This window comes from Erinaceus europaeus, chromosome 11 (genome assembly GCF_950295315.1).
Source record: "Erinaceus europaeus chromosome 11, mEriEur2.1, whole genome shotgun sequence".
Lineage (NCBI taxonomy): Eukaryota > Metazoa > Chordata > Mammalia > Eulipotyphla > Erinaceidae > Erinaceus > Erinaceus europaeus.
This window is the reverse complement of record NC_080172.1, coordinates 54,285,679-54,429,857: the sequence shown is the minus strand read 5'-3', so window position 1 is coordinate 54,429,857 and position 144,179 is coordinate 54,285,679. Positions and strand designations below refer to the sequence as shown.

At 42.8% G+C, this 144,179-nt stretch overlaps 2 protein-coding genes and 2 pseudogenes across 10 annotated transcripts; 3 read left to right on the top strand and 1 right to left on the bottom strand.

The window, feature by feature from the left end:
* The first annotated feature begins 44,873 nt into the window (after positions 1-44,873).
* SETDB1 (SET domain bifurcated histone lysine methyltransferase 1) lies at positions 44,874-103,839 on the top strand. Of its 7 annotated transcripts, none has more exons than XM_007531539.3 (22): positions 44,878-45,123; positions 46,641-46,908; positions 47,830-47,981; positions 58,941-58,975; positions 59,655-59,754; positions 66,371-66,496; positions 66,668-66,869; positions 67,849-67,922; positions 69,846-70,036; positions 72,560-72,689; positions 73,848-74,025; positions 74,113-74,268; positions 75,498-76,121; positions 77,013-77,129; positions 96,178-96,347; positions 97,822-98,432; positions 100,236-100,264; positions 100,776-100,908; positions 101,139-101,304; positions 102,324-102,535; positions 103,064-103,152; positions 103,342-103,839. In XM_007531539.3, the coding sequence occupies exons 2-22, from the start codon at positions 46,649-46,651 to the stop codon at positions 103,457-103,459; spliced, it is 3,873 nt and encodes a 1,290-aa protein (XP_007531601.1). In that variant the 5' UTR covers positions 44,878-45,123; positions 46,641-46,648; the 3' UTR covers positions 103,460-103,839. The 7 variants fall into 7 exon arrangements, with proteins under 7 accessions (XP_060057718.1, XP_007531601.1, XP_060057713.1 ...); XM_060201730.1 differs by having other exon boundaries at positions 46,621-46,908; positions 74,110-74,268; XM_016191880.2 differs by having other exon boundaries at positions 44,879-45,123; positions 74,110-74,268.
* LOC103121046 (cytochrome c, somatic-like) lies at positions 98,933-99,784 on the top strand (annotated as a pseudogene).
* Positions 103,840-104,057: 218 nt separating the features above from the next.
* CERS2 (ceramide synthase 2) lies at positions 104,058-114,364 on the bottom strand. Of its 3 annotated transcripts, none has more exons than XM_060201737.1 (11): positions 114,348-114,364; positions 107,593-107,766; positions 107,122-107,239; positions 106,900-107,018; positions 106,490-106,547; positions 106,345-106,395; positions 106,114-106,206; positions 105,787-105,915; positions 105,478-105,584; positions 105,220-105,373; positions 104,058-105,111 (listed from the first exon to the last, which is right to left on the bottom strand). In XM_060201737.1, the coding sequence occupies exons 2-11, from the start codon at positions 107,763-107,765 to the stop codon at positions 104,971-104,973; spliced, it is 1,143 nt and encodes a 380-aa protein (XP_060057720.1). In that variant the 5' UTR covers position 107,766; positions 114,348-114,364; the 3' UTR covers positions 104,058-104,970. The 3 variants fall into 3 exon arrangements, with proteins under 3 accessions (XP_060057720.1, XP_060057719.1, XP_007531600.1); XM_060201736.1 differs by lacking the exon at positions 114,348-114,364 and adding an exon at positions 113,955-114,136 and having other exon boundaries at positions 107,593-107,809; XM_007531538.3 differs by lacking the exon at positions 114,348-114,364 and adding an exon at positions 113,955-114,129.
* A 119-nt stretch (positions 114,365-114,483) lies between these two features.
* On the top strand, positions 114,484-118,053 carry LOC132541458 (NADH dehydrogenase [ubiquinone] 1 beta subcomplex subunit 8, mitochondrial-like; annotated as a pseudogene).
* The last annotated feature ends 26,126 nt before the right edge of the window (positions 118,054-144,179 follow it).

The window sequence follows — 144,179 nt, the reverse complement described above, 5'->3', positions numbered from 1 at the left end:
CCTAGATAATTGGATTTTAACGACACAGGAACTTAGACCAGGCTCTTATGGGGCACCCATTATGACACAAGCTTATGCAGTTACCCCACATAATCAAAACGGGGCCTGCTTTCAGTGCGGTCACCAAGGGCATTGGCGTAACCAATGTCCAGATAAGCCATGACCATGCCTCCAGTCAGGGCAACCATGCCTCCAGTTAGGGCAACCATGCCTCCAGTCAGGGCAACCCTGCCTTCAGTCAGGGAGCCAGAGGCCACAAACACCTTGTCCTAGATGTTAGAAAGGTTTTCATTGGAAGAGAGATTGTTGGTCCAAGTTTCAAAAGATGGCATGCCCCTGAATGGTACAAATTCAGGGCCCAAGATTTTGTGGACCATCCTGTTTTAGAACGAGGTCACCCTACTATGACAATAAGGATTGGCAATATTCCTTTTAAATGTTTGATTGACACGGGAGCAGAAAAGATTATTTTAAGGCAAGCAGAGGTTCCCCAGAATTGGGAACTCCTTCCAGGACCCCATTTACACGGAGTTGGAGAGTTGACCCAAGCCTTTCTCACATGAGATTCGTTCACGTGGCAAGACCCTGAAGGCAGTACTGGACACTTCCACTCTTTGGTAGCTGATGTTAGCACCAACCTACTGGGCAGGGATCTTCTGGAATGTCTTGATGTTAGGATAACCACAGATGCCTCTGCAGAGCATAGTATCCGCTCCTGCAAGACTAGATCTAATCAGCACCCCCAATACTAACTGCCACTGTTCATAACCAAACTCCCTGCTTAGACTGGCTTTCTAATGAGCCTGTCTGGGTGGAACAGTGGCCTTTGCCTAGGGATAAGCTAGAAATTTTAAAAGAGCTCGTCTGAGAGCAGTTGTCCTTGGGACACATTCGTCATTCCTGAAGCCCATGGAATACTCCTGTCTTTGTGATTAAAAAGCGCTTGGGAAAATGGCACTTCCTACAAGATCTCCGTGCAGTAAATAAAACCATGCAGGTCTGGGGCTCCCCCCAAAGGGGTTTGCCTCTTACTTCTGCAATTCCCATGGGAATTCCAATCATAGCTATTGATATACAAGATTGTTTTTTCTCTATTCCCCTGCATCCACAAGATTGTAAACGTTTTGCCTTCTCTGTTCCTTCTATTAATAACGCCAGCCCTGCCGACAGATTTGAATAGGTGGTGCTGCCCCAGAGCATGGCCAATAGTCCTTCAATTTGTCAAGAGGCTGTTAAATCTGCCCTTTTTCCATATATTCATAAGGGCCTTAATGTTTTTCACTACATGGATGATGTCTTAATATGGGGAGAATTAGATAGAGATCTCTGTGCCCTATGTGATTTTCTCATTCCTGCCTTAAAGAAAAGTGGCCTTAATGTAGCCCCTGAGAAGATACAGCTAATTCCTCCAATAGCTTTCTTAGGTTCAGAGATTTCTCTAATGCAAATTCGTCCCTTAAAACCTAGTATTACTTTTCCTTCTAACCTTACTCTTCTTTACAAAGTTTTCTTGGAAATTTAAATTGGCTTAGGCAGTATCTTTATCTGCCTACTAGCTGCCTCCAACCACTGTTTGACCTGTTAAAAGGAAACAAACAACCCTCCTCAAAACGTATGTTAACTCCTGAGGCCTCCTTGGCACTGGAAAGGGTTAACCAGGCCCTCCAGGACATGCATTGTTGTTGTGTGGGCCGTGGAGAAGAGAGAGAGGAGGTCCGGAGCGAAGAGGGAACACAAATCTTTATTTGTGCTGGCACCTCAGAGTTGGGTGCTAGAGAAGCAAGTTGGGCCACGTGGAAGTAGAGAAAATGGCTGCCTCATGCAGTAACCTTTCCTGCGTCTGAACACCAAAGTGAAGCGCTGGCAGGAGAGTGAGGTGCGGAAGAAGAAGGGCTTTCATAGGAGCAGCTTTCATGAGAATGGGTAGGGGGAGGAGTAACCATAGCACTCCAGGATAGGATAATAACTCTTGTGAGAATGGGAGGGAGGAGGAGTGACCAAAGCACTCCAAATATCGCAGGGAAATAGACAATGCCCTGAGGGCACAACATGGCAAAACAGGCACTCCGAGAATATCGTCCCAACTCTCGCAGGAACTAGCAGTAGCCTGAGGGGACAGCATGGCCGATGTGACTGCATCTGCATAATTTCCCAGCATCTCCCCCTTTCCTTTTATCTAATGCCCAGGGCAACAGTGTGTAAAGTCTATGAACTACTCAGGGTCAGTCTATGAAAAACCAGCAACGTGAAGGGAAGAAAGCTGCTGTAAAATTGTCTAAAGTGTCCAAAGGGTATACCAGCAAGTCCGATAGAAGTCTCAGTCCAAAGCCGGCAACTAGGGGGAGAAATGGCAGGGGATGAAATGCTGCACGAGGAAGGTCAGCCTCTGGAATTCTGCTTTTCTGTAGAGAGTGAGCTGGAACCGCCAAAATGTGATGGGACAAAGTAGAAGCAGGAAAGGCAGACAGGCAGTAAAAAAGTTCTGTCCTTGGAGTCTGTGAATCAGGTTCTTCAGATCACGTCAGGTGACATCTAGGGTTTGGGGGGGGTGCCACTGTAGTCGTGCCATCTAGTGAGTGATGTCAAGGTGTGCAGGGGTCCAGATGGTTTTTTCCAGGATTCCTGTGGAAGAAACACAAACAATCTGCTTCTCGTGGTTAGCAGGGCATCTGATTTTAATGCTTTATAGAAGAAGAGGTTTGGTGCCTTAGCCAACTGAGCATTGGGGGATGTATCTTTTTTATTCATTTATTATTATTATTTTATATTATTTGTCATGGTAGTCAGCCATTATCTGGAAGGTCCTGGGTGATTCATGGGGAAAAAGAACTTATCTTTCAACAAGGACTCTAAGTTGTAGGGAAGCGGGAACTTATCTTTTTTTTTTTTGTATTTTGCCTTTTGTTGCCCTAGTTGTTTTATTGTTGTAATTATATTGTTGTTGTTACTGATATTTTGGTTGTTGGATAGAACAGAGAGAAATGGAGAGAGGAGGGGAAGACAGAGAAGAGGAGAGAAAGAGACACCTGCAGACCTGCTTCACCGCCTGTGAAGCGATTCCTCTGCAGGTGAGGAGCCAGGAGCTCAAACTGGGATCCTTAAGCTGGTTCTTGCACTTAGCGCCACCTGCGCTAAACCCACTGTGCCACCGCCCAATTCCCAGGAACTATCTTTTAACATAAACTCTATGGCCATGCCAATAGCAACCTTGAGGGCACATGTTTTCATGTTTGGCGGACTTTGTTTTGTGGCAAGGCGGATTGTGCCTGTCTTAGGTTGGGGATCAGCCTTCTGTCTTACCCGTCATTGGAACACCAGGTCATTTTTGCCCAGTAGTACCAGGTGCCCTGTCTTAGGTTGATTGGATAGCGCTAGTTTCCCTTTTACCCGTCATTGGCTAGCCAGTCCACACCCACCCCGACGCGATGCAGTTTTATCCAGTAAAGTGAATGATTAGAGGTCTTGGGGCCGAAATGATCTCAACCTATTCTCAAACTTTAAATGAGTAAGAAGCCCGGCTCGCTGGCGTGGAGCCGGGCGTGGAATGCGAGTGCCTAGTGGGCCACTTTTGGTAAGCAGAACTGGCGCTGCGGGACGAACCGAACGCCGGGTTAAGGCGCCCGATGTTGACGCTCATCAGACCCCAGAAAAGGTGTTGGTTGATATAGACAGCAGGACGGTGGCCATGGAAGTCGGAATCTGCTAAGGAGTGTGTAACAACTCACCTGCCGAATCAACTAGCCCTGAAAATGGATGGCGCTGGAGCGTCAGGCCCATACCTGGCCGTCGCCCGTCTCCCCACTCTTCTTCAAACCCTGAGTGTTACAGCCCCCCCCCCCGGCAGCCAGGTTGCCGAATCCCGGGGCCAAGGGAGCCAGACCCGTCGCAGAGCTCTCCCCCCTCCCGGCACGCTCTTTCTCCCCTTCCACGTGGGGTTGAGGGGGGCCGGGCCGCCCCTCCCACGGCGCTACTGCTCCCCCACCCCCGTTCCCCCAGTACCCCAGTGGTGCAATGAAGGTGAAGGCCGGGCTCCGCCCGGGCTGGGGTGGGATCCTGAGGCCTCTCCAGTCCGCCAAGGGCGCACCACCAGTCCATCTCGCCCGCCCCCTCAAGGAGGTGGAGCACGAGCGTATGTGTTAGGACCCAAAAGATGGTGAACTATGCCTGGGCAGGGCAAAGCCAGAGGAAACTCTGGTGGAGGTCCATAGTGGTCCTGACGTGCAAATTGGTCGTCTGACCTGGGGATAGGGGCGAAAGACTAATCGAACCATCTAGTAGCTGGTTCCCTCCAAAGTTTCCCTCAGGATAGCTGGCGCTCTCTCATGGGGAGGTAGTGACGAAAACTACTTGGATAACTGTGGTAATTCTAGAGCTAATACATGCCAACAGGCGCTGACCCCCTTCGCGGGGGGATGCGTGCATTTATCAGATCAAAACCAACCCGGTGGGAGTCGGGCTGTAGCGCAGTGGGTTAAGTGCAGGTGGCACAAAGCACAAGGTCCAGCATAAGGATCCCGGTTCGAACCCCGGCTCCCCACCTGCAGGGGAGTCGCTTCACAGGTGGTGAAGCAGGTCTGCAGGTGTCTGTCTTTCTCTCCTCCTCTCTGTCTTCCCCTCCTCTCTCCATTTCTCTCTGTCCTATCCAACAACAATGACAACAACAATAATAACTACAACAATAAGAGAACAAGGGCAACAAAAGGGAATAAATAAATAAAATAAATATTTAAAAAAAAACCCGGTCAGCCTCCCTCTGGCTCCGTCTGGGGGGGGGGGGGTGGGCGCCGGTGGCTTTGCTGACTCTAGATAACTTCGGGCCGATCGCACGCCCCCCGTGGCAGCAATGACCCATTCAAATGTCTGCCCTATCAACTTTCGATAGTAGTCACTGTGCCTACCAATGCACCTTGTTCGACTCTCCCCCTCCTCTCTGGTAAACCTTCTAATCTTTAACTCCACCCTCACAGTAGTGGGGGCACTGTGGCAGAACCATGGGGTTCTCAAGTGGATTCACATGCCAGTAGGCGGAGCTCCAAGACTCCTCACTGAGATAGATGCATTAGCATTCATGGTTCGCCAAGGAAGAAACAGGTCTGTGCAGGTCTTAGGGAAAGAACTGGATTTAATTATTCTTCCTTTTTCTCTCACAGATACAGAGTGGCTCATATGCCACCATTCCCATTTTGCCATAAGCTTTGTGGGGTTTCCAGGACAAATAGATAACCATTTGCCTTCTAATAAATTGATAGCTTCTTTACCTCCTTTGCCTCTACTAGTACCTAAACTTTTCTCTCGAGATCCCATCCCCTCTGCTCCTACAATCTTCACTGATGGTGGAATAAAGGGAGCTGCTGCCCTTAGATATTACCCAGACAAGCAATCCCCTAAACCTCTCTTTACTGAGCTTCCTGATAATTCACCTCAGTACAAAGAACTTTATGCTGTTTTCCTTGCATTAAAAGCCGTACCAGAATCCTTCAATCTCTTTTCTGACAGTGTGTATACTGTTAACTTACTCCCATGGCTTGCTCATTCTTATGTAAAAATTGATGACAACCCACTTTCCCCTCTCTTGATTCAAATCGCTTCTACACTCTGTTCTTGAACCCAACCACTGTATGTTCAACACCATCATTCCCACAGTCCTCTTCTTGGTTCCCTGTCCGAAGAGAACGCCTTGCCTCCACAGGAACTCTTCTAGTCTTTGTCTCTAATCCTGCTGACTTTCATTCCCTAACCCATGTTGATCTTAAAGGCCTTCAAGTTCAATTTCCTGATGTTCCTTTACCACAGTTGAAACATTCTTGCTACATGTTCTTCCTGTGCAAGTCTCATAAAAACACCTGCTATTCAAACTCTTGGGGTTAACCCCCAAGGCTTAAAAGCCCACATTCTTTGGCAAATCTATGTCACCCACATACCAAACTTTGGCAAACAAAAATAGATGTTTGTCTCAATTGATACCTTTTCTAAATTTATGTGGGTGACAGCTCAGACGGGAGAAAGCTCTAAAAAGCTTATAAGCCATATGCTCTCCTGTTTTGTTGTAATGGGCTTACCTCTTCAACTGAAAACTGACAGTGGGACTACATTTACCAGCAAACAATTTAAAGATTTTTGTTCCCTCTGGAACATTACTCATACCACAGGCATTCCCTATAATCCACAGGGACAAGGCATTGTTGAGAGGGCCCATCAAACCCTTAAGGCTCAATTAAATAAAGATAAAGGAGGAATGTACCCCCCCAATATCCAGCTAGCAAAAGCCTTAACTACATTAAATCTCTTTAATATTTACAATAACTCGGACCTACCTCCTATTATTCTTCATTGGCAAACACCATCCAACCTCCCAGCTATTAAGGTCAAATGGAAAGACCCATTCAATAAAATTTGGAAAGGGCCTGACCCCCTATTGACCATGGGGAGAGGTTTTGCATGCGTTTTTCCACAGAATTACTCCAAACTTGTCTTAGTTCCTGCCTGCCATGTCTGACAATGCACACATTATGGTGCTGCTATCCCTGAAGAACAAGAAATACTACAAGAGGACTAGATGCAGGATGCATCCCAGAATCCATAATACAACATGGCAGAATCTGGAAAATCTGGCTCACAGAGCCCTTTCTCCTACCCCTTCTCTGGATGTCTTATGTTATGACTGCCCAGTTGTGTTTTGTGAGTGAGTGTGTTGAATGACCAAAAATTTTTGTATGACCCATCTGCTCAGAGTACTCTAAAACTTAACTGACTTTATATAAAAATGCTGGACACAGCCAAGGTTTTTGGAGATGTCCAGAAACATTCCAAAAAAATTTTTTTCTCTTTTAATTTTTTATATATAAGACTTGGTATACATGTAAAGTGCTTAGTCTTAAACTGTGTGAGTAAAAACAGATCTAAATTTGTTTTTTAAATGATATGTTTTCATAACAAAAGTTTTTCTCCTCCTGTGTGTTATAACTAAATGTTTATAGGTATGTTTCGAGTTTGGTAAACACCAACTTAATGGTTAAAAGTGTAACCTTGAAGCTACATTATTACCAGACAAGGTAAAATTAATTTGCTAAAAGTAACTAACTATTTAGGTAAAGTCTAAATATTTAACGTGACAATACATCCCCAAAACTAAAATACAAATTCTCTATACAGGGCACTTTTGGAGGGCCCCCAAAAGTGCCCTATAAACTATCTTGTGGAAATTAATCCACAACAGATCTGGCATCAATCTGACACTGTAAATGTTAAAACCATTGTCACTAACATGTGTTAACTGTCTAAGTAACCTGAGTCTGTTTATAGTCCAAAGTAAAATGGTTAAAAAAAATCAATATATATATATTTTTTTTAACTAAAATTGGTCTAAAGATCCTGCTGTAGAGACTGCTACAAGAGGTCACATTAGATAACCTTTAAACAAAATCATAAAGATACTTAAACCAATTATAATCATCGAGCTATCAATTATAGTAAACCTCTAACTTGTTACAAGTTTTATTTTTTCATAATAAGTGATTACAGCTATCAAGCCTTCACATGAAGAATCATCTGTTCATATGGTAAGGTATTAAACTATAAAAAGTTCCTCCATATACAACTTATGTGAATTAACAACATTCACATATTCTTCTACACTTAACTGATGTATCTCATCTTGCCACTATAGGCCTGCCTTTGTCAGCCAACAATTTAAAGATATTTCCCTTTATAACATCACCCATGCCATGGACATCTCTTACTACCCCCAAAGACAAATGGCTGTTGAGAAAGCCCACCAAACGCCTAGGCTCAATTAAGTAAAAAAAAATGATAAAATAATAATAATAAATAAATAAATAAATAGGGAAGATACATACCCCAATACTCAGTTGGCCAAGGCACCAAACCTCTTCTTCTATAAAAAAATTCAAATCAGATGCCCTGCTAACCACGAGAAGCAGATTGTTTGTGTTTCTTCCACAGGAATCCTGGGAAAAACCATCTGGACCCCTGCACACTCTGACATCACCCACTAGATAGCACAACTACAGTGGCACACCCCCTTAAACCCTAGATGTCACCTGACGCAATCTAAAGAACCTGATTCACAGACTCCAAGGACAGAACTTTCTTACTGCCTGTCTGCCCTTCCTGCTTTTGCTTTGGCTGTCACGTTTTGGCGGTTCCAGCTCATTCTCTACAGAAAAGCAGAATTCCAGTGGCTGACCTTCCTCATGCAGCACTTCATCCCCTGCCATTTCTCCCCCTAGTCGCCTACTTTGGACTGACACTTCTACGGGACTTGCTGGTTTACCCTTTGGACACTTTATACAATTTTACAGCAGCTTCCTTCCATTCACGCTACTGGCTTTTCAAAGACTGACCCTGAATAGTTCATAGACTTTGCAGACTGTTGCCTTGAGGACTATACAATGCCAAATAGCCCCTCTGCCTTGTGGGCCATGCCCTCCCACCTACAGGTCCTGCCCTTTGAGGCAGGAAATGCCCCCTCACTACCCCCCCCAGAGACAGGGAACATTCCTTTGTGCACCAAGCCTTTGTGAACATGCCTTTGTGCACCAAGCCTTCCCTTGACATCACACTGGCTCTTACTGCTCCTCTACTTGCCCCTTCCTGTTTTGTTGTATCATTCAGGATTATGCCCAAAAGGTTTCTGCTCACCCCTACACTACTATTCCTCTGTCACAGATGGAGTCTTTTACAGACGTTGACCCATCCTAATGCGATGACTAGATAGAAAAATAGGGAAAGATGTAGAAATATTGTGAGGAGATGGTGGAGCCTGGCAAAGCTTAACCTATGAGATGAATCTCTACAGGTGAGTTTCTTTCTACAGAGGGGTTGAGCACAGGGGGAACACATAAATCTCACAAGGTTGGCGGCCATGTAAGTCTTCCCTCCCCCACAAAAACATCCTACATCTTCCCACCTGAGCATGGCATTCCTTAAAAACATTTAAGCCTGCTCCACTCTAAATTTCCTATACTGTGGCCATTAGATATAAGGAAAGGGGGAGATGCTGGGAAATTGTGCAGATGCAGTCACATCTGCCATGTTGTCCCCTCAGTCTATTGCTAGTTCCTGTGAGAGTTGGGACATGTGAGAGTTCAGCCATGTTGTGCCCTCAAAGCACTGTCAATTCCCCTTGATAGTTGGAGTGCTTTGGTTACTCCTCCCCCTTCCCATTCCCATGAAAGTTATTATCCTAGCCTGGAGTGCTATGGTTACTCCTCCCCCTTCTCATTCTCAAGAGAGCTATTCCCATAAAATCCCTTCTTCTTCCACCCCTCACTCTCTTGCCCGCTTTTCACCTCAGTGATGGAAGGGTGTGGCGCGTAGCAGGAGGCGGCCGTTTTGGCTAGCTCCACGTGGCCCCAACTGCTGTGTTCCCACCCCAACACTGAGGTCCCCATGTGAATAAAGGATTGTGTTCCCTTTCTGCTCCAAACCTCCTTTTTCTGTGTCCCTCCACTGCTACCACGTCAAGCGGCAGAAAATAACATTTAAAAAATAAGACTTTTGAGATTGAAGTCTTAGAAAAAAAAAAAAAAAGACTTTACCCTGGGTAGGTGACCTCACCAATGTGTCCTGGAACCCTACCTCCCCAAAGCCCTACCCAACTAGGTAAATATAGAAATAGGCTGGATGTATATATCGACCTGCCAACACCTATGTCCAGTGGAGAAGCAATTACAGAAGTCAGACCTACCACCTTCTGCACCCAATAGAGATCTTTGGTCCATAATCCCAGAGGAGTAAAGAATAAGAACCTTCCAATGGAGGTATGGAATATGGCACTCTGGTGGTGGGAATTTTACGGAATTGTACCCCTGTTATTCCACAATCTTGTTAATCATTATTAGTTCACTAATAAAAAATCAGAAAAATACTATTCTTCAAAAAAGAAAAAAATGGGACTTAAACTAGTATTTTTTATTGGTGATTTAATAATAACTAACAAGATTGTAAGATAACAGGGCAGAATTCCCTGTCCCATCCCCTCCCCTCCATTGGAACTTCCTATTCTTTTTTCCTTTTTTTGCCTCTAGGGTAATCACTGAGGCTCAGCACCATGTATCCACTGCTTCTTCTCCTGCAACCACTTTTCAATTTATATATATATATATATTTACTTTTGATAGGACAGAGAGAAATTGAGGGGGGAAGTAGAGAAAAATAGACACCTGCAGACCTGCTTCACCGCTTGTGAAGCAACCCCTGCAGGTAGGGAGCCGGGAGCAGGTCCTTGCATTTGTAATATATTCTCTTAACCTGGTGTGTCACTGCTCCACCCCTGAAACTTCCCTATTTTTTACCCCTTTGGGAATATAGAACACAATTCTTTATGGGGTACAGAAAGTCTGTCTTCTCTGCTGGATCTGGGCATTGACGGTTTGATCCATACCCCCAGCCTTTCTCTATCTTTCCCTAGTGGGGGGTAATTTTTGCCTGAGCCTGATAGCTAACATGCAGGTGGACTAAAAATATTGTCTAGGAGGTGGTGTCAGAGTTGAGAATAGGACTAGAAAGCTGAATAAGGGCAGAGAGTAGCTCCCAAACATGAGGAAAGTATATAAATACCATTAACTGTCTATCTCATCGATTTGACCTAGAACCCATATATATTCATATTTAGTACAGGAGCCTGTGTAACCTTTGAGACTTTATTTTATGGAGGGGATGAGATATAGCACTCTGGTGGTGGAAATTGTGTGTAATTGTACCCCTCTTATCCCACAATAGTGTTGATCATTATTAAATCACTTTTAAAAAAAGAAGTTAAAAATAGGAAAACACAAAGCAGATTTTGGACTGGTTTTGGTGTGTTGCACCAAAGTCAAATACTCTGGGGTAAGGGGGAGATGGTTCAGATCCTGGAACAAAGGACCTAGAGGGGGTTGAATTGTTATGTGGAAAACTGAGGAATGCTACATATATACAGAATATTGTATTTTAATGTTGACTGTAAACCATTAATCCCCAATAAAGAGAAAAAAAGGAAGTGAAGGCAGGTATGTAGGAAACATGAACAGAAAAATAAATACAAATAATAGATATAGAGTCAATCCACATTGGTGACCTTGGGAGAACTACAGCACTTTTCAATAGAGAGGGTGAGGACACAAAACTCGAATAATGGGAACATTATGTAATTATACCCCTATTATCTTTTTAAATTTTTTATATTTATTTATTTATTTTCCCTTTGTTGCCCTTTTTATTGTTGTAATAGTTATTATTGTTGTTATTGATGTCATCATTGTTAGATAGGACAGAGAGAAATGGAGAGAGGAGGGAAAGATAGAGAAGGGGAGAGAAAGATAGACACCTGCAGACTTGCTTCACTGCCTGTAAAGCGACTCCCCCACAAGTGGGGATCTGGAGGTTTGAACCGGGATCCTTATGCTGGTCATTGCACTTCACTCCACATGCGCTTAACCTGCAGTGCTACTGCCCGACTCCCAATATACCCCTATTATCTTATAGTTCTATAAATAAATATTAAATCACTAATAAAAATTTAAAAAAGAAAAATATCGTATCTTGCAGCAATATTTGTATTTTAAGAAGAAAAATTGATCCCACAAAAATATGTTGATGGGTGACCAGAGAAATATGTACAAGGATATTTGTTGTAGCATTGGCATAATAATAAATTTAACACAGCCCAAATGCCCACTAGTAGAGAAAATTAATCATGAGATACTCATGTAATGAAGTACTTGAGTATTTAGCAGCCATCAAATGGAAGGAAATAAATCTATGTATAATAAACAGAAAGGATGGCCAAAATACGCTGAATGAATGAAAGAAACATAAAATAAATATTAAAGTTTTATTTTCTTATTTTAATATGTGTGTGAGGGGGAAGAGAGGAAGAGAGAGAGAGAAACAGAGAGAAAACCCACCAGAGCACTGCTCATCTCTGGTTTATGGAGGTGCTGGAGATTGAACCTGGGACTTGGAAGCCTCAGGAATGAGGGTCTCTTTGCATAACCATTACGCTATCTCCCCAGTGCTAATAAGTATTACTTAATTTTTTTTATTTATAAAAAGAAAACAGTGACAAAACCATAGGATAAGAGGGGTACAACTTCATACAGTTCCCACCACCAGAACTCTGTATCACATTCCCTCCCCTGATAGCTTCCCTGTTCTTTATCCCTCTGGGAATATGGACCCAAGGTCACTGTAGGATGCAGAAGGTTGAAGGTCTGGCTTCTGTAATTGCTTCCCTGCTGAACATGGACATTGACAGGTTGATCTATACTCCCAGCCTGTCTCTTTCCCTAGTGGGGAAGGGCGCTGGGGAAACGGAGCTCCAGGACACATTGGTGGGGTTGTCTGTCCAGAATCTGGTCAGAATCATGCTAGCATCTGGAACCTGGTGGTTGAAAAGAGAGCATACAAAGCCAAACAAATTGTTGACTAATCATGGACCTAAAGGCTGGAATAGTGCAGATGAAGTATTGGGGGGAGTCTCCGTTTTGTAGATAGCTAGTAGGCATATTTTAGTTATATTCCAAAGGGCCTGTGACTATAGTGGGTTTTTGTTTGTTTGTTTATTTCTTTTGCCTGAGCCTGAAATCTGATATGCAGATGTATCCTAATTATTTTCTGGGGAGATAATGTCATGGCTGGCAGAAGGACCAGAAAGCTGGATCAGGGAAGAGAGTAGCTCCCAAATATGGGAAAGGGGTATAAATATTGTTGACTATAAACCCCATCGATTTGATCTGATCTGTGGCCCATATTCAGCTTTGGAGCCTATAAGACCTTTGTATCCCTGTAGATCTGAGCTCACATTCTGTGATCATAAGTAGGAACATTCCAAGCTGCCCCAATGTCAGGACCCATCTTCCTCAGGTGTAGCATAGAGTATATTTTTCAGCCTCCCTTCAGAGGATGGAACATTCTCTACCATTGTTGCTCCAAGTTGAGGGCAAGGTACTATGGGGGGCCCACAAAGGGATTTATTGTGTTGTTCCTGATAGAGATGACTGGTAACACTGGGGAGAGGGATTTATTCGAGGTCTAGGCCCATCGTGTCTGTTTGGGAATCTCAGGACTCCCCGATTAGGGCCCCAACGGATAGGGTGGCCTGATAGTGACTAAAGAGTCATCATGGGAGTCGGGCGGTAGCGCAGCGGTTAAGCACAGGTGGCACAAAGCACAAGGACCAGCATAAGGGTCTTGGTTCAAGCGCCCGGCTCCCCACCTGCAGGGGAGTCACTTCACAAGCGGTGAAGCAGGTCTGCAGGTGTCCATCTTTTTCTCTCCTTGTCTCCCCCTCCTCTCTCCATTTCTCTCTGTCCTATCCAACAACGAAGGCATCAATAACAACAATAATGACTACAACAATAAAACAACAAGGGCAAAAACAAAGGGAAAATAAATAAATAAATATTTAAAATTTTTTTAAAAAGAGTCATCGTTGAAATATGTTAGCCTCTTGCCCTTATTCAGCTTTTGCAGTCCTTGCTTTGATGAGGTTAGCTTTGGAGTAAGTCAGAGAACTGTAATAGGAAGTAGGTAAGGAGGGTATCTAAGTAGACACTATTTCATTATGAACTTTATACTGACTCACTATAGACTATTGTGTATTTTTGCTTTCAGGTATATATTTTGCCCTAGTTTATGGATACATGTGAACATGTGCTCTATCTTATGGGACCTGGTCTATATCTATGTTTTGGGACTTTGTTGGGAAGTGAACTTCCTGGAATGGAATTAGAGAATCCTATGAAAGGAAAGGTCTCATCCGAGTAATGAGGGTGAAGGGTTGACATTCCATGCCTGATGTCTCTGGACACAGTCTGAATTGAAGCATGCTGAGGTGGTACTTACTGCGTTGATTAGGTTGGGATCGGCGGATGCAATATTGTTTGGTATGAATTGAGAGAAGCATGCAGGAAAGTGAGCCCCACTCTAGAGGTTCCAGGACTGGGGGAAATATAGGCTCTATAGAGAAGGTGGGAGGTTCCTGCTGTCTTAGGGTTTAAGAAGACAGTAGATAATTATTGCTATAATCACATTATTTGGCAATTGGGTTAACTTTGAAATATCCCGTTGTTAGGATATACTGTATCATACACAACATCACCATGATTTATGTCCTTTGACATTATTTGTATATAGCTGTGCCACCAGTTGCTTCTGTTCTCCCTGGTCTAAGCTTTTAAGAGAGTCAACATATCAAAGACTTAGCCTTCGTATTAAAAAGACTCAGTCTGTGATTTAAAAATTTTGAGACATTCAATCAATTTTCCCCTCTCATATTAATTAAATAGTGATTTATATGACTACAAACTGATAGGAGTGTACATAAACACCATTCCCACCACCAAAAGATTGTGTCCCATCCCATCCCTCCTCCCCTCCCCCCCACCCCTGCCCCATGAAGCTAAACATCCACCCTCACCCTCAACCCAGGGTTTTTACTTTGGTGCCCTACTCTAAGTATTACTTTTTAAATAATAGTAATTATTTATAACAAATATAAAAAATTATACACCCAAACTGTTAACAGTGTTTTTCTGGGAAGTAGGATAAATGGGGAAATTGTTGGCTTGTAATATGTATATCTATAGAGTTTAACAATGATATGACTCTATATTATATTTATAATAACAGAAAAACATAATTTTGTTTTATGGTGTAACCCTAAAATTTTATAACGCATCCCAGTCTGGTTCTGTTTCAAGCTTTACTTTTCCTGGCAGCAGGAAAAAGGAGACACTACCTTTCTCTTCTCCCAACTTATCATAACTGGAGTTATCATAACTGGAGTCAAGATCAAGAGAAATTTGACTAGTGAAAACAATTGATAACTTTACTTAATGTTATTTGGCAAAATAAATGGTGGGAGTAGGGGTGTGGCAGGGAATAGCACAGCAGTTTCCACAACAGTCTCTTATGCCTGAGGCACTGAGATCCTTAGCACCACTACAAGCCATAGCTGAGTAGTTCTCTGGTAAAAGTAAAATCAAGGGGGCAGGTGGTGGTGCACTTGGTTGAGTGCATTTGTTACAATGAGGAAGGACTCGGGTTCAAGCCCCCGACCCCACCTGCAGGGAAAAAGCTTCATGAGTGGTGACGCAGGGCTGCCGGTGTCTCTCTGTCTCTCTCCCTCTCTATCACCCCCTTCCCTCTTGATTTCTGGCTGTCTCTATCCAATAAATAAATATAATAAAAAGAAGTAAAATTGGGAGTCAGGCGGTAGCACAGTGGGTTAAGCGCATGTGGCACAAGGCACAAGGACCAGGTAAGGATTCTGGTTGGAACCCCCAGCTTCCCACTTGCAGGGGTGTCGCTTCATAGGCTGTGAAGCAGGTCTGCAGGAGCCAGTCTTTCTCTCCCCCTCTTTGTCTTGCCCTCCTCTCTCCATTTCTCTCTGTCCTATCCAGCAACAACGACAACAAGAATAACTACAACAATAAAACAACAAGGGCAACAAAAGAGAATAAATAAATAAATATATATATTTTTAAAGTAAAATCAGGGAGTTGGGCTGTAGCGCAGCGGGTTAAGCACAGGTGGCGCAAAGCACAAGGACCGGCATAAGGATCCCGGTTTGAACCCCGGCTCCCCACCTGCAGGGGAGTCGCTTCACAGGCGGTGAAGCAGGTCTGCAGGTGTCTATCTTTCTCTCCTCCTCTCTTTCTTCCCCTCCTCTCTCCATTTCTCTCTGTCCTATCCAACAACGACAACAACAATAATAACTACAACAATAAAAAAAAACAAGGGCAACAAAAGGGAATAAATAAATAAAATAAATATTAAAAAAAATTTTTTTTAAGTAAAATCAAATTAAATAAAATAATGTTTGATGGCTGACACTATGCCTCAGTCTCCATTCAGCCCCAAGCATCTAGTACAGGAACTAAAAAATAGTTGGCAATCAGTACATACTCATTAAATAGAGCACATTGTTCAGGAGTGTCACTTTTAGGAACTATGTTAATATTTTTGAAATTTTGTCTTCTTCAAAAATGAGTTTCAAATAGGTAACATAGCATGCCACCAGTTTTGGTCTGCTTCTAAATTCTGCTTCTAAGACCCTTCTGTTTCATTGGTTTAATCCCCCCTGCTTAACACTGTATTCTATTTACAGAACCACTGTTAACTAAGCACCACCCTGCCTCCAGGGCATTGGTTTAATCCTCGCTGTTTTGCACGCTTTTTCCTTCTCTCCACCCCGTATCCTACGTACATTCTCTTCGGACCTGACTCTTTGCCTCAGGATATATAAGGACAGGATTGTGATTAGAGATAGCTTAGATTGCGCTGTGTTCCACATGAATAAAAACTGAACTGTGTACCACTCAGCCATGAGTCCCTGGTCGTCTCTCTCTCCTGCCTGCAAAGCTAGCCCAGCACACCAGTTCTTAACTTCACTGAAATTCCGGAGTGTGTTCCTTCAGAAATACCATGAAGTAGCTCACCTGGATAGCACAATGCTTTACCAGATGCATGACTAACCCAGGTTTGAGCCTGGCTGCCACCGCTTTGAAAGAAACTTCAGTGCTATGTTGTCTTTCATGCTCTCTCTCTCTCTGTCTCTATCTAAAATAAATAAGTAAATAAATAAATAATATCCTGTATATTTACAAGTACTACACACACATTCTATGAAGTTTTTTTATATAAATCCTATAAAAACCTCTCATTACAATAAAATTTTAGGGAGTCAGGCAGTACCTCAGTGGGTTAAGTGCTGGTGGCACTATGTGCAAGGACGGGAGTAAGGATCCTGGTTTGAGCCCCTGGCTCCACACCTGCAGGGGTTTAGCTTCACAGGCAGTGAAGCAGGTCTTCAGGTATCTATCTTTCTCTCCCCCTCTGTTTTCCCCTCCTCTCTCCATTTCTCTCTGTCCTATCCAACAATGATGACAACAATAATAATAACAACCACAACAACTATAAAACAAGGACAACAAAAGGGAAAAAAATAGCCTCCAGGAGCAGTGGATTCGTGGTGCAGGCATTGAGCCCCAGCATTAACCCTGGAGGTAAATAAATAAATAATAATTTTAAAAATAATTTGGTTTTTTATCTGTTTTCCAGGTGATGCTACTACCTAGAAAACCATTGCATAAAGGATCAGGAGACAGTCCACCTGTAAAAACATATTTCATCATGTACTAGGTCCTGGGTTCGAGTCTCCAGCTACCACATAGAAGCACTATGTAAAGGGGATGTTTTGAGAGTAGTGGCGCTATACTGTGGTATCTCTCTTCTCTCTGTCTCTCACTCTTTATCTGGACTAAAAGAAATAAATATTTTGGTGGCCAGGGAGAAATAAACTCTTTCATGTCTAGGGCCCTAAGACCCAAGGTTCAATCCCTAGCACCACCATATACCAAAGCTAAGGAGTGCTCTGGTAGAAGAAAAGGAAAGGAAGTTTTCAGCTACCATGATGCCAACCTGACTTCCCTGGGCAAACGACCCCACCAATGTATCCTGTAGTCCTGCCTCCCCAGACCCCTGATCCACTAGGGAAAGGGTGAGACAGGTTGAAAGCATGGACCCACCTGCCAATGCCCAGTTCAGCGGGAAAGCAATTACAGAAGCCAGACCTTCCACCTTCTACACCCCATAATGATCCTGGGTCCATACTCCCAGAGGGATAAAGAATAGGAAAGCTTTCAAGGGAGGGGATAGATATGGAGTTCTAGTGGTGGGAATTGTGTGGAATTGTACCCCTCTTATCCTGTGGTCTTGTCAATATTTCCATTTTATAAATAAAAATTAAAAATAAATAATAAAATCAGGAAGAAATTTTAAAAAAAGAAAAAGAAAAGAAGAAAGAGAAAGAAAGAGAGAGAGAAATGGAGAAAGAAGAAGAAAGAAGTCTTTGAGAAGTGGAGCAATTGCACAGACAGAAGGGCCCAGAGAAACCCTGGCAGTTTGAAAAAATCATGTTGAGTGAAATAAGTCAGAAACAGAAGGATGAATATGGGATGATCTCACTCTCAGGCAGAAGTTGAAAAACAAGATCTGAAAAGAAAACACAAGAAGAACCTGAAATGGAATTGGCATATCGCACCAAAGTAAAAGACTCTGGGGTGGGTGGGTGGGGAGAATACAGGTCCATGAAGGATGATAAATGACATAGTGGGGGTTGTATTGTTAAATGGGAAACTGGGGAATGTTATGCATGTACAAACTATTGTATTTACTGTTGAATGTAAAACATTAATTCCCCAATAAAGAAATAAATTTTAAAAAAAAGAAAGAAACCTTGGCAGCAGAAAAAGAGAAAGAAAAGCAATGCATACACCAGAAAGCCAGCTGCGGAGCTGCCTTTTATCACCCATGTGACCCAATTTAGCAGGTATTACTGAGCTAGTACCTTTCACTGCCCCAGCCCTGGCAGAGTGGTGGGAATATTCTCTCACTGACCTCAGCTCCAATTTAATCTGGTGGGATCATTTTCTCACTCACTGTAGGAGTGTCTGAAAGGTGATACTGTTTGAGCTGAACTATTCATGAAGCTCTGAGTTCAGTGTGGGAGTTGGGAAAGGGGAGAGCTATTTTGGCTGCTCTCCTCTTATAAGAGGGGGTTGGTGAAAAGTGGAGAGACTGCCAAGAGAATTGTCAACAGCTGGCCTGGGATGTCACTCTCTCAAAAGGTAAATGGTGACTTGTGTTTCTCTCCTGGCAGAGTTCTTATAGGAATAGATCCAGTAGTTCTTGGGAGGTTGATAGCACCTCTCTACAAATTCGGGGGAATACCAGGGAAATTGCTCATGGAAATAAAGAGCTTTTCTTCCCTTCATCTTTCTCCTCTCTCTCCTCCCCACAGCCCTTCTCCTTCCTGTTCCTTCTTCAGAAAACTGCAACTTCTTCTAGGAAGGTAAATCTGAAACATAGTCTTATTTTTGAGAGGAGCTTTGTGTGTGTGTGTGGGGGGGGGGGCTTTGTTGGTACTGTTAGCTAGAAGATGTCATTGATTTTAAGTATTTTATTACAAATTCTGTGTGAGCCATATTCTCGATGGCCTTTGTGAGCTCTGTTCCCATGAGCTTTTTATATTATTCCTGCACAACTTTTACCTCATATCTATTTTTCAAGTTACATTTTCTTTTCTATTCTTTTTTAAAAAAATACTATTGATTTAATATTGATTTACAAAATTATAAGATAGCAGGAGTATAATCCCACACCTTTCCCACCACTAGAGTTCTGTCACCATTCCCTCTATTGGAAACTGCAGTAGTTTTCCCAAGAATACAGATATAGGTTGATATATATATATATACCCATTTATTCCTGTGGACTCTCTAACATAGGTCCTGAGTTCAGTCCCTGGCATAGCATATGCCAGAGTGATGCTCTGATGTCTCTGTCTCTGTCTCTCTCTCTTAGAAATAAGCAAATAGGGGGCCTGGCGGTAGCACAGCGGGTTAAGCGCACATGGCGCGAAGTGCAAGAACAGTCGTAAGGATCCCGGTTGGAGCCCCAGTCTCCACATCTGCAGTTGGTTTCGCTTCACAACAGCAATGGCAACAATAGTAACTAAAGCAACAAGGGCAACAGAACCGCAAAAAAGGCCTCCAGGAGCAGTGGATTTGTAGTGCAGGCACGGAGCCCCAGTGATAACTCCGGAGGCAAAAAAAAAAAAAAAAGAAAGAAAAAGAAGGAGGAGGAGGAGGGGGGTGAGGGGGAGGGGGAAAGAAAAGAAAAGAAAAGAAAAGAAAAGAAAAGAAAAGAAAAGAAAAGAAAAGAAAAGAAAAGAAAAGAAAAGAAAAGAAGAATCAATACTTTTAAAAATACAGGCACTATTAGTATATTCCACCAAAGTAAAAGACTGGGGGAGAAGGGTTTTGGTCCTGAAACACAAGCAAAGGAGGACCTAGTGGGGGTTGAAGTGTTATGTGGAAAACTTGGAAATGTTATGTATGTACAAACCATTGTATTTTATTGTCAACTATAAACCATTAATCCCCCAATAAAGTTGGGGTTTTTTGGTTTTTTTTTTTTTTTTTTTTTTTTTACCAAAGCACTGCTCAGCTCTGGCTTATGGTGATGTGGGGGTTGAACATGGGGCTTGAGAGCCTCAGGTTTGAAAGTTTCTTTGCATAGCCATCATGCTATATCCTCACCCAATAAAGAATTTTTTTAAAAAATGCAGTGACTACAGATGAAAACAAGATGAAGTGATTTGGGAAGAGAGTATGTGGGAATGAAGAAATGTTTGGCCTTTCTGGGACTCAGAGAAGAGCACTGGCTTTGCTGAAGGTCTGCAAATTCTGCTGACTTTCCTGCTTGAGCCAAACCACACTACATAAATCAATGGGTTCACACCTCCTTTTACATAGTCTAGATCTGAGCAGTTACCTCCAAATGGGAACCTTTAGAGCTACTTTAAAAGTTCCATTGGGAGTCAGGTAGTAGCACAGTGGGTTAAGCGCACATGGCGCAAAGCACAAGGACCGGCTCAAGGATCCCAGTTTGAGCCCCAGGCTCACCACCTGCAGGGGAGTCACTTCACAGGCAGTGAAGCAGGTCTGTAGGTGTCTATCTTTCTCTCTCCCTCTCTGTCTTCCCCTCCTCTCTCCATTTCTCTCTGTCCTATCTAACAACGACGACATCAATAACAGCAACAATAATTACAACAATAAAAAGGGCAACAAAAGGGAATAAATAAATATTTAAAAATTGTAAAAAAAAAAAAGTTCTATCATCCACCTCACCAGTGTGTCCTGGAACCCAACCTCCCCAGAGCCCTACCCTACTAGGGAAAGATAGAAACAGGCTAGGAGTATGGATCAGCCTGCCAAAGTCCATGTCCAGCGAAGAAGCAATTACAGAAGCGAGACTTCCCACCTTCTGTACCCTATAATGATCATGGGTCCATACTCCCAGAGGGATAAAGAATAGGGGACCTTCCAATGGAGGGGATTGGATGCAAAACTCTGTTGGTGGGAATTGTATGTAATTGTAACCCTCATATACCACAATCTTGTTAATCATTATTAAATCACTAATAAAATTTTTTAAGTTCTATTGTCCCCCCAAAATAGCTAACTTATATAATATGCTGCTTTGCCATGTATGTGACCCAGATTCAACCTCAGCCCCCACCACAAGCTTTGGTGCTGTGCTCTCTTTCACTCTATGTCTGTGTGTGTGTGTGTGTGTGTGTGTGTGTGTGTGTGTGTGTGTGTGTCTGTGTGTGTGTGTGTGTGTATAAAGAGGGAGAGAGAGAGAGAGAGAGAGATAGAGAGAGAGAGAGAGATCTAGAGCTTGGGGCCTGGGGAAACTGTTCACTGGGTAGGGCACCTGCCTTGCCACACATAAGGCCCCCAGAGTATCACATGTGGAATGCTACAGTAGCACTGGAGGAAGCCCAGTGCGGTGGTGTTACTCATTGCCTGTCTGTCTGTCTGCCTGCCTATGTATCTGAATGGAAAGGTTGACCCAGAGCAATAAAGTCACACATCCACAAGGCCTGGATAATTAATAAAATAATAATAAAAGAGATTTACTCTATTGCAGCATAGCCCAGGGCTGGGTGTTGGGGGGTTGGGGGAGGGGATTCACAGGATATTAGGCACCTAGTGCACAATAGTGGAGAAAGACTGCATCATTTGGAGGGTGGGGGAGACAGTATAATGATTATGCAAGAAGGTTTTCATGCCTGAGGCTCCAAAGTCCCAAATTTAATCCCCCACATCACCACAAGCCAGAGTTAAGCAGTGCTCTGGTTGCTCTCTCTCTGCACCTCTCACATAAAATATATTACAAATAATATATTGGGAGTTGGGCAGTAGTGCAGCCGGTTAAGCACATGTGGCGCAAAGCTCAAGGATCAGCATAAGGATCACAGTTCGAGCCCCCAGATCCCCATCTGCAGGGAGATCGCTTCACAGGCAGTGAAGCAGGTCTGCAGGTGTCTATCTTTCTCTCCCCCTCTGTCTTCCCCTCCTCTCTCCATTTCTCTCTGTCCTATCTAACAATGAAAACATCAATAACAACAATAACTACAACAACAGCAACAAAAGGGAATAATTAATTAATTAATTAAAAACCAATATATAATATGTAAATACATTATATAATATATAAATATATATATATATTTTAAAAGACTGCATTTGGTGACTGGAGAAGTACAGACATCTAAGACAGGGAGATAATAAACTACAACTATCTTATAGATCATTATTTTCCCAGTAAAGGGATCTGGGAAAGAACAAATGAAGTTCTAGAACAGAACTATTTTCCTTTGGAAAACAGACTTTGTACATATGCTGACCGATCCCTCTCTTCCTATAAAAATAAACTGGGAAGATACATAGTATACTTGGTACCAAAACAATATCCACCCTTTTATTTTGTTCAGTAATTATGTGTTTTAGTTGTTGAGAAGAAGAGAGGAAGGTTATCAGCCTAGTAGAAGTAAAATTAGCTTGTTGAAATTTTGTAAAGTATTTATTTATGGGAAGAGAGAACCAGAGCATCACTCTGACACATGTAATGTTGGGGATAGAACTCAGACTTCATGCTTGAGGGTCCAGTGCTTTATCCACTGTGCCATTTACCAGGTCACTAGCTTATTAAAATTTATCAGCTATATTTGAGGAGTTTGAATAAGTAAACTAGAATTCAAGAATTCTAATTTAGGGGGCCAGACGGTGGTACACTCAGTTGCGCATACATGCTGAACAATGTGAATGGACCCAGATTTATGGTGGTGTAGGAGAATTGAACCTGGGACTTCAGACCCTCAGTGTGAAAGTCTTTTCCAGAACCATTATGCTGTCTCTCCCATGCCTATATAAATCTTTTTAAAATTAAAATGCTTGTCTTTCTTTCTTTCTCCTCTTAATCTCTTTCTATCCTATCAAGTAAAATAGAAAATTACTTAAGTTTGTTTTTGACATCAAACTAGAAAGGCAGCTTTCTTTCCAAATCACTTTATGAGGGGAAATAATGGTTGACAAGACAGTTGTCACTTAAGTGCAATTAATTATCTCCCTGTGCTCGGTATCTGAAGAACACACCCACCACCAAATACAGTCTTCCTCCACCATCCTACCCTGAGTCCCCAGTGTGCTCTCATCGCCCTCTGCCTCCCCCACATTAGTCATTGGGTCTGCTGCGACAGTCTAAGTTTCACTGTGTTTTCCCTTTCCTTGTTTTTTGATTATTTGTTTTAACCAGAGCACAGCTTAGCTGGTAGTGGTAGTGGAGCTAGGGGCTAGGGGGGATTTGAACCTGGGACTTCAGAGCCTCAGGCATGAAAATCTCTTTGTATAATAACCATTATGCTTTCTACCCCCTCCCCCCTCCTTGTCTCTTTTTAAAACAAAGTTTTATTTATTTATTTATTTTTCAAATATTTTATTATTTATTTGTTTATTTATTTATTTATTTGATAGCGACAAAGTGAGATGGAAGAGGGAGACAGAGAAGGAGAAAAAGAAATGCCTGTACTCATGAAGCTTTCTCCCTCCCTCCCTCCTCCCTGCAAGTAGGGAGCAGGGACTTAAACCCAGGTCCTTAAGAATGGTAACATGTGTGCTCAATCAGGTTCATCACCACCTGGTCCCTATTTCCTTGTTTCTTAAAATTCTACCTATATGGTGTATTCCACCAAAATAAAAGACTCTGGGGGTGGGAGAGGATTCAGGTCCTGGAACATGGTGACAGAGGAGGACCTAGTGGGGGTTGTATTGTTGTGTGGAAAACTGGGAAATGTTATGCATGTACAAAGTATTGTATTTTACTGAAGACTGTAAGCCACTAATCCCCCAATAAAGAATTTTTTAAAAATTCTACCTAGAAGTGAGATCATCCTGTATTCATCCCTCTTCTAGCTGATCTCACTTAGCATGATGCCTTCAAGTTCCATCTAAGATGAGACAAAGGAGGGTGGAGGTAGATAGAATAATGGTTATGCAAATAGACTGTCAAGCATAAGGCTCTGAAGGTTCAATCATTGCTCTGGTTTAAAAAAATAAAATTAAAATAAATAAAGATGAGACAAAGGAGGATGGAGGTAGATAGAATAATGGTTATGCAAACAGACTGTCAAGCATAAGGCTCTGAAGTCCCAGGTTCAATCCCACCACCACCACAAGCCAGAACTGATCATTGCTCTGGTTTAAAAAAATAAAATTAAAATAAATAAAGATGAGACAAAGGAGACTTCATCATTGCTTACAGCTGAGTTTTTATACCACAACTTTCTTTTTAAAACTTATTTTTATCTTTATTTATTTATTCGGTAGAGACAGTCAGAAATTGAGAGGGAAGGGGGAGACAGAGAGAAAGAGAGACGGAGAGAGACACCTGCATCACTGCTTCATCACTTGTGAAGCTTTCCCCCTGCAGCTGTGGACTGGGGGCTTGAATCTGGGCCCTTGCACACTGTAGTCCCCGAACCATTAACAACAAATGGCGCCCTTTCGAGGGCTCTAGCTGGCCGGGCTAGCGTCGCGGTGGTAGACAGAGACAGACTCAGGGACACGTGGCTGGGCTGAGAAGCTGCAGTTTAATCTTTATTCACGAGTGGGCAAATCACCACACCATGTGCTTCCCCCATCATTCTCCCTCTGCCGCTGCTGGGACTCTGCACGTCCTTAGCATACAGGGCGAGGAGAAAACAGGGGGGGGGGGGCGAAACTAGCAAGGGCCAAACCATTTCTCTCAGAGGTAGGGGGAAGGGGGCCAAACCAACACGAAGATTACCAACAACAGCTAATGAAATTGAAACAGTTATCAAAAACCTTCCCAACAATAAAAGTCTTAGACCAGATGGTTTTATAAATGAATTCTACAAAACCTTCCAAGAAGAACTAATACCTCTGCTTTTAAAAGTCTTCCAGAAGATTGAAGACACTGGAATACTCCCTGCCAGCTTCTATGAAGCCAACATCACCCTGATACCAAAGGCAGACAGGGACACAACCAAAAAAGAAAACTACAGACCAGTATCTCTGATGAACATAGATGCTAAAATATTGAACAAAATTCTAGCCAACCGGATATAGCAGTATATTAAAAAGATTGTTCATGATGACCAAGTGGGGTTTATCCCAGGCATGCAAGGTTGGTTTAATATACATAAATCAATCCATGTGATCCACCACATCAACAAAAGCAAGACCAAAAACCACATGGTCTTATCAATAGATGCAGAGAAAGCCTTTGACAAAATACCACAACCCTTTATGATCAAAACACTGCAAAAAATGGGAATAGATGGAAAATTCTTAAAGATAGTGGAGTCTATATATAGCAAACCCACAGCCAACATCATACTCAATGGTGAAAAACTGGAAGCATTTCCCCTTAGATCAGATACTAGACAGCAGCCCACTGTCACCATTAGTATTCAACATAGTGTTGGAAGTTCTTGCCATAGCAATCAGGGAGGAGCAAGGAATTCAAGAGATACAGATTGGAAGAGAAGAAGTCAAACTCTCCCTATTTGCAGATGACATAATAATGATAGTAATACATAGAAAACCCTAAGGAATCCAGCAAAAGCTTTCGGAAATCATCAAGCAATACAGTAAGGTGTCAGGCTACAAAATTAACATACAAAAATCAGTATCATTCCTCTATGCAAACACTCAGTTAGAAGAAGATGAAATCCAGAAATCAATTCCTTTTACTATAGCAACAAAACAATAAAATATCTAGGGACAAACCTAACTAAAGAAGTGAAAGACTTGTGAGTCAGGCGGTAGCACAGCTGGTTAAGCACACGTGGCACAAAGCACAAGGATCAGAGTACGGATCCCAGTTGGAGACCTCAGCTCCCCACCTGCAGGAGAGTCGCTTCACAAGTGGTGAAGCAGGTCTTCAGCTGTCTATCTTTCTCTCCCCCTTTCTGTCTTCCCCTCCTCTCTCCATTTCTCTCTGTCCTATCCAACAACTACAACATCAATAATAACTACAACAATAAAACAACAAGGACAACAAAAGGGAATAAATAAATATTTTTTTTTTAAAAAAAGAAGTGAAAGCCAAGAAGGATTCAGAGGACCTAGTGGGGGTTGTATTGTTATATGGGAAACTGGGGAATGTTATGCATGTACAAACTATTGTACTTACTGTTGAATGTAAAACATTAATTCCCCAATAAAAAAAAATCAGAAAAGAGAAAAAAAAGTGAAAGACTTGTATACTGAAAATTATGAGTCACTACTCAAGTAAATTGGAAAAGACACAAGGAAGTGGAGAAATATTCCATGGTCATGGGTTAGGATAATTAACATCATTAAAATGAATATACTACCCAGAGCCATATACAAATTTAATGCTATCCCCACCAAGATCCCAAACACATTTTTTAGGAGAGTAGAAAAAAATGCTTCAAGTGTTTATCTAGAACCAGAAAAGACCTAGAATTGCTAATGGGGGTCAAATGGTGGCACACTTTGGTAAGTGCACATAGTACCAAGCACAAGGACCGGCACAATAACTCTGGAGGGGAGAAGAAGGAGGTGGGGTGGGGATGGGGAGGGGGAAAAGTAAGAACCAACTATCTTATGATAAGAATCTAACAGAATCTCGTGGTCTGGGCAGTGGTGCAGTGGACGAAGCACTGGCCTCTCAAGCATAAGGTCCTGAGTTTGGTCCCCAGCAGCACATGTACCAGAGTGATGTCTGGTTCTTTCTCTCTCCTCCTCCTTTCTCATTAATAAATAAAATATTTTTTAAAAATAATCTAATGGAATCTTTATATATTTAATTTTTTCTTTTTTATTATTGGGTAGAGTTAGAGAGAAATTAAGAGGGGGAGAGGGAGATAGAGAGGGAGAGAGACAGAGAGACACCTGCAGAACTGCTTCACCACTCGTGAAGCTTTCCCCCTGCAGGTGGGAACCAGGGGCTTGGACCGGTGCCTTGAACCTGGGTCTTTGCACACTGTAATGTGAGCAGTTAACCAGGCATGTCACCGCATGCCACCCCCCACCAATTTTTTTCTCAGTGCAAATATTTTGTTTACATTCAGCACTCTTGGTGACAAGCTGAGGTCCTCACAGTCCTCCAGAGCATCCCTACCCTCAGGAGTGACAGGACTCTATATTGTACTGCAGAGGAGGCTGCAAAAGAGTTTTGGGACTCTTTCAGCCTGTACACAGTGTCCAGGTGCTCCCTCATCTTTGGGAGAACTTTTACCATCTGCTCCAGATGTTGTGTCCTTAGGATACCACAAGCTCAGTGTCTCCACAGGCGTCCTCACTAAGACTTGTCATGTCCTGCTTTGTTGATGAAGGCCATTTTCACAGGTGTGAGGTGGAATCTCGATGTGATTTTAATTTGCATTTCTCCAATAATAGTTTAAGTGGAGTGTTTTTTCCTATGTCTCTGAGCCATATGCATGTCTTCTTTAGAGAACTATCAGGACCTGGTGGTAGTACACCTGGTTGAGAGCACATGGTACAGTGCATAAGGAGCTGGGTTTGAGCCCTGGGTCCCCACCTGCAGGGGCAAAGCTTTGCAAGTGGTGAAGAAGGGCTACAGGTGTCTCTTACTCTCCCCCTCTCTATCTTCTGCTACCGTCTTTATTTCTGGCTGTCTCTATCCAATAAATAAAGATAATAATAATAATAATAGTAGACTACCCAATGCACCAGGTTCTATCCCTTGGCACTACCATAAGCCAGGCTGAGCAGTAATCTAGTAAAAAAAATTAAAAAGAGAGCTAGAGAAGAGATGTAGAGACACATGAAGGGAGAGTAACAATGGGGCAGAGATGAAAGTGAATGGAATGTTCAAGAACACCAGTTACCACCAGAAGTTAGGAAGAGGCCAGGTTGTAGTCCGCTCTACATATTCAGAGAGAGCTACGCCACTTTACATGTTGCAGAGAGAGCATATCCTTACTGACACCTTGACTGTAGATTTCTAGCTTACAAACTGTAAAACAATCCATGAATTTCTGTTATCTCCTCCAATTTTGTTACAACAGCCCCCAGGAAGTAAATATACCATGTATGCCCCTCAAAAAAAAGTTAAAAAAAAAGTTTTAAAAAATTTTTAAATAAATAAGCTTTTCTCATAAGTGTAAGGTGCTCTATCATTGCAGTTATGATTTGCATTCTCCTGATGATTGTGGGTGTTCTTTTGTCATTTAACAAGTGACCATCTGAATGTCTTCTTCTTTTTTTTTTTTCTCCTCCTTTCTCATTAATAAATAAAATCTTAAACTGAATGTCTTCTTTGGAAGAATGGATCACTATCTCTTAGCAAATATAAAAGTTGAATCCAGATAGAGGAAAGAGCTGACTGTTAGACCAGAAGCCACCCTGAGGAAGATGTAGCTGAAACACTTTCTTTTCTTTTTTTAAATATTTATTTATTTATTACCTTTTGTTGCCCTTGTTTTATTGCTGTAGTTATTTTTGTTGTTGTTATTGATGTCATAGTTGTTGGATAGGACAGAGAGACATGGAGAGAGGAGGGGAAGACATAGATGGGGAGAGAAAGACACCTGCAGACCTGATTCACTGCATGTGAAGCGACTCCCCTGCAGGTGGGGAGCTGGGGCCTCGAACCAGGGCCTCAAACTGGGAAACTTACACCGGTCTTTGGGCTTTTACGCCATGACGTGCACTTAAACCGCTGCACTACCACCCGAATCCCGTGAAACACTTTCTAGTAGTGAACCCAAGGATGTCTTCAGAGACCTGCTTTCAATGTCATAGGTAACCACAATAAGAATACACGAACAGATTACAACAAACTAAAAGGATGAATAAAGCAGCAGAGGTTGCTCACTGTGTACCGTGCCTTCATTGCCATGCAAGCATCTAGGTTCGAACCCTGGCACCCCATGGGAGGTGATATGGCAAAGGAGGAAGGTCCAAGCTGTGCTACCCCTCTCTCTCTTTCTCTACTGGAACAGGAAGAAAGTAGCCTGGAATACTACTCCAGTTCCACCAAGAAAGAAAGAAAAGAGAGAGGAAGGAAGGAATAAAGGAAGGAAGGAAAAGAAAGAAAGAAAGAGAGAAGGAAGAAAGAAAGAAAGAAAGAAAGAAAGAAAGAAAGAAAGAAAGAAAGAAAGAAAGAAGAAAGAGGGGTGAGGAGAAGAAGCCAAACAGTCAAAGAAACCATCAATAGGAGCCAGGCGGTAACACACTTGGTTAGGTACACGTTACCATGCCCAAGAACTTGGATTCAAGTCCCCGTTCCCACTTGCAGTGGTGAGGGAAAACTTTATGAGCAATGGAATGGTGCTGTAGGTATCTTTCTCTCACTCTATCTTCCTTGCCCTTCTCAATTTCTCTGTAATAATAATAATAATAATTTAAAAGAAAGAAATAAGGGAGTCGGACGGTAGCGCAGTTAAATGCAGGTGGCGCCAAGCTCAAGGACTGTCATAAGGATTCCAGTTTGAGCCCCTGGCTCCCTACCTGCAGGGGAGTCGTTTCACAGGCGGTGAAGCAAGTCTGCAGTGTCTATCTTTCTCCCCCCCCCATCTTCCCCACCTCTCCCCATTCCTCTCTGTCCTATCCAACAACAGCATCAATAACTACAACAATAAAACAACAAGGGCAACAAAAGGGAATAAATAAATATTTTTTTAAAAAACTAAATCTTTTTAAAAAAAGAAAGAAAGGGGAGTCAAGAAGTAGCTCAGAGGGTTAAGCGCACGTGGCACAAAGTGCAAGGACCGGTGTAAGGATCCCAGTTCGAGCCCCCGGCTCCCTACCTGCAGGGGAGTCGCTTCACAGGCGGTGAAGCAGATCTGCAGGTGTCTATCTTTCTCTCCCCCTCTCTGTCTTCCCCTCCTCTCTCTGTTTCTCTCTGTCCTATCCAACAATGACATCAATAACAATAATAATAACTACAACAACAAAACAAGGGCAACAAAAGGGAATAAATAAATATAAAAAAAGAAAGAAAGTGAAAAAATGACTGCTGGGAATGGTGGATTCTTCATGCAGACACAAAGCTGCAGTGATAACCCTAGTGGAGAAAGGAGAAAGGGAGGGTGGGAGGAAGAGAGAATGAAAATGAACTTATCAGTAAGGAGAAAACACATCCTACTGAATGAGAGAAAATGTTCACATAACAACTATTTGACCAGGGTCTAGTACCTGGTTACAAAACTCAACAACAGGGGGCCGGGCAGTGGCACACAGGAGTAAGAGCACATAGTATGAAGCACAAGGACTCGCTCAAGGATCCTAGTTTGAGCCTACGGCTCCCCAGCTGCAGAGGGTTCACTTCACAAGTGGTGAAGCAGGTCTGCAGGTGTCTCTCCATCTTTCTCCCTCTCTATCTCCTCTCCTCTCTCAAACTCTCTGTGTTCCATCCAATAAAATGAAAAAGATGGTCACTAGAAGCACCGGATTCATAGTGCTGGCACTGAGCCCCAGCAATAACCCCAAAGGCAAAGCAATCAAAAACCAACAACAAAAACATACAGTCCCCTCAGAAAGTGGGTAGAGGAGCTGAACAGATAGTTGCCAAAGAAGACACACAGCTGGCAAAAAAGAACACTCAGGGCCAGGCAGTAACACACATTACAGTGCAGCAAGGATCCAAGTTCAAGCCCCTGGTTCTCACCTGCAGCAGTAAAGCTTCATGAGTGTGAAGCAGGGCTGCAGGCGTCTCTCTGTCTCTTTCCTTCTCTATCGCCACTCCCTTATCAATTTCTCTCTCTCTATCCAACAGAAAAAGATGAAATTTTGCCTTTTAAAAATAATAACAGGGAGTCGGGCGGTAGCACAGTGGGTTAAGTGCACATGGCGCAAAGCCCAAGGACTGGCGTAAGGATCCATGTTCGAGCTCCCGGCTCCCCACCTACAGGGGGGTCGTTTCACAGATGGTGGAGCAGGTCTGCAGGTGTCTTTCTCTCTCCCTCTCTGTCTTCCCCTCTTCCCTCCATTTCTCTCTGTCCTATCCAACAATGACGACATCAGTAACAACTACAACTAAAAAAGGGCAACAAAAGGGAAAATAAATAAATATAAAAAGAAATTTTTAAAAAAGAGTAGATAGACCACTTTTTTTTTTTTGAGAGAGAGAGAGTAGCACCAAAGCTTCCTTCAGTCTGCTGGGGATGGGGTGCAAATTTGTGTCATGTCCATGACAAAGCAGCACACTATCCAAGTGAACTACTATGCCTACCTCAAATCTCTGTTTTTTATTTGCTGATATATTTGTTTTGATGCTGAGGCTACTCAACAAGCTTGAGATTAGGATCGACTTTGCCTCATCACTTTGGGTGCTCAAGGGTTTAGGCTCACAGCAACATGTGGTTGTGAATGTTCAGTGTTTCTTGGTGAATTGCAAGAGTGAACAGGCAGGACTCACCAACAGACATGTTCCAATCAGTAGGTCAATGATTTCTTACTTTCTGTTATGGAATTGGGAAGAAACTACTCGACAACTATCACAGAAGGATGAGAAATCATACTCATGTGACAGTTGTATTTATTTATTTATTTATAAAAAAGAAACACTGACAAAACCATAGAAGAGGGGTGCAACTCCACACAATTCCCACCACCAGATCTCCATATCCCATCCCCTCCCCTGATAGTTTTCCTATTCTTTATCCCTCTGGGAGTATGGACCCAAGATCATTGTGGGATGCAGAAAGAGGAAGGTCTGGCTTCTGTAATTGCTTCTCCACTGAACATGGATGGGCGTTGACTGGTCGATTCATACTCCCAGCCTGTCTCTCTCTTTCTCTAGTGGAGAGAGGTTCTGGGGAATCAGAGTTCCAGGAGACATTGGTGGGGTTGTCTGTCCAGGGAAGTCTGGTTGGCATCATGCTAACATCTGGAACCTGGTGGATGAAAAGAGAGTTAACATATAAAGCCAAACAAGTTGTTGACTAATCATGAACCTAAAGGCAGGAGTAGTGCAGATGAAGAGTTGGGGGGGTAGATAGCTAGTAGGCATATTTTAGTTATATTCCAAAGGGCCTGTGGCTATACTAGTTGTTTTTTTCCCCTGAGTCTGAAATCTGATATGCAAGTGGATCCTAGTTATTGTCTGGCATGACAGTTGTCTTACATCATTATATCTCTAACCATAAATAGCAAATTTTTTACTTAGTTATTAAAATATTTTATCTATCTATTAATGAGAGAGATAGGGTAGAAAGAGAACCAGACATCACTGTGGTACATACACTGCTAGGGGATTGAATTTAGGATATCATGCTTGAGAGTACAGTACTTTACCCACTATGCCACTGCTTTATTTACTTACTAATGAGAGAAAGAGAGAGAGAGAGAGAGATGGAGGAAGAGAACACGATAATGCTCTGGCACATGTGATTCCAGGGATCAAATTCTGGACCTTACTTTTTTTTTTTTTAATGTCCAATGCTCTAACCACTGAGCCATCTCTGAGTCATGAACTCATAAACTATGAGTTCTTGTAGTCTAGTAGCATGGGCAGAAAAAGATATCTTAAGATTTTATTTATTCATTTATGAAGCAAGGTAAGGGAGAGAGAGGGGAAAGAGAACCAGAGCATCATTCTGGCACATGCAATGTTGGAAAGCCAAACTTGGAGCCTTAACTTTTATTTTATTTGTATTTATTTTTTGCCACTAGGATTACCACTGGGTCTCAGTGCCTGCACAGTGACTCCACAAACTTTCTTTCTTTCCTTCTTTTTTTTCCTGATAGAGACAAATAGAGAGGGAGAAAGAAAGAGACATGTAGCACTAGCCCCATCATTCATGAAGCTTTGCCCCTACAGATGAAGTCTGGGGACTTAAATGTGAGCCACCACCTGACCCCAGAACCTTAAACTTGAAGTCTAGTACTCTAGTCACTATACCATCTGGATCATGAAAAATGTTAAACATGTAAATTCTTAAATTCTCAAACTCAGGGCCAGAAAGATATCATAATGCAAAAATACTTTCATGCCTGAGGCCCCAGAGATCCCAAGTTCAATACCTCACCACAATAAGCCAGAAATCAGCAGTGCTCTGGTTAAAATAAGTAATAAGTGGGAGTCCCACGGTAGCTCAGTGGGTTAAGTGTAGGTGGCGCTAATCTCATGGACTGACAAAGGATCAAGATTCGAGCCCACGGCTCCCCACCTGCAGGGGAGTCACGTCACAGGCGGTGAAGCAAGTTTGCAGGTGTCTGTCTTTCTCTCCCGGCTCTGTCTTCCCCTTCTCTCTTCATTTCTCTCTGTCCTATCCAACAACGATGACATCAATAACAACAACAATAACTACAATAATAATAAAAAACAAGGGCAACAAAAAGGAAAATAAATAAATATTTAAAAAGTAATAAATAAATAAATTCTCAGACTCTATCCAAGTATGTTCCAGGGTTAATGAGAGCAGCAGACTAGTTCAAGAAGTCTTCCAAGTGATTCTTTTTTTTATTAAAATATTTATTTATTTACTTATTTATTCCCTTTTGTTGCCCTTGTTGTAGTTGTTGTTGGATAGGACAGAGAGAAATGGAGAGAGGAGGAGAAGGCAGAAAGGGGAGAGAAAGATAAGACACCTGCGACTGCCCTGCAGATGGGGAGCCGGGATCCTTAAGCCGGTCCTTGCACTTCGTGCCATGTGCGCTTAACCCTCTGGGATACCGCCCAACTCCCCCCAAGTGATTTTGATACATGATAAAGCTTGAGAGCTGCTTGTCTAAAACATCATCATATAGAAGGTTTTTCAGTGGGACTCTAAAAAAGGATGAATATATTTTTGCAGCTAATATACCTTTAAAAACAAAGATGGGGAGCAGATGTAGGGAGCCCCTAGTCCCTACCTACAAGGAAAAAGCTTAATGAATGGAGAAGCAGTTCTGCAGGTATTTCCCTTTCTCCCCTCTCTATCTACCCTCCCCCCTTCAATTTCTCTCTGTCCTAGCAAAAAGGGAAGAGGAGAGGAGAGGAGAATAGAGGAGAGAAGAGGAGAGAGAAGAGAGTTCTGTATCCTGACCCTCCCACCTCCCAAAGATAACCATTATAGTTATCATAAGTCTTAGAAACAGTTTGCTTTCTTCTTCTTCTTCTTCTCCTTCTCCTTCTCCTTCTCCTTCTCCTTCTCCTTCTCCTTCTCCTTCTTCTTCTTCCTCCTCCTCCTCCTCCTCCTCCTCCTCCTCCTCCTCCTCCTCCTCCTCTTCTTCTTCTTCTTCTTCTTCTTCTTCTTCTTCTTCTTCTTCTTCTTCTTTTTTCTTTTTCAAGTACATGTGTATCAGGTCTCTAGATTCCACAGTGGAATCTAGAGATCTGATAACCCTGAATTTAAAATTTTGGTTTTGTAGTTTATAGTATGATGCTGAGGGTTAATCCAGGACCTCATACTTTTATTTTTTTTAACATTTTATTTTTACTAGTGATTTAATAATGATCAACAGATTGTAAGATAAGAGGATACAATTCCATACAATTCCCACCACCAAAGTTCCATGTCCCATCCCCTCCATTAGAAGGTTCCCTAGGGAGTCGGGCTGTAGTGCAGCGGGTTAAGCGCAGGTGGCGCAAATCACAAGGACCGGCATAAGGATCCCGGTTCGAACGCCGGCTCCCCATCTGCAGGGGAGTCGCTTCACAGGCAGTGAAGCAGGTCTGCAGGTGTCTGTCTTTCTCTCCTCCTCTCTGTCTTCCCCTCCTCTCTCCATTTCTCTCTGTCCTATCCAACAACGACAACAACAATAATAACTACAACAATAAAAAAACAAGGGCAACAAAAGGGAATAAAAAAATAAATAAAAATAAAATAAAATAATTTTTTTAAAGCAGGAAATATTAGATAATGGTCACAAAACAAAAAATCACCAGTGGAGCACGGGGAGGTGGTTCAGTAGCAGAGCACATGACTTGCATGGGGACACCAGCCGCTGTGCCTGGGGACAGGCACCTATGTACCTGTCTGGAGCCTAAGACTAAGGACAAGATGGTCAGGCATAAAGTGAACCCTCAGTGAGAGGGGTAGTCACAGGGGTCTTCCACCAGGCAACAGACACCACCTAGAGGCAGCTCGTGGTCATTGCACCCATACCTGAAGAGAGAAGAGCTGTTTTGAGGGGTTTTGTTTGTTTGTTTGTTTGTTTAATAACTTTAACTTTGTTTATCACTACAGGTAGAAATGTAGTTGGGGGGAGTCGGGCGGTAACGCAGCAGGTTAAACACAGGTGGTGCAAAGTGCAAGGACCAGCATAAGGATCCTAGTTCAAGCCCCCCGGTTCCCCACCTGCAGGGGAGTCGCTTCACAGGTGGTGAAGCAGGTCTGCAGGTGTCTTTCTCAACCCCTCTCTGTCTTCCCTTCCTTTCCCCATTTCTCTCTGTCCTATCCAACAACAACGACTTCAACAACAATAACTGCAACAATTAAAAAAAAAAAAAAAGGTGGGAGTCTGGCAGTAGCGCAGCGAGTTAAGCGCACGTGGCGCAAAGCGCAAGGACTACTGTAAGAATCCCGGTTCGAGGGAGTCGGGCTGTAGTGCAGCGGGCTAAGCTAAGGTGGTACAAAGCACAAGGACCGGCATAAGGATCCCGGTTCGAACCCCGGCTCCTCACCTGCAGGGGAGTCGCTTCACAGGCGGTGAAGCAGTTCTGCAGGTGTCTATCTTTCTCTCCTCCTCTCTGTCTTCCCCTCCCTCTATCCATTTCTCTCTGTCCTATCCAACAACGAGGAGGACAACAATAATAACTACAATATAACAACAAAAGGGAATAAATAAATAAATAATGAAAAAAAATTAAAAACAAGGGCAACAAAAGGGAATAAATAAATAAATAATATTTTAAAAAAGAAAAGAAATGTAGTTAGGTGCACATGTTACAATGTTCAAGCCCCTGGTCCCCATCTGCAAGGGAAAAGCTTTGTGAATAATAAAGCAGTGCTGCAGGTGTCTGTCTCCCTCTCTGTCACCCCCCTTCCCTCTCAATTTCTTACTCTCTCTATCCAATAATTAAATAAAAATAATAAAAAATTTTAAAAGATTATTAAAAATTAAATAGGGGGCCAGGCAGTAGCACAGTGAGTTAAGCGCACATGGCACAAAACACAAGGACCCACTCAAGGATCCCAGTTCAAGCCCCCAGGTCCCCACTTGCAGGAAGGACACTTCACAAGTAGTGAAGAAGGTCTGCAGATGTCTATCTTTCTCTCCTCCCCCCCGCCTTTCCCTCTCTCTCTCTCTCGATTTCTCTCTGTCCTATCCAATAGCAATAACAACAATAACAATGGCAACAACAAGGGCAACAAAAATGGGGGGGGGGAAATGGCCTCCAGGAGCAGTAGCTGCGTAGTGCAGGCACCGAGCTGCAACAATAACCCTAGGCTGGGAGTAAAAAACATAAATGTAGTGGTCTGGGAGGTGGTGCAGTTGATAAAGCATCGGGCTCTCAAGCATGAGGTCCTAATTTCAATCCCCAGCAGCACATGTACCAGGGTGATGCCTGGTTCTTTCTCTCTCCTCCTATGTTTCTCATTAATAAATAAATAAAATCTTTAAAAAAACATAAATGTACTTACATAATCTTTTATTGAAGGAAAGGTGCACCAGTAAATATTCTCCATATTTTTTAGAGAAATTTGTTTATTTATGAGAGAATCAGAGCATTAATTTGGCACACGCAATACTGGGAATCAAACTTGGGAACTTATATTTGATAATTCAATGCCTGTATCACCTCAGAGGCCACAATAATGTATATTTAAAATTGGGGAAAATGATGTATAAATTGTCTCATAAACTTACTTAATGAGACAGAGAGATATAAGGGAAAGAGAGAGAAGGAAAGAGGGAGAGAGAGAGAGAGAGAGAGAGAAAGAGAAGATGAAAGAGGAAAGAGAGAAAAGAATGAGAATCAGAGCAACAATCTAGTATATGGTGCCAAGGGATCAAACTTGAGACTTCACCTATGAAAGCCGTCCTTATACCATTAAGTCACCTCCCTCATAGCAAAAGTTCTACTTAAAAAACAGGGTTATCTCTGGGGCTTGGTGCCTGCACTACAAATCCTGGAGGCTATTTTTTCCCTTTTGTTGTCCTTGTTATTTATTGTTGTTGTTATTATTGTCGTTGTTGCTGCATAGGACGGAGAGAAATCCAGAGAGGAGGGGTTAGACAGAGAGAGGAAGAGAAAGACACCTGCAGACTTGCTTGACCGCCTGTGAAGCCATCCCCAGGCAGGTGGGGAGCCAGGGACTCAAGCGGGGATCCTTGCACAGGTCCTTGCACTTCCCTCCATATGCTTTTAACCTGCTGTGCTACCACCCGGCCCCCAAATGCACATTATTTATTGCTGCATTTGAGTGGTAGTTAAAAATCTAAAAACTATATTTCAAATCTAAGCACAGGCACTCCTCAGAGAGATTGCAGATTCAGTTCTAGAGCATCACAATTAAGTGAATATTACAATAAAGCAAGCCACATTTTTTTTTAGTTTCCCAGTGCATATAAAAGCTCTCTTTTGGGAGTCGGGCTGTAGTGCAGCGGGTTAAGCGCAGGTGGCGCAAAGCACAAGGACCGGCATAAGGATCCCGGTTCGAACCCCGGCTCCCCACCTGCAGGGGAGTCGCTTCACAGGTGGTGAAGCAGGTCTGCAGGTGTCTGTCTTTCTCTCCCCCTCTCTGTCTTCCCCTCCTCTCTCCGTTTCTCTCTGTCCTATCCAACAATGACGACAACAACAATAATAACTACAACAATAAAACAACAAGGGCAACAAAAGGGAATAAATAAATAAAATAAAATATTTTTAAAAAAAACAAAAAGCTCTCTTTTTGGGTAGTTGGCAGTAGTGCAGCAGGTTAAGTGCACGTGGCATGAAGCAAAAGGACTGGTGTAAGGATCCCAGTTCAAGCCCGGGCTCCCCACCTGCAGGGGGGTCGCTTCACAGGCGGTGAAGTCAGTCTGCAGGTGTTTATCTTTCTTTTTCTTTTCTTTTTTTTAAAATTATTTATTTATTTATTTATTCATTCATGAGAAAGATAGGAGGAGAGAAAGAACCAGACATTACTCTGGTACATGTGCTGCAGGGGATAGAACTCCCAACCTCATGCTTGAGAATCTAATACTTTATCCACTGTGCCACCTCCTGGACCACAACAGGTGTCTATCTTTCTCTCCCCTTCTCTCTCTTCCCCTCCTCTCTCCATTTCTCTCTGTCCTATCTAACAACAATGACATCAATAACAACAACAATAATAACTATAACAATAAAAAACAACAAGGTCAACAAAAGGGAAAATAAATAAATATAAAAAATAAAAAATGCTTTTTTTTTTGGCCTCCAATGTTATCACTGAGGCTCAGTACCAGCACTAAGAATCCACTGTTCCTGGAGGCTATTTATCCCATTTTGTTGCCCTTGTTGAGAAGCTTTCTTTACACTACGATGTAATCTTTTCAGAGTGCAATAGCATTATGTCTAAAAATTGTAATACTTTAAATAATTTTCATTAATTTTTATTAGTGATTTAATATTGATTTACAAAATTATAAGGTAACAGGAGTATAATTCCACACCTTTCCCACCACCAGAGTTCTGTATTCCTATTCCCTCCTTTGGGAACTGCCTTAGTTCTTCCACGATCACAGATATGGATTGACTACTGACTATTATTTCTCTAAATATATATATAGTTTTCTATAGTCATGTCTTCTCTTTCTAAGTCACACCTACTACTTCTGAGTGTCCTTACTTCCCCCCTCCCCCCTTCTCTTTCTGGGTTCAGATGGAATTGGAGTTCAGAATCATCTGGCCATATTTCCCTAACATTTACCCCTCTGGGAGTATGGACCAAAATTCTTTGTAAGGTACAGAAGGTAGAAGGTCTGGCTTCTGTGCTTACATCTCTGCTGGACATAGACATTGGTCAATCCATATCCCAAGTCTGTTTCTTTCTTTTTATTTAATTTATTTTAATTGCGGGATTAGTATTTTATAGTCAACAGTAAATACAATAGTTTGTACATGCATAACATTTCCCAGTTTGCCACATAACAATACAACCCCCACTAGGTCTTCTGCCATCATGTTCCAGGACCTGAACCCTCACCCCCACCCACCCCAGAGTCTTTTACTTTAGTGCAATACACGAACTCCAGTCCAAGTTCTGCTTAGTGTGTTCTCTTCTGATCTTGTTTTTCAACTTCTGCTGGAGAGTGAGATCATCCCATATTCATCCTTCTCTTTCTGACTTATTTCACTTAACATGATTTCTTCAAGCTCCATCCAAGATGGGCTGAAAACGGTGAAATCACCATTTTCAATACTGAGTAGTATTCCACTGTGTATCTATACTACAACTTATTCAACCACTCATCTGTTGTTGGACACCTGAGTTGCTTCCAGGTTTTGGCTATTGCACATTGTGCTGCTGTGAACACAGGTATACATAAATCTTTTTGGATGATTATGTTTGGTTCCTTAGGATATATCCCCAGGAGAAGAATTGCAGGGTCATAGGGTAGGTCCATTTCTAGCCTTCTGAGGGTTCTCTAGACTGCTCTCCACAAGGGTTGTATTAATTTACATTCCCACAACAATGCAGGAGGGTTCCTTTGTCCCCACAACCTCTTCAGCATTTGTTGCTGCTATCTTTTCTGATGTATGCCATTCTCATAGGAATGAAGTTGTATTTCACTGTTGTTTTTATTTGTGTCTTCTCCCTTTTTTTTCTGGCTAACGGTTTGTCAATTTTGTTTACTCTTTCAAAGAACCAACATTTAGCTTCATTGATCTTTTGTATGTTTTTCTTATTTTCAATGTTATTTATTTCTGCCCTAACTTTAGTTATTTCAGTCCTTCTGGTTGTTTTAGGGCTCTTTTGTTCTTTTTAAGTCTTTAAGGTGTGCAATCAGGTTGTTTATTTGAGCTTTTTCTTGTTTCCTAATGTGTGGTTGTATGGCTATGAACTTCCCTCTCAATACTGCCTTGGTTGTGTCCAAAATATTTTGATAGTTTGTGTCTTCATTTTCATTGAACTCATGAAACATTTTGATTTCCTCCTTAATTTCCTCTTTAACCCAGTAGTTGTGAAATAGTGTACTGTTGAGTTTCCACATTTTGGGACTTTTGCTAATTTTTTGTTTATTGTTAATTGTTAATTTAATTCCACTGTGGTTTGAGAAGATGCTTGGGATGATTTCAGTGCTCTTGAATTTGCTGACTCTGTGTTCATGGCCTAATATATGGCCTATCCTTGAGAATGATCCATGTGAACTTGAATAAAATGTGTATTCCAGTTTTTTGGGATGAATGACTCTGAAAATGTCCAATAGTTCTATCTTATCTATCTCTTCATTTAGCTCTCTTGTTTCTTTACTGATTTTCTGCCTGGATGATCTGTCAAGTTGAGAGACTGAGGTGTTGGAGTCCCCTACTATTGCTGTGTTTCTGTTAATATACTGCTATAGCTCTTTCATTAGATGTTTGATGTATTTAGATGGCTTCTCATTGGGTGCATAAATGTTAATAATTGTTACATCCTCTTGATTGACTGATTGTTGTGCTAGCTTCACAGGCGGGAGAGAGAGACGACCAAGGACTCATGGCTGAGCTGGGAAGCAGTATCTCTTTATTGACGAGCAGAGATATGGTTCAACAATCTAATCTCTTCTAACCACAACACAATTCTGTCCTGCATCTCTCCTGAGGCGGAAAAGTCAGGAACAAGGAAGTACATAGGGTAGGGGGCGGGGAGAAGGGAAAAGCGTGAACCAGTGAGGAATAAACCAATGTCCTGGAGGCAGGGGGGTGCTTAGTTTAACAGTGGTTATGTAAATAGAATACATCGTAAGTAATACAAGCGAACCTAATGCGATGATCAAAACAGAAAGTCTTATAAGCAGGATTTAGAAGCATACCAACAACTGATCCCCTGAGCATTAAGTAATGTCCATCCCTATCTTTTTTTAAATATTTATTTATTCCCTTTTGTTACCCTTGTTTTTTATTGTTATAATTATTATTGTTGTTATTGATGTCTTCATTGTTGGATAGGACAGAGAGAAATGGAGGAGGAGAAGACAGAGAGGGGGAGAGAAAGACACCTGCAGACCTGCTTCACTGCTTGTGAAGAGACTCCCCTGCAGGTGGGGAGCCCATTCCTATCTTTTTAAATTTTATTTATTATTAAGTCTATCATGTCAGATATGAGAATAACTGTTCCTGCCCTTTTTTGTGGCTCATTGGCTTTTATGATAGTTTTCCATCCTTTCACTTTTAATCTGTGTTTGTCTTGTTGAGCTAGGTGGGATTCCTCTAGAAGGTATATGGTTGGTTTTGTTTTCTAATCCATCTTTCTACTCTGTGTCTTTTAATAGGTGAATTCAGGCCATTGACATTCATTGATATTACAGATTGAAGATATTTTAATGCCATTCTTGTAGATTTTTAGAGTGTTCTAATATATGGCATATTTATGGTGATCTGATTGTTTATAGGAGAACTTTCAGAACTTCTATCAGGCTTGGTGATAGTTGATTCCTTCAACTGTTGCTTGTCTGAGAAGGTTTTGATGCCTCCATCTAGTCTGAATGACAGTCTAGCAGGATACAGTATTTTTGGTTGAAAGCCTTTCTCATTGAGCACTCGACAGATATCTTGCCATTCCCTTCTGGTCTTTAATGTTTGTGTGGTGAAATCTGCTGCTAATCTTATGGGTTTTCCTCTGTAGGTGACTCTTCGTTTTTCTTTCGTAGCCTTCAGGATCCTTTCTTTATCCTTATTCCTTTTTATTCTAAATATAATGTGTCTTGGTGTCTTTAAGTCTGGGTTAATTCTGTTTGGGATCCTCTGGGCTTCTTGAACCTTAATGTCTTTTATGTTATTTAGAGTGAAGAAGTTACCCATTATTATGTCATGTAGAATGCTTTCTTCCCCTTCCTCTCTTTCTCCCTCTGAAGCCAGTAATGCATATATTACTTCCTTTGAAGTTATCCCATATGTCTCTGTTGTTGTTTTCAGTACCTCTTGATCTTTTTCTTGAGATCTCTTACTTCTTTTTTTTTCTCTAACTCATCCTTGATCTTGCTAATTCTGTTTTCTGCCTCATTTATTCTATTCTCTCTCCCTTCTGTTGTTTTCTGTAGTTCAGCTATTTTGTTACTGTGTTCTGATATTGTATTAGCTTGTTCATCTAGTTGTGCTCTTAGCTCAGGTATTTCAGCTTTCAGCTCTCTAATTACATCGAGATAGTTACTGTTTTCTTACAGTCTCATTTGTTGTTTCCCCATTTCTGATGACTTTACTTTCAAACTCTTTCCTCACTCCTGTGACTAATTCCTCAATTAGCATTGGAATGTTAACTTCATTCTTATGTGCTTCTAACTTTGGGGGGCTTTTAGCTGCACTTTTGTCCTAGTCCTTTCTCCAATGTTTCTTCTTGGTTTAACTGCTGTATATAGTGTCTTTTTAAAAAAATTTATTTAACTCTTTTATTATCTTTATTTATTGGATAAAGACAGCTAGAAATTGAGAGGGAAGGGGAGATAGGGAGACAGAGAGACACCTACATCCCTGCTTCACCACTTGTGAAGTTTTCCCCCTTCAGGTGGGGACTGAGGGCTTGAACCTGGGTCCTTTTTTTTTTTTTTTTTGACATCAGTTTCTTCTATCACTATAACCTGGGTCCTTATGCATTGTAACGTGTGCACTCTACCAGGTGCGCCACCACCCGGCCCCAGTGTATATAATGTCTTATGAGGTCCCTCTCTCAGTACTTTCCAGTGTACTGATCACCCTTGCCTAGATTGACTTGTGTCTAAATAAGGTACTTAAAGAGTTCACAGTTGTGGAAATTAACAGTTGTTTCAATGTTATCTCAATCCCTGAGTTGAAGCACAGTAGCTGTTAATGCCTCTTTTGTTCTTTTTTCTTCCCTGTAGGCTATGGGAGCCTGAGGGCTTTTTAACTATAAGTAAGCTTTTTAGCTTAATCACTCACTCCTGACCAAAAAATAAATCAGGCTGGGGGAGAGATAACACAGTAGTTATGCAAAGAGATTCCCTTGCCTCGAGGATTCAAAGCCTGGGGCTCAATTCAGCTGCTCTGTCTGTAGCCAGATCCAAATTGGGCAGCACTACTTGGCCCTGTCAGTTCCCAAACAAATCTCACTTATATTCTGTAGGTTCTGTGGGAATCATTCACTGTGTCTCCCAATTAATAAGGATAACAAGTGGAAAGGTTCCCACTATATAGCCCCACCTCTAGTCCACTGGGGTGTAGATCTTCTCCTGAGTCTCCCAGCCAGTTCTCTGCACCCTTATGTCAGTGCGGGGCCTCTTGGCTGCTGCCCCAGCCTCTGAGGGGGTAGTAGAAATGGAGACTCACAATTGCATTTGGTGAGCCTTAGGGGAGTCCTCTACTCCCCTCAGCTGTCTGTTGGTAAAACAGACTGGAGGTGGCGCCTAAACCGGCAAACTGTTGGACTGTTACCAGCTGCTTGGGAGTTGATATGGGCTTTAGTCCCAGGATTCTCTCCTTGGCTCCTCTCTGTCCAGGAGCCACACATGCTTGCAGTCACCAGTGTTATAGTGGGTTTCCAAAGTAGTTCTAGTCTAGTCTTGTTGCTGTCCCAGGTGATCTCCTTTAATATTCCTAGTTGACTGGGGAGAAGAGAGGAGAAGAGAGAAATGCAGCAGCTGCTACTCTGTATCCCCACCTCCAGAACCCCAGGTCTACTTCTATCTTTCCCTAGTGGTCTCTCTCTCTCTCTCTCTCTCTCTCTTTTTTAATGCAGTGCCAGGGAATGAACCAAGGGCCTCCTGCTTGTTCAATGCCACTGAGTGACCTCACAAGTCCAATTTCCTATACTTTTTTTTTAGGGGAAGGGAAACAGTAGAGAAACACTAGAACACTTTCACCATCTGCTGAAGCCCCCAGGAGCAGGGCCATCTGTTGTGCTCCCACATAGTGCCATAAGCTCAAATCCAGTACTTCATGTATATCAGGGTGCATATTTTCTTACCTTTACTTTATTAATTCCAGTCCCATACCTTAATTCAAAACTATCTCTTTGCTTAAAAACTGTTATGCTGTTGGTATGAACTAACTTGCTTAAAGCAGGTTTGCTGCAAGCACCAACTTTTACAAAATGCAATCCTGTAAAATGTAATAAAATGATGGGGAGCAGGCCAGGAAGTGATGAGGTAGATAGGGTGTTGGACTCTCAAACATGAGGTCCGAAGTCTGAACCCTAGCATCACATGTGCTGAAGTGATGCTCTGGCTCATTATCTAACTCTCAAATAAATAAATATTTCTATTTTTAAATTGGTCAAAGTGATGCATAATAAAACAAAGTGTAGGGTGGGGAAATAGCGTAATAGTTATGCAAAGAGACTTTGCCTGAGGCTCCAAGGTCTCAGGATCAACCCCCCACACCACCATAAACCAGAGTGAGCAGTGTCCTGTTAAAATAAAATCTACATTTTTGAAAAGTAAAGAAAAAAAGTAAAAATAATAAAAGAGGGGTTTTCTGTATGGTTTTGTCAAAGTGAAGTACTATGCAACTGTCAAAAGAAAGCATTTTTATCCTTTTTATTGACTTTAAAGCATGTTAATACCTTAAAAGAAAAACACAAATCATATGGATGAACATCCAAGTACAAACCTAGAAAAGTGTTTTGCCCCCAAAAGGTCAGTGTTGATAATGGACTATCATGTTGTTTTTTAAATTATTATATTCTCATAGCCTTTAACTTGTTAAAATGTGTACGACTTATGTAACAAAGCAAACGGGGAATACATCCAAATGTAAGACTTTGCCAACTGAGTCTTGACAAATTAAATTTAGTGTTGTCACCTCCAGCTTGGGTTGGTGGGAGGAGCTAAGATTCCACAGTACACCACGGGCCACGCCCACGTCGTCCAACCAGTCGCTGCTCCCGTGTAAGATAGAAGGCTGCGCCAGACGCATGCGTGGTTGCCTTAGCTTGTCTAGCCACTGAGGGGCGCCATGGGGCTTTGATTTGACCCCGTCAGGCTCCCGTCGCGGGGACCGGAACGGCGCCGGAGGTTTGCTTCCGGGCGACTCTTTTGCTTCCCTCTCTCCTCCCTCACGCTTTTCCCCTCCCCCTGCTCCCTTTTCCCTTCGGTTTCCTTTCCCAGCGAGGCCGACCCCAGAGTCCGGAGTGTGAGGTCCGCGTGTTGAGAAGGCGCTGTGGTGGCTGGTAGCCGGGAGGTGTAGGAAATACTGTCAGCCGAGGTACCCGGGGCCGAGGGCTTTCTGCAGTGTTTTGTTTCTGGGGGGAGGGCCTCTAGGGTGGGAGGTGTTCCTGGGGAGAGGGGGCGGGGTTGAACTTGGTTTGTGGGGTGGGTGCGACGCACCCTTAAGCCGGGAACACGAGGGTGGGGCGGTGCGGGGGGCACAGGAAGCTCGGAGGCGGGGAGAGCCGGCGGGGCACAGCGCCGCATCCGTGCAGCTTCACTCACCTGGTCGCAGAGGGCAGTTCTCACCGTATGGCTCTTGGCTGGTAGATTCAAGTAAAGCATTTCATTCCAAGCTGGGTTTATTTCTTCTTATTTGGGAGGGGGTCTCTTTTGCTGCAAGCTTTCATGTGCATATATATATATTTTTTTTTTTTAATTTTTTTTTTTAACCAGAGCACTGCTCAGCTCTGGCTTATGGTGGCACCGAGGGTTGAACCTGGGACTTGACAGAGCCTTAGGCATGAGAGTCTGTTTGCATAACCATTATGCTATTTATCCCCGCCCTAGTTGTTTTTTTTTTTTTAAGTAAATCTCCACATGGGAGCATTGTGATGGAAAGGGGGACAGGCAGAGAGAAAATGAATTAGTTATAGACAGACAGTTCACCTCTACCCCAGGTGGAGGGATGTTCGTTCAAAGCAGATGTGTCATGCCAAAAAAAAAAAAAAATTCTCTCCGTCTGTTAAGAAACGTGGCTACAGAAATATCTTCATCGGGCCGGGTGGTTGCGCACCCGGTTAAGCGCACAGAATACTAAGGGCCAGGACCCGGGGCTTGAGGCCCCACTCACCACCTGCAGGGGGGACGCTTCACAAGTGATGAAGCAGGTCTGTAAGTGTCTATTTCCCTGTTGGCCACCAGGAGCTATGGCCTCCTAGTGCCAACACCAAGGTCCAGCTTGCCCTGGAGGCAAAAGAACAAAGAAAACTTCAGAAATTGGTTCTTTGCGTCTTTGCATTAAAACATTTTTTTAAATTCGGGGGTTGGACAACAATTAACCAACATTTATTACTTAGACCTACAATCTAAATCATAAGCTGAGAAAACAAAATTTCAGCATCAGATACAGAAGAATTTGCAGAGGGAACACACTCAAATCTGTATCTGAATAACAAGTGACAATGACAGTGAGTTTTTTTTTTTTTTTTTTTTGCCTCCAGGGTTATTGCTGGGGCTCAGTGCCTACACCATGAATCCACTGCTCCTGGAGGCTGTTTTTTCCCTTTTGTTGCCCTTGTTTTATCAGTATTGTGGTTATTATTGTTATTGTTATTGATGTCGTTGTTGGATAGGACAGAGGGAATGGAGAGAGGAGGAAAAGACAGATGGGGAGAGAAAGATAGGCAGGCACCAACTGAGATCCTTACAGTGGTCCTTGGGTTTTGCGCCATGTGTGCTTAACTGGCGGCACTGCCGCCTGGCCCCTGATAGAGAGTTTTCTTAGGGACCTCAAATGCTGTTGTAGTTATAGTGATTTTAATGGTCATTTTAGTTTTCTCTTGCATATTGAAGGCAGCAGCATGTCCTCCCTCCCTGGCCGCATTGGTTTGGATACAGCCACACGTACAATGGAGTCAGAAGAAATTGCAGAGCTTCAACAAGCAGTGGTTGAGGAGCTGGGTATCTCTATGGAAGAACTTCGGCAGTTCATCGATGAAGAGCTGGAAAAGATGGACTGTGTACAGCAGCGCAAGAAGCAGCTAGCAGAGTTGGAGACATGGGTGACACAGAAGGAATCAGAGGTGGCCCATGTCGACCAGCTCTTTGATGATGCCTCCAGGTGAGGACTGTATAGAGAACAGGAAAATCACTGTGAACAGATTTTATTTTTACTTCTCATTCTGGGGGCTTCACTGCTCTGAGCCATCCTTTTCAAACAGACAGAGATGGAAAGCAAACACAGAACTTCCTCCAGTGCACTGGGGGCCCAGCTCAAAACTGAGTCATGTACATGACAAAGCAGGCACACTATTCAGGAGAGCTATCTTGGGGGTCCAGGCATTTTAAGTCTTTTTTTTTTTTTGCCTCCAAGGGTTATCACTGGGGATTGGTGCACTGCACCTGGAGGCCATTTTTTCCCAGTTTTGTACCCCTTGTTGCTCTTGTTGTTGTTACTGTTGTTGGATAGGACTGAGAGGGAGGGGAAGACGGAAGGGGAGAGAAAGACACCTGCAGACCTGCTTCACCCCTTGTGAAGTGACCTCCCTGCAGGTGGGGAGACAGGGCCTTAAACTGGGATCCTTGTGCTTTGTACCATGTGTGCTTAACCCGCTGTGCTACTACCCAACCTCTAGTTGCCATCTTTTGTAACTGGAAAGGTAAGTTCCTGGGGCGGGCAGTGTACTTGGTTGAGTGCACATGTTACAAAGTGCGAGGACTGGGTTTTGAGTCCTCCAATTCCCAAGCTTTGCCAGTGGTAAGCAATGCTGCAGGTCTCTCTCTGTGTGTCTCTATCTTAATTTTTTTTCTTTTTTAAGTTCTGGCTTATGGTGATGTGGGGGATTAAACCTGGAACTTCAGAGTTTCAGGCATGAGTCTCTTTGCATAACCATTATGCTAGCTACCCTCCACTGAGAACATTGTAAATTCTAAATCGTTTGGAATGTCTTTTCAAATTGAAGTTGGTGTTAAGTATATACATTCTTACGGCATTTACTCTCTCTGCTGGCTTTGACATTTTCTGTATGTATTCCAATATTAGGGCACTGACTAATTGTGAGTCTGTGGTAAAGGATTTCTACTCCAACCTGGGGTTACAATACCGAGACAGTAGTTCTGAGGATGAAGCTTCCCGGCCTACAGAAATCATTGAGATTCCTGATGAAGATGATGATGTCCTCAGTATTGACTCAGGTAAGAGATGAAGTTATGAATGAGAAAAATCTCAAGATTGAAATTGAAGCATTAAATGACCAGATAGCTACTGAAAGAAAAGGGGTAAACTATGCATGTCATTAACTTCCTATTGTAATGGAATATCGAGCGTAACGTAAAATGGAATGTGACTGCTACAGTGTTTCTTATATACTATTTTTTAAATAATATACTTTATGTTTTATGTAAGAGAGAGACCAGAGTACTGCTCAGCTCTGGCTTGTGATGCTGGGGATTGAACCTGGGAGCTTAGCCTCAGACGTGAAAGCCATTGCATAATCATTAAGGTTTTTCCCAGCCCTTGTACTACTTCTCTTTTCTTTTTTTTTTTTCCAGGAAATTGAGCATTTATTGAGAAAAAGCAGGTATAGAGAAGAGAGTAAATACACACTTTAGATGTGTAGACCCCACCCCCCCAAAAGGGAGTGACCGCAAGGGCCCTTATACTACTTTCTGAATGACTTAGCCTCCCAAGGTGGGAGGCCCTAGAATTGTATGCTGTACAGTATGTCATCTTTTCTTTGTCTTCTGTCACTATAGTGTTTTTAAGGTTCATACACAGTGTTGCATGTGTCAGTTTTTCCCCCTTTGATGAGTAACATACCACTATATGGATATACCATGAGCTTATCCTTTCCTCACTTCATTAAGTATTTTGATTATTTCCAGTTTGGGGCTATTATAAGTATTGCTGTCGTTAACATTCATTTATAGATAAGTCTTTGTGTGCATTTCTTTTTCTTGTATCTTAGATATTCACACCTTTGAGTAGTATTGTTATGTCTTTTCATAAGTATGTTTCAGTTTTTAAGAAACTGCCAAAACTATTTTCCAAAAGTGACTAAATCATTTTACACTGTAAATTATGGAGATTTCCTGTTTCTGTATATCCTTGTCATTGCTTGTTATTGATAGCCTTTTATTTTAAAATATTTATTTATCTATATAGGAGAGAGAGAACCAGTGTATCACACTGGCACATGAGATGCTAGGGATAAAACTTGACCATATACTTGAGATTGAGAGTCTGGTGCTTCCTCCAGTCCACCACCTCTCAGCCTGTAACCTTTTGTTTTAGCATTCTAGTGCATATTGGTGCTGTCAGATTGTGATTATGGTTTACATATTCCTAAGGACATTAAGCATCTTTTTATATACTTATTTACTATTTATATAAAGATGTATTTACTTATGTTCATGAGGGAGCTATAAGAGCATTACTCAGCCTTGCCATTATGTGTTGCCAGGGATTAAGCTTGAAACTTATCTCATTCTATTCCTGTGTGCTGTTATCCTGGCCTCAAATAACTTCCCTTTAAAAAATGGTAGAATTATACCCCCTCTTATCTTATGGTCTTATTGATCATTATTAAATCAAATAAAATTAAAATGGGGAGTCAGGTGGTAGCGCAGCGTGTTAAATGCACATGGCACAAAGCCCAAGGACCAACATAAGGCTCCCTGTTCGACACCTCCCTCCGCCGCCCCCCCCCCCCCCCGCCCCCGCACACTGCAGTGGAGTCACTTCACAGGCGGTGAAGCAGGTCTGTAGGTTTCTATAGTTCTCTCCCCCTCTGTCTTCCCCATCTCTCTCCATTTCACTCTGTCCTAACAATGATGATGTCCATAACAACAACAATATAACTACAACAGCAGTAAAAAAACAACAAGGGCAACAAAAGGGAAAATAAAATAAAGAAAAATTTTAAAACATTATCAGAAAAAAAAAAAAAAGAATCAAACCAAAACTAAAAAGGGGGGAGGGGAGGAGAACCTTGGGTTGTCTTTTTAAAGACTGATTTATTAGGGTACTGGGCAGTTGTATACCTAGTGAAGCATACTTGCTATCATGAGCCAGGATCCAAGTTTAAGCCCTGGCTCCCCACCTGCAAAGGGAAAGCTTCACAAATGGTGAAACAGTGTTGCAGGTGTCTTTCTCTCTGCCTTTCTACCCATCCTCATTTCTCTCTGCCTCTGAAAAGAAAGATAAGGGGGGTCCGGCGGTGGTGCAGTGGGTTAAGCGCACGTGGCGCAAAGAAAGCGCAGGGACCGGCGTAAGGATCCTGGTTCGAGCCCCCGGCTCCCCACCTGCAGGGGAGTCACTTCACGGGCGGTGAAGCAGGTCTGCAGGTGTCTATCTTTCTCTCCCCCTCTCTCTCTGTCTTCCCCTCCTCTCTCCATTTCTCTCTGTCCTATCCAACAACAAAGCAACGTCAACAATGGCAATAATAACCGCAACGAGGCTGCAACAACTAGGGCAACAAAAGGGGAAAAATGGCCTCCAGGAGCGGTGGATTCATGGTGCAGGCACCGAGCCCAGCAATAACCCTGGAGGAAAAAAAAAAGAAAAGAAAGATAGGGGCCAGGTGGTGGCACACCTGGTTATGGGCATGTATTACAATGCGCAAGGACCCGGGTTCAAGCCCCTGGTCCCCACCTGCAGGGGGAAAGCTTTCCAAGTGGTGAAGCAGTGCTGCAGGTGTCTCCTCGTCTCTCTCCTTCTCTATCACCCCCTTCCCTCTTGATTTCTGGCTGTCTCTATCCAACTGCCGGGCTAGCGTGGGGGTGCCTCTTCCCTGTGCGTGTGCTCTCTGGGTTGGAGAGAAGGTGACTGGAGCCAGCCTGGGCTGCTACTCACTCAGCGATGCAGGAGAGTCTTGAACTCATGGCGGGGTGGTAATACAATGTCTTTATTGATCAGAGAGACAATGCTTTTATAGGATAGAACTGGAAGTGGCAAGTCGGAAACGGAAATGGCTAGGAAAGGGGGTGAAGAAAGGCAAAAGCACTCTGGGAAGGTAGAAGCTTCCTTAGCAACTGTTGCGAGGGTTATAACTGGTGGATTAATATTATCCTGCAGGCAGGGCGGGTCTCAAAGAAGACAGATCAAAGGAATGGAATGGGTGGGGATCTTTCAGGCAAAACAATGATTATGTAAATAGGCCATAGTATCAGCAATGCATGGTGGAGCAGGGGGAGCTGGCTTAATGCCTGACACCAATAAATAAAGATAATTTAAAAAAAATTTTTTTAAAAAGATAGAAGGTATGGGGGGGGTGGAGGTGGGGAGAAAGGCAGCCCACTGGGAGAAGTGGATTCATTTTGTAGGCACCAAGCCCAGCAATAATCTTGGTGGCAATTAAAGAAGAAAGTAAAAAGATTTATTAATGAGAGCATAGAGTAACACTCTGGTTCTCTCTCTCATACTAATGCATAAATAAATAAATAAATAAATAAATATATATATATATACACACTAATCTTTATTGGTTTATTTTATTTTTTTTCTATTTTATTAGGACAGAGAAATTGAGAGGGGAGGGGGAGACAAAGAGGAAGAGAGAAAGATACCTGCAGACCTGCTCTACCACTAGGGAAGGATCCTACTGCAGATGGGGAGCTGGGGCTCAAACCCTGGTCCTTGCTTATAGTACTATGTGCACTTAACTGGTGCACCACCATATCCAGTCCCCTTGATTTAGTTTTTGACTCAACTAGGGTTCCCACCTATGTGATTCTACCACTCTTGGTTTGTTGTAATTTAACTTAAAAAGGGATTTGGTATTGGGGCTCATAAAAGGATTCACAGCGGGAGTTGGGAACTGGTTTAAACAATACAAGGTTTATTAGGGTGAAACAGGTAAAAGGCAAATTAAGCACTTATCATCAAGGATTAAGAATATACTAGGTCCATAAAATATGAATATAGTTATCAAAAGTTTAGTCCCATAAGATAAACAATTATCAGGTCTGGTAAAGGTTGCTCATGGCTGTAGAGGGGTCTAAAAGTTTACCGGCTAGCAGTCACATGTGTTCAGTTCCCAGGAGAAGTGGCCATGGTAGAACCTCACGCACCTCTGCCCCCAGTTGCTTCTGACCAGGAGAAGAAGCAGCAGCCAAAGAGCCTCATGTGTTCAAAGTTCCTTGCTTTTATACATTCCTTTCTCTGAAGCACCTCCTCAGGGTGACATCATCTGTATGCTAATAGTCCCAAATTCCTGCTAGGGTCACCACATTGGTGGCCTTTTTTTTTTTTTTCTTTAGTTTTAGAGAGAAGAGAGGCACCACAACATTGCTCCATGAAGCTTGGTGGCAGTGCATGGTGCTTCTATGTGGAGCCAGGGCTCTAACTCAAATTCATGCACATGGTAACAACAAATGCAACAAATAACAAGAAAACCATAACATTTTTAGGAAACCTGACAAAAATGGTCTTAGATGTCAGAAAAGCTACTACAAAGGACAGAAACTCAGCATCCAGGCATTGAGGACACAGAAACATACTAAAAAAGGTAAAAAGCCGTTCCATATGAGAATAAGCTATAGACAGAGACCTATAAAATGCAGAACTTTGGGAGTCGGGCGGTAGCGCAGTGGGTCAAGCGCACGTGGCACAAAGCACAAGGACCAGCATAAGGATCCCAGTTCAAGCCTCCCTTCACAAAACAGGTCTGCAGGTGTCTGCCTTTCTCTCCCCCTCTCGGTGTTCCCCTCCTCTCTCCATTTCTCTCTGTCCTATCCAACAACGACGACATCAATAATAACTACAACAATAAAACAACAAGGGCAACAAAAGGGAATAAATAAATAAATATTTAAAAATGCAGAACGTTAATCAGATGAGCAAGGCGATAGAATGAACTGAAATTTTGGTGCTCTATCCTAATGCAGTTTTCTGCCTACAACTTTATAGCAGAAGGAAATGTGATATAAAGTCAGTAATCCGTGTGGGACTTGTAACAACAGCCTTCACACAACCATGGCAGTTTGGAAACAGCCATATTGGAATTCACTTCTTATAGTAAAAGATCCAGGGATGAGCTAGGAGAAAGCACTCCATTTACCTCATACAGCCTACCTGCTGTGCATCTGCTCTGTGAAATTTCTTACTACTACCCAGGTTGGCATGACATTGGCGCTGTAACCTCAGCTAGGCACTTGTGACTATGAATCCCTGGTCACTCACTATACAGGCCTGCTCAAATATAGGTCCCTAGTTTAAATTGTCAAATATTATAGGAATCAAAAGAAATCACCTGCACTGATGGGCTAAGAGTAGAACCTCAGACTCAACAAATAACACATGTACTCTTTTTTTTTTTTTAGTAGTGTATATTTTATTTGTTTTCACCAGACCACAGATTATTTCTGATTTATGGTGCTGCGGGGGATTGAACCAGGGACTTTGGCGTCTTATGCATGAATTTCTTTGCATAACTATTATGCTGTCTCCCCCACTCTATATATACTTTCTAAAGAGGACTTCAAAGTTGTAACCTAAGAATGCTCAGTTAGAAGGTATGAAAGATCATAACCAATACCAGAGAATAATATGATAATACCTGAAATATAATAGGGAACATATGCAGAAAAACAAAAGCCAAAGATAGATTTGGTGTGCTGGAAGAAGCCATCCAAAACATCAGTAACAAGAAAAAATAACTTTGTCCAGTGAGATAGCATAATTGGTCATGAAAAAAGACTTTCATGCCTGAGGCTTTAACATCCCAGGTTAAGTCCATGGTATCACCGTAAGCCAAAACTGAGCAGTGCTGTGGTAAAAAGTAAAGAAGAAAGAGAACTGGGAGTTGGGCAGTAGTGCAGCACGTTAAGCGCACATGGTGCAAAGTGCAAGGACCGGCGAACGGCGTAAGGATCCCAGTTCGAGCCCCCCAGCTCCCCACCTGCAGGGGAGTCGCTTTACAAGCGGTGAAGCAGGTCTGCAGATGTCTATCTTTCTTTCCCCCTCTCTGTCTTCCTCTCCTCTCTCCATTTCTGTCCTATCCAACAACGATGACAACAATAATAAGTACAACAGTAAAAAACAAGGGCAACAAAAGAGAATGAATAAATAAATATTTTTAAAAAAGAAAGAACTAAAGTAAAAGTTATGGAACACTCTTATGAGGAACAGCAGTCACATCATTGGGATATCAAGAAATGACTGAGAAAGGAACAGAATTCTTGTGTGAAAAATACTTGCTGAGGGGGCCAGGTGGTGCTGCACCTAGTTAAGCGCCTGTTGTCAAAGTTCGGGGCGCCAGTATGCTGGGCTAGCTTTGTGGGCGGGAGACAGAGACCAGAAACTCTTGGCTGAGCTGAGAACGCAGTTTAATCTTTATTACCAGCAGGCAAACAGTCCAACACCTAATCACCACACAATGTGCTCCTCCGTCTTTCTCTTCTGGTGGCAGCATCAGGAACTCAGGAAGTACATAGGATAGGGGGTGGGGAGAAGGAAGAAGCCCGAAACTAGCAAGGGCTAAACTAAATCTCTCAGGGGGGGGGGGGGGGGAGTGAGACCAAGCCAATGTAACAGAAAGATCATGTAAATAGACCACAATGTCAAGCAATGTAACAGAAGAGATCCCAGAAGCAGAACCAGAAGCATACCAACAAGCGCCCATATTACTTTATACAAGGACCCATGTTTGAGCCTCTGCTCCCCACCTGCAGGGAGGAAGCTAACAAGGGTCAAAGATAAACAGAATTATAAGTAGCTGGAGATAAGGAGTCATATATAGGGAACTCCTCTCCTGTAAGATGATCAACTGAATGCATCCTGGGAAGTGGCACAGTGGCTAGAGGCGAATAGAAAAAAACATTTTTGCGTGGTTCGGGAGGTGGCACGGTGGTAAAGCTTTGGACTCTCAAGCATGAGGTCTCGAGTTCGATCCCCAGCAGCACATGTGCCAAACTGATGTCTGGTTCTTTCTCTCTCCTATATTTCTCATAAATAAGTAAAATCTTTTTTAAAATGAAAAAACATCTTTCCAAGAAGCTCTATCCAGCTAGATTATCAATCAAATTTGAAGACATGTAAAGGAGCTATTAAGACAATAGTTCAAGGAATTCATTGGCACTAAACCAGCCATATAAGAAACTGAAGGAATTTTTTTTTTTTAAAAGGAATATGAGTGTACTGTCTCATAGAGTAAATAAACAAAGCAGGGGAACAAGATAAATAAAAACATGTCTTGGACTTAGACATGGAGCTGGAAGATAGCTCACCTAGTAGAGCATACACATTACCATATGAGAGGTCCTGGTTCAAATTCTAATACCACGGGGATGGTACTTGTGGAGTTCCATAGAGTGGCACTGTGCTGTGGTGTCTATTCTATTAAAAAAAAAAAGGAAGGAAGGAAAAGGGAGCCAGGAGGTAGTGCAGCAGGTTAAGCGCACGTGGCATGAAGCTCAAGAACCAGTGTAATGATCCTGGTTTGAGCTCCCAGCTCCCTACTTGTTTGGGGGAGGGGTAAAGCAAGATCTGCAGATATCTTTCTCTTTCCCTTTCTGTCTTCCCCTCTCTCCATTTCTCCATGAGCTTCATGCCATGTGCGCTTAACCTGCTGCGCTACCTCCTGGCTCCCTTTTTCTTTCTTTCTTTATTTCTTTCGTGTTTTTCTTTTTTTTTTTTGATAGAAGAGACACCACAGCACAGTGCCACTCCATGGAACTCCACAAGTACCATCCATGTGGTATTAGAATTGTTGATATTAGAATTGTTCTATCCAACAACAATAGCCATAACAACAAGGGCAACTAAAACGAAAAAAAATGGCGTCCAGGAACAGTGGATTTGTAGTGCAGCCCCAGTAATAACACTAGAGGAAAAAGGAAGGGAGAAGAAAAGGGGGCTGGGTGGTGGCACACCTGGTTAAGCGCACATGTTACAGTGCACAAGGACCCCGGTTCGAGCCCCTGGTCCCCACCTGCAGGGGGAAAGCTTTATGAGTGGTAAAGCAGGGCTGCAGGAAGAAAAAAAGTAGAAAGTTGGGTGACCTGGGAAATGACTTTGTAGTAAAGTGTGAGTCTTATTAGATATTTGGATCCACAGGTTTGCTCCTGAGCAATACATAATGCCAGAATGATGCTGTGTCTGATTTTCTTTCTCCCCTTATTCTCTTGTTAGTAAATAATCTTTTAAAAATAAATGAAGACGGGGTCAGGTAGTAGTGCAGCAGGTTAAGTGCATGTGGCACAAAGTGCAAGGACTAGCATAAGGATCCCGGTTTGAGCCCCAGCTCCCCACCTGCAGGGGAGTCGCTTCACAAGCAGTAAAGCAGGTCTGCAGCTGTCTTTCTCTCCCCCTCTCTGTCTTCCCTCCTCTCTCCATTTCTCTCAGTCCTATCCAACAACGAATGACATCAACAATAACAATAATAACCACAACAAGGCTACAACAACAAGGGCAACAAAAGGGGGTGAAATGGCCTCCGGGAGCAGTGGATTCATGGTGCAAGCAGTGAACCCCAGCAATAACCCTGGAGGCAAAAAAAAAAAGAAAAGCAAGAAAGAAATGAAGATTGAGTCAGGAGGCTGCTTAGCAATATTATGCATTAAACATTTTTTAAAAATACTTTGTTTTAATGAGAGAAATGCAGATGGAATGATACAGAGAGAGAGACAAAGACCAGGACACTGCTCAGCTCTGGCTTATGGTGGTACTTGGGATTGAACCTGTGACTTTAGAACCTCAGGTCATTTGGATGACTGAGACCTTAATCTTAAAAAATAAAAATAGATGAATTTGTTTCTTTGGTTGCATTGGCACATTTTAGATGCTTTATAACCAGATAGTAAAGAGATTAGATGGTGCACATATAGACCATTTCTATTTTATTTTATTTTATTTATTATTGGATAGAGACAAATTGAGAAGGGAGGGTGAGGTAGAAAAGGGGAAAGACAGAGTGATGCCTGCAGCCCTGTTTCACCACTTGTGAAGCTGCAGGTGGGGACCAGGGGATTGAACCTGGGTCCTCATGCACTGTAATGTGTGCATTTAACCAGGAGTGCCACTGCCTGGCTCTAATCTTTTTATTTTATTTTATTTTATTTTATTTAGACCATTTCTATCATAGCATAAAGTTCTGATCAGGAATGAATATTTTTGCTTAATTTATTGACATTATATAATGCAAACACTGACAAGACCATGGGATAAGAGGGACACAATTCCACACAATTCCCACTACCAGAACTCTGTAGCAAACCCCATCCCATCCCCTTCCCTGATAGCTTTCCTTTTCTTTATCCCTCTGGGAGTATGGACTCAGGATCATTGCGGGGTGCAAAAGGTGGAAGGTCTGACTTCTGTAATTGCTTCCCCAATGAACATGGGCGTTGACAGGTTGATATATACTCCCAGCCTGTCCCTCTCTTTCCCTAGTGGGACAGGGCTCTAGGGAAGTAGAGCTCCAGGACACATTGGTGGGGTCGTCTGCCCAGGAAAGTCTGGTTGGCATCATAATAGTGTCTGGAACCTGGTGGCTGAAAAAAGAGTTAAGATAGAAATCAGAACAAACGGGGTTGGCCAGTAGCAGGTGGCGCAAAGCACAAGAACCGGCATAAAGATCCCAGTTTGACCCCCCGGCTCCCCACCTGCAGAGGAGATGCTTCACAGGTGGTGAAGCAGGTCTGCAGGTGTCTTTCTCTCCCCCCTCTGTCTTCCCCTCCTCTCTCTATTTCTCTGTCCTATCCAACAACGACATCAAGAACAACAACAATAATAACTACAACAAGGGCAACAAAGGGGAAAATAAATAATAAAAAGAAAAATTTTAATAAAAAAAATCAGAACAAACTGTTGACTAATCATGAACCTAAAGACTAGAATATTGCATATGAATATTTGAGGTCTCCATTTTGGAAAAAGCTAGGTCTACTTTAGGTATATTCCAAGGGGCCTGTGACTTTACTAGGTTTTGCCTGAGCCTGACATCTGATATGCAGGTGGACCCAAGGTATTGTCTGGGGGAGATAATGTCATGGCTGGAAAAAGGGCTAGAAAGCTGGGTCAGGGAAGAGAGTAGCTCCCAGATATGGGGAAGGTATTTAAATATTGTTAACTGTAAACCCCCTTAATTTGATCTGGGACCCATATTTGTCACAGGAGCCTGTGTAACCTCTGCATCCCTGTAGGTCTGAGCTCGCATTCTATGGTCACGAGTAGGAATGTTCCAGATTGCACCAATTTCAGGACTCATCTCCCTCAGATGGTAAATAGAGTATGTTATTCAGCCTTCCTTCAGAGAATGGAACAGTCTCTACCATTGTTGATGCACATTAAGGGCAAGTTCCTATGAGGGCACATAGAGGGGTCCATTATGTTGTTCCTGATGGAGATGACCAGTGACAGTGACAGAGGGATCTATTCAATGTCTAGGCCCCTCATGTCTGTGTAGGAATCCCAGGACTCCCCAATAGGACTCCAGGTGGTAGGGTGACCTGGTAGTGAATAAAGAGTCATCAATAATATATCTAGTCATTATAAATAGTGCTTCCAAGTAGCCTGGTTCTTGATTCCTTAAAAATTCTAGTATGGGGGTGTTGGGCAGTAGTGCAGCGGGTTAAGTGCAAGTGGCACAAAGTTCAAGGACCGGCATAAGGATCCCGTTTTGAGGCCCCAGCTCCCCACCTGCAGGGGAGTCACTTCACAGGCAGTGAAGCAGGTGTCTTTCTCTTCCAATCTTCTGTCTTCCCCTCCTCTCTCCATTTCTCTCTGTCCTATCCAACAACGACGACATCAATAACAACAATAATAACTACAACAATAAAACAAGGGCAACAAAAGGGGAAAAAAGCAAATTAAAAAAAAAATTCTGGTGTGTGAGGGGCCAGGAGGTAGTACAGTGGGTTAAGCACACACGGCACAAAGCGCAAGGACCCACATATCCCCACCTGCAGGGGAGTCGCTTCACAAGCAGTGAAGCAGGTCTGCAGGTGTCTCTTCATCTGTCTTCCTCTCTGTCATTTCCAACAATAATAACAACAACAATAAACAACAAGGGCAACAAAAGGGAAAGTGTGACCTCCAGGAGCAGTGGATTCATAGTGCAGGCACCGAGTCCCAGCAATAACTCTGGAGGCAAAAAAAAAAAAAATTCTAGCGTGTGAATATTTTAAACTTGTTAGCATTGTTCTCACTCACAGGTGATGCTGGAAGCAGAACTCCAAAAGACCAGAAGGTGAGTTGAAATGGGTTAGGGCAGAGTCACAGGATAATATAAAAGTGGGAGAGATATACCTTAATAGCCAGCCTTGTGAGTTATTGTCCTCTTAGACATGTTTAACAATGTTAAAGAGCCCACTTAGAGATATACATGCAGAGTGCTATATGAATATGGAGTCTGATAGTGATTCCCTAGGTGGGCATAATTAAGAGAGCATCATAAAGATTTTTTTTATTTTATTTATAAAATGGAAATATTGGCAAGACTATAGGATAGGAGGGGTACAATTCCCACCCCCAGAACTCCATATCTACTCTCCTCCCTTGATAGCTTCCATACTCTTTATCCCTCTCGGAGTATGGACCCAGGGTCATTATGGGATGCAGAAAGTTGAAGGTCTGGCCTCTGTAATTGCTTCTCTGCTGAACATGGATGTTGGCAGGTTAATCCATACTCCCAGCCTGTCTCTCTCTTTCCCTTGTGGGACAGGGATCTGGTGAGGCGGGCCTCTGGGACATAAAGATCATTTCTGAACTAGGTTTGTAAGAAAGGACAGTTTTGCTCAATAAAGCAACCAGAAGTGCACAGTTGATTGTATTCTGTTTTCTAAATAACAGGTTAATTTTTATTGTCAAGTTACTTCTAACCCATGCTACTATATTAAAACTTGCTCCCCTCATCCCCTTCCCTAAAGCTCCGTGAAGCCATGGCTGCCTTAAGAAAGTCTGCTCAAGATGTCCAGAAGTTTATGGATGCTGTCAACAAGAAGAGCAGTTCCCAGGATCTGCATAAAGGTTAGGGTTAGGAAACCTAGGGAGGTAACTTTTAGCAATAGTGCACATGCCTTGCATGTGTTAGGCTCTAGGTTCAGTCCCTAGCAGTACATAGAAGTAAGAAGAAATAGAGCATCATGAATGGCAGAGCAGTGCTATTATTTTATTTTATTGTTTTTATTAACTTAATAGTGGTTTACAAGATTATAAAATTAAAGGGTTATAGTTCCTCTGTTCACCCACTGCCAAAGTTCTGTGCCTCCACACTCTGAGTAATAAGAGTCATAGATCTCACAAAGTCGTAGAGATGGTTTGGCTACTTTTTTTCTACTCTTTTTTGTTTTTTTCCCCTTTTGTTGCCATTGTTGTGATTATTGTTGTTATTGATGATGATGTCGTTGTTAGATAGGACAGAGAAATAGAGGAGGGGATCTCAGGGGACCTGATCTATATCTAGGTTTGGGGACTTTATTGGAGAGTAGACCACCTGGAATGGAATTAGAGAATACTATGAAAGGAAAGGTCTCACCCAAGTGATGAAGCTGAAGGGTTGTCATTCCACACCTGAAGTCTCTGGACACAGTCTGAAGTGAAGCATGCTGGGATGGCACTCGTTGCATTGATTAGGTTGTGATCGGTGGATGCAATATTTTTTGATAGGAATTAAGAGAAGCATGCAGTAAAGTGGGGCCCACCCTAAGGTTCCAAGACTCTATAGTGGAAATGTGAGATTCCTACTGTAGTAGGGTTCAAGAAGACAATGGATTGTTATTGTTATCACATTATTTGGTAATTGGGTTAACTTTGAAAAGTCTCTTTGTTAGGGTTTGCTGTATAATACCCAGCATCTTGTATATAGCTGTGCCACTGGTTGCTTCTGTTCCACCTGGTCTAGACTATTGAGAGAGTCAACATATCAAAGACTCAGCCTATGTATTAAAAAGACTCAGTCTAGACTGTTTTAAAAAGTACAAGACATATGATCAATTTTTCCCCTTTTATATTAATTAAATAGTGGTTTATATGACTATACTTTAATAGGAGTGTACATAAACACCATTCCCACCACTAAAAGACTGTGTCCCACCCCACCCACCCACCCTGCCCCGCTGCCCCGGGAGGCTGAATGTCCACCCTCCTGCTCATCACAGGGTTTTTACTTTGGTTCCCTACTCTCGATTTAATCAGATCCTGCTTTTAGTTTCCCTTTCTGTTCTTCTTTCTCAACTTCTGTTGATGAGTGGGATCATCCCATACTCATTTTTATCTTTCTGACTTAGCTCACTTAACATAATTCCTTCTAGCTCCGTCCAAAATGGGTCATTTAAGGTGGGTTCATTGTTCTTAATAGCTGCATAGTATTCCATTATGTATATATATCACAGCTTTCTCAGCCATTCATCTGTTGTTGGGCATCTGGGTTCCTTCCAGGTTTTAGCTATTATGAATTGTGCTGCTATGAACATAGGTGTACACACATCTTTTTGATTGGGCATTATGGAATCTTTTGGAGTATATCCCCAGGAGAGGAATTACTGGGTCATATGGAAGATCTATGTCTAGCCTTGTGAGAGTTCTCCAGACTGCTCTCCAGAGAGGCTGGACCAATTTACATTCCCACCAGCAGTGCAGAAGGGTTCCTCTGTCCCCACAGCCTCTCCAATATTTGTTGCTGCTGTCCTTTTTGATGTATGCCATTCTCACAGGAGTGAGGTGGTATCTCAGTGTTGTTTTTATTTGCATTTCTCTGACAATCAGTGACCTGGAGCAGTTTTTCATGTTTGTTAGCCTTTTGGATATCCTCTGAAGTGTATGTCTTGTTCATATCCTCTGCCCATTTTTGGATGGGGTCATTTGCTTTTTAGTTGCTAAGTTTGCTGAGCTCTTTGTATATTTTGGTTATTAGTCTCTTGTCTGATGTATGGCGTGTGAAGATCTTCTCCCATTCTGTGAGGGGTCTCTTTGTGTGATAGTTTCTTTGGTTGTGCAAGAAGCTTTTCAATTTGATGTAGTTCCTTTGGTTTGTTTCTGCTTTAGTCTTCCTTGCAATTGGGTTGTTTCATCAAAGATGTCCTTGAGGTTTAGGTGGGAAAGTGTTCCACCAATGTTTTCCTCCAAGTATTTGATAGTTTCTGGTCTAACATCCAGGTCCATTTGGAGTTTATTTTTGTTTCTGTTGAGATAAGGTGCTTCAGTTTCATTCTTCTGCATGTTACAACCCAGTTTTCTTTCCCAGCACCATTTATTGAGGACAGCTTCCTTCTTCCATTTAATACTTTGGGCCCCCTTATCAAAGATGACATGTCCATAGGTGTGGGGGTTTAGTTCTGGGCTTTCAATTCTGTTCCACTGGTCTGTGTGCCTATTTTTGTTCCATTACCAGGCTGTTTTGATGATGATTCTTGAATTGCCTTCATAATCAGTTTTCTAAGTTCTATCTCTGCCATTTTTTCCAGATCTTTGTACATCTGATTTTCTTCTGTAGGTTCTGACATGGCTGAATCTTGGGTACTTTAAAGCCTGCTCATTTAGCATGGTTTCTGTTGTTGAGCCAGCAGTTGGTGCTGTAGCTACAGTGTTGGATTTCCTTGTTGGATTTTCCTTATAATATAGTTTGATTTCTGGGAGTGTGATGTCTTTATTTCTGTTTCTTTTCCTCAAGATGGTCTTGGCAATTCTAGATGTTTTCTGGTTCCAGATAAGTGATTGTAGTTTTTGTTCTATTCTCTTAAAGAAGCTTGGTGGAACTTTGATGGTATCACATTAAATTTGTATATGACTCTGGGGAGAATATTCATTTTGATGATATTTATTCTTCTAATCCATGAGCATGGGATGTCTTTCCATTTCTTGGTATCAGTTTCTATTTCCTTGAATAGTGACTCATAGTTTTCAGTATACAGATCTTTCACTTCTTTGGTCAGCTTTATTCCTAGGTTATTTTACTGATTTTGCTGCAACAGTGAATGGGAGTGATGATTCTACCTCTATATGTCAACTTCTCCCTTTCCCCAGCAGTCTGCAATATTTTTTCATTATCCTTGCTTTTACTACGATGTGTCTTGATGTGGGCTTCTTTGGAATCAGGAACTTGAGTGTGCATTTAGTTTCCTGGATGTCTGTGTTTTGAATGGTGCCCAATTGTGGAAATTTTTCTGCAGTAATTTCTTTGAATGTATTCTCTGCTTCTTTTTCCCTCTCTCCTTTCTCAGGGATTGCAATAACTCACATTCATCTTTCTGATGGAATCTGCTGTTTCATGGAGAACTCCTTCATTTTTACTAAACCTTTCCTCCTCAGATTCAGAATGTGGTGGTTTTATCTGCTAGTACTAATAGTCTCTCTTCAACTGGGTTAGTCTACTTTCTAGGCCTGCTACCTGAGTTTGAACTGCATTCAGAGTGTCTACCCTGCAGCTTTGTTCAAGTTTATTCCTTCATTTTTCCCAACTTTACGTCAGATTCTTTTTGTGCTTTGTAACTCTTTTCATGAAATGATCTCTCAGTTCTTGAGTATATTTCTGCAAGTTAAATTTACATTCTTGAATTGCCTTCATAATCAGTTTTCTAAGTTCTATCTCTGCCATTTTTTCCAGATCTTTGTACATCTGATTTTCTTCTGTAGGTTCTGACATGGCTGAATCTTGGGTACTTTAAAGCCTGCTCATTTAGCATGGTTTCTGTTGTTGAGCCAGCAGTTGGTGCTGTAGCTACAGTGTTGGATTTCCTTGTTTAGATAGCCTGGTAAGGGACAAAGAGGAGATTTTATCACTTGTTATTGGGCTGGATTAGTACCTGTGATGTTAATAAAGTGTGCCACTGCTGCATTTCTAGCGTCTGGGAAGTAACAACATGGCAGAATTGCTTATCCTGAGTGCTCAAAGAATAAGTGGGATTTTCCTAGCTGGTTTGGGGGACCTGAGCAGACCACATGGCTTTGTTCTTTGCTGGTTTTTCCCTTAAACACTGATGAGTAGGCTGGGTGGTAGTACACCTGGTTGAGTGCACAAGATGCAATGAGGAAGGACCCAGATTGAGCCCCTAGTCCCTAACTGCAGGGAGAAAGCTTTGTGAGTGGTGAAGCAGGGCTGCAGGTGTCTCTCTGTCTCTTCCTCTCTATCTCTCCTTCCCTCTTGATTTCTGACTATCTGTATCCAATAAATAAATAAAGATAATTTTTTTTTTAATTGGTGAGTTTGGGTGGTGGCGCAGTGGGTTAAGCACACATGGCACAAAGTGCAAGGACTGGCATAAAGACCCTGATTCAAGCCCCCGTCTCTCACCTGCAGGGGGGTCACTTAACAAGCAATGAAGCAGGTCTGCAGGTGTCTGTCTTTCTCTCCCACTCTTTGTCTTCCCCTCCTCTCTCAATTTATCTCTGTCCTATCCAACAACAGCAACAACAACAATAATAAGAACAGCAATGATAAACAACAAGGGCAATAAAAGGGAAAAAATGGCCTCCAGGAGCAGTGGATTCGTAGTGCAGGCACTGAGCCCCAGCGATAACCCTGGAGGCAAAAAAAAAAAAATCAAAAAGAAAAAGTAAAAAAAGAAAAGAAAATTGGTGAGTCCTTTCTTAGGCAGAAGTTGAAAAACAAGATCAGAAGAGAAAACACAAGTAGAACCTGAACTGGAGTTGGTGTATTGCACCAAAGTAAAAGACTCTGGGGTGGGGCGGAGGGAGAGTACAGGCCCTGGAAAAGGATGACAGAGGACCTAGTGGGGGTTGTATTGTTATGTGGAAAACTGAGAGATGTTATGCATGTACAAACTATTGTATTTACTGTCGACTGTAAAACATTAATCCCCCAATAAAGAAATTAAAAAAAGAAAATTGGTGAGATCTTGTGGACCATTTAGTATCCCTGATGCCCATGTTCATAGGTTAAGCAACCTACTGCTGCCAACAATGTGCTCCACTGTGTAGTTAACAAGATGGTGCTGGCTGCCACTAAAAACAACTTCTTTTTTTTTTTTTTGTTACCTTGTTGAACTGTTTCAACAACTTCTTAAGTCTTGAGAATCTCTCACCCCTTTTTTCCATCCACTGACATGCATGCCTACACTCACCTATAGCTAAGTGAGTTTCTTAAGAACTCCCACTTGCAATTTGGCGAGTGTTCAGTGGGTTTTCATTGCATTAACTAGTGTGCAGCAGCTGCTGTACCATAGACATACCTCTTCTTTCCCCACTGTGTCATCTGTTTCATAGGCAGAGTAGGATTCCATTCCATTCTCATAACTTCTTTACTTCTGTCCATTGATTAGCATTTAAGTTCCCTCCACTCCTTGATTATTTATTGTAAATTATACAACTTAATGGTTCTATAGAAAGATTTTCATGCCTGAGAATTCAAAGTCCCAGGTTCAGTTACCAGCATCATTATAAGCCAAAGCTGAGCAGTGCTGTGGTTTAAAAAAAAGGGGATGATGTAATAGCGCAATGGTAAATGATACAACTATGAGCATAAGGGGTGCAAATGTCCTTTCAAATTAGTGTCCTTTGGATATATGCCTAAGAGTGTTATGATTATAGCAATGATTTTGTTTCACTCATAAGTTAAAAAGTTCAGGGTGTAAAACAAGGGCAACAAAAGAGAATAAAATATTTTTTTAAAGAATATCTTTGAAAAGTTAAGGGTAAGAGATACTATGTTATATTGGAAGTATAGCTTGATATTTAGTGTTAACATGTTAGAATCCCCCAACATTGTTGAAGAAAATTCTTTTTCTTAAGTAGAGACAGAAAGAAATTGAGAGGGCAAAGATATAGGGAGAGAGACGGCCACCAGCAGTTACGTTTTACCTATTGTGAAGCTTCCCCCCTGCAGGTTGAGACCAGGGGCTTAAACCTAGGTCCTTGCACATTATAACATATGTGCTCAACTGAGTACACCACCGCCTGGCTCCTGTTGAATTTGTTTAACACCAAGCTATACACGTCAGTGTAAGAGTTTCTTTTTGGTTTTCTTTGTTGTCTACTTATTTTGTCCAATGATTATGATATGCGGCACTTAGGTCCTAAATAGTTTTCATATCTCAGTTGCACTGATGCTGATTTTCTAGTTGTGATGACTTTATCCAAATGCATTTTCATCCCTATGCTCATTATATTAAGAAGAAGCATTATCTCAGATGCTTGGAGCTTTGAGGGGGTTGGAGAGAGAGCTTAATGGTTATGCAAAATGACTTTAATGACTGAGGTATCAAAAGATCCATGTCCAGTCTTCAGCACCACCATAGCTACAGCTGAGCAGAGCTCTGGTAAAGAGGGGCGTGGGGGGGAGGTGTCTGATTATACAGTGAGGTTATTAATAGAAGCCCTCAAAGAAAATGTTTCATAGTTACTACCTTGAATTTAATGAATGATAGTATTATTGTTAGTAAGGAGTTGGAACGTTCTGTTAAAGTGAGACACTCTTGGATCACAGGTGTATATGAGTTAATTCAAGTTTTCCTCTTCTCATGAACAAGTCAGGTAGAATGTTGCCTCTGCCCTTGGCCAAGAAAACAGACTAAGGATAAAAATTAACCCCCCACCCCCCCGCTTCTGTTGATCACCCTGCTACTCTCTTTATCTTTCCGTACAGTTACCTAGTCATATCTTTTCAGAACAACTATGCTCTCATTCTTAGGAACCTTGAATCAGATGTCTGGAGAACTGAGCAAAGATGGTGACCTGATCGTCAGCATGCGTATTCTGGGCAAGAAAAGAACGAAGACTTGGCACAAAGGCACCCTTATTGCCATCCAGACGATTGGTATGTTGAAGATGGGGAAAGAACTAGTGAGAGGCAGTCTGTAGCTCTTCATTGCTTACTTACTTACCTCCACAGCCTTCCTTGCCTTTTATCTGTCACATAGCAGCCAAAACTTAACACAGGAACTGACAGTTTTTAGAAATTTTTTTTTACCATTTATCTTTTACTTAGGGCCAGGAAAGAAGTATAAGGTGAAATTTGACAACAAAGGAAAGAGCCTGCTGTCGGGGAACCATATTGCCTATGATTACCACCCTCCTGCTGACAAGCTGTATGTGGGCAGTCGAGTGGTAGCCAAATACAAAGACGGGAATCAGGTCTGGCTCTATGCTGGCATCGTAGCTGAGACACCAAACGTCAAAAACAAGCTCAGGTACTGGACAGAACATTGTAAAAAGAGTGGAGGCCAGGAGCACAGCACCTGCCTTGTTCAAGCCATAGCATAAACCTCACAATCAGCCTTTGTGTTCTTTGTCCCCAGTGACCTAGAAACCCTTTCTCTTTCTTGGCCACAGGAGTCGTGGGTGATTCTTTCTCCTTTTTTTAAATTAAAAAACTTTTTTTATTACATTTATTTTATTTATTGGATAGAGATAGTCAGAAATCGAGAAGGAAGGGGTGATAGAGAGGGTGAGACAATGATCCCTTTAATACTGTTCCACCACTTGCAAAGTATTCCCCCAGGGGCTTGAACCTGGGTCCTTGCACATTGTAACATGTGCATTCAGCTAGATGTGCCACCCCCCAGCACCCCCCCCCTTTTTTTTCCCCTGAAGGAGAGTAGTGAGGATTAACTAAGAGATTGGGGAATTCATAAAGAAGGAAGTTTCCCCATCCTAGCTCTGGCTTATGGTGATACTGGGGATTGAACCTGAGACCTGGTGTCTCAGGCATGGAAGTCTTGTGCAGATCCATTATGCTATCTCCCCCACCCAAAGGAAGAACTTAAGTAGAGGTTAAGTGGTTTTCAGCAGCTGGGGAGGCAACTCCAAAGCAAAGCACATGCTTTGCATGCCTAAGGCCCAGGGTTTGACCCCCAGCACCACATGTGACCAAGTGGTACACTGAATCTCTTATAATTTTTTTTTAAAATTAAATGTTTTTCAGCAGAATAGAAATTTCATTCTGAAATAGAAAGAAACAACTTTTGAAGGGAAGGTGGTATGTTGTGCAGGGGGAAATTCTTAATTCTTGAGATAAGGAAAATGACTAACAGAAAGTAAGTAGTACGCTGGAATATCTTCACTGGAGTATGTCTTTTTGTAACCTTGAGGAATATGGTTTGTGGTAACTTGATTTCTCTACCTCATGTTTAATAACTCCCAGATCTTTCTACTATCGTTTCCTGGCAGGTTTCTCATTTTCTTTGATGATGGCTATGCTTCCTATGTTACACAGTCTGAACTATATCCTGTTTGCCGGCCACGTGAGTAAACCTTTCTTTTTTAATTGTGTCCATTTCCTTCTCTACCATTTTTTTGTTTTGTTTTGTTTTCTTTTGCTTTTCTCCAGACAGCAGATTGAAAGATCCTAGCATTTTTGGTGCTACTATCTCAAGGAACACAAGTTTACCTGATGTCCTTTGGAAGACAAAATTTAATTTTTTTATCCCATAGTACTGGATCTTGGTAGCCACAGTGAGACAGTAGACAGTCATTTCTGACTTTGGATGGTCACTCATGTTATAGATGTTTTTGTATTTCAAATTATTTAATATGTGCGCTCAGCCAGGTGTGCCATCACCCAGCCCCAATTTTAAATGATTCACACTTGAAAAGTTACTATCTTTTGCCTGGTCTCACCTTCATCTAACATTTATATAAACCTTTAGTCTTCATGGTGCTTTCTATAGAAATTGACTTAGACTAGTGGTCCAGGAGGTGGCGCAGTCAAGCATGAGGTCCTGAGTTCAATCCCCGGCAGCACATGTACCAGAGTGATGTCTGGTTCTTTCTCTCTCTTCTCCTATCTTTCTAATAAATAAAATATAAAAAAAAAAAGAAATTGACTTAGACGGGAGTCAGGCGGTAGTGCAGCGGGTGAAGTGCAGCTTGGCACAAAGCGCAAGGACTGGCATAAGGATCCCTGTTTGAGCCCCTGGCTCTCCACCTGCAGGGGGGTTGCTTCACAGGTGGTGAAGCAGGTCTGCAAGTGTCTGTCTTTCTCTCCCCCCTCTCTGTCTTCCCCTCCTCTTTCCATTTCTCTCTGTCCTATCCAACAACGACAACATCAATAACAACAACAATAATAACTACAACAATAAAACAAGGACAACAAAAAGAAAATAAATATTTTTAAAAAAAGAAATTGGCTTAGACAAAGATTTCAGAGTATCTTTTATATTTACAGTTCTGGCCTGAGATAGACTCCTATAGAAACTATTATTTTGGGGAAGCAATTACAGAAGCCAGACCCTCTACCTTCTGCAACCCTCAACGACCCTGGGTCCATGCTCCCAGAGGGCTAGAGAATGGGAAGGCTATCATGGGAGAGGGTGGGTTATGGGGATTGGGTGGTGGGAATTGTGTGGAGTTGTACCCCTCCTACCTTATGCTTTTGTTCACTAATCCTTTCTTAAATTAAAAATTTAAATTAAAAAAAAAAAAAAAAAGAAACTATTATTTTTAATTGCAAAAAAATCAAGTAACCCTGTTAGGTTTCCCATACATTCAGGATCCCTTGAAGGCCTGATAAAGAATGAGAAGGAAGAATAAATTTTTGTTGTTGTTAATTTCATGATGCCACCTGATTTTTTTTTAAAAAAATACATTTATATCAACAAAAATTTGCACTTGAATTTCCATCTTTATGGCATGAGTATATTTGTATAACGCTTATCTAGTATTTACTTGGTTTGTGTGTGTGAATGTGTAAATGTTTGCTTCTCAAAGTTTAGTGTTCTTTATTTTTCTCTCCTGCCCAACATGAAAAATACCAAATGTAGGGGGCTGGGCGGTAGTGCAGTGGGTTAAGCGTACATGGAGCGAAGCACATGGACCAGACCAGTGTAGGATCCCAGTTTGAGCCCCCCAGCTCCCCACCTGCAAGGTGGGGGTCACTTCAAAAACTGAAGCAGGTCTGCAGGTGTCATTCTCTCCCTGTCTTCCCCTCCCCTCTCAGTTTCTCTCTGTTATATCCAACAACAGCAATAATAACTACAACAAAGGCAACAAAAATGGGGGGATGGCCTCCAGGAGCAGTTTATTTGTAGTGCAGGCACCAAGCCCCAGTAATAACCTTGGAGGAAAAAAGAAAAGAAAAATACCAAATATCTCTCCACCAACCATTTATTCCCTATCAAGACATGCACTAAGTGCCCTATTTCAGCTCTTCTTCTCTTTTGAGACAGTGAAAAAGACGTGGGAGGACATAGAAGACATCTCCTGCCGAGACTTCATAGAGGAATATATCACTGCCTACCCCAACCGCCCCATGGTGCTGCTCAAGAGTGGTCAGCTCATCAAGACAGAGTGGGAAGGCACATGGTGGAAGTCCCGAGTGGAAGAAGTGGATGGAAGCTTAGTCAGGATCCTCTTCCTGGTACTCTTTCTCTAGAGTTTTGGTCTTGGGGGTCAGAGTGGGATGGTGGAGCTTAAGAGGCAGTATCAAGATTTTTTTTGGGGGGAGGGTAGAGGTAGATAGCATAATGGTTATGCAAAGTGACTCTCATGCCTGAGGCTCTAAAGTCCCAGGTTCAGTACCCTGCACTACCATAAGGCAGAGCTGAGTAGTGCTCTGATAAACAAAAAACAAAAAAAAAAAGATTTTTTTTTTTTAACATTTTATGTTTTAATGAAAGAGGGAGACCAGAGCACTGCTCAGCTGGGATTGAACCCAGCGCCTTGGGTATAGAAAGTCTGTTGTGCATCTACTTTGCTATCACCCTTGCCCTGGCCCTGTCTGCAACGATTTGTAGCTGCTCCATGATTTTCCTCTTTGTTGTCATCCTTAATGTTTTGGGTCATTATTTCACCTGCCCTTTTTGTTTCTGTGGATGGTCATTGAAAGTGAATTCCCGAGACTCGGGCTCTAGTGCAGCGGGTTAAGTGCAGGTGGCGCAAAATGCAAGGACCGAAGTAAGGATCCCGGTTGGAGCCCTGGCTCCCCACCTGCAGGGGAGTCCCTTCACAAGCGGTGAAGCAGGTCTGCAGGTGTCTGTCTTTCTGTCCCCCTCTGTCTTTCCCCTCTCTCCATTTCTCGCTGTCCTATACAACAACGATGACAACAATAATAACTACAACAATAAAACAACAAGGGCCACGAAAGGGAATAAGTAAATAAGTAAATATTAAAAAAAAAAGTGAATTCCCTGAGAGGGGTCAGACCTGGAAGAGTGCACATATTACCAAAGACCCAGGTTCAAGCTCCTGTTCCCCCACCTGCAGGGGGCATACTTCATGTACAGTGGAGCAGCACTGCAAATGTGTGTTTCTCTTTCTTCTTCCTCTATCTTCTCAAAGAAAAGCAGAGGGAAGACCACCAGGAGCAGTAGAGTGGTTGTTCAGGCACCAAGCCCAAGTGATAACCCTGGTAGCCAAAAAGAAAGAGAGAAAGTGTTCCGGGAGGTAGCACAGTGGGTAGGGCATTGGACTCTCAAGCATGAGGTCCTGAGTTTGATCCCTGGTAGCATATGTACCAGAGTGATGCCTGGTTCTCTTTCCCTCTCCTCCTATCTTTCTCAGTAATCAATAAGTAAAATCTTGAAAGAAAGCCCCTTAATTTAGTTATGATACTAGTCTTCATGGTTGGAATTAATTTTTTTCCTCTAAAAGTATATTCCTATTGCCCCAAAGTACAGAAAAGGCAACCAGTTCCATTTGTCCAGAGCTAGGATTTTGGCAACATGAGAGAAAGAGGAAGGGTCAGAGAATCACAAGTCTTAGTTATCTTTCATGACCCAGTTTAGCTCTTATATCACTCATACTTTTTTCTCTCCCTCACTTCTTCCTTAGGTTTTTTTTTTTTTTCCCCTCCTAAGGCCTTGTGATGTTTGCCATACTTTTTTTTTTTAATTTTATTTCAGTGCTATGCCAGCCTGAATCTACAGCCTTATGTGCACATATTACCACTGAGCTGCCTCCCTTGCTCAAATTTTATTCTGTTTTCAAAAGAGAGACACCAGAGCAGCACTCCGCTTTTAATGGAGTGAGATTGGTGCTGTCTTTGGTGTTCCTGTGTGGTGCAGAGATTGAATCCAAGGCCTCACATGTAGTAAGGCATGCACTTTACCTCCTGAACTGTCTCCCAGCCCATCCCTTTCAGATTTCTTATACTTGCTTTTTTGTATATTTATATATTGATTTATTTATTCCCTTTTGTTGCCCCTTTTTTTTTTATTGTAGTTATTGTTGTTGTTGTTGGATAGGACAGAGAGAAATGGAGAGGAGAGGAAGACAGAGAGGGGGAGAGAAAGATACACCTGCAGACCTGCTTCACTGCTTGTGAAGCGACTCCCCTGCAGGTGGGGATCTGGGGGATCGAACCGGGAACTTTATGCCAATCCTTGTGCTTTGCGCCACCTGCACTTAACCCACTGCACTACCACCCGGCTCCCTCAAATTTCTTATACTTGTAATTCCCTTCTTCCCTTCTTCTTCCCCTCCCCCCAACATGAGTTTTGTTTTTTTTTTTTTTTTTTTTTAATGCATGATATCACTACACAACCTCCTGGGCCCAATGTTTCCTTCTTTATTTAGAGAAAGATCATAGCACTGCTCCATCATCCATGGAGTCCCCCGGTGCCATCTACAGTGCTCTGTATGAGGACAGGGCTTTCACACAGTAAGGCCTGCATTTGCATTTGTTCTGGGTGAGCTACTTCCCATCCCATCTCCTATAATTTCTTAAACAAGGAATATATGTGTTGTTGTGTTTCATATTTCTGATGGGAACTGGCTCTTAAATTTATTGTTTACACAGGGGATTTGAGGCTCATCTGGGAGGTCTCCCTCAAGAAGGCATATATGGGTGTTTTCTCCACATAAGGGAAGCTAGATATAGCCTTTATTTAACCCCTTTACTGATGACTCCCCCCCCCCCCAATTCCTTCTTTTCATTCCCCAGGATGACAAAAGGTGTGAGTGGATCTATCGAGGATCTACCAGGCTGGAGCCTATGTTCAGCATGAAGACATCCTCAGCCTCGGCCCTGGAGAAGAAGCAAGGGGGACAGCTCAGAACACGTCCAAATATGGGTATATCCTGAAAGATACCCTGGAGCTGGAGTGGGGTGGGTGGGGGTAAAGAAATTGATAACCCAGCAAAGGAGACTATATATAGCCTTTGTCAGGATGACACTACTGACACATTTCCTGTATTGGTGTTTGTCAGTTATTTTAAAGCCCAAACCAGATTCATCATTACATATTCCTGGCCTACTTTCTTGGTGTTTCGTTTGTCTGTTTTTCTTTTTAACTACTCTGTTGAGGGGACATACTGATCTACAAGACTGTTTTCCCATATGTATGTTTTCTTGTCTCCCCATGATACCTCTCAGCATACCTCATGTGGCCTACTTTCTGGTTGATTTGGTGTGACTATTAAGCAGCTAGAGAGAGCATTTTGGGATATGTTCAGTAAAGTATAGCAACTACAAAGACAAGGTTCTGAGGATACTTACTCAAGAAGTCCTCTTAAGCCAAAGCCTACGGTGTTATGGCAGTACTCTCACTCATTGGTGTAAATAGTAAGAATCGATAGTATTACCACTTGCTCAAAACTGTTTCCATTGCTGCTACTTATTTAGTGCCATTTACCTGCTTTGCTGTTTGTGCAACCCAGGCTCAAGTGTCGTCAGGTCCCACTCCCCACCCCCACGCATGTACCTCACACAGAAGTACTAACAGCATTAAAGGATATTTCAGTGCTTTGGTCTTTGATATCTTTTTTATTTCATTGATTTTTTACTAGTTTCATTTTACAGTCAGAGTTAAAGAGTTATCACTTGGCACCTACATGACTCCATCATTCCCAGCAACCTTTTTGTTTCCTACTATGGCTGTTGTTGGGATTCAGTACCTGCACAACTCCACGTTTAACTGGTGGCCTTGTCTCCCCCCCCAACCCATTTATTTTCCTCATAGAGACAGGAAGAAATAGTGTAGCAAGACACCTACACTGCTCCATTGCTCACAAAGCTTCCCCCTGCAAGTGGTGCCAAGGGCCTTGAACCCCTGGTGGGGTGGTGACATCTACAGCCTGATCAGTGTGGCACCACCTGCTTTGGTGTCAGCATTAAGCAGTGAAGCCTTGATAATGACCAAAAAAAGGGTGATGGGGGCAACAGGTTTGTGCCTTAATACATGTGGCAGAAATTCGTTACTTCTCTGGTCAATTTTCTTTTTTTCCTATAGGTGCTGTGAGGAGCAAAGGCCCTGTAGTCCAATATACACAGGATCTGACCAGTACTGGAACTCAGTTCAAGTCAATGGAGCCACCACAGCCTGCAGCCCCATCTGTCCCACTGTCCCCACCTGTCCCACCCACTCTACCTGCTGCCCCACCTTTGTCCCCCCAGGCAGGTGACAATGAGTGAGTGCTATATCTTCTTTTCAACAATTTCTTTCATTTTCTGTGTTCTTTATCCCTAACAACTTAATCTCTATAATCTCCTAGAAGTTTGGAAAGCCAGCTTGCCCAATCAAGGAAGCAAGTTGCCAAAAAGAGTACATCATTCCGGCCAGGATCTGTGGGCTCTGGTCATTCCTCCCCCACATCTCCTGCACTCAGTGAAACTATCCCTGGTGGAAAACCTGTAATCAACCAAACATTTAGGTAAGAAAATTTATGTTAAGGAGGGTTTGCAGCGTAGGTTTGAGTGGTCATTGTACTATGGAGGTTTCTTAGCTTCAAGAAATTTAAAATGATGACAATGAAAAATTTGGACTTAAAACCAGGGCAACAAAAGGGAATAAATAAATAAATAAATATTTAAAAAAGAAGAAGAAAAGTTTGGACTTGAAAAGAGAACTTTACCCTTGAAATTTTCAAGAAACAGATCCTGAAAATGAATTGAAAACTTTATGTGTAACAATTAGGGGATTAACTCATCTGTTAATAGTAAAGTATTTGCATACCTGAACTACAGATTTGATTCCCCAGTGCTGTGGTATTCTGGTGCTTAAAATCTTAAAAAGAAAGAAAGCCCAGGAGATAGCTGATTCAATAAAGCACACACTTCATCATGTAGGAGGACATGGGCTTGAGACCTGGGAATTACATGGGAGCACCTTCCTGAACAATGAAATGGTGCTGACTTTGGTGTCTCCTCTCTCTGTTGTTTCTAAGACAGAAAATGGGGGGAAATGCATCCCCCAGGGTTGGTGGAATTGTGCAGGCACAAAAGCCCCATCAGATAAAGAAGGGAGGAAGGGGCTATCTAGAAATGTGGAATCATCAGAAAGTCATATGTTAAAACTACTCTGAGTGTATTGTCATCACTGGTACAGTAGAAAGGAAACAAACACTATAGCTTCTTTCTTTGAATCAGGGATTTTAGTAGGGGCATTTATAAAACATTTGGCAGAATAAAAAGCACTGGTAGAAAACCACTACCAGAAGAAGAAGGCGATGACTACTTCCATAATTCACACAAGAAAGAAAATTATAGGTAGAACTATTACCAGTCAGTGAAGAATAGCAAGAGTATTGGAGTCTAGCTTTGGTAAGGCAAAGAAAAAAATTATTTTTAAAGTTTTATTGTTGTTTGGTTTTTATTTTAAGAACACAGCTATTTGAAAGATTAGAAAAGAGACCAAAAAAAAGTAGATGGGAACTATTTTTAAAAAAAGCTAAATATAGACAGATAGTTGTAGAGATAATGGTTGACCCATATCTGCAACCTTGGGAGAGCTGTTGTAGCTTAGAATGGAGGGGTGGGGGATCTGGGATTCTGGTGGTGAGAATGGTGTGGAGTTAACACTAGTGACGTAGCCAGCTAGAGGGGTACCTCGACACAGAGGCTATGTTGTGTTCATATTTGATAACTTACATCTCATTTGCAGGTCACCTATAAGCTCAGCAACTTCTACCCCAGCACCTCCAGCACCCCCAGCACCCCCGGCCTTCCATGGCATGCTAGAGCGGGCTCCAGCAGAGCCCTCTTATCGAGCCCCCATGGAGAAGCTTTTCTACTTACCTCATGTCTGCAGCTATACTTGTCTTTCTCGAATCAGACCTATGAGAAATGAGCAATACCGGGGCAAGAACCCTTTGCTGGTCCCACTGCTATATGACTTCCGGCGAATGACAGCCCGGCGCCGAGTTAACCGGAAGATGGGTTTCCACGTCATCTATAAGACACCCTGTGGCCTCTGCCTTCGAACAATGCAGGAAATTGAACGCTACCTTTTTGAGACAGGCTGTGACTTTCTCTTCCTGGAGATGTTCTGTTTGGACCCTTATGTTCTTGTAGACAGGAAGTTTCAACCTTATAAGCCTTTTTACTATATTTTAGACATAACCTATGGGAAAGAAGATGTTCCTTTATCCTGTGTCAATGAAATTGACACAACCCCTCCACCCCAAGTGGCCTACAGCAAAGAACGAATCCCAGGCAAAGGTGTCTTCATCAACACAGGCCCTGAATTTCTGGTTGGCTGTGACTGCAAGGATGGGTGCAGGGACAAGTAAGTTGGCTCCGGCTTTATAACCTAGTAATCATTGCGTTTCTTCCCATCCTATCTGATCCTTTCCACTTTTTTTTTAGTATTTATTTATGCCCTTTTGTTGCCCTTGTTTTATTGTTGTTGTTGTTGGATAGGATAGAGAAAAATAGAGAGGAGGAAAGAAAGACACCTGCAGACCTGCTTCACCACTTGTAAAGCAACCCCCCTGCAGGTGGGGAGCCGGAGGCTCAAACTGGGATCCTTACGCCACCTGCACTTAACCTGCTGCGTTAATAACCTGCTGCATTAATGCTCGAATCCTGATCCTTTCCACTTTTAACCCCATCTTCACCTACCTAAGCTGGAGTTTCTCCATGAATACTGAGATAGGCAGGAATCGGGTGGTGGCACACCTGATTGAGTGCACATGTTAAAATAAACGAGGATCCAGGTACAAGCCTCTGCTCCCCACCTGCAGGGAGAAAGCTTTATGAGTGTTGAAGAAGTGTTGCAGGTATCTCTCTGTCTCACTCCCTCCCTATTGCCTCTTTCCTCTCAGTTTTTAGCTCTCTATCCAATAAATAAAAATAAAGATAATCTTAAAAAATTAGAAATATATATATAGAGAGAGATAGGCTGGGATCTAGCTTGACTCCACTGAGTAGCCATGGGCATATGTCCTATGTGTGTTTCCTCCTCTGGTTTTCCTGTTTATTTTGCTTTCCTTGATCATGCTTTTAGTTGCCACTGACTTTCTTTTCACTGTCATATTGTGATGTCTTTTCCACTCTGAGTTACTAGTACAGGAATGGAATAATGAATTTCCCTACCCCCCCTATCTTTTGATTGTTTTATCTTGCCTCTAAAGAAAATCTCCCAGTTCTAGCTGCTTTACCCTTTCGTCTTACACAGGTCCAAGTGTGCCTGCCATCAGCTAACTATTCAGGCTACAGCCTGCACCCCAGGTGGCCAAGTCAACCCTAACTCTGGGTACCAGTACAAGAGATTAGAAGAGTGTCTGCCCACGGGGTAAGTAATTATGGAACAATGAAACACCTCAGAAACTGAGGAACTTGTTCTGGTATTAGTATTATTATTATTATTATTATTATCATTATTATTATTATATAGAGACATAAATTGAGAAGGGAGAGAGACAGAGAGACACTTGCAGCCCTGCTTCACCACTCATGAAGCTCTCCCCCTGCAGGTGGGGTGTTCTGGTTTTTCTTTAAAAAACAAAACATTTATTCCCTTCTGTTGCCCTTGTTGTTTTATTGTTGTAGTTATCATTGATGTTGTTGTTTTTGTTGTTTTTGCATAGGACAGAGAAATGGAGAGAGGAGAGGAAGATGGGGAGAGAAAGCTAGACACCTGCAGACCTGCTTCACTGTTCGTGAAGCAACTCCCCTGCAGGTGGGGAGCTGGGGCTAGAACTAGGATCCTTATGCTGGTCCTTGCGCTTTGCACCACGTGCGATTAACCCGCTGCACTACTGCCTCACTCCCGGGTGTTCTGGTTTTTCTGTGCTCATAGGAACTATCAGAATTTTAAAAATTGGAGGTGGGGGTAGATAGCATAATGGCTATGCAAAGAGACACTCATGCCTGAGGCTTCAAAGTCCCAGGTTCAATACCCTGCACCACCATAAAACAGAGCTGAGCAATGCTCAGGTTAAAAAAAAAAAAAAAAAATCTAAAAATTGAAACAAAAAAATAGGATAGTCAAAGCAGACATGATAGCAATTAAATCTTATTTGCCGCATTTTGAGCATGTTTCTTTCTTGGGAGTTCCCTAAAATTATGCCATAGAGTGATTAAGAAAAATTTGCAAGACTGGGTAGCCCGTAATTGCTAGAACATAGGTGAAGGCTGATGGTTGCTGGGACATACACTGGAGTGAAAGTGGCAGTAGAAAGTAAAGATCAGTTTGGGACACACTTAGAGGTAGAGCTATGAATCTGACTATAGAGTGGGAGGAAAGGAGCAGAATCAAGAATTCTTAAATATACTTGGAGCTAAATGTTTACTTATTTTTAAAAAAATATTTATTTTCCCTTTTGTTGCCCTTGTTTTTCATTGGTGTTGTAGTTATTGTTCTTATTGATGTCGTCATTGTTAGATAGGACAGAGAGAAATGGAGAGAGGAGGGGAAGACAGAGGGGGAGAGAAAGATAGACACCTGCAGACCAGCTTCACTGCCTGTGAAGAGACTCCTCTGCAGGTGGGGAGCTGGGGGCTCCAACTGGGATCCTTACTCCAGTCCTTGCACTTTACACCACGTGCGGTTAACCCACTGCACTACCACTCGACTTCCACATATATTATTGATTTTGACTGAAATGTGGAATTACCAAAGAAGTTGCAGGTCTGAGTGAAATTCAGCCTCTGCTTGGGCATATGTTTGAGATACCTATTTAGTAATTTAAGTGGAGATGTCAAAAAGCAGATTTCTGGAGCCAAGTGGTGGTGCACCTAGTTGAGTACACATGTTATAATGCACAAGGACCCGGATTCAAGCCCCCATCCCCCACCTGCAGGGTGAGTGCTTTGTGAGTGGTGAAACAGTGCTGCAGGAATCTCTGTCTCTCTCCCTATCATTCTCTTCCCTCTCAATTTCTGGCTGTCTCTATCCAATAAATAAATAAATATATTAATTAAAACTTTTAAAAAAGCAGTTTTCTGAAGAAGAGGCAAACCACTGGGCATAGCTAGAAATCATCGGTATAGGAGTAATACTTAATTTATTTTATTTTTTATTTTATTTTACCAGAATACTGTTCAGCTCTGGCATATGGTAGTGCTAGGGATTGAACCTGGGACTTTGGAGCCTCAGGCATGAGAGTCTTTTTGCATAATCCTCCCCAGGAGTGATATTTAAATTCTGGAGAGTATATTGATAATAAAAGTGGAAAGGACCCAGGTGGAAACCTTGGGTTCCCAACATTACAGATTGAGCAGGAGAGGTACTCCCAGCAGTAAGGCTGATGAACAGATCAAAGAAAAAAGTACAATGAATTTTTTTTAAGGCAGATATAACGTGATAAATTAGATGATATATACAAAGATGGGAACAAATATGTACTATGATCAAGATATATAATTAACAGGAAAAGAAGAGCACTACCAGTGAAGTAATGCAGAAATTTTGATCTTGGGGCCAGAAAGCTCAGTGTTATGGGTTTAGCCCAGTTTCAAACCCTAGCACCATGTGGGTGATGGGATGTGAGGACAAGGAGGAATCTTTTTTTTTTTTTTTTTAAGATTTTATTTATTTATGAGAAAGGAGGAGAGAGAAAGAACTAGACATCACTCTGGCACATATGCTGCCGGGCATCGAACTCGGGACCTCATGCTTGAGAGTCCAGAGCTTTAACCACTGCGCCATCTCCCGGATACAAGGAGGAAACTTTTGGTGGTATGGTCTCTCTCTGTCTGACTGGTGACTCTAGAGTGGTAAAATCATGTATGTGCACAGACCCAGTTCTATCAAAAAAACAAAAAAAGCCATCAGAAAAGAGTAATTAAAGGATCTGTAATAAAAGGATCTATGTTTCCAAATTCAAAGGTCACTCAAGTCCCAGTGTAATGGAGGGGGGAAAAAAATCCCCACTAAAACACATGACAGTAAAATGTGATTGTTGTCTCCACAAAACAGCAAGGAGAAAGAAAATCCAAGAGTAGGAGTAACATAATGGTTCTGCAAAGAGACTTTCATGCCTGAGGCTCTGAAGCCCCAGGTTAAACACCACCACCCCCACACCCCTACCCCCACCTCACCCCCATCACCATAAGCCAGTGCTTATCAATGCTCTGGTAAAAATAGATAAATAAAATCCTAAAAGCCTAGAGAAAAGAACAGACCCCCACACACACACACACACACAGAAAATAGATAAAGGGAAAAAAGAAATTAATTAATGGCTACCCTTCTTGAAATAACATTAGAAACTAGACAGCAATTAAGAAGTCTACAGGGAGTCGGGCGCTAGCACAGTGGGTTAAGCGCACATGGCGCAAAGCACAAGGATCCCGGTTCAAGCCACTGGCTCCCCACCTGCAGGGGAGTAGTCGTTTCACAAGAGGTGAAGCAAGTCTGCAGGTGTCTTATCTTTCTCTCCCCCTCTGCCTTCCCCTCCTCTCTCCATTTCTCTCTGTTCTATCCAACAACAACGACATCAATAACAACAACAATAATAACTATAACAATAAAAACAAGGGCAACAAAAAGGGAAAATGAATAAATAATTTTTTTAAAAAAGAAATCTATAGAATTCAGGGGTAAATTGTTTCTAACCTAGAGTTCTAAGACCAGATGGAGTACCAGTAAAGTGTTAAAATTACCAGAACCATTTTAGACATGAAATGCCTCAAATTTTTCCATTATCCTCTTCAGTGAGTTACTGGAAATGTTTACTGAAATGGGGGGAAATCAAGAGGCAGGAAGGTTTACTGAACAGGATAGAGATGTGCCAACCCAAGTGAGAATCGAGGGGAATCCCACAGATGAGAATGAAGTGCACTGCTGGCTCCTGGCTCAGAGCTGTGCACTTGGTATAGAGAACAGCCACCATCAAGACACACCACCTCTGGCTGCAAGAGAGGAGTCTTAGGGAATGTGGGTTTGATAGAGAGCCAGGAGTATCTAATATATTCAGAGGAGACTGAGAAATCAGGGTGAATCTGTACTGAATGTCGGTGGGAAAACTAAGCTAAGGAGAGAAAGTAACTTGAGTTGTGTCTATGTATCATTTATGTTTTAGTTGTAAACCAAAAAATGGAGTCTTGTGACTATGTTTCCATTTGATAATCCTAGAGGGTAGCTACTTATGTGTCCATTTAACTTTTTTACTTGTTTGAAATGTTTTCATAAATTTTTTTTTCAAGGGTGCAGCCCTAAAGTGGCTTACTGACTGAAATGACTTAGTGACTGAACTTAAAAAATGCTAGGTTTGGGCCAGGCGGTGGCACACCGGGTTAGGACACACTACAGTGCACAAGGACTCAGGTTCAAGCCCCTGGTTCCCACCTGCAGGGGGGAAAGCTTCACAAGTGGTGAAGCAGGGCTGCAGGTGTCTCTCTGTATCTCTCCATCACTGTCTCCCCTTCCTCTCAATTTCTCTCTGTCTCTATCCAATAATAAATAAATACATTTTTTTTTTAAATGCTAGGCTGGGAGACAGCATAATAGTTATGCAAAATACTTTCATGCCTGAGGTTCGAGTTCATAGGTTTGATCCCCAGTGCCACTACCATAAGCCAGAGGGGAGCAGTACTCTGGTCACTCTCTCTGCATCTGTCTCACTAAAATAAAAAATAAAATTAAAATATCATGAGGTCCGAGACTTCTGGAGGCGGAGCTATGGAGCAGCAGCAGCTGTGCTTCTCTCCTTCCCTCTCCCGGGTCAACTAGGAATACCAAAAGAGACCAACTGGGACTGCAACAGGACGGGCCTGGAACGACTTCAGGAACACACCAAATCACCAGTGAGTGCAAACACGTAGGCTTGTGGACAGAGAGGAGCATAGGGAGAGATTTAGAGGCTGGTAACTCCAGCAGTTTACAAGTTGAGACACAACCTCCAGTCTGTTTCACCAACAAGGGAACAGCTGAGGGAAGGAGAGGACTCCCCTGAGAATCATCAAATGCAACTGTGGGTCTCCATTGCTACTGCCCTCAGAGTCTGGAGCGGCGGCAGGGAGGCCCTGTGCTGACAGCAGGGGACAGAGAACTAACGAGAAAACTAAGGAGAAGATCTATACCTCAGTGGCCTAGCTGTGGGGCTGTGAAAGTCTCTTTGTATAACCACTGGATTATCTCTGCCCCACCCTGCTTTATCTCTTGGTCATAAGTCAGTAATTAAGCTAAGAAGCCGACTTATAGTTTAAAAGCCCTCAGGCTCCCATAGCCTACAGGGAAGTAAAAGAACAAAAGAGGCTTTTAAACCACTGAGCTCCAACTCAGGGATTAAAATAATAATAAAACAAATGTCAGTTTCCACAACTGTGTGAGCCCTTTAATTACCTTACTTAGAAACAAGTCAATCCAGGCAAGAGTGATCAGTAATTTGAAAATTACTGAGGGAGGGACCTCATAACATACTATATAAAATGGTTAAGCCAGCAAGAAGAAATATTGGAGAAATGAACCAGGACAAGAGTCCAGCTAAAAGCGCCCCCAAAGGTTGAAGTACAAAATAATGAGGTCAACATCCAAACACTAGTGAAGGAAATAATCACAGGAGTGAGTAAAGAGTTTGAAAGAATTGTCATCAGAAATACAGAAACAACAAATGAGACGCTGGAAGAAAACACTAGTTATCTCAAGGTTGTTAGAGAGCTGAAAGCTGAAATAGCTGAGCTAAGAACACAACTAGCTGAGCAAGCTAAAACAGTATGAGAACAGGGTAACAAAATAGACGAACTCCAGAAAACAGTAGAGAGGAGAGAGAATAGAATCAATGAGGCTGAAGACTGAATTAGCAAGATCAAAGATGAGTTAGAAACAACGAAAAAGGAAGAGATCTCAAAAAGAGATTAAGAGATACTGAAAACAACAACAGAGATCAATGGGATGACTTCAAAAGAAATAATATACGCATTATTGGCTTACCAGAGGAATAAATGGAGAGGAAGAAAGCATTCTTCAGTACATAATAGCTGAAAACTTCTCTAGTCAAGATAACATCAAAGACATAAAGGTTCAAGAGGCCCAGAGGGTCCCAAATAGAATTAACCCAGACTTAAAGACACCTAGACACATCCTATTTACAATGGAAAGGGATAAGGATAAAGAAGGGATCCTGAAGGCTGCAAGAGAAAAAAACAGTCACCTACAGAGGAAAACCCATAAGATTAGCAGCAGACTTCTCCACACAAACACTACAGGCCAGAAGAGAATGGCAAGATATCTGTCGAGTGCTCAGTGAGAAAGGCTTTCAAACAAGACTACTGTATTCTGCTAGACTGTCATTCAGACTAGATGGAGGCATACAAACCTCCTTAGACTAGCAACAGTTGAATCAACTATCACCAAGCCTGCCCTGAAAGAAGTTCTGAAAGGTCTCCTATAAATAGTCAGACCACCATAAATATTAACATCTATGCACCCAATGAGAAGCCATCTAAATACATTAAACAGCTACTGAAAGAGCTACAGCAATATATTAACAGCAACACAGTCATAGTAGGGGACTTCTAACACCTCACTCTCTCAACTTGACAGATCATCCAGGCATAAAAATCAATAAAGACATGAGGGAGCTAAATGAGGAGATAGATAAACTAGAACTGTTTGACTTTTTCAGAGTCATTCATCCCAAGAAACTGGAATACACATTCTACTCAAGTCCACATGAATCATTCTCAAGGAAAGACCATATGTTAGGCCACAAAGACAGCATCAGCAAATTCAAGAGCATTGAAATCATCCCAAGCATCTTCTCAGACCACAGTGGAATTAAACTAACACTTAACAATCAACAAAAGATTAGTAAGAGTCCCAAAATGTAGAAGCCCAGTAGTACACTACTTAACCACTACTGGGTCAAAGAGGAAATCAAAGAAGAATTCAAAATGTTTCGAGAGTTCAATGAAAAGACAGAAGCTATCAAAATATTTGGAACACAGCTAAGGCAGTACTTTGAGGGAAGTTTATAGCCATGCAAGCACACATTAGGAAACAAGAAAAAGCACAAATAAACAGCCTGAATGCACATCTTAAAGACCTAGAAGAAGAACACAGGAACCCTAAAGCAACCAGAAGGATAGAAAGAACTAAAGTTAGGGCAGAAATCAATAACATTGAAAATAAGAAAACCATACAAAAGATCAACGAAAGTAAATGTTGGTTCTTCGAAAGAGTGAACAAAATCAACAACCCTGTAGCCAGACTCATAAAACAAAAAAGGGAGAAGACCCAAATAAATCAGATACTAAATGAAAGAGGAGATATCACAACAGACACCGCAGAAATTCAACATGTCATGCAAGGCTTCTATGAACAACTATATGCCACCAAGTTAGAGAACCTGGAAGAAATAGACGACTTCCTAGATACCTACAAACTTCCAAAATTAAGTAAAGAGGAACTAGATAACATGAACAGGCCCATCACAGCTAATGAAATTGAAACAGTTATCAAAAATCCCCCCAACAATAAAAGTCCTGGACCAGATGGTTTTACAAATGAATTCTACAAAACCTTCAAAGAAGAACTAGTATCTCTACTTTTAAAAGTCTTACAAAAGATTGAAGACACTGGAATACTCCCTGCCAGTTTCTATGAAGCCAACATCACTGATACAAAAAACAGACAGGGACATAACCAAAAAAGAAAACTATAGACCAATATCTCTGATGAACATAGATGCAAAAATATTAAACAAAAACGCTAGCCAACCAGATACAGCAGTATATTAAAAAGATTGTTCATCATGACCAAGTGAGGTTTATCCCAGGCATGCAAGGTTGGTTTAATATATGTAAATCAATCAACATGATCCACCACATCAACAAAAGCAAGACCAAAAACCACATGGTCATATCAATAGATGCAGAGAAAGCCTTTGACAAAATAAAACATCCCTGTATGATCAAAACACTACAAAAAATGGGAATAGATGGAAAATTCCTGAAGATAATGGAGTCTATATATAGCAAACTCACGGCCAACATCATACTCAATGGTGAAAAACTGGAAACATTTCCCCTCACATCAGGCACTAGACAGAGCTGCCCACTATTACCCTTAGTATTCAACATAGTGCTGTAAGTTCTTGCCGAAGCAATTAGGCAGGAGCAAGGAATTAAAGGCATACATATTGGAAGAGAGAAGAAGTCAAACTCTCCCTATGTGAAGATGATGTGATATTATACATAGAAAACCCTAAGGAATCCAGCAAGAAGCTTTTGGAAATCATCAAGCAATACAGTATGGTGTTAGGCTACTAAATTAACATTCAAAAATCAGTGGCATTCTTCTATACAAACACTAAGAAGATGAAATCCAGAAGTCAGTTCCTTTTACTATAGCAACAAACACAATAAAATATCTAGGAATAAACCTAACCAAAGAAGTGAAAGACTTGTATACTGAAAATTATGAGTCACTACTCAAGGAAATTGGAAAAGACACAAAGAAGTGGAGATATATTCCATGTTCATGGTTTCGAAGAATTAACATCATCAAAATGAATATACTACCTAGAGCCATATACAGATCTAATGCTATCCCCATCAAGATCCCAAACACATTTTTTAGGAGAGTAGAAAAAAATGCTACAAATGTTTATCTGGAACCAGAAAAGACCTAGAATTGCCAAAACAATCTTGAGAAGAAAGAACAGACCTGGAGGCATCACACTCACAGATCTCAAATTGTATTATAGAGCCATTGTCATCAAAACTGCTTGGTACTGGAACATGAATAGACACATTGACCAGTGGAATAGAATTGAGAACCCAGAAGTAAGCCCCACACCTATGGACATCTAATCTTTGACAAAGGTGCCCAGACTATTAACTGGGGAAAACAGAGTCTCTTCAACAAATGGTATTGGAAAAAATGGGTTGAAACATGCAGAAGAATGAAACTGAACCACTGTATTTCACTAAACACAAAAGTAAATTCTAAGTGGATCAAGGGCTTGGATGTTAGACCAGAAACTATCAGATACTTAGAGGAAAATATTGGCAGAACTCTTCCACATAAATCTTAAAGACATCTTCAATGAAATGAATCCAATTACAAAGAAGACTAAGGCAAGCATAAAGCTATGAGACTACATCAAATTAAAAGTTTCTGCACAGCAAAAGAAACCACTACCCAAACCAAGAGACCCCTCACAGAATGGGAGAAGATCTTTACATGCTATACATCAGACAAGAGACTAATAACCAGGATATATAAAGAGCTTGCCAAACTCAACAACAAGAAAACAAATAACCCCATCCAAAAATGGGGAGAGGACTTGGACAGAATATTCACCAAAGAAGAGATCCAAAAGGCCGAGAAATACATGAAAAAATGCTCCAAGTCTCTGATTGTCAGAGAAATACAAATCAAGACAACAATGAGATACCACTTTGTCATACATCATAAAAGGTAACAGCAGCTAATGCTGATGAGGTTGTGGTATCAAAGGAACCCTCCTGCAGTGCAGTGCTGGTGGGAATGTAAATTGGTTCAACCACTGGAGAACAGTCTCTTCAGATACCTCTCTGATGGCTAGAAATGGACCTACCCTATGATCCTGCAATTCCTCTCCTGGAGATATATCCTAAGGAATTCAACATACCCATCCAAAAAGATCTATGTACACATATGTTCTTAGCAACACAATTTGTAATAGCCAAAACCTGGAAGCAATCCAGGTTTCCAACAACAGATGAGTGGCTGAGCAAGTTGTGGTATATGTACACAATGGAATACTCAGCTATAAAAATGATGACTTCACCGTTTTCAGCCAATCTTGGTTGGACCTTGAAAATTCATGTTAAGTGAAATCAGTCAGAAACAGAAGGATGAATATGGGATGATCTCACTCTCTGGCAGAAGTTGAAAAACAAGATCAGAAGAGAAAACACAAGTAGAACCTGAACTGGAATTGGCGTATTGCACCAAAGTAAAAGACTCTGGGGTGGGGGTGATGGGAGAATACAGATCCAAGAAGGATGACAGAGGATCTAGTAGGAGTTCAGTTGTTATATGGAAAACTGAGAAATATTATGCATGTACAGACTATTGTATTTACTGTTGAATTTAAAACATTAATTCCCCAATAAAGAAATTTTAAAAATATATAAAAAAACATGAGGTCGTGGTCTGGGAGGTGGCGCAGTGGATAAAGCATCAGACTCTCAAAGCATGAGGTTCTGAGTTCAGTCCCCAGCAGCACATGTACCAGAGTGATGTCAGGCTCTTTCTCTTCCTATGTTTCTCATGAATAAATAAATAAATCTTTAAAAAAAAAAAAAAAAAAAAAAACCTCCGCTTCCCCAGAGACCCATCCTACTAGGGAAAGAGAGAGGCAGACTGGGAGTATGGACCGACCAGTCAACACCCATGTTCAGTGGGGAAGCAATTACAGAAGCCAGACCTTCTACCTTCTGCAACCCACAATGACCCTGGGTCCATGCTCCCAGAGGGATAGAGAATGGGAAAGCTATCAGGGGAAGAGGTGGGATATGGAGATTGGGTGGTGGGAATTGTGTGGAATTGTACCCCTCCTACCCTGTGGTTTTGTTAATTAATCCTTTCTTAAATAAAAAAGAAAAAAAAATAAAAAAAACATGAGGTCCAAATTTTATGCCCAGCATTACATATGCTAGAGTAATAATCTGGTTTTCTCTTTATCTCCTTGTCTCTTTCTTGTGTTAATAGATGAATCTTTAAAACAGGTGCTAATTGGGAGTCGGGCGGTGGCGCAGTGGGTTAAGTGCACGTGGCCCAAAGCATGAGGACTGGCGTAAGGATCCCTGTTTGAGCCCCGGCTACCCACCTGCATTGGAGTCGCTTCACAGGTGGTGAAGCAGGTCTGCAGGTGTCTGTCTTTCTCTCCTCCTCTGTCTTACCCTCCTCTCTCCATTTCTTTCTGTTCTATCCAACAACAACAACATCATCAATAACTATAATAACTACAACAATAAACAAGGGCAACCAAAAAGAATAAATAAATAAATAATTTAAAAATTAAAAAAAACAGGTGCTAATTTACCTAGTGCCTGGCACATATTAATCAACACATTTTGTTGAAGGAATAAATTAATTTTAGTTGTTATTACAGGTTTGTTTAGTCATTAGACCTGTGTTCAAGTTCTGTCCTGTTCCTTCCAAGTTAATCCTGTTTGATTAGCTGTAAGCAGAGGAATATGAACAGGAGTTCCTCCATCACCAGTGTATGACATTTAGTTAGTTATTTTCTTCATCTGATAGAACAGGGAGAATTTGAGAGGAGATAGGGAGAGAAACTGTGAGCCAGACACCTGCAATATGTGCTTTACCACCTGTGACACTCCCCCCCTCCCCCGCAGGTTAGAATGGGCTGGAACCCGGATCCTTGCACATAGTGATGTGTGCACTTAACTAGGTGCACAATCACCCTCCTTTTTTTTTTTTCTTCTTCTTCCCTTTAAAATTTATTTGAATTGGGAAGATTGGGCAGTAGATAGCGCACCAGATCTTCATACTTGAAACCCCTGAGGCCAAAAGCTCAATCCCCAGCACTGCCATAAGCCATCAACAGTACTATGGGAGCTCTCGCTCATTCATTAAAATTAGAGTGGAAGAGAGCATAATGGTTATAAAAAGAGACTTTCATGCTTGAGACTCTAAAAGTCCCAGGTTCAGTCTCTTTCAAATTCATAAACCAGACCTGAGCAGTTCTCTGGTAAAGAAAGGAAGAAAGGGAGAGAGTGAAAATACAGTCCTTGAGGAAGAGATTAATAAGCCAGGAAGAGATTAATAAACCAGGGAGGATTTAAGCATTGGGCCCTCAGGCATGAGATCCTGAGTTGATATCCAGCGTTGAAGGTACCAGAATGAAGCTGTGGTACTATGTCCTCCTCCATGCTCTCATAAATGAATCTTGAAAGAGAGAGGGATTGGAGTCAGGTGGTGGCACTTGGTTGAGAGCACACTTTATAGAGCACAAGCTCTTGTGGGGGACTGAACATGCAACTTTGGAGCCTGTTATGCTGTCTCCCCCACCTTTTGTATATTTTCCTTTGTATATATTGCTTTGTTAACTTTTAATTAAAAAATAAGTATTAGAGGGAGTTGGGTAGTAGTGCAGTGAGGTAAGTGCACATGGCCCAAAGCACAAGGACCTATAAGGATCCTGATTCGAGCCCCCAGCTCCCCACCTGCAGGGGAGTCGTTTTCAAAAGCAGTGAAGCAGGTCTGCAGGTGTCTATCTTTCTCACCCCCTCTCTGTCTTCCCTTCCTCTCTCTATTTCTCTCTGTCCTATCCAACAATGACGACATCAGTAATAACTACAACAATAAAACAACAAGGGCTGTGGTCCAGGAGGTAGCGCAGTGATAAAGCTTTGGACTCTCAAGCATGAGGTCCTGAGTTCGATCCCTGGCAGCACATGTGCCAGAGTGATGTCTGGTTCTTTCTCCTCCTACCTTCCTCATTAATAAATAAATAAAATCTTGAAAAAAAAAAAAAAACAAGGGCAACAAAAAGGAATAAATAATTTTTTTTTTTTTTTAAAGTATTAGGGAGTCGGGCAGTAGCACAGCAGGTTAAGTGCATGTGGCACAAAGCCCAAAGTCCTTCGTAAGGATCCCAGTTTGAGCCCCCAGCTCCCCACCTGCAGGGGAGTCATTTTCAAACGCAGTGAAGCAGGTCTTCAGGTTTCTATCTTTCTCTCCCCCTCTCTGTCTCCCCTCCTCTCTCCATTTCTCTGTCCTGTCTGACAACGATGACATCAATCAGAACAACAATGATAACTGCGGCAATAGTGGAAAACAAGGGCAACAAAAAAGAAAATAAATATTAAAAAATAATAAGTATTACTCTTTATTTTGAGAAGTAGCTTAACTGGTAGGGTACTGTATTTGTATGCTGGAGATTCTTAGTTCAGTTCTGGTGCCATGTGTAGTACCAGAGTGGTGCTCTGGCTTATTTCTCTCTGTCTCATGAAATTCTTTTTCTCTTTCATGCATACTAAAATAACCCTTTTTTTTTCCTTTATTGGGGAATTAATGTTTTACATTCAACAGTAAATACAATAGTTTGTACATGCATAACATTCCCCAGTTTCCCATTTAATAATAAAACCCCCACTATGTCATTTATCATCCTTCATGGACCTGTATTCTCTCCACCCACCCACCCCAGAGTCTTTTACTTTGGTGCAATACACCAATTCCATTTCAGGTTCTACTTGTGTTTTATTTTCTGATCTTGTTTTTCAACTTCTTCCTGAGAGTGAGATCATCCTATATTCATCCCAGTTCGAACCCGGGCTCCCCACCTGCAGGGGAGTCACTTCACAGGCGGTGAAGCAGGTCTGCAGGTGTCTATCTTTCTCTCCTCCTCTCTGTCTTCCCCTCCTCTCTCCATTTCTCTCTGTCCTATCTAACAACGACAACAACAATAACTACAACAATAAAAAAAAAAACAACAAGGGCAACAAAAGGGAATAAATAAATAAAATAAATATTTTTTAAAAAGTAGAGGTATTAGTTCTTCTTTGAAGGTTTTGTAGAATTCATTTGTAAAACCATCTGGTCCAGGACTTTTATTGTTGGGGAGATTTTTGATAACTGTTTCAATTTCATTAGCTGTGATGGGCCTGTTCATGTTATCCACTTCCTCTTTACTTAGTTTTGGAAGTTGGTAGGTATCTAGGAAATCGTCCATTTCTTCCAGGTTCTCTAGCTTGGTGGCATATAGTTGTTCATAGAAGCCTCACATGATATGTTGAATTTCTGCAGTGTCTGTTGTGATATCTCCTCTTTCATTTAGTATCCGATTTATTTGGGTCTTCTCCCTTTTTTGTTTTGTGAGTCTGGCTACAGGTTTGTCGATTTTGTTTACTCTTTCGAAGAACCAACATTTACTTTCGTTGATCTTTTGTATGGTTTTCCTATTCTCAATGTTATTTATTTCTGCCCTAACTTTAGTGACTTCTGTCCTTCTGGTTGCTTTAGGGTTCCTTTGTTGTTCTTCTTCTAGGTCTTTAAGATGTGCAATCAGGCTGTTTATTTGTGCTTTTTCTTGTTTCCTAATGTGTGCTTGTATAGCTATAAACTTCCCTCTTAGGACTGCTTTAGCTGTGTCCCAAATATTTTGATAAGCTTGTGTCTTCATTTTCATTGAAGTCTCGAAACATTTTCATTTCTTCCTTGATTTCCTCTTTGACCCAGAAGTTGTTAAGAAGTGTACTGTTGAGCTTCCACATTTTGGGACTGTTACTAATCTTTTGTTGATTGATAAGTGTTAGTTTAATTCCACTGTGGTCTGAGAAGATGATTTCAGTGCTCTTGAATTGGCTGATGCTGTCTTTGTGGCCTAACATATGGTCTGTCCTTGAGAATGACCCATGTGGATTTGAGTAAAATGTGTATTCCAGTTTCTTGGGATGAATGATTCTGAAAATGTCCAGTAGTTCTAGTTTATCTATCTTTTCATTTAGCTCCCTTATGTCTTTATTCATTTTCTGCCTGGATGATCTGTCAAGTTGAGAGAGTAGGGTGTTGAAGTCCCCTACTATGATTGTGTTACTGTTAATATATTGCTGTAGCTCTTTCAGTAGAAATTTGATGTATTTAGATGGCTTCTCATTGGGTGCATAGATGTTAATAATTGTTAAGTCCTCTTGATTTACTGATCCTCTGAGCATTAAGTAGTGTCCATTCCTATCTTTTTTAATCTTATCTATTTTAAAGTCTATCATGTTAGATATGAGAATAGCTGTTCCTGCCCTTTTTTGTGGGCTATTGGCCTGTATGATAGTTTTCCATCCTTTCACTTTAAGTCTGTGTTTGTCTTGTTGAGTTAGGTGGGTTTCCTGTAGACAGCATATTGTTGGGTTGTGTTTTCTGATCCATCTTCCTACTCTGTGTCTTTTAATAGGTGAATTCAGGCCATTGACATTTATTGATATCAAAGATTGAAGATATTTCAATGCCATTCTTGTAGAGTTTTAGAGTGTTTTGATATATGGCCTATTTGTGGTGGTCTGGTTGTTTATAGGAGACCTTTCAGAACTTCTTTCAGGGCAGGCTTGCTGATGGTTGATTCCTTCAACTCTTGCTTGTCTGAGAAGGTTTTGATGCCTCCATCTAGTCTGAATGACAGTCTAGCAGGATATAGTATTCTTGGCTGAAAGCCTTTCTCATTGAGTGCTTGATAGATATCTTGCCATTCTCTTCTGGCCTGTAGTGTTTGTATGGAGAAGTCTGCTGCTAATCTTATGGGTTTTCCTTTGTAGGTGACTCTTTGTTTTTCTCTTGTAGCCTTCAGGATCCTTTCTTTATTCTTATTCCTTTCCATTCTAAGTATGATATGTCTTGGTGTCTTTAGGTCTGGGTTAATTCTTTTTGGGACTCTCTGGGCTTTCTTTGATGTTGTCTAGACTAGAGAAGTTTTCAGCTATTATGGCCTGGAAAATGCTTTCTTCCTCTCCTTCTCTTTCTTCCTCTGGTATGCCAATAATGCGTACGTATATTGTTTCTTTTGAAGTCATCCCATAGGACTCTGTTGTTGTTTTCAGCATCTCTTAATCTCTTTTTGAGATCTCTTACTTCTTTTTTAGTTGTCTCTAATTCATCCTCAATCTTGCTAATTCTGTCTTCAGTCTCATAGATTCTATTCTCTCTGCCCTCTACTGTTTTCTGGATTTCATCTATTTTGTTGCCCTGTTCTGATACTGTTTTAGCTTGTTCAGCTAGTTGCATTCTTAGCTCAGCGATTTCAGCTTTCAGCTCTCTAATAACCATGAGATAATTAGTATTTTCTTCCATATTCTCATTTGTTGTTCCTGCATTTCTGATTACAATTTTTTCAAATTCTTTACTCACTCCTGTTATATTTCCTTAGCTAATGTTTGGATGTTGAACTCATTATTTTGTGCTTCACCCTCTGGAGGACTTTTAGCTGGACTCTTGTCCTGGTTCGATTCTCCAATATTTTTTCCTGTTGTTTTAACCATTTTATATATTATGTTATGAGTTCCCTTTATCAGTACTTTTCAAATTATTGATCACTATTGCCTGGATTGACTTGTGTCTAAGTAAGTTAATTAAAGGGTTCACAGTGGTGGAAGTTAACAGTTGTTTCAATCCCTGAGCTGGAGCTCAGTGGTTTAAAAGCCTTTTTTTTTTCTTCCCTGTAGGCTATGGGAGCCTGAGGGCTTTTAAACTATCAATAGGCTTCTTAGCTTAATCACTGACTCCTGACCAAGAGATAAAGCAGGGTGTGACAGAGATAATCCAGTGGTTATGCAAAGAGACTTTCACAGCCCCTCAGCTATGCCACCGAGGTATAGGTCTTCTCCTGAGTTTCCTGGTTAGATCTCTGTCCCCTGGTGTCCCTCCCTGTCACTGCTCCAGATTCTGAGGGTAGTAGCAATGGAGACTCAAGAGTTGCACTTGGTGAGTCTGGGGAGTCCTCTCCTCCCTTAAGCTGTCCCCTTGTTGGTGGAGCAGACTGGAGGTGGTGTCTCAACTGATAAACTGCTGAACTGTTAGCAGTCACTTAATCTCTTCTTAGGCTCCTCTCTCCTCTCTGTCACCAGCCACACGTGTTCGTACTCACTGGTGATTTACTGGGTTCCTGTGGTCATTCTAGTCCTGTCTTGTTTCAGTCCGGGTGGTCTCCTTTGGTATTCCTAGTTGATCCGGGAGAGGAGAGGAAAGGAGAGGAGAAAAATTGATCTGCTGCTCTTAGCTCCGCCTCCGGAAGTCCTAAAACAACCCTTTTTAAAAAAGGAAAAACTTTACCAAGTAATCCTTGAACAGTGAGAGAAAAAAAAAAAGGAAAAACAGGGAGTCTGGCGGTAGTGCAGTGGGTTAAGCGCGCATGTTGCAAACCTTAAGGATCCTGGTTCAAGCCCCCAGTTCCCCACCTGCAGGGGAGTTGCTTCACAGATGGTGAAGCAGGTCTGCAGGTGTCTGTCTTTCTCTCCCCCTCTCTGTCTTCCCCTCCTCTCTCCATTTCTTTCTGTCCTATCCAACAACGACGTTAATAACAACAATAATAACCACAACAGTGTTAAACAACAAGGGCAACAAAAGGGAAAATACATAAATAAATATTACAGAAAGGAAAAACTTATAGGACTGTTTTAATAATGAATAGAATAGAGGACCTAGCAGGGGTTGTATTGTTATATGGAAAACTGGGAAATTTTATGCATGTACAAACTATTGTATTTACTGTTGAATTTAAAACATTAATTCCCCAATAAAGAAATTTAAAAAAAAGAAAAGAAATGATTCAAACAAAAACAAAAAAATAATAATGAATAGAATAATCGATCAATTATAAGGCATCACAGAATATGAGACATAATAAATGCCTAATAAATAAACGTTGCTCATACCATCTTCATCCAGCAGGATGTAATGTCATCAAGCAACTAAGGTACAGTTGACCTTTTAATTTTTACCAGAGCACTGCTCAACTCTGGTTTATGGTGGTGTGAGATATTGAACCTAGGACATAGAAGCCCCAGGCATGAAAGTTCCTTTGCATAACCATTATGCTATCTACGCCCACACATTGTTGTTCTCTTTATGAAACTTAATGCTCATCTTAAATTGACAGCAAGTAGAATCCTAACACTGAACACAGCAAATAGAGCAGAAACATTGATAACTTGATAAGATTGTTTTCTTTTCTTGGTATAACTTTATTATCTCCCTTTAATGTTGACATTTGCTGTTTTTCTCTAGTTAATTTCAATAATTTATCTTTAAAATAGTTGTTGAATTCCCAAACTAGATACAATGTGAACTCCCAGAAGCGAAAAGAAAAGAAAACCAACCAACTTAATCAAAAAGGAGCCCAGTAAACTTTTGTGCCAACTCCTATCTCTATTTGTTCAGCATGTGATATACTGACCTGTGTTTTCCTTTTCTTTTTTTTCTTTGCCTCCAAGGATATCGCTGGAGCTCATAATCCACTGCTTCTCGAGGCCATTTTTCCCATTTTGTTGCCCTTATTATTATTGCCATTGCTATTGTTGTTGGATAGGAAAGACAGAAATCGAGAGAGGAGGGGAAGACAGACGGGGAGAAAAAGATAGACACCTACAGACCTGCTTCACCACCTGTGAAAGTACTCCCCTACAGGTGGGGAGCCGGGGGCTCGAACCCAGGTCCTTGCACACTGTAACATGCGCTCAATCAGGTGCACCACCACCCGGCCTTACACCGGTCCTTGAGCTTTATACATCATGTGCACTTAACCTGCTGCACTAATGCCTGGCCCCCCTCCTATCTTTATTTTATCCACCTGTCTCTACAGATTAGCACAGTAATTATATTTATTTAGTGACTGCTAACCTGTCAGCTTGTTGCTTTTTTAAAAATATTTTTTTTATTTTTTTATTTTATTTATTAGTTTGATTTTATTTAGTTATCTTTTAATTATCTTTATTTATTTATTTGGATAGAGACAGCCAGAAATTGAGAGGGAAGAGGGTGATAGAGAGGGAGAGAGACAGACACCTGTAGCACTGCTTCACCACTTGTGAAGCTTTCCCCCTGCAGGTGGGGGCTGGGGGCTCAAACCCATGTCCTTGCACACTGTAACGTGTGCTCAACCAGGTGCACCACCACCCGGCCCCTGATTTTATTTTTTACCACAATGCTACTCAGCTCTGGCTAGTGGTGGTGCAGGGGATTGAACCTGAGACCTTGGAGCCTCAGGCATGAGAGTGTTTGCATAACCATTATGCTATCTCCCCTGCCCCTCTATTTTTTTCATAGAGATGGAGATAAATTGAGAGGGGAGGTGGAGGTAGAAAGGGAAAGAGAACACTGCATCAGTGCTTTCCTACTCATGAAGCTTCCCTCTACTCTCCTGCAAGTGGGGACCATGGGTTTGAACCTTGTTCCTTGAGCATTATAACATGTACCAGGTGTGCCACTGCTTATCCTCCTCATCAGTTTGTTTAACGTTTTCCAAGCTCTAGGCATGCTGGTATCCACTGTTAATGTTGTCATGCTATAAGCATCTAAATGTATCACTTACCCATTTAGAATTCTCTCCTTGAGCCATTTTCCCAAGTGAGTCAACATGCATAGACAGACACTTACATAAATCTGCTCCCTTGGATCACTGCCTAGTAAATGAAACCTTGAAAATTACAACAGTGTGGTCTGGGAGGTGGCACAGTGGATAAAGTGCTTGACTCTCAAGCATGAGGTCCTGAGTTCAAGCCCCAGCAGCACATGTACCAGAGTGATGTCTGGTTCTTTCTCTCTCTCTTCCTATCTTTCTCATCAATCAATAAATAAAATCTTAAATAAAAAAAGAAAGAAAGAAAATTACAACAGTTCTGTGGACTTACCGAGCAATCATCTCATGACTGACTTTGTTCTAACCTCCTTCCAGAGTTTATGAGTGTAACAAACGCTGCAACTGTGACCCACACATGTGCACAAATCGATTGGTGCAACATGGACTGCAGGTTCGGCTACAGCTGTTTAAGACACAGAACAAAGGCTGGGGGATCCGCTGCTTGGACGACATTGCCAAAGGCTCCTTTGTCTGTATTTATGCAGGTTAGTGAGAAAATTGAAAAGGGTGGATTTCTGGGGTAGGAGAGGCTAGTTGAACATGAGAATAAAATCTTTGGCACATAGACTGAGAGTAAGAGGTAGCCTGGAGTTTCTTCTGGAAACAGCATGACTAGTGGGTGGGGGGAGATAGCATGACAGTTATGCTTTCATATCTGAGGCTCTGAAGTGACAGGTTCAGTTCCCCCACACTACTATAAGCCAGAGCTGAACAGTACTTAGAAAGGAAGGAAAGTGGGGGCGGGGCGGGGGGGGAGCTTGGGCGTAGCGCAGCAGGTTAAGTGCACATGGCACAAAGTGCAAGGATCGGCATAAGGATCCCGGTTTGAGTCCCCAGCCTCCCACCTGCAGGGAAGGTCACTTCACAAGTGGTGTTGCAGGTCTGCAGGTGTCTGTCTTTCTCTCCCCTTCTCTGGCTCCCCTCCTCTCAATTTCTCTCTATCCTATCCAGCAGCAACAACATCAGTGGCAACAAGAACAACAACAAGGGCAACAAAACGGGGAAAAGTGGCCTCCAGGAGCAATGGATTTGTAGTGCAGGCACTAAGCAATAACCCTGGAGGCCCAAAAAAGAAGGAAGGAGAGAGACAGGTGATGGCATACCTGGTTAAGTGCACATATTATTACCATGCAGGTTCAAGCCCCCAGTTCCCACCTGTAGGGGAGAAGCTTCACAAGTGGTGAAGCATGGCTGCACGTGTCTATCTCTTCCTCTTTACCCCCCCCCCCAGTTTCTTTTTGTTCTATCAGATCAAATAAAGTTTTTTTAAAAAATAGTTTAAAAAGTGAGAGAAAGGGAGGGAAAGAAAGGAAGGAAGAAAGAAAGAAGAAACAGAGAGATGAGGGCTAGTGAAATGCCTTTCTGGGTCAACTGCAGAGGGACAGATGCATTTCATAAGGACAGGAACGAAACTACATAAAGACTTGTGTTTATCACAAGTGCTGTAAGTCTCTCTCTCTCCCTCCCTCTCCTCGTGTGTGTGTGTGTTCCTCTTCCCTCTCAATTTCTCTGACTCAATAAAAATAAAAATTAAAAGAGCAGGGGAGAAAGCATAATGGTTATGCAAACAGACTCTCATGCCTGAGGCTCCAAAAGTTCCATGTTCAATCCCCCGCACCACCATAAACCAGAGCTGAGCAGTGCTCTGGTGTCCCACCCCCACCCCCACAGCTCTCTCAAAAATAAAATAAATAAAGTTAAATTAAAGATAAAATTGTATCTTTTAATATTTATTTATTTTCTCTTTTGCTGCTCTTGTTGTTTTTCATTGTTGTTATAAAATTGTATTTTTTAAAAGACTGTATTTTTTGTAGTATCCCCACTCTATTTGAGACATGAGGGAAGAAGGTTCCATGAAAGAAGTGTGAGGCCATTATTCTGATATTTTAATTCTATGTGACTGTTATTCTTTGTCAAAGATATTCATAACTCCAGAATCCCTTTAATTTTCATTCCCAGGCAAAATCCTGACAGATGACTTTGCAGACAAAGAGGGCCTGGAAATGGGTGACGAGTACTTTGCCAACCTGGACCACATTGAAAGCGTGGAGAACTTCAAGGAGGGCTATGAGAGTGATGCCCCTTGTTCCTCTGACAGCAGTGGTGTAGACTTGAAGGACCAGGAGGATGGCAACAGTGGCACAGAGGACGCTGAGGAGTCCAACGATGACAGCTCAGATGACAACTTCTGTAAGGATGAGGACTTCAGCACCAGCTCGGTGTGGCGCAGCTATGCCACCCGGCGACAGACCCGGGGCCAGAAGGAGAATGGACTATCTGAGACAGCTTCCAAAGACTCCCGACCCCCAGACCTTGGGCCTCCATCAGTCCCTGGAGGTGGCTGCAATCCACCATCCTCTGAAGAAACGCCCAAGAACAAGGTGGCGTCATGGCTGAGCTGCAATAGCGTCAGTGAAGGAGGCTTTGCTGACTCAGATAGCCGTTCATCCTTCAAGACTAGTGAAGGTGGGGAGGGCCGGGCCGGGGGAGGCAGAGGGGAGATTGAGAAGGCCTCCACCTCAGGGCTGAGCTTCAAGGATGAAGGAGATGTCAAGCTGCCCAAGAAAGAGGTAAGCAATGGCAGAGAACTCTGAGAACAGTGGCTTTTGTGTGACTTTGGTGCCATAACAAACTTAACAAAGCCTCATCTCCTAGTGTAGTTACTTGATGGGTGATTCTGTTACAAACTTGATCATCTTGTCACACTAGCCATCACATGACTAGTGCTTGTTTAAAGAACCAAATCATTTTAATTTTACTTGATAGGACAGAAAAATATTGAAGGGGATGGGCAGATAGAGAAAGAGAAAAACACCTGCAGCCCTGCTTCACTACTAGTGAAGCTTATCTCTTGCAGGTGGGGACTGGCGACTTGAATCCCAGTCCTTGTGCATGATAACCTATACATTCACTCAACCACATGTGCCCCTCCACAGCCCCATTATGCTATCTTTGAGAAGCATTAAAGGTAGAGGCCATGGGGGTGTGGATAAAAATAGAATTGCTAAAAAATCGAGATGTCTGGCTGATGAGCAGTAGCATTTGGGTAGCAACAAAAGCCATTTAAAAAATGGGTGATGTTGAGAACAAGATGTTTGTCCAGAGCTATTGCCAGTAAAAGGGAGGCAAACACAAGACTGGACCAAATCTCCGTGGTCTCTTTAGACTAAAGACAGGTCAGGCTGCTGGGTTCTTTTAACACTGATACCATCAAGAGCAAAGACATTATTTGGAGAGACGAGACTGATGGAGAGTACTTGGAGAATCGCAAGAAGTACATCCCTGGAACAAAAATGATCTTCACTGGCATTAAGAAATCAGAAAGAGCAGAGCTGACAGCTTATCTCGAAGAAGCTACTGATGAGTAATAGTTGGCACTAACTTACTTTTTTTTTTTTTAATTATTTTATTTATTTGACAGAGACAGATATCCTAAGGGAACGGGAGATGGAGAGAGACACCTGTAGCACTGCTTCACCACTTGTGACATTTTCCCCCTGCAGGTGGGGGCCAGGGGCTTGAACCCAGGTCTTTGCATATTGTAACATATGCCTTATTTATTGCAGAATAGAAATGTCTCATGACTTTTTTTATGTGTACCATATTTAAATTGGTCTATCTGATACACCAGAATTTGGATCATGAATGACAGAATGTTTTTGTGGGAGTCGGGCGGTAGTGTAGTGGGTTTAAGCGCACGTGGCGCAAAGCACAGGGACTGGCGTAAGGATCCCGGTTCGAGCCCCCAGCTCCCCACCTGCAGGGGAGTCACTTCACAGGCGGTGAAGCAGGTCTGTAGGAGTCTATCTTCCCCCCCTTCCCCCCCCGTCTTCCCCTTCTCTCTTCATTTCTCTCTATCCTATCTAACAACATCAACAACACAATAAGAACTACAACAACAATAAAAAACAAGGGCAACAAAAGGGAAAATAAATATTTAAAAAACCTTTATAAAAAATTTTTTGTCATATGGTTCTTATTTAAATAAGATTGGCTTATGGTTAAATGAATGATCATCCTTAGATTTTGTAATTTCAGTTAAGTAACTGTAGTCACTTTTCCCTTTGTAAAAATAAAATTGGACTTGTACTCAACTTTTCAAAACTGCTGAATGTCACCTTAAACCATATAGATTGGCTTAGATTTATATAACTGGTTATGTTGCTATAAATACTGTAGAAATTCCTTCACTGTCAAAAAAAGAATTGCTAGTGCCCATACACCAACTGCCCCCTACGCGCACGCACACACACACACACACTGTAGATATGTGTATCATTGACTTGTGTCTTTAGAGGAGATGAAGTCTTAATTGTTGTACCTGTTATCAAGGACCTTGAAAATACTAAACTGTCACTTGTTCCCTTTTCCAGGAACCTGATGACCGAAATAAGATGCCACTGTAAGTGTCTCAGTGTCTCTCTTTTTTTTTTTTTTTAAAGATTTTATTTATTTACTCATGAGGGAGATGAGGGAGGTGGGGAGGAGAAAGAACCAGAAATCACTCTGGTACATGTGCTGCCGAGGATTGAACTCAGAACCTCATGCTTGAGAGTCCAATGCTTTATCCACTGTGTCACCTCCTGGAACCCCCCCTCATTGGGGGGCTTATAGTAAATACAATCATTGGTTTATCGGTAAATTTTTTCAGTTTATCTTATTTTTGTTTTATTTTATTTATTGAATAGAGACAGAAATTAAGAGGAAAGGGGAAATAGAGAAACACCTGTGGCCCTGCTTCATCACTTGTGGAACTTTCTCTTGTGCTTTGTAACATATGTGCTCAACCAGGTGTACCACCCCTCACCAGTGTCTCCCTTTTTGACCTATTTGCAAATCTGTCTTCTCTTCCTGAGCTGACAAAAGCACAAGAAATGCAGACATCTATCCTTTCTCATCCTTTCTCTCATTAGGGTCACAGAAAGCTCTAGAAATTATGGTTACAACCCTTCTCCCATGAAGCTGGAGGGGCTTCGCCGCCCACCTAGTAAGACAAGTATGCATCAAAGCCGAAGACTCATGGCCTCCGCTCAGTCCGCGACTGATGTAGGTGACCTTTCACTTGGCTGTCTACCCAGCCTTCTGTTTTATTCAAAATCTAAGTGAAAACATTCTCACCACCTCCTGTGTCTTTCACGATAACCACTACTAGGTGGCCCCTTGCTTCTTCGGCTTTGCCTCCATCTTAGTCCCAGCCTGTCTATGGGTAACAGTAAGGATGAGACTGGGACACCCTCCAAATGATTTTTCTTCTGTTCATCCTTCTGCATCCCCAGGATGTCCTGACACTGTCCAGCAGCACAGAAAGTGAGGGAGAGAGTGGGACCAGCCGGAAGCCCACTGTTGGTCAGACTTCAGCCACTGCAGTTGACAGTGATGACATCCAGACCATCTCTTCAGGCTCTGAAGGAGATGACTTTGAGGACAAGAAGAACCTGTCTGGTATTCTGGAAGAATTTTGTGGGTAGTAGAGAAGTTAGGGTAGAGAATATTAATTACCACAGCACTGCTTAGCTCTGGCTTAGATGGTGCTAGGAAATGAACCCAGGACCTCAGGCATAAAAATTGGTTGCTTAAGTGCTGTCTCCTTGACCTAATAAAGATACTGATGGGGCCAGGCAGTGGTGTACCGGCTTAAGAGCACATAGTAAGATGCTATAAAAAGAGGAGGGAATCTTAAATCCTTAAATTGAAGCATCTCTGAGAGGGTAGCTGATTCCCAGCTAAACTGTTAATACCATTTGGCACCCCCCCCATCCAGTTCCCAATTATTTTCCTTTAGCCTCAATATTTATTTTAATGAGAGAAAAACAGACCAGAGTTGTTCAGCCCTTGTTTATGGTGGTGCTGGGGATTAAATTTAAAACCTTTGGTGCCTCAGGCATAAAAATCTTTTGCTTAACCATTACTCTATCTCCCAGGGCTCCTTTAGCTTTTCTTTATTATTATTTTAATATTCTATTTAATGAGAGAGATACCGAAAGACCAGAGCACTGCTCAGCTCTGGCTTGTGTTGGTGCAGAGATTGAACCTAGGACCTCAGAGCCTCAGGCATGAAGGTCTTTTGCATAACCATTATGCCATCTCCCCAGTACCCTTTGGCTTTTTTATCCAGAATTATTTTTATTTATTTGATTTTGTAGGACAGAGAAGTTGAGAGGAAAGGGAGAGGGGGGAGAGAGACACCTGCAGCTTCACTACTCGCAAAACTTTCCCCCTTCAGGTGGGGACCAGGGGCTCAGACACAGGTCTTTGTGCATTGTAACATGTGCACTCAACTAGGTGTGCCACCACCCAGCTCCAATTTTTTATCCAGCACATTTCATCCTATCTGAGAAAAGGCCACTTAGGATCTTTGTCTCAGAATCCCAACTAATCAATATTCCTGAGTTACAAGGGGTAGAAGAAAGATAATTCTAGTCATGAGTTGGGCTGGGTCCTGACTTCTCCTTCCTGTCCAGGCCCAACAAAGCGCCAAGTAGCAGTAAAATCAACCCGAGGCTTCGCTCTTAAATCAACCCATGGGATTGCTATTAAGTCAACCAACATGGCATCTGCAGAGAAAGGCGAGAGTGCCCCAGTCCGTAAGAACACACGCCAGTTCTATGACGGTGAGGAGTCCTGCTACATCATTGACGCCAAGCTGGAAGGCAACCTGGGCCGCTACCTCAACGTGAGACCCCTTCCCCTCACTTCTCCCTGCTGGGTTACCCTGGGGTCTTCTCATCTACCCTTTTTCAGGTGTTCTATAAACCTACCCTCTTCCAAATTTTTTTAAGATTTTTTAAAATATTTATTTCCTTTTTGTTGCCCTTGTTGTTTTTATTTTTGTAGTAGTTATTATTGCTGTTGATAGGACAGAGAGAAATGGAGAGAGGAGGGGAAGATAGAGGGAGGGAGAGAAAGATAGACACCTGCAGACCTGCAGGTTGGGAGCTGGGGGCTTGAACCGAGATCCTCACACCAGTCCTTGCGCTTTGCGCCACATGCGCTTAACCCGCTGCACTACCGCCCAACTGCCGTCTTCCAAGTCCTTAATCTCAAAGGTTCTTAAAGAGGTAGCTAGCTCTCTTTTTCAAAACCGCAGCTATGATGGGAAGGATCAAATGGCAGTATTGTTTTGCCAGCAAGCTCTCACTTACCCCACGAGGCCATATTCTGTTTCCCTGCCTCTTACTCGAGCCTGTTCTTAAACCTACAGCACAGTTGCAGCCCCAACCTGTTTGTCCAGAATGTCTTCGTGGATACTCATGATCTTCGCTTCCCTTGGGTGGCCTTCTTTGCCAGCAAGTAAGAGGGGTCAGGAGGGGGGGGGGCGGGTGACTGGGTAGGGAAAGCAGCCCAGGGTTGGGGAGGAGTAGGGACACTGGAAACTCTAAGGGCTCTTCTACCCTCCTGAGCTGCACTGCCATACTCTAGTGGAGTGGCAGGAAGCACTGGACTAGCTGCTGTCTCCAATCCTTATCCCTCTCTCTCCAGGAGAATCCGGGCTGGAACAGAACTCACTTGGGACTACAACTATGAGGTGGGCAGTGTGGAAGGCAAAGAGCTGCTCTGCTGCTGTGGGGCCATTGAATGCAGAGGCCGTCTTCTTTAGGAGAACCTTTTCCAGGTTCCTCCTGAACTGTCCTTCCCTCAGGAAAAGTATTCCTGACTGTTGAACTCTGACTCTCAAGTCTCCAATCCAGCTATTCTCCCAGCTCCTAATAGATAGAAATGGGGGTTCTGGATCAGGACATCCCTTCCTATGTGGTGCTAGCAGGCAGGGTACTTCTCCCACCTCCTGAGGCTCTCGCAGGAGGGGACTTGGCCACTCTGACCTGGACCTGGCGTCCTCTCACTGGCCATCAAGCCCAGCCTCCTCCTCTGAAGTGTTCATGCTTCTAACAGAGTCTATTCCTGAATGAGGGCTGTGCATCTAATATCCCTGGTTTGTATTTGTTTCTTGAAAGTCTTTTAACAAGATGTTAAAACTGAGATTGTGATTTGATGTCTCTTCTTTTGACCCCATCCCAATTCCAGGTCTCCCAACAAGAGATCTTAACCCCCATCCTACATCTTCCCCAATGGACAACTGTCATTGCCTTCTCTACCTTTTCTTTTTGCCATATGGAGGGGGGGAAATGTGACAGAACTGTGAGGATAGCTGTCCTGTTTCGTTATCCCCCTCCTCAATTCCAAGTAGTTTCAGATGCTTATTGCCATGTTTTACTTAATCTTTAATATATTTTAATTTAAAAAAAGAAAGAAACCATTGACAGTACATTTTGGTCTGAAGTGGTCCCTCTGAATGCCAGGTGCTAGCTGTAATTCTGGCTTCCTATCCCAAACCCCAAGTGTTTAATAAATAAAAAGTTAGAGCTAGTTGCCTTTCTACTCCACATCAGCTAGCCATGGCAAAACGGCCAGAGAAAGGAGGCAGTAAAATCTTGGACCTGTGATTACAGGGGAGGCTGGCAAAGAAGTACAGAGACCACCTGCGCAGTCCCCAGCATGGCCCCATATTTTGGCAGAGGTAGGGAGAGTGTCATGTGGACCCTTCTACACTCAGTTCATTTGTGTTTCAGGAGGGAAAGTTTAAAAGTCAGCTCAACTTTGGTTTCTGGCCCAAGTTAGCAATTTGCTAAGGCTGACCAAAAAAGCCTAGGTCTAACTTTGGCAGAATGAGGTGGGGTGCTAAGGCATGACCCTGGCTCTGGAGGTCTGAGAGTCCAAGGCAAACAGTGAGAGCCAGATTCTGAAGAAAAAGGAATGTGAGTACACACGTACACATGTGTGTACACACACACACACACACACACACACGTCCAGAGCTGAAGAAGTCCCAAAAGCGATACAAAAGGTAATGTGGAGAATAGAGAGGAAAATAAGACCATCCCCCCCTCTTGACAGGATATAACTAGCCTCCCCTCGACCTGGGGATAGGCCAGTTAGAATTTGGCTTAAAGGCAACTGGGTGACATAGAAGCAGGGGTAAGTCACAAAGAACTCTCCTCTAGCTTTCTGCATTCTCCTTTCTCCCCAGAGCTGAAACTGACCCTGTAGGAGGGGTGGGGTGGGTAGCTTCTTGGTGCCACGTGTTCATCCAGGGACAGCAGCGTCTATGCATCAGTCATTCTTACGATGGCTATTACTGATGACAGGGTGGCCATTGGCAAGGGGCCGACTCTTCACCCCTGCCCCAGCTCCGGCCTCCTCCCCCTCTGAGCTCTCCGTCTCTTCCTTGTCACTGCGCTCATCTTCTATCCGCTATGGAGAGAGAGAAGAAGGGTCATACAGAAGTCAAGCTCCATGGAATTGTTCCAGAAGGTTTCTGGAGTTGAAATGGGAACCCAAGGAATCGAGCAGAGCCTTTACCTTTCCAGTTATGAACTTGTGGGCCATGCGCAAAATGAGGTAGGCCCAGAAGATGTGTAGCAGCTGGAGCACTCCCAACATGGAATTAAAGAAGTAGTAGCCAAAGAAGGCGGGATAGAGGTCCAGCGGGTACACCAAGGTACAGTGTAGGATCCTAGGGTGGGAAGGTGGGCAGAACCAGAAACAAGGAAGAGGTTAAGATGGAGGCAAGACTCCTGGCTGCTGGCACACAGAGGGACAGCCTGGCCTTGTGCTCACCAGAAGGGCAAGATGACCAGGCGGGTGATGATGAAGACGATGGCAAAGATAACAAATATGGCATTACAGGTGTTCTTCCATCCGGCATAGTTGAACATTTTGGCTGACTGTGGAGACACCCTGGCCATCAATACCAACTCCCGACCCTTCCCAGCACACTCATACTACATAGATCTATACCCCAACACTGACTGCCAAAACCTGCTTGGCCCCCAGAATGTCATTCTCCCCCAAAAAAGGGGGGGGCATGACCAGAAACTATAGCAGCAGGTTCTCTAAGTTTGGAGGAAGGCCAGGGGACCTTCTGACCTCTAGCAGGTAGTCAGAAGAGTCATGCAGAGCCATAATGAGTGTCCCTGCACGGATGTAATTGGCAAACCAGGAGAAACTGATGAGGATGATGGTGGCCACGTGGTGGATGACTTGCTCCTTGAAGTCCTGCCAAAAAGATACAGGCTCCAGGGGACATTGTCCTGTTCCTGGCCCCCCTCCCTCGTCCTTCCTTTCTCCCTTGTGCTTTCAGTCCCCATGTCTCAGTGTTCCATCCAGAGCACACCAAGACAGCAGGGGAAGGGAGGGCTCCCAGTTAGGCTCCCAGTTAGGCTCCCAGGCTGAGTGGTACACCCCTTGACCTACCTTTCTCTTGACATCAGAGGCGATGCTGAAGAGTAAGGACCAGTAGAAAGAAAGTTCAATAATGTAGTACCAGTACTGGGAGGGGATGGTGCTCTGGGGGAGAGGAAACAGGTAAGGAGCCTCAGTGGGTAGACCTAGACCCTTTGCCCTGTGATCCAAAGGTCCTGCCTGGGATTGTGCTGCAGTGACTCCCTCACCCCCCAGCTGGAGAACCAGAGCCCCGCCTCGTACCTGGATGGGATAGCCCTCCCACACTTTCTTCAGGTCATAGAACCAGGGTTTCTGTAGAGAGAGTTCAAGGTCAAGATAAGAGGAGCTGGTTCACACGGCTGTGCCCTTGTCCTGCCAGAGACCCACTATGATCAGCCCCACTCACATCCACGATGACAGCCATGCCAGCCAGGAAGGCCACCAAGTAAAAGGTGAATCTCCAGCTGGAAAAAGAAGTGAAAACTCAGGAAGTAAGGGGGAAAAGCCCTCCAACAACCCCTAAAGACTCCCTTGGGAATATCATTCGACTACATTCCTCTCCCTACACACAGCCACGGTCTGCCTCTCCCAGCAAGCTACACCAGACCACAGGCTAGGAGGAGGCACAGTGGATAGTGCTGGACTCAGACATGAGTTTGATCCATCATATGTGCCAGAGTGATGCTCTGGTTCTCTCTCACTTATCTTAAATTTAAAAAATTTAAAAAAAAGCTGAGGGAGGTAGCATAATTGTGATACAAAAAGCCCCTGGAGCCCTGCTTCCACCACCCAGATTCCCCTGGCCCATACTCCCACCTGGCTTCTCGGAACTTCTTGAGCAGACTGGGCCGGTCCTGGTTGCGGCGGCGGCGGAACCAGCGCTCCACCTGACGGCTGGAGAGTCCACTCTTTTGTGACAGCAGCTCAACCTCCATCTGTGTACAGATGGAGGGACACGGGTTAACAAAGCCCAGCCTCCGAGCTGAGAGCACCTCCTGGGCTCAGCTCCCACCAGAACTGGGGAGGGCCAGCTCCTACCTGCTTGGGCTGCTTGCCTCTGGTCAAGTAGAAATGCTCCAAGGTGGGATTGGGAGATGCCCGCAGCCGAGCCTTCTCCTTTATGTTCAGCAGGGCAGCCAATGGCGTGGCCATGTAACTGGGGAAGAGACAGGGATGAGGGGGTCCAGCTCTCTTGATAGTCCAAGCTGGAAGAGGAAAACCTGCATACTCGGGCCTCAGTTTCCCAGTCACCCCCCTCTCTCAGCTCCCCTGGAGCTGCCTGCCCGAGGCTGACAAAGCTGTCTGTGTCCCCACGCCAGACAGGCAGAAGGGTGAGAACAAACATCCATTGAAGGAGAGGCTTGGGGGTTGCCGGCCTGTAGCAAGACAATGTAGCCTTCAGTGGGGGACACTCCTCATGCAGGGACCTGGGTGGGGGGGTGGTCAGGACCAGTTAAACTGCCAAAGGCAAGCCTCAAATGCCGCAGGCAGGCAGGATGATGTACTCACAGCTCAAAGAAGTAACGGATGATGAGGAAGAGCAAAGCCAGAGGCAGTATGACGTAGAGGTCCGAGGCCTTGGCATAGACACGCCCATCTCGATCTTCTAGGTCGGCCCAAGTCAGGTTCACAGGCAGCCACAGCCGTTCCCACCAGAAGTAGTCATACAAAGTCTGGAGCATCCTGAGGGGTATAGGGAAGAGATGGGTGGGAGCTGGCACTGGGGCTGGGGAGACAGCATAATAGTTACACATAAAGCCTTCATGCCTGAGGCACCAAAGTCCCAGATTCAATCTCCAGCACCACCATAAGTCAGAGCTGAGTGAGTACGCTGGTAAAAACTGCCACCCTGGAACAAAGGGACAAAGGCCAGAGACTCAAGGTCTGGGTCTGGATCCTCTGATGTGGTAGCTTTCCAGATCTAACATTTACTTTTTCGATGAACCAAAAGTGCTCCCGACACTCCCCCAGATATCCCAATTCTGAAATGATGAACCTCAAGAGGGCAGGAGATGGCTCACCCCATAGAGTCACACTTTATCATGCTCGAGGGCCTGGGCTCAAGCCCCTGGCCACATGGCAGCACCTGCAAGAGGAGGCATCAGTGTGTGTTAACTTTCCTTTCCCTCCCTTTTTATCTCTCACCCTCTATCTAAAGATAAAAGATAGTGCTGGAATCATACAGGTATAGATCCCTAGCCATATCCCTGGGTGGCAATAAAAAAAAAATTTAAAGAGCCTCGGGCTCCCTTGTTATTTTTCATCCCAACATGTGGGTAGATTTCTATCCCAAGAGGCAGGATCTGGCCCTGGAAGCTGTCTCCTTCCAGGCCTTCAAATAATCACGACTGGAAGCTTCCTTCACCAGCAAGCCCCAAAACACTGCAGAATGTAGAAAATCTTTCTCCCCGTTCCCATTTGAGCAGCAGGTTCCTGGGAAGAAGCTAAAAGATCAGAGGAAATCAAAATCAAGTCCTCCAAAAGATGCTGAGTTCTAGGGCAGTCAGGGGACACCAAGCTACTGCACACAGGACCAGCAGCTACTTGGGGGTATAGCATTCCCTAAGATCACTGCAAGGACCCTGTGTGAAGCCTCTGCAGGAGCAAAGTGAAGGTGAGATTGCAGAGTCAGGGCTACTGAGAAGAGAAGGCCAGACCAAGACAGCTGGTGGAATCAGAGCTAGTCCTTTCTTTTTCTTTCTTTCTTCCTTCCTTCCTTTTTTTTTTTAAAGTTCTTTATTGAGGGATTAATGGTTTACATTCAACAGTAAATACAATAGTTTGTACATGCAAAAACATTTTCTTTCTTTCTCTCTTTCACTCTCCCTTTTTCTTTTTGCCACCAGAGTTATCCCTGGGGCTCAGTGACTGGACAATGACTCCAATTCCCAGCAGCCATTTTCCCCCACACCTTTTTTTTTCTTTCTGATAGAGGGTAAGCTACAGAAATAAGAAGAGAGAAAAGATATCAGCAGCACTGCTCCACTGTCCATGTAGCATCCTTCCTGCAGGTAAGGGATAAAGGGCTTAGTCTTCTTTCTTCCTTGCTAAGATATCGGGTGGTAGGGAGGGGGCGGGGTGGTGCACCACAGGACCACTTCACCACTTGTTAAGTTTCTTTGTGCAGGTACACCCATGTAGTGACTGGGGGCTCAAACCCAGGAACCTGCATGTGATAAAGTGTGTGCTCCACCAAATGAGTCACCTGTCATCAGGAGCTCTTTCTTATTAAGGGTCATCCAAAAAGTAAAATACTAGTGTGCAGAAGACACCCGACTCCCCACCCCCGCAGTCCCACCTCCTTCCAGCAGGAGAGAGGGGTGAGCAAGTGGCAGTCATTTAAGGGTTTGAAGGAGGGAAAGACTAGCCCTTGGATCCAGGGGGAAGAGCTTAGGGAACTGAGAGGAACAGCAAGGTGGGAGGGCTGTCAGAGCCCCAGCAATGGGCACCAGTGGATGACAAGGACCCCAAAGCAGGGGAGATAGCATAATGGTTTCTTTTTTTAAAACATTTTTAAAGTTTTTTATTTTTTTATTTTTTTAAGATTTTATTTATTAATGAGAAAGATAGGAGGAGAGAGAAAGAACCAGACACCACTCTGGCACATGTGCTGCCGGAGATCAAACTTAGGACCTCATGCTTGAGAGTCCAAAGCTTTACCACTGCGCTACCTCCCGGACCACTATTTATTTTATTTTTGAGAGCGATGCAGAGAGAGACACAAACACCAGAGCACTGCTCAGCTCTGGTTTATGGTGATGCAGGGGACTGAACCTGGAACTTCAGAGCCTCAGGCACGAGTCTTTTTGCATAACCATTATGCTATCTACCCCCGCCTCGCCGTAATATAATAAAAAAATTTTTTTTAATATTTTATTTATTTTCCTTTATGCTGCCCTTTTTGTTTTTATCGATGTGTGGTTATTATTGTTGTTATTTATGTCGTTGCTGGATAGGACAGAGAAAAATGGAGGAGGGGACGACAGAGAGGGGGAGAGAAAGACTTGCAGCCCTGCTTCACCGATTGTGAAGCAACACCCCCCCCCCCCCGGCAGGTGGGGAGCTGGGGGCTTGAACTGGGATCCTTATGCTAGTTTTCACATCATGTGCACTTAACCCGCTGCGCTACAGCCCAACCCCCAATAAGACTTCCCTGCCTCAGGCACCAAATGTCCCAGGTTCAATCCCCAGCACAACCATAAACCAGAGCTGAACAGTGCTCTGGTAAAAATAAATAAATAAATAACCCTCAAAGCCTTACCCTCCCACGAGATGGCAAAGGCAGTGTTCATTCCGGCTGGCCCAAGACTAGAGCTGATACAGAGGAAAAGAGTAGGGTGATCGGTCTCAGCTGTGTGGGGGAGGGGTGCAACAAGGCTGAAAGATGATCAGCTCACAGCTGAGGGGGCCAGTCCAGTACACACACACACCCCACCCCACCCCACCCCTTTTGAAATCCCTCTGGGCCTGTCACAGGTCAAATTAGCTCAAGGACTTTACCCTCTTGTCCCCACTCCTGGTCACTGCTACCTCTGATGAAATCAGAGGTCGTTGGCAGCAATGACAATAAAGGCACTTTAGAGCTACCCTCTCCAATCTCCCCCCCCCTCTCTCTCTCTCTCTCTCACACACACACACATTCCTGCTCCTGAGGGCCCTGCCCCTTTCCTCCTACCTTGGCCAGGATAAATATTTAATTGTTAAAGAGATGGAAGTCTCTGAAACTGAACAAAACTGTCCACAGTAGAAATACCCCCCCCCCGATTTTTTTTTTTAAGCTGAAGAACATTTCACTGAGAAGGTGGCAGCATAAGAGAGCTCGGTTTTGCCATCTCATCTCTGTTGCTCAGCTGGGCAGAAAGATCTACCAAGTTCTGCCACATGGCCGTGGTGTTGCATGGCTGTCACTGAGACCTGAACCAAGAGGACAGACAGGTGCGTAAGTCTCCCTACCTTGCTCAATGGAAACGGGCGGGGACATTTTGAGAAGTAAAGATTCGGAGGGCAGGACTGGGGTCCTACAAAGTCCCAGGAGTGTCTTCTTCTAGTTTTTTGTTTTTCCCCCAAGACAGAGTGAGACAAGGAGAGAGGCCACAACACTGAAGCTCCTCTCTCTCCCTCTCCCTCTCCCTCTCCCTCTATTTTGAAGCTTCTTTCAATGCACTGACTGGAGGCTGGGGTGAACCTGGGTCATGCACAGGGCAAAGCAGTGAGCTATTTCACCAGCCCACTTTCCTGCCAGTGTTATCCCTACAAAGGAACTGAGGTTCTGGAGAAGCAGGCAAAGGCAAAGAAAGTGTCAAGAGTTTGCACCAGGGAGACAGCATAATAGTTATCCAAAGACTTTCTCATGCTTCAGGCTGCAAGGTCTCAGAGTTCAATTGCCAGTAGCATCATAAACCAGAGCTGTTGTATCACAATAAAGTAAAAGGCTGTGGGGTGGGTGGGGAGAATACAGGTCCAAGAAGGATGACAGAGGACCTAGTGAGGGTTGTATTGTTATATGGGAAACTGGGGAATGTTATGCATGTACAAACTATTGTATTTACTGTTGAATGTAAAACATTAATTCCCCAATAAAGAAATAAAAAAATAAATAAACCAGAGCTGAGCAGTCCTCTGGTAAATATATATATAATTCAATTCAAAATAAAGTGTCATACTCTAAGGGCCAAGGCAAGTCCCTGTAGGGCGCAATTCTCTCAACCCTGAGACCAGATAGCACCCACCCTACAACAGGTGTGAAGGCAAGTTAGAATGAGCAGGAAGTACCATGAGTTCATAAATGCAGATTCACTGGGTGTCCGGCTTCCCATGACAATCCTTCCTTTGCTTCCATTAAATAAGGCAACAATCTCAATACAACAACCGCCCAGCAGGGAGAGGCCCCAGATTCAGCAGGGAGTCTCAAAACAAAGGCTAAGGAAGAAAAAGGGGTCACACTAGGGTAGGGACACACCCCTGCTTTTCAGAAGGTTTGTTGTTTTTTTTTTTTTACATTCACAATAGTTGATTTCTTGGTGAAGAAAATCTTTTTTTTAATTTTTTAATTTGTTATTGGATAGAGACAGAGAGAAATTGAGAGAGAAGGGGGAGATAAAGAGGAAGAGAGACAGAGAGAAGCCTGCAGACTTGCTTCACTGTGAAGTGACTGCCCTGCAGGTGGGGAGCTGGGGGCTCGAACCGGGTTCCTAACTGGTCCTTGCACTTTGCGCCTTGTGTGCTTAACCCACTGCGCTACTGCCTGACTCTTGGTGAAGAAAATCTTAACTGCAGATGTTTTCACACTAGCAGGACCTATTCCCCACTTGCCCCACATGAGGAGATAATTGTGTGTCAAACACACACACACCTGCCTGAGGGACACAGAAGCCAGTCACTGAGCCAGGCTGGAGAGGAACCAATGAAGCAGGGATTTCATGGGCATTGAGTTACCACCAGGAACTGGAGCAGCACTCTGCCCTGTCCCCTCTACCTCAACTCAGTCCCACCCCTCTGAGACAGTCCAGAGGGATGGCATGGGGCAGAAGGCCCCCAGAGAGCTCAGAAGACCCACAGCAGACTGGGAGGACTGGATCTTCACAGATCCCAGGTTATAACAGCCCCAGGGTCTCTCAGAGCTGGAAGGAGTGACTGACAAAACACCAAATCTGCAAAGGATGAGTGCCAACAGAGGGTCCCACAGAATCCAGCCTTGCAGTAAGGACTATTAAAAAAAAAAAAAAAAAAAGGGAGAGGCAGGGCATAGTCTTCCATGTAGAAAACTTTCAGTTTAGGAAGCAACAGCAGTGTGAGAGTGACAGATGTCAAGAGGACAACAGCTCAGGCCAGCAGAGATCCCCAAACGTGGGTGTCTGGACGTCCTCTCCCCCAGGTCCTAGCACACCCCAACAATGTAGGAGTAAGACACAGTCCCCAAGGGCGAAAAGAGAACGGCGGCCAGGGCCAGGGGGCTGAGGCCTGTCCTCCCTGTCCAGAGCAGTGACAGGCCCTCGCATGGGGGTGGACTGTGGGGGACCAAGAGTCCTTGTGATTAGGGTCGGGTCTAGCCGCCAGCGCTGTCAGAGACCCCTCTACTCCAACACAGATGTAGGGTTCAGTTCTCGGGGGAGGGGGTTCACTCCACACTTGGGGCACCCGGGCACCCGCTGACTCCCGGGCCTGGCAACTCAGGTGACTGGCACCAGGCCTGGATGGCAGCCAGGAGCCCGGCTTGGGGCGACCATAACCCCCTCTGGGAGCTCGGATCAGCGCCGCACACCTGCAATTAGCCTCCTCACCAGAGGGCCTCGGGGCCAATCTTGAGCAAGCAGGGGCCCCAGAACCAGTTTCGCCGGCAGCTCCCCCACTCCCCAGCCACGCACACACCCCATAACGGTCCGGGAGCCTCCCAGCCTTGGGGGGCCAGGGCCGGGGCCGAGCTGTGCACCACTCCTTCCTGTTTCCCGTTAAGCACATGGACGCCTGACCTCCCCCGCGGAGTGGGCTCGGGGGCACCCGGCGAGTGCAGACCCCGAGTCCCCTGCCGCTCGGGTCGTGCGACTCGTCCAGGCCTGGGCCAAGGCGGGGAGTGGAGAGAGGGGCTCTGGCGCACAGGCTCCCCAAACTTTCGCACTCCCCCAAACAAAGCAGCGTGAGGACCCCAGCCAGCTGCCCCCTGACCCCAAGTGCCAGCGCCGACCTGTTGCGGGGGGAAGGCGGGAGGCCCGGGGCGCCCCAGGGTCCGGGCTGCGCTGGGGACCCGCCAACCCCCCCCCCAACTTCGTGCTCCGCCCCGGCGGCCGCCATGAACCAGAGGCCCGCCGCTCCCGCCTGGCCCCCGCGTCCCCCAGCGCCCCGGCCCCCCGCGCCCCAGCCCTGGCACCACTCACTCTGCTGCAGCTGCGGGAGGCCGGGCGCCCGGCTCGGTGGCTGCTGTAAGCTGGGGGCCTCGGCGCTGGCGGCCGCTCTCCTCCCCCTTCCGCCCGCCGCCCCTCCCTCCGCAGCCTCCGCCCGCCCAGCCCGGCCCGGCCCGACCCGGCCCGAAGGAGGCCGCGCTACGCGGAGCCCTGCCGGCGGGAAGCACCCCGGGGACACCGCGCCTCGCCCCCGCGCGCAAGGGCCTGGGTGCAGCCCCCGGAGCCAACCCCCCCCCAGAGTACCCGGGACTTGGGACACAGGACGCCGGGAGCCGGCCCCACCCCGTCCTCTACCTCTGCGGCCCTAGACCTCAACCGCTGGGGGCCCCCAGTTCCCCGTGGGGGGCCGATTGCCACATTTCCTACCTCTGTCCAGGCGCCCGGCGCCGCGCACTCCCTAACCCAGCTCGCTGCTAGGACCCCGCACCCTCACACCCGCCTCGCAGCCGGCGGGGAGCGGCAAAAAGAGCCGACCCCCCACACCCCAGTTTTGTTCTGAGAAATGGATTCTTGTTTTCCACGGACACACCACGTTCGCCCACGACTCAACTCCTATTCAACAGTGTTTTCCCCCAAAGTGAGTTGGTCACTTGGCTGTTTTAGGACGGGGCAACACGTTTACCCTTGGAAACTGGCAGGGACCTAACTGTGAGAGCAGGGCTGACCTGGATGAAATGCCGGAGGTGTTTGTTTTGTTTTTGTATGTTTTTTTTTTTTCTTCGTTTCTTTTCTTCCTCTTTCTTGCTTTCTTATCCAGTCACGGGTTGTTTCTTGATTTATCTAGTGAAATTCAGGCAGGGTAACTGTAGGAGGAAAGAAGGTGACCTCCCACTAATCCAGTTTAAGAGCCTGACCCTCCCCTGAGGCGGAGGAGGAGAGGTGGAGGAGGAGAGGTGGAAAGACAGAAGCCGAGGACTTAATCTCCAACCTCTCCTACTTCACTCGCTTCCCTAGGGGGACCTCCAGCCCAAGTTAAAGAAGTCTAGGTGACCTACCCCACAGCACCTAGAGCCAGCCCCCGGGGTCCTGCATTGTCAAGCCCCCACCCCTACCACACACACCCTCCAGCTTCCAGCCATCCCTCCAGCCCTGTTTTCTTTGCCCCAGGCTGAACTCCTCCCGGGTTGACTGATTTTACCTCGTATCTTCCTAGAGTATCTTATGCCTCATCTTCCTCTGTGATTTTTGGTCCACCCAATTCCTCAGTTCCCTCCACTTCTCTAGGGTACCCTCCCTAAGCTCCTCCTCTCATACACACCCCTGTCCTGTCTCCAGCCAGACTCCCCTCTGGACTAACTCTGGATTGCTTTCTTGCCTGTCCCTACACCTTTGTCCTACTTGGCTCCCCTCCCTTAGCATCTGAGTCCTATTCTCAGGCAGCTTCCCAAGCTCTCCTTTGCTCTCCTCCTTCCCTCCTCCTCCTTAACCTTTTAAAAAAGTATTTACTTGTTTGCTTGTTTATTTATTTTATTTATTTTAATGAGAGAGAGAGAGACCAGAACACTGCTCAGCTCTGGCTTATGGTGGGACTGGGAACTGAACCTGGGTCCTTGGAGCCTCAGGCATGAGTCTTTTGCAGAACCATTATTCTGCCTCTCCAGCCCTCCCATCTGACTTAACCCCCACCCCCAAGATAGGCAAGTTTACAAGGGCTGCAGCCTGTAGAGTGCTTAACTTCCAAGTGGGAGGACCCAAGTTCAACCTCCAGCATTGCATGTGATGCTGTTTTTTTTCTTGTTAATAAATAATTGTTTAAAAACATAGATGTAGTTATTTATTTATGGGAAGGGGAAGAGAGCAAATCAAAGCATCCCTCTGGCACAGGCAATCCTGGGAATCCAAACCAGGACCTCATGCTTGAGAGGCTAACATTTCATTCACTGTGCTACTTCCCAGGCTGCAACTGTTTTAGAAAAAAAATTTTTTTTTTTTTTGCAGGAGGGAGGGGGAAGGATTGGGGGAGCCAGCATGATAGTTATGCAAAAGATTTTCATCCCTGAGGCTCTGAGATCCCATGTTCAATCTTCCGCACCACCATAAGCCAGAGTTGAGTAGTGCTCTGGAAGAAAAAACAAAACAAAACAATAATAATTACACCTTAACTCCTAGAAGAACTAAAGGCCAGTTAACTAAGTTTTGGAGCAAAACTTGGATAGCCAAGACCTGAGAAATAGAGATAAGACGGTGTGTCCCTTCTTGGGAGACAAAAGAGAAGGTGGCAGGAGAAAAGAAACCTGGGCCCTGGGGTAGCGCAGCGGGTTATGGGCAGGTGGCGCAAAGCACAAGGACCAGTGTAAGGGTCCCCACTAGAGCCCCTGGCTCCCCACCTGCAGGGGAGTCGCTTCACAGGCGGTGAAGCAGGTCTGCAGGTGTCTGTCTTTCTCTCCCCCTCTCCCCCTCCTCTCTCCATTTCTCTGTCCTATCCAACAACGACGACATCAACAACAATAATAACTATAACAACAATAAAAACAAGGGTAACAAAAAGGAAATAAGTAAATAAATATTTAACAAATTTAAAAAGAAAGAGAAAGAAAGAAAGAAAGAAGGAAAAGAAAGAAAGAAGGAAAAGAAAGAAAGAAAGAAAGAAAGAAAGAAAGAAAGAAAGAAAGAAAGAAAGAAAGAAAGAAAACCTGGGCCCCGGCAGCACTACAGTGATGCTACCAATTCTGTCACCCTAGGCCACAGTCCAACACACACCAACTAGGGTGAGCCCCGGGAGTGTGGTTCCGCCCAGCCCTTCCGACCCATCCCCCACCCGGAGCGGGCACGCCCCGCCCTCGGTGCCCGCGCTCCCTGCCTGGCTGACTCACTTCCTCTGCTGGGCTGCTGAGGTGTCCTGATCTTACCCAGCCTGCTGCCCCACCCCCCCAGCAGGAGACAGAGGTTCGGACTGGCTTTGAGGGTGGGTAGACAGGGACCCCACTTATGGAAAGTGGGTCTCCCCAGGTCAAGCTGGTTTAGGCATTTCGAGTTTGCTTGGTGACATGTTGCTATATGGTGACTTGAGCAGAGCATCCAGGTGCCAAAGGTCCAGGGAAGATCATGTCTCTTACTGGGCCAGCGTTCTCATGTGCACCACCCAGGTTCGAGCCCAGCCCACACCCCACTGGAGGAAGTTTCAGTGTTGTGGTCACTCTCTCTCTAGCTGAAAAACTCGGCCTGGAGTGGTGAATCTCCAGCAATGACATTTCCCCAAAAAAAACAGGATTATCATTGGGGGAATTGGTGCCTGCATGACAAACATACCATTTCTGGCAGCCTTTTAAATTGTATTTATTTATTTATCATCATTACAATTGTTCTTGGATAAAGACAGAGAGAAATTGAGAGGGATGAGGGACATAAAGATAGAAAAAGAGGGGAGTCCGATGGCTGCAAAGGGCCGCCAGGAACTTGGCGCCTCTGGGTGCACGCACAGCCTCCAGGACATGCAAGGACATGCTACCGGGACCCTATCCCAAGACCCCAGAAGAACGTGCCGCCGCCGCCGCGAAATATGATATGCGTGTGGAAGACTACGAGCCTTACCCGGATGATGGCATGGGGTATGGTGACTACCCAAAAAAAAAACTCCCTGACCAATCACAGCATGAGGGGGATCCATGGTATGACTGGGATCATCCAGACCTGAGAATAAATTGGGGTGAACCGCTGCACTGGGACCTAGACATGTACATCAGAAACCGTGTTAACACACCCCCTACACCTGTATCTTGGGATATCATGTGTAAGTAAGCACCTCTTCGGCTTCGTGGCTTTCATGCTGTTCATGTTTTGGTTGGGTGAGAAATACCCCGCCTACCAGCCTGTGGGCCCAAAGCAGTATCCTTATAATAATCTGTACCTGGAACTAGGCGGCAATCCCATCAAAGAACCAGAGCCAATCGTTAACTATGAGATCGGAGGAGCTTCATGGGCTTTGCGCGCCACCCCAACTCTCATTTCTAGAAATTTAACCTTAATGAAACCCCTAAATAAACTTATTAGTTATGGCAAAAAAAAAAAAAAAGATAGAAAAAGAGAGACACCTGCAACACTGCTTTACCACTCTTGAAGATCTTGAAGATTCCTCCCTGCAGGTAGGGATGGGGGGCTTGAACCCCGGACCTTGCACATAGTAATGTGTGTGCTCTACCAGATGAACCACTGGCCACACACCCATCCCCAATTTTTTTTTAAACTTTTTTTTTTAGTTTTTATTTATTTATTTATTCCCTTTTGTTGCCCTTGCTGTTGTAATGTTGTAGTTATTATTGTTGTTACTGATGTTGTCGTTGGATAGGACAGAGAGAAATGGAGAGAGGAGGGGAAGACAGAGAGGGGGACAGAAAGATAGACACCAGCAGAACTGCTTCACTGCCTGTGAAGCGACTCCCCTACAGGTGGGGAGGCGGGGCTCGAACCAGGATCCTTAGCCCATCCATTAACGCTTTGCACAACGTGCTCTTAACCTGCTGCGCTACCGCGCGACTCCCTCCCTCCCCAATTTTTTTTAAAATTTATTTCTTTATTGGGGAATTAATGTTTTACATTCAACAGTAAATACAATAGTTTGTACATGCATAACATTCCCCAGTTTCCCATTTAACAATACAACCCCCACTATGTCATTTATCATCCTTCATGGACCTGTATTCTCCCCACCCACCCACCCCAGAGTCTTTTACTTTGGTGCAATACGCCAATTCCATTTCAGGTTCTACCTGTGTTTTCTTTTCTGATCTTGTTTTTCAACTTCGGCCTGAGAGTGAGATCATACCATCTTCATCCTTCTGTTTCTGACTTATTTCACTCAACGTGATTTTTTCAAGGTCCATCCAAGATCGGCTGAAAACGGTGAAGTCACCATTTTTTACAGCTGAGTAGTATTCCATTGTGTATATATACCACAACTTGCTCAGCCACTCATCTGTTGTTGGACACCTGGGTTGTTTCCAGGTTTTGGCTATTACAAATTGTGCTGCCAAAAACATGTGTACACAGATCTTTTTGGATGGATGTGTTGGGTTCCTTAGGATCTATCCCCAGGAGAGGAATTGCAGGGTCATAGGTAGGTCCCTTTCTAACCTGCTGAGAGTTCTCCAGACTGTTCTCCACAGAGGTTGGACCAATTTGCATTCCCACCAGCAGTGCAGGAGGGTTCCTTTGACCCCACACCCTCTCCAGCATTTGCTGCTGTTACCTTTTCTGATGTATGACATTCTCACAGGAGTGAAGTGATATCTCATTGTTGTCTTGATTTGCATTTCTCTGACATACAGAGACTTGGAGCATTTTTTCATGTGTTTCTCAGCCTTTTGGATCTCTTCTGTGGTGAATATTCTGTCCAAGTCCTCTCCCCATTTTTGGATGGGGTTATTTGTTGTCTTGTTGTTGAGTCTGGCAAGCTCTTTATATATATTGGTTATTAAACTCTTATCTGATGTATGGCATGTAAAGATCTTCTCCCATTCTGTGAGGGGTATTTTGGTTTGGGTAGTGGTTTCTTTTGCTGTGCAGAAGCTTTTTAATTTGATGTAGTCCCATAGGTTTAAACTTGCCTTAGTCTTCTTTGTAATTGGATTTGTTTCATTGAAAATGTCTTTAAAATTTATGTGGAAAAGAGTTCTGCCAATATTTTCCTCTAAGTATTGGATAGTCTGTGGTCTAACATCCAAGTCCTTGATCCACTTGGAATTTACTTTTGTATTTGGTGAAATACAGTGATTCAGTTTCATTCTTCTGCATGTTTCAACCCATTGTTTCCAACACCATTTGTTGAAGAGACTCTGCTTTCCCCATGTAGTAGTCTGGGCCCCTTTGTCAAAGATTAGATGTCCATAGGTGTGGGGCCTCATTTCTGGGCTCTCAATTCTATTCCACTGGTCAGTGTGTCTATTCATGTTCCAGTACCAAGCAGTTTTGATGACAATGGCCCTATAATATAGTTTGAGATCTGGGAGTGTGATGCCTCCGGTTCTGTTCTTTTTTCTCAAGATTGTTTTGGCAATTCTATGTCTTTTCTGGTTCCAGATAAACATTTGTAGCATTTTTTCTATTCTCCTAAAAAATGTGCTTGGGATCTTGATGGGGATAGCATTAAATTTGTAGATGGCTCTGGGTAATATATTCATTTTGATGATGTTAATTCTTCCAACCCATGAGCATGGAATATCTTTCCACTTCTTTGTGTCTTTTTCAATTTCCTTGAGTAGTGACTCATAATTTTCAGTATACAAGTCTTTCACTTCCTTGGTTAGATTTACTCCTAGATATTTTATTGTTTTTGTTGCTATAGTAAAAGGAATTGATTTCTGGATTTCAATTTCTTCTAACTTAGTGTTTGCATAGAGGAATGCCACTGACTTTTAAATGTTAATTTTATAGCCTGACACCTTACTGTAGTGCCTGATGATTTCCAAAAGCTTCTTGCTGGATTCCTTAGGTTTTTCCATGTATACTATCATGTCATCTGCAAATAAGGAGAGTTTGACTTCTTCTCTTCCACTCTGTATCCCTTGAATTCCTTGCTCCTGCCTGATTGCTATGGTAAGAACTTCCAACACTATGTTGACTAGTGATGGTGATAGTGGGCAGCCCTGTCTAGTACCTGATCTGAGTGGAAATGCTTCCAGTTTTTCACCATTGAGTATGATGTTGGCTGTAGGTTTGCTATATATAGACTCCACTATCTTCAGGAATTTTCCATCTATTCCCATTTTTTGTAGTGTTTTGATCATAAAGGGATGTTGTATTTTGTCAAAGGCTTTCTCTGCATCTATTGATATGACCATGTGGTATTTGGTCTTGCTTTTGTTGATGTGGTGGATCACATTGATTGATTTACATTTATTAAACCAACCTTGCATGCCTGGGATAAACCCCACTTGGTCATGATGAACAATCTTTTTGATATACTGCTGTATCCGGCTGCCTAGAATTTTGTTCAGTATTTTCGCATCTATGTTCATCAGAGATATTGGTCTGTAGTTTTCTTTTTTGGTTGTGTCCCTGTCTGCTTTTGGTATCAGGGTGATGTTGGCTTCATAGAAGCTGGCAGGGAGTATTCCAGTGTCTTCAATCTCTGGAAGACTTTTAAAAGTAGAGGTATTAGTTCTTCTTGGAAGGTTTTGTAGAATTCATTTGTAAAACCATCTGGTCCAGGACTTTTATTTTTGGGGAGATTTTTGATAACTGTTTCAATTTCATTAGCTGTGATGGGCCTGTTCATGTTATCCACTTCCTCTTTACTTAGTTTTGGAAGTTGGTAGGTATCTAGGAAATCGTCCATTTCTTCCGGGTTCTCTATCTTGGTGGCGTATAGTTGTTCATAGAAGCCTCGCATGATATGTTGAATTTCTGCGGTGTCTGTTGTGATATCTCCTCTTTCATTTACTATCCGATTTATTTGGGTCTTCTCCCTTTTTTGTTTTGTGAGTCTGGCTAAAGGTTTGTTGATTTTGTTTACTCTTTTGAAGAACCAACATTTACTTTTGTTGATCTTTTGTATGGTTTTCCTATTCTCAATGTTATTTATTTCTGCCCTAACTTTAGTGATTTCTGACCTTCTTGTTGCTTTATGGTTCCTTTGTTGTTCTTCTTCTAGGTCTTTAAGATGTGCAGTCAGACTGTTTATTTTTGGTTTTTCTTGTTTCCTAATGTGTGCTTGTATAGCTATAAACTTCCCTCTTAGGACTGCTTTAGCTGTGTCCCAAATATTTTGATAGCTTGTGTCTTCATTTTCATTGAAGTCTCGAAACATTTTCATTTCTTCCTTGATTTCCTCTTTGATCCAGAAGTTGTTAAGAAGTGTACTGTTGAGCTTCCACATTTTGGGACTGTTACTAATCTTTTGTTGATTGATAAGTGTTAGTTTAATTCCACTGTGGTCTGAGAAGATGATTTCAATGCTCTTGAATTGGCTGATGCTATCTTTGTGGCCTAACATATGGTCTATCCTTGAGAATGACCCATGTGGATTTGAGTAAAATGTGTATTCCAGTTTTTTGGGATGAATGATTCTGAAAATGTCCAGTAGTTCTAGTTTATCTATCTCTTCATTTAGCTCCCTTATGTCTTTATTCATTTTCTGCCTGGATGATCTGTCAAGTTGAGAGAGTGGGATGTTGAAGTCCCCTACTATGATTGTGTTACTGTTAATATATTGCTGTAGCTCTTTCAGTAGAAATTTGATGTATTTAGATGGCTTCTCATTGGGTGCATAGATGTTAATAATTGTTAAGTCCTCTTGATTGACTGATCCTCTGAGCATTAAGTAGTGTCCATTCCTATCTTTTTTAATCTTATCTATTTTAAAGTCTATCATGTCAGATATGAGAATAGCTGTTCCTGCCCTTTTTTGTGGGCCATTGGCTTGTATGATAGTTTTCCATCCTTTCACTTTAAGTCTGTGTTTGTCTTGTTGAGTTAGGTGGGTTTCCTGTAGACAGCGTATTGTTGGGTTGTGTTTTCTGATCCATCTTCCTACTCTGTGTCTTTTAATAGGTGAATTCAGGCCATTGACATTTATTGATATCAAAGATTGAAGATATTTTAACGCCATTCTTGTAGAGTTTTAGAGTGTTTTGATATATGGCCTATTTGTGGTGGTCTGGTTGTTTATAGAGACCTTTCAGAACTTCTTTCAGGTCAGGCTTGGTGATGGTTGCTTCCTTCAACTGTTGCTTGTCTGAAAAGGTTTTGATGCCTCCATCTAGTCTGAATGACAGTCTAGCACGATATAGTATTCTTGGCTGAAAGCCTTTCTCATTGAGTGCTTGATAGATATCTTGCCATTCTCTTCTGGCCTGTAGTGTTTGTATGGAGAAGTCTGCTGCTAATCTTATGGGTTTTCCTTTGTAGGTGACTCTTTGTTTTTCTCTTGTAGCCTTCAGGATCCTTTCTTTATTCTTATTCCTTTCCATTCTAAGTATGATATGTCTTGGTGTCTTTAGGTCTGGGTTAATTCTTTTTGGGACCCTCTGGGCTTTCTTTGATGTTGTCTAGACTAGAGAAGTTTTCAGCTATTATGGCCTGGAAAATGCTTTCTTCCTCTCCTTCTCTTTCTTCCTCTGGTATGCCAATAATGCGTACGTATATTGTTTCTTTTGAAGTCATCCCATAGGACTCTGTTGTTGTTTTCAGCATCTCTTAATCTCTTTTTGAGATCTCTTACTTCTTTTTTTAGTTGTCTCTAATTTATCCTCAATCTTGCTAATTCTGTCTTCAGCCTCATAGATTCTATTCTCTTTGCCCTCTACTGTTTTCTGGATTTCATCTATTTTGTTGCCCTGTTCTGATACTGTTTTAGCTTGTTCAGCTAGTTGCATTCTTAGCTCAGCGATTTCAGCTTTCAGCTCTCTAATAACCATGAGATAATTATAATTTTCTTCCATATTCTCATTTGTTGTTCCTGCATTTCTGATTACACTTTTTTCAAATTCTTTACTCACTCCTGTTATTATTTCCTTAGCTAATGTTTGGATGTTGAACTCGTTATTTTGTGCTTCACCCTCTGGAGGACTTTTAGCTGGACTCTTGTCCTGGTTTGATTCTCCAATATTTTTTCTTGTTGTTTTAACCATTTTATATATTATGTTATGAGTTCCCTTTATCAGTACTTTTCAAATTATTGATCACTATTGCCTGGATTGACTTGTGTCTAAGTAAGTTAATTAAAGGGTTCACAGTGGTGGAAGTTAACAGTTGTTTCAATAGTATTTAAATCTCTGAGTTGGAGCTCAGTGGTTTAAAAGCCTCTTTTTTTTTTTCTTCCCTGTAGGCTATTGGAGCCTGAGGGCTTTTAAACTATCAATAGGCATCAGCTTAATCACTGACTCCTGACCAAGAGATAAAGCAGGGTGTGGCAGAGATAATCCAGTGGTTATGCAAAGAGACTTTCACAGCCCCTCAGCTACCGAGGTATAGGTCTTCTCCTGAGTTTCCTGGTTAGATCTCTGTCCCCTGGTGTCCCTCCCTGTCACTGCTCCAGATTCTGAGGGTAGTAGCAATGGAGACTCAGAGTTGCACTTGGTGAGTCTCTGGGGAGTCCTCTCCTCCCTTAAGCTGTCCCCTTGTTGGTGGAGCAGACTGGAGGTGGTGTCTCAACTGATAAACTGCTGAACTGTTAGCAGTCACTTAATCTCTCCTTAGGCTCCTCTCTCTTCTCTGTCACCAGCCACATGTGTTTGTACTCACCGGTGATTTACTGGGTTCCTGTGGTCATTCTAGTCCTGTCTTATTTCGGTCCCTGGTGGTCTCCTTTGGTATTCCTAGTTGATCCGGGAGAGGAGAGGAGAGGAGAAAAAGTGATCTGCTGCTCGTAGCTCCCCTCCCCAATTTTTAAAAACTGAGGTGACACAGTGAATACAGCATTAGATTCTCAAGCATAAGGTCCTGAATTTGATCCCCAGTGCATATAACAGTGATACTCAGGTTCTCCCCTTTATTCCTTTAATTAATTAATTCATGTCTGGGCTGGGACACCTCCCAGCCACTGATTGAGCTCACACATTACAATGCACAAGGACCCTGGTTCAATTCCCACCTGCAGAGGGGAAGCTTTACAAGCTCTGAAGCAATGCTGCATGTATCTGTCTCTCTCCCTCTCTATATCTTCCTTCTCAATTTCTCTTTGTCTCTATACAAAATAAACAAATAAGATAGGGGGCCAGGTGGTGGCGCACCTGGTTGAGCGCACATGTTACAGTGCTCAAGGACCCAAATTCAAGCCCCTGGTCCCCACCAGCAGGAGGGAAGCTTCACGAGTGGTGAAGCAGGGCTGCAGGTATATACAATAATAAGTAAATTAAAATATTTTAAAAATAAATAAGGCAGTAAAACAATAATGAATAAATGAATCTCTAAAAATAAATAAAATACATAAATATCAGAGCCTAGTAGCCCACTAAAGTGCCACAGTGGATAAAGCATTGGACCTCAGAGATGAGGTTATGAGATTAATCCTCCACAAACATGTGCCAGAGTTATGCTGTGGTTCTAAATAAATAAAAATATTTATGTATGTATGTATGTTTTTGCCAGAGCACTGCTCAACTCTAAATTACAGTGGTGCTGGGGATTGAACCTGGAACCTTTGGTGCCTCAGGCATGGAGATATTTTTGTATAACTTTTATTCTATATCCTCAGCCCTAAATAAATAATTTTAATATGGTCCGGGAGGTGGCACAGTGGATAGAGTGCTGGACTCTCGAGCATGAGTTCCTGAGTTCGATCCCCAGCAGCACATGTGCCAGAGTGATGTCTGGTTCTTTCTCTCTCCTCTTATCTTTCTCATTAATAAATAAATAAATAAATAAAATAATAATAATTTTAAGCTTTTTAATGTTTTATTTACTTATGATAGAGACTGAAATTAAGAGGGATGACAAGAGACAGAAAGGGAGAGAGACACCTGCAGCACTGCTTCACTGCTTGTGAAGTTTCCCCATAAAGATAGGGACCTAGCACTTGAACGCCAGGGTCCTTGCATGCGGTACACACGACCGGATGTGCCAGCACCCAAACCCCAAGAAATAATTTTTAAATGGGACCTGTTTTGGAAGTATGCCCAGAAGGAACAGAAATCGCAGGAACCCTGGCATTTGGGGCTTTGCGCTCTGGTAAGCCAGCCTAGAATGTCTCCTGCTTTGCCCTGAGGTCAGTCTCAGCCCAACCCACTAAGTAGATGTCCACCTGAGGCTCTTCCCCGCCCCTTCCTACCACCAAGTTCACCTAGGAACCTCACATCCTTGAAAGGCGGAAGGAACTTCTCTTGATGTCTAGGGTGGAGCCCCAGCCTGGAACACCTGAGGTGGCCACTAGGGGGCTCCAGGCTCTCAGAGGTTGCTTATGCCCTCTTGAGACCAGATTGGGGATTGACAACAAAAAAAGTTTCAGTAGGTAAACAAATTATAACATTCTAATGTTACTTGTTAGGTAATATTTTGTCCTTAACCACTCTATGCTCAGAGTGTTTCACATATTAATTTATTTTACCATCATAACAGCCTATTATTTAAACATTATTACTATTTCGTGTGTGTGTGTGTGTGTGTGTGTGTGTGTGTGTGTGTGTGTGTGTGTGTGCGTGTGTGTGTGTTTACCAGATCATTGCTCAGCTCTTATGGTGGTGCTGGGGAATTGAGCCTGAGACTTTGGAGCCTCAGGCATGAAAGTCATTTTTGTGTAACTATTAGGCTATCCCCCAGCCCCTAATTTTCATTTTGACAATCAAGTAATTGCACACAAAATGGTTAAAGAAGTTGTAAAGGCCACATAGTGGCAAGCTCAGCTCCAGGTTTTTTTATCAGCACACTGACAATGTCTCCCATTTTTCATGTTGCTAGGTAAAATACAAGCTTAAATTAGAATTTCAGATAAACCACAAATAAATTAATCAGTATAATTATATCCTATAGAATTCTTGGATTATCTTATTATTAACAAATTATTTGTTGTTTACTTGAAAAATATTTTATTAATGAGAGAAATAAGTAGAGACAGAAAGAGCATCAGGCATCATTCTGGTACATACACTGCCAGGAATCAAACCTTATAATGAGTCTAGCACTATATCCAGTCCACCACCTTCCAGACCACATTTACCCGACATTTTAATTAACAGAGTGTCCTGTTTTTACTTACTAAATTTGACAACAATAACCTTTTTTTTTAATTCCCTTTTGTTGCCCTTGTTGTTTTATTGTTGTTGTTGTTGTTGGATAGGACAGAGAGAAATGGAGAGAGGAGAGGAAGACAGAGGGGGATAGAAAGACAGACACCTGCAGACCTGCTTCACCGCCTGTGAAGCGACTCCCCTGTAGGTGGGGAACTGGGGGGCTCGAACTGGGATCCTTAAGCCGGTCCTTGTGCTTTGTGTCACCTGCACTTTACCGCTGCGCTACCACCTGACTCCCCGATAATGAGAACTTATATGTCTCTCTCCTTCCCCATTGACCCTTCATAAAATAAATAGATATCAGGTGGCCCAGGAGATTGTGTACTGGCTAAATCACTGACATCTCAAGCATGAGGTTCTGAGTTTGAAAATATGCATCACCTGCATCAGAGTGATGCTCTGGTTCTCTCCTCCTCCGCCTCCTCCTTCTTCTTCTCTCTCTCTGTCTTCCACCTCAATTTATTTGATTTTATCATTTATTTATTTATTTATTTATTTTACCAGAGCACTGCTCAACTCTGGTTTATGGTGTTTCCGAGGATTGAACTTGGTACTTCGGAGCCTCAGGCATGAGAGTCTCTTTGCATAACCATTAGGCATCTACCCCCGCCCCTGATTTTATCATTTATTTATTTACCAGAGCACTGCTTAGTTCTGACTTATGATGCTGCTGGAGACTGAACCTGGGACTTCAGAGTCTTACAAGAGTCTTTTTTTTTTTTCTATTTTATTTTATTTATTTTGGGGGTAGACACAGAGAGTAATCGAGAGGAAAGGGGATGATAGACAGGTAGAAAGAAAGACATCTGCAAACTTGTTTCCACACTCAGGAAGTTTTCCCCTTGCAGATGAGGAGCAGGGGCTTGAACTTTGGTCCTTGTGCACTCTAATGTGAGCACTCAACCAGCTACACCACCACCTGGTCTTTTTGCATAACCATTATGCTATCTTCCCCACCCGATTTTTTTTTTTTATTTATTTCTTTATTGGGGAATTAATGTTTTACATTCAACAGTAAATACAATAGTTTGTACATGCATAACATTCCCCAGTTTCCCATTTAACAATACAACCCCCACTATGTCATTTATCATCCTTCATGGACCTGTATTCTCCCCACCCACCCACCCCAGAGTCTTTTACTTTGGTGCAATACGCCAATTCCATTTCAGGTTCTACCTGTGTTTTCTTTTCTGATCTTGTTTTTCAACTTCGGCCTGAGAGTGAGATCATACCATCTTCATCCTTCTGTTTCTGACTTATTTCACTCAACGTGATTTTTTCAAGGTCCATCCAAGATCGGCTGAAAACGGTGAAGTCACCATTTTTTACAGCTGAGTAGTATTCCATTGTGTATATATACCACAACTTGCTCAGCCACTCATCTGTTGTTGGACACCTGGGTTGTTTCCAGGTTTTGGCTATTACAAATTGTGCTGCCAAAAACATGTGTACACAGATCTTTTTGGATGGATGTGTTGGGTTCCTTAGGATCTATCCCCAGGAGAGGAATTGCAGGGTCATAGGGTAGGTCCATTTCTAGCCTGCTGAGAGTTCTCCAGACTGTTCTCCACAGAGGTTGGACCAATTTGCATTCCCACCAGCAGTGCAGGAGGGTTCCTTTGACCCCACACCCTCTCCAGCATTTGCTGCTGTTACCTTTTCTGATGTATGACATTCTCACAGGAGTGAAGTGATATCTCATTGTTGTCTTGATTTGCATTTCTCTGACATACAGAGACTTGGAGCATTTTTTCATGTGTTTCTCAGCCTTTTGGATCTCTTCTGTGGTGAATATTCTGTCCAAGTCCTCTCCCCATTTTTGGATGGGGTTATTTGTTGTCTTGTTGTTGAGTCTGGCAAGCTCTTTATATATATTGGTTATTAAACTCTTATCTGATGTATGGCATGTAAAGATCTTCTCCCATTCTGTGAGGGGTATTTTGGTTTGGGTAGTGGTTTCTTTTGCTGTGCAGAAGCTTTTTAATTTGATGTAGTCCCATAGGTTTATACTTGCCTTAGTCTTCTTTGTAATTGGATTTGTTTCATTGAAAATGTCTTTAAAATTTATGTGGAAAAGAGTTCTGCCAATATTTTCCTCTAAGTATTGGATAGTCTGTGGTCTAACATCCAAGTCCTTGATCCACTTGGAATTTACTTTTGTATTTGGTGAAATACAGTGATTCAGTTTCATTCTTCTGCATGTTTCAACCCATTGTTTCCAACACCATTTGTTGAAGAGACTCTGCTTTCCCCATGTAGTAGTCTGGGCCCCTTTGTCAAAGATTAGATGTCCATAGGTGTGGGGCCTCATTTCTGGGCTCTCAATTCTATTCCACTGGTCAGTGTGTCTATTCATGTTCCAGTACCAAGCAGTTTTGATGACAATGGCCCTATAATATAGTTTGAGATCTGGCAGTGTGATGCCTCCGGTTCTGTTCTTTTTTGTCAAGATTGTTTTGGCAATTCTATGTCTTTTCTGGTTCCAGATAAACATTTGTAGCATTTTTTCTATTCTCCTAAAAAATGTGCTTGGGATCTTGATGGGGATAGCATTAAATTTGTAGATGGCTCTGGGTAATATATTCATTTTGATGATGTTAATTCTTCCAACCCATGAGCATGGAATATCTTTCCACTTCTTTGTGTCTTTTTCAATTTCCTTGAGTAGTGACTCATAATTTTCAGTATACAAGTCTTTCACTTCCTTGGTTAGATTTACTCCTAGATATTTTATTGTTTTTGTTGCTATAGTAAAAGGAATTGATTTCTGGATTTCAATTTCTTCTAACTTAGTGTTTGCATAGAGGAATGCCACTGACTTTTGAATGTTAATTTTATAGCCTGACACCTTACTGTATTGCCTGATGATTTCCAAAAGCTTCTTGCTGGATTCCTTAGGTTTTTCCATGTATACTATCATGTCATCTGCAAATAAGGAGAGTTTGACTTCTTCTCTTCCACTCTGTATCCCTTGAATTCCTTGCTCCTGCCTGATTGCTGTGGCAAGAACTTCCAACACTATGTCCCCACCCGATTTTTTAACATTTAAATTGGACTGGGAAGATAAGCACAATAGTTATGTAAACAACTTTCATACTGGAGGCTCTGAGGTCCCAGGTTCAATCCCCTACACCATCATAAGCCAGAGCTGTGCAGTGCTTTGGTAAAATATATAGATAAATAAATGGATAAATAAATAAATGGTCTGGGGGTGTGGTGCATCTGGTTATGAGCACACATTTACCATGCATGAGGACCCAGCTTCGATCCCCGGGTCCCCACCTGCTGACGGGCGGGAACCTTCACCAGTGGTGAAGCAAATACTGTAGGTACCTCTTTGTTTCTTTCCCTCTGTATAACCCCCTTCTCTCTTAATTTCTGTCTGTCCTATCAAATAAAGAAAAAAAATGGGGGGATGGCCATCAAGTACAGTAGATTCATCATGCAGGAACTGAGCCTCAGAGACCCTAGTGGCTATAAATAAAATAAAACAAGTAAAATACCACTAGGGAAAGATAAAAATGATAGAAACAGGATGGTAGTATGGATCAACCTGCAGCACCCATGTCCAGTGGAGAAGCAGTTACAGAAGCCAGACCTCCCACCTTCTGCACCCCATAAAGATTTTTTTTAATTTCTTTATTGGGGAATTAATGTTTTACATTCAACTATAAATACAATAGTTTGTACATGCATAATATTTCTCAGTTTTCCATATAACAGTACAACCCCCATTAGATCCTCCCCATAAAGAATCTTGATCTATATTCCCAGAAGGGTAAATGTTAGGGGACAATGACAAAGAGCTTTGATCTGGCATGGCAGAGGGTAGTCTTGTTGTTTTCACTTTTTTTTTTTTTTTGTCTGCAGGTTTATCACTGTGGCTCAGTACTAGCACTATGAGTCCACATTTTCTGGTGGCCATTGTTTCCATTTTTCTCTTTGACAGGACAGAGATAAACTGAGAGACGAGGGGAAGATAGAGGAGAAAGATAGGCCTGCTTCACCCCCACCCTGCTGGTGGGGAGTGGAGGCCCAACCTAGATCCTTGTGCTTAGTACTATGTGGTTAATGAGGTGTGCCGCCATCTGCCCCCCCAGAGGGCTTTGAACTCCAATTCCATCAAGACCTGGAGACAGAAGAAGAAAAAAAGGGGGGTGGAGGGGAGAAGGACACTCAGAAATAGTAGATGTGACTTAGGAAGAGAAGGCAGGACCATAGGGAAAATGGGTAAATATATATAAATATAGGTAGTTATAGAAATAGTAGTCAAGGGAGTTGGGCTGTAGCGCAGTGGGTTAAGCGCAGGTGGCGCAAAGCACAAGGACTGGCATAAGGATCCCGATTCGAACCCCGGCTCCCCACCTGTAGGGGAGTCGCTTAACAGGCGGTGAAGCAGGTCTGCAGGTGTCTATCTTTCTCTCCTCTCTGTCTTCCCCTCCTCTCTCCATTTCTCTCTGTCCTATCCAACAACAACGATAGACATCAATAACAACAACAATAATAACTACAACAATAAAAAGGGCAACAACAGGGAATAAATATTAAAAATTGTAAATAACTAATAAAAAACAAGTAAAATAAATGAATAAATAAAATTTCATTTAAATCAATAAATGCTGAAAAGAAAAGAAACTCGTGACCCAGTGATGTGGTTCAGTATGTACAGCACAGGATTGTATGCACAGGGCCTCACCAGTCTGGAAAGTGGTGCAGTGGATAAAGCTTTGGACTCACAAGCATGAGGTGCAGAGTTTGGACACTGGCATTGATGGTGCAAGAATAATACTCTGGTTCTTTCTCTCAGAAATAAATAAATATTATTTTATTACTACTTTATTTATTTTTTTTCCCAGAGCACTGCTCAGTTCTGGCTTATGGTTGAGATTGAACCTGAGACCTCTGAGCCTCAGGAATGAAAGTCTTTTGCATAACCACTATGCTATCTACCCAGTCCTATAAATAATTTTTTAAAAAATATTTATTTATTTATTCCTTTTTGTTGTCCTTTTTTTTTATTTAATCTTTTTTTTTTTTTTTTTGCCTCCAGGGTTATTGCTGGGGCTCGGTGCTTGCACTACGAATCCACTGCTCCTGGAGGCTGTTTTTCCCATTTTGTTGCCCGTCCTTGTTGTTTTATTGTTGTAGTTGTTATTGATGTCGTCGTTGTTGGATAGGACAGAGAGAAATGGAGAGAGGAGAGGAAGACAGAGAGGGGGAGAGAAAGATAGACACCTGCAGACCTGCTTCACTGCCTGTGAAGCGACTCCCCTGCAGGTGGGGAGTCGGGGTTGAACCGGGATCCTTATACTGGTCCTTGCACTTTGCGCCACCTGTGCTTAACCCGTTGCGCTACCACCCCGACTCCCTCCTATAAATAATTTTAAGTAATAAAAATACTAGTAAGCTGGGAGGTGACTCAACGGACTCAAGTATGAAGTCCTAAGTTTGATTCCCAGCATCAGATATGCCAGAATGCTGCTTTGGTTCTGCTCTCTACCTGTTTCCCTTTCTATCATTAATAATTAAACACAGGGAGTCGGGCAGTAATGCAGCAGGTTAAGCGCACGTGGGGCAAAGCTCAAGGACCAACGTAAGGACCCGGGTTCGAGCCCCCGGCTCCCCATTTGCAGGGGATTCGCTTCACAGCCGGTGAAGCAAGTCTGCAGGTGTCTGTCTTCCCCTCCCTCTCTCTGTCTTCCCCTCCTCTCTCCGTTTCTCTATGTCCTATCCAACAATGACATCAATAATAACAATAATAACTACTACAACAATGAAAAACAACAAGGGCAACAAAAGGGAAAATAAATATAAATTTTTTTAAATAATCAAAGACAAATCTTTACAACAAATAAATCGATAGAACTATAGAAGAAAACAGTTTCTGGGCTGGGTGGTGGTGCACCTGCTTGAGTGCACAGCCGGGATCAAGCTCCTAACTAACATGCAGGGTAAAGCATCACAAAGAGAGAAACAGTGTTGCAGGTATCTCTCTCCCTCTCTATCTCCCCCTTACATCTTGGTTTCTCTCTATCTTTATCAAATTAATAATAGATAAAATATTTTATTTTTAATATATTTATTATTGGACAGAAACAGAGAGATTGAGATGGGAGGAGGAGATAGAGAAAGACACCTGCAGCCCTGCTTCACCACTTGTGAAGCTTCCACCCCACCCCGCCCCCCCATCCCAGCACAGGTGGGGATCAGGGGCTTGAACCTGGGCCCTTGTTCATTGTAATGTGTGCGCTTAACCAGGTGCACCACCTCCTGCCCCTCTTATTTTATTTTATTTTATTTATTTTTGCATTCAGGGTTATCACTGGGGCCTGCACTACAAATCCACAGCTCTTGGAGGCCATTTTTGTTGTCCTTGTTGTTGTTATTATTGTTATTGTTGTCATTGCTGCCATTGTTGCTGGATAGGACAGAGAGGAATGGACAGAGGAGGAAAAGACAGGAAGAGAGAAAGAGAGACACCTGCAGACCTACTTCACTGCTTGTGAAGCAACCCCCCTGCAGGTGGGGAGCTGGGAGCTCCAACCAGGGTCTTTGCCCCAGTCCTTGTGTTTCAGGCCATGTGTGCTTAACACACTGCACTATCACCCGGCCACCCCTATTTTATTTTTTTAAAGATTTTATTTGTTTATAAGAAAGATAGGAGGAGGGGATTCGACTTCCGGAGGCGGAGCTACGAGCAGCAGATCGCTTTTTCTCCTCTCCTCTCCCGGATCAACTAGGAATACCAAAGGAGACCACCCGGACCGAAACAAGACAGGACTAGAATGACCACAGAAACCCAGTAAATCACCCGTGAGTACAAACACGCGTGGCTGGTGACAGAGAGGAGAGAGGGGCCTAAGGAGAGATTAAGTGACTGCTAACAGTTCGACAGTTTGTCAGTGGAGACACCACCTCCAGTCTGCTCCACCAACAAGGGGACAGCTGAAGGGAGGAAAGGACTCCCCAGAGACTCACCAAGTACAACTCTGAGTCTCCATTGCTACTACCCTCAGAATCTGGAGCAGCAACAGGGAGGGCACAGAGATCTAACCGGGAAACTCAGGAGAAGACCTATACCTCGGTGGCATAGCTGAAGGGCTGTGAAAGTCTCTTTGCATAACCACTGGATTATCTCTGCCACACCCTGCTTTATCTCTTGGTCAGGAGTCATTGATTAAGCCAAGAAGCCTATTGATAGTTTAAAAGCCCTCAGGCTACCATAGCCTAAAGGGGAAAAAAAAAGGCTTTTACACCGCTGAACTCCAACTCAGGGATTGAAAAAACTGTTAACTTATATAAAATGGTTAAAACAACAAGAAAAAATAATGGAGACTCGAACCAGGACAAGAGTCCAGCTAAAAGTCCTCCAGAGGGCGAAGCACAAAACAACGAGTTCAACATCCAAACATTAGCTAAGGAAATAATAACAGGAGTGAGTAAAGAATTTGAAAAAATTGTAATCAGAACTGCAGGAACAACAAATGAGAATATGGAAGAAAATTCTAATAATCTCATGGTTATTAGAGAGCTGAAAGCTGAAATTGCTGAGCTAAGAAGGCAACTAGCTGAACAAGCTAAAACAGTATCAGAGCAGGGCAACAAAATAGATGAACTCCAGAAAACAGTAGAGGGCAGAGAGAATAGAATCAATGAGGCTGAAGACAGAATTAGCAAGATTGAGGATGAATTAGAGACAACTAAGGAAGAAGTAAGAGACCTCAAAAAGAGATTAAGAGATGCTGAAAACAACAACAGAGTCCTATGGGATGACTTCAAAAGAAACAATATACGCATTATTGGCTTACCAGAGGAAGAAAGAGAAGGGGAGGAAGAAAGCGTTCTCCAGGCCATAATAGCTGAAAATTTCTCTAGTCTAGACAACACCAAAGACATAAAGATTCAAGAAGCCCAGAGGGTCCCAAACAGAATTAACCCAGACCTAAAGACACCAAGACATGTCATACTTAGATTGGAAAGGAATAAGGATAAAGAAAGGATCCTCAAGGCTGCAAGAGAAAAACAAAGAGTCACCTACAAAGGAAAACCCATAAGATTAGCAGCAGACTTCTCCATACAAACACTACAGGCCAGAAGAGAATGGCAAGATATCTATCGAGTGCTCCATGAGAAAGGCTTTCAGCCAAGAATACTATATCCTGCTAGATTGTCATTCAGACTAGATGGAAGCATCAAAACCTTCTCAGACAAGCAACAGTTGAAGGAAGCAACCATCACCAAGCCTGCCTTGAAAGAAGTTCTGAAAGGTTTCCTATAAACAACCAGACCACCACAAATAGAACATATATCAAAACACTCTAAAACTCTACAAGAATGGCGTTAAAATATCTTCAATCTTTGATATCAATAAATGTCAATGGCCTGAATTCACCTATTAAAAGACACAGAGTAGGAAGATGGATCAGAAAACACAACCCAACAATATGTTGTCTACGGGAAACTCACCTAACGCAACAAGACAAACACAGACTTAAAGTGAAAGGATGGAAAACTATCATACAAGCCAATGGCCCACAAAAAAGGGCAGGAACAGCTATTCTTATATCTGACATGATAGACTTTAAAATACATAAGATTAAAAAAGATAGGAATGGACACTACTTAATGATCAGAGGATCAGTCAATCAAGAGGACTTAACAATTATTAATATCTATGCACCCAATGAGAAGCCATCTAAATACATCAAATTTCTACTGAAAGAGCTACAGCAATATATTAACAGTAACACAATCATAGTAGGGGACTTCAACACCCCACTATCCCAACTTGACAGATCATCCAGGAAGAAAATCAGTAAAGACATAAGGGAGCTAAATGAAGAGATAGATAAACTAGAACTATTGGACATTTTCAGAGTCATTCATCCCAAGAAACTGGAATACACATTTTACTCAAATCCACATGGATCATTCTCAAGGATAGACCATATGTTAGGCCACAAAGACAGCATCAGCCTATTCAAGAGCACTGAAATCATCCCAAGCATCTTCTCAGACCACAGTGGAATTAAACTAACACTAACCAATCAACAAAAGATTAGTAACAGTGCCAAAATGTGGAAGCTAAACAGTACACTTCTTAACAACTTCTGGGTCAAAGAGGAAATCAAGGAAGAAATCAAAATGTTTCGAGAGTTCAATGAAAATGAAGACACAAGCTATCAAAATATTTGGGACACAGCTAAAGCAGTCCTAAGAGGGAAGTTCATAGCTATACAAGCACACATTAGGAAACAAGAAAAGGCACAAATAAACAGCCTGATTGCACATCTTAAAGACCTAGAAGAAGAACAGCAAAGGAACCCTAAAGCAACCAGAAGGACAGAAATTACTAAAGTTAGGGCAGAAATAAATAACATTGAGAATAGGAAAACCATACAAAAGATCAATGAAAGTAAATGTTGGTTCTTCGAAAGAGTAAACAAAATCGACAAACCTTTAGCCAGACCCACAAAACAAAAAAGGGAGAAAACCCAAATAAATCGGATAGTAAATGAAAGAGGAGATATCACAACAGACACTGCAGAAATTCAACATATCATGCGAGGCTTCTATGAACAACTATATGCCACCAAGTTAGAGAACCTGGAAGAAATGAATGATTTCCTAGATACCTACCAACTTCCAAAACTAAGTAAAGAGGAAGTGGATAACATGAACAGGCCCATCACAGCTAATGAAATTGAAACAGTTATCAAAAATCTTACCAAAAATAAAAGTCCTGGACCAGATGGTTTTACAAATGAATTCTACAAAACTTTCAAAGAAGAACTAATACCTCTACTTTTAAAAGTCTTCCAGAAGATTGAAGACACTGGAATACTCCCTGCCAGCTTCTATGAAGCCAACATCACCCTGATACCAAAAGAAGACAGGGACACAACCAAAAAAGAAAACTACAGACCAATATCTCTGATGAACATAGATGCGAAAATATTGAACAAAATTCTAGGCAACCGGATACAGCAGTATATCAAAAAGATTGTTCATCATGACCAAGTGGGGTTTATCCCAGGCATGCAAGGTTGGTTTAATATACGTAAATCAATCAATGTGATCCACCACATCAACAAAAGCAAGACCAAATACCACATGGTCATATCAATAGATGCAGAGAAAGCCTTTGACAAAATACAACATCCCTTTATGATCAAAACACTACAAAAAATGGGAATAGATGGAAAATTCCTGAAGATAGTGGAGTCTATATATAGCAAACCTACAGCCAACATCATACTCAATGGTGAAAAACTGGAAGCATTTCCACTCAGATCAGGTACTAGACAGGGCTGCCCACTATCACCATTACTATTCAACATAGTGTTGGAAGTTCTTGCCATAGCAATCAGGCAGGAGCAAGGAATTAAAGGAATACAGATTGGAAGAGAAGAAGTCAAACTCTCCTTATTTGCAGATGACATGATAGTATACATGGAAAAACCTAAGGAATCTAGCAAGAAGCTTTTGGAAATCATCAGGCAATACAGTAATGTGTCAGGCTATAAAATTAACATTCAAAAGTCAGTGGCATTCCTCTATGCAAACACTAAGTTAGAAGAAATTGAAATCCAGAAATCAGTTCCTTTTTCTATAGCAACAAAAACAATAAAATATCTAGGAATAAACCTAACCAAAGAAGTGAAAGACTTGTATACTGAAAATTATGAGTCACTACTCAAAGAAATTGAAAAAGACACAAAGAAGTGGAAAGATATTCCATGCTCATGGGTTGGAAGAATTAACATCATCAAAATGAATATATTACCCAGAGCCATCTACAAATTTAATGCTATCCCCATCAAGATCCCAAGCACATTTTTTAGGAGAATAGAACAAATGCTACAAATGTTTATCTGGAACCAGAAAAGACCTAGAATTGCCAAAACAATCTTGAGAAAAAAGAACAGAACCGGAGGCATCACACTGCCAGATCTCAAACTATATTATAGGGCCATTGTCATCAAAACTGCTTGGTACTGGAACATGAACAGACACACTGACCAGTGGAATAGAATTGAGAGCCCAGAAATGAGGCCCCACACCTATGGACATCTAATCTTTGACAAAGGGGCTCAGACTATTACATGGGGAAAGCAGAGTCTCTTCAACAAATGGTGTTGGAAACAATGGGTTGAAACATGCAGAAGAATGAAGCTGAATCACTGTATTTCACCAAATACAAAAGTAAATTCCAAGTGGATCAAGGACTTGGATGTTAGACCAGAAACTATCAGATACTTAGAGGAAAATATTGGAAGAACTTTTTTCCGCATAAATTTTAAAGACATTTTCAATGAAACGAATCCAATTACAAGGAAGACTAAGGCAAGTATAAACCTATGGGACTACATCAAATTAAAAAGCTTCTTCACAGCAAAAGAAACCACTACCCAAATCAAGAGACCCCTCACAGAATGGGAGAAGATCTTTACATGCCATACATCAGATAAGAGTTTAATAACCAACATATATAAAGAGCTTACCAGACTCAACAACAAGACAACAAATAACCCCATCCAAAAATGGGGGGAGGAATTGGACAGAATATTCACCACAGAAGAGATCCAAAAGGCCGAGAAACACATGAAAAAATGCTCCAAGTCTCTGATTGTCAGAGAAATGCAAATCAAGACAACAATGAGATATCACTTCACTCCTGTGAGAATGTCACACATCAGAAAAGGTAACAGCAGCAAATGCTGGAGAGGGTGTGGGGTCAAAGGAACCCTCCTGCACTGCTGGTGGGAATGTCAATTGGTCCAACCTCTGTCTGGAGAACTCTCAGAAGGCTAGAAATGGACCTACCCTATGACCCTGCAATTCCCCTCCTGGGGATATATCCTAAGGAACCCAACACATCCATCCAAAAAGATCTGTGTACACATATGTTCTTGGCAGCACAATTTGTAATAGCCAAAACCTGGAAGCAACCCAGGTGTCCAACAGCAGATGAGTGGCTGAGCAAGTTGTGGTATATATACACAATGGAATACTACTCAGCTGTGAAAAATGGTGACTTCACCGTTTTCAGCCGATCTTGGATGGACCTTGAAAAAATCATGTTGAGTGAAATAAGTCAGAAACAGAAGGATGAATATGGGATGATCTCACTCTCAGGCCGAAGTTGAAAAACAAGATTAGAAAAGAAAACACAAGTCGAACCTGAAATGGAATTGGAGTATTACACCAAAGTAAAAGACTCTGGGGTGGGTGGGTGGGTGGGGAGAATACAGGTCCATGAAAAATGATGAATGAAATAGTGGGGGTTGTATTGCTAAATGGGAATCTGGGGAATGTTATGCATGTAAAAAAAAAAAAAAAAGAAGTAGAAACGCAAAGCAGAAATTGACTGAGTTGGGAGTATGGCACCAAAGTAAGAAAGCAGAAGTATACTAGAGTTAGCAGTGAGTACCTCCCTAATACTTCCTCTCCACTTTTCCAAGCTTTGGGTCCATGATTGCTCAACAATTTGTTTGGCTTTGTATGTTAACTCTCTTTTCAGTCACCAGGTTCCAGGTGTCATCAGGATGCCGGCCAGACTTCCCTGGATTGAAGACACCACCAATGTGTCCTGGAGCTCAGCTTCCCCAGAGACCCATCCTACTAGGGAAAGAGAGAGGCAGACTGGGAGTATGGACCGACCAGTCAACGCCCATGTTCAGCGAGGAAGCAATTACAGAAGCCAGACCTTCTACCTTCTGCAACCCTCAATGACCCTGGGTCCATGCTCCCAGAGGGATAGAGAATGGGAAAGCTATCGGGGGAGGGGGTGGGATATGGAGATTGGGTGGTGGGAATTGTGTGGAGTTGTACCCCTCCTACCCTATGGTTTTGTTAATTAATCCTTTCTTAAATAAAAAAAAATAATAAAAAAAAGAAAAGAAAAAGAATAAAGGAAAAAAAAAAAAAGAAAGATAGGAGGAGACAGGGAAGGAACCAGACATCACTCTGGTACATGTGCTGCTGGGGAGTGAACTTGGTACTTCATGTTTGAGAGTTGAATGCTTCATCCACTGCATCATCTCCCAGACCACTAGATAAAATATTTTAAATATTTTTCACTAATGTGGCACCAAAAGGAAAGAGGGATAACCAAGGAGTTGGCTATGAGGTCCTGAGTTCAGTTTCTGGCATCTCGTGTACCAGAGTGATGCTCTGGTTCTTACTCTCCTTGTGTCTCTCTCATAAGCAAATGAATAAATAAATACATAACTATTTTTAAAAAGTGGGGCTGGGCGGTGGCACACCTAGTTGAGCACATAGGGTACCGTGTGCAAGGATCCAGGCTCAAGCCCCAGCACCTATTAGCAGAGAGTAAGCTTCATAAGTGGTGAAACAGTGCTATAGTTACCTTTCTCTCCCTGTTTCTTCCTTTCTTAATTTCTCTCTGCCTTATCAAATTTAAAATAAATAAAATCACTGACTTCTAAAATAAAATATGAAAAAAAGCAAAGAAGGCTCCGGCTCCCCACGTGCAAGGCAGTCGCTTCACAGGCGGTGAAGCAGGTCTGCAGGTGTCTACCTTTCTCTCCCCCTCTGTCTTCCCCTCCTCTCTCCATTTCTATCTGTCCCATCCAACAAGGACGACATCAATACCAACAACAATAACTACAACAACAATAAAAAATAACAAGGTCAACAAAAGGGAAAATAAATAAATAAATAAATAAATAAAAAACTGGAAAAAAAAGCAAAGAAGGAAGCCATTCCCAGAGCAAAAATCTTAAATAAATAAATAAATAAATAAAATCTCTAAAATTAACCACTAGGAAAAGGTGCTAATTCATCCATTGTTACATAGCTCCTACCTTCCCAAGACCCAAGACAAGCTCCCAATATAGCCTAAATATCCCTGAGAGAGCATCCTCTAGAGGAACAGACTTGGCACTATGTTACACACAAAAGGACTGGTTATCCTTGCTCTAGACAGGCAACAACAATACCAGGTCAAGCAGTCTGTGAAGTTCTATGACAGTGTAAAGTCTGCCCCCATCAGGCTAGTCTGAGAGAGGCTACTGAGAATAGGATGCGTGGAATCTTGCTAGCATAATTGAGACCACTGAAATTCCATTCATGGTGTTCCTGATAGGAATGGACCAGTAACAATGGAGAAAGGGGTTTATTTGAGTTCTAGGCCTATCAAGTCTGTATGGGAATCTCAGGACTCCCCAATTAGGGCTCCAGCTGGTGGAGTGGCCTGATAGTGACTAAAGAGTCGTTAAAGTATGCCAGTCTCTTGCCCTTATTCAGCTTTTGCAGTCCTTGCTTTGATAAGATTAGCTTTGGAATGAGTGAGAGAACTATAATAGGAAGTAGGTGAGGAGGGTATCTATGTCTAAGTGTACACTATTTCATTATGAACTTGATACTGACTCACTACAGACTATTATGTATTTTTCCTTTCAGTTATATATTTTGCCCTAATTTATGGATACATGTGAACATATGCTTAATGGGACCTGGCCTATATCCAGGATTTGGGACTTTGTTAGGAAGTGAACCTCCTGGAATGGAATTAGAGAATACCATGAAAGGAAAGGTCTCACCTGAGTGATGAGGGTGAAGGGTTGTCACCCCATCCTGACGTCTCTGTACACAGTCTGAGGTGAAGCATGCTGAGATGGTACTTGTTGCATTGATTAGGTTGGAATCGGCAGATGCAGTATCATTTGGCCTGACTTGAGAGAAGCATGCAGGGAAGTGAGCCCCACCCCAGAGGTTCCAGGATTGGGAGAAACATAAGCTCTATAGAGGAAGCAGGGGATTCCAGTTGTCTTAGGGTTTAAGAAGACAATAGTTATTTCAATAATCACATTGTTTGGCAATTAGGTCAACTCTGAAATATCCCTTTGTTAGGATTTGCTGTATCATAAACACCATCACCTTATTTTATGTCCTTTGACATTATTTGTATATAGCTATGCCACCAGTTGCTTTTGTTCTCCCTGGACTAAGTTTTTAAGAGAGTCAACATATCAAAGACTCAGCCTATATATTAAAAAGACTCAGTCTGTGCTTTAAAAAGTTTGAGACATTCAATCAGTTTTTCCCCTCTCACTTAGTGATTTATATGACTACAAATTAATAGGAGTGTATATAAACACCATTCCCACCACCAAAAGACTCTGTCCCATCCCATCCCACCCCTCCCATGAAGCTGAACATCCACCCTCACCTGCCACCCAGGGTTCTTACTTTGGTGCCCTACTACAAATTTAGTCAGATCCTGCTTTGAGTTTCCCTTTGTTATTCTTTCTCAACTTCTGTTTATGAGTGGGATCATCCCATACTCCTCTTTATCTTTCTGACTTATCTCACTTAACATAATTCCTTCTAGCTCCATCCAAGATGGGTCAGAGAAGGTGGGTTCATAACAAAATAGACCCCTTTGTGGGCCCCCATAGGACGTTGCCCTCAACTTGGATCAACAATGGTAGAGAATGTTCCATTCTCCGAAGGGAGGCTGGACAACATACTCTATGCTACACCTGAGGAAGATGGGTCCTGATATTGGGGCAGCTTGGAATGTTCCTACTCATGACCACAGAATGTGAGCTCAGATCTACAGGGATGCAGAGGTCACACAGGCTCCTAAGCTAATTATGGGCCCCAGATCACATCAAATCAATGGGGTTTACAGTCAACAATATTTATACACCTTTCCCATATTAGGGAGCTACTCTCTTCCCTGATCCAGCTTTCTGGTCCTTTCCCAAGCCATGACATCATCTCCCCAGACAATAACTTGGATCCACCTGCATATCAGATTTCAGGCTCAGGCCAAAGGAAAAAAAAAAAAAAACCAAACAAAAACTATTATAGCTACAGGCCCTTTGAAATATAACTAAAATATGCCTACTAGCTATCTACAAAATGGAGGGCCCCCAACACTTCATTTGCACTATTCCAGCCTTTAGGTCCATGATTGTTCAACAATTTGTTTGGCTTTGTATGTTAACTCTCTTTTTAGCCACCAGGTTCCCAAATGCTAGCAGGATGCTACCAGACTTCCCTAGACAGACAACCCCACCAATGTGCCTTGGAGCTCCACTTCCCCAAAGCCCTTCCCCACTAGGGAAAGAGAGAGACGGGCTTGGAGTATGGATCGACCTGCCAACACCCATGTGCAACGAGGAAGCAATTACAGAAGCCAGACCTTTCACCTTCTGCATCCCACAATGATCTTGGGTCCATACTCCCAGAGGGTTAAAGAATAGGAAAGAGGGAGTCAGGTGGTAGCACAGCGGGTTAAGCGCAGGTGGCGCAAAGTGCAAGGACCAGCGTAAAGATCCTGGTTCAAGCCCCTGGCTCCCCACCTGTAGGGGAGTAGCTTCACAGGCGGTGAAGCAGGTCTGCAGGTGTCTATCTTTCTCTCCCCAGTTTTGTCTTCCCCTCCTCTCTCCATTTCTCTCTGTCCTATCCAACAACGGCGACATCAATAATAACTACAACAATAAAACAACAAGGACAACAAAAGGGAATAAATAAATAAATATTTTTTAAAAAAGATTCTTAAAAAAAAGAATAGGAAAGCTATCAGGGGAGGGGATGGGATATGGAGGTCTGGTGGTGGGAACTGTGTGAAGTTGTACCCCTCTTCTCCTATGGTTTTGTCAGCGTTTCCTTTTTATAAATAAAAAAAATTTTTTTTTTAATTCCATTCATAGTCAGGGAGTGGTGCAGTGGATAAAGCACTGAACTCTCAAGAGTGAGGTCCTGAGCTCAATCCCCAACAGCACATGTACCAGAGTGATTTCTGGTTCCTTTTCTCTCTCCTCCTATCTTTCTCATTAATAAATAAATAAAATCTTAAAAAGAAAAAAAGAAAGAAACTCATCCCCCACAGCACTGTAAGCCAGAGCTGAGCAGTGCTCTGGTTAAAAAAATAAATAAATAGTGATCCGGGAGGTGGCACAGTGGATAAAGTATTGGATTCTCAACCATGAGGTCCCAAGTTCAATCCCAGCATCACATGTACCAAAGTGATGTCTGGTTCTTTCTCTCCTCCTATTTTTCTCATGAATAAATACATAAATTCTTTTAAAAGTATTTATTTATTAATAATAATAATAAAAGAAAGAAAGAAACTTTGTTCAGACTGGGACAATAAATGCAGCATCTCTATTGCTTATTTTCTTCTCATAAAAGTAAATACACAGGGAGTCGGGCGGTAGCGCAGCGGGTTAAGCGCATGTGGCGCAAAGCGCAAGAGCTGGCGTAAGGATCCGGGTTCGGGCCCGCCTCCCCACCTGCAGGGCGTCACTTCACGGGTGATGAAGCAGGTCTGCAGGTGTCTCTCTTTCTTCCTCACTCTCTTCCCATCTTCTCTTGATTTCTCTCTGTCCTATCCAACAACAACGACACCAATAACAACAATAATAATAACAAAGATAAACAATAAAGGCAACAAAAGGGGAAAAAATTGCCTATAGGAGCAGTGGATTCATAGTGCAGGCACCAAGCCACAGCAATAACTCTGGAGGGGAAAAAAAAAAAGTCTGTAAAAAATAAA

What these genes read in the sequence shown, in the direction of transcription:
- CERS2 (XM_060201737.1), bottom strand. Translation starts at nt 107,765, where the DNA reads ATGCTCCAGACTTTGTATGACTACTTCTGGTGGGAACGGCTGTGGCTG. An exon ending in AAGAAGTTCCGAGAAGCCAG is followed by an intron (nt 106,548 to 106,899) that starts GTGGGAGTATGG and finishes TTCTTTTTCCAG; the next exon opens with CTGGAGATTCACCTTTTACT. An exon ending in GGGAGGGCTATCCCATCCAG is followed by an intron (nt 106,207 to 106,344) that starts GTACGAGGCGGG and finishes CCTCTCCCCCAG; the next exon opens with AGCACCATCCCCTCCCAGTA.
- SETDB1 (XM_060201730.1), top strand. Translation starts at nt 46,649, where the DNA reads ATGTCCTCCCTCCCTGGCCGCATTGGTTTGGATACAGCCACACGTACA. An exon ending in GAAGAGTGTCTGCCCACGGG is followed by an intron (nt 77,130 to 96,177) that starts GTAAGTAATTAT and finishes ACCTCCTTCCAG; the next exon opens with AGTTTATGAGTGTAACAAAC. An exon ending in CTTTGTCTGTATTTATGCAG is followed by an intron (nt 96,348 to 97,821) that starts GTTAGTGAGAAA and finishes TTTCATTCCCAG; the next exon opens with GCAAAATCCTGACAGATGAC.